Source organism: Mobula hypostoma, chromosome 1, assembly GCF_963921235.1.
Source record: "Mobula hypostoma chromosome 1, sMobHyp1.1, whole genome shotgun sequence".
NCBI classification, from domain to species: Eukaryota; Metazoa; Chordata; class Chondrichthyes; order Myliobatiformes; family Myliobatidae; genus Mobula; species Mobula hypostoma.
In genome coordinates this window covers 228,812,744-228,956,922 of record NC_086097.1, presented here as the reverse complement: position 1 = coordinate 228,956,922, position 144,179 = coordinate 228,812,744, and the positions used below count along the sequence as shown (strand labels likewise).

General features: G+C 42.7%; 2 protein-coding genes across 2 annotated transcripts in view; one reads left to right on the top strand and one right to left on the bottom strand.

The window, feature by feature from the left end:
- hey1 (hes-related family bHLH transcription factor with YRPW motif 1) overlaps window positions 1-956 on the top strand; it is a 4,136-nt gene extending 3,180 nt beyond the window's left edge. The window contains exon 5 of the mRNA XM_063042120.1: window positions 1-956. This exon is cut by the window's left edge and continues 893 nt beyond it. The gene's annotated coding sequence lies outside the window, so the exon portion shown is untranslated.
- Window positions 957-50,971: 50,015 nt separating this feature from the next.
- stmn2b (stathmin 2b) lies at window positions 50,972-98,477 on the bottom strand. The gene is made up of 5 exons (XM_063042113.1): window positions 98,321-98,477; window positions 77,770-77,865; window positions 69,609-69,787; window positions 56,694-56,885; window positions 50,972-51,776 (listed from the first exon to the last, which is right to left on the bottom strand). Exons 1-5 carry the CDS (start codon window positions 98,337-98,339, stop codon window positions 51,717-51,719), a joined length of 546 nt encoding a protein of 181 aa, XP_062898183.1. The 5' UTR covers window positions 98,340-98,477; the 3' UTR covers window positions 50,972-51,716.
- Window positions 98,478-144,179: the final 45,702 nt, after the last annotated feature.

Here is a 144,179-nt window from a genome sequence, read left to right as displayed (position 1 = left end):
GTCTAAACAAACTGTCTGATACTGTATGTTAATATTCTAGAGATAATTTCCGACATCTTTGTTATCAGCTTCCTTGAAACTTTGAGTGTAAAGTTATTCATTTTTTTTAAAAGAAGTCTAATATAATGAATTGGATTAAATTTATTTGTCTTGTGACTTAAATCCTATTGTTTATTCGCAACAAAAAATAGTTAGTCAAGTTTTAAAAAGGAAACAACTTTTAAATGCAGTCAGTTGGTTTAGCAACGAAAAGAAATTTTCATTGCAAAGGCACGCGTGCGTGTGTGTCCTGCATGTATGTGTGTGGACAATGCGCCCATGTTTGGATGTGTGCATGCACACCTCACGTGTGTGCACTTGTGGCTGTGTTTTTGTGTGTGTGCATGCATGTGTGATCACATTTGAGAATTTGCTTGTGTGGAACACTGTGTTTGCATGCATTCATGCATGCTTGGGTATGTATGTACACATAACTTCAGATGAGGATATATATTTTGCTTATTAGTTTGGTTAAATGTTGCCTGAAAATATTAACTTACTACCCTTCAAGTACTTCAGACTTGGCAATTTCTTCAAGCCAACTGGCATCAAACCTGTATTTATTATGTACGTACATCTGCCCGTGAGAAGCTACAAGGTCAACATTACTTGCCTTAAACACAATAAAAAAGCTAAAATAAGGTGGTCAATATGCTGGTTTCTTTAGTTATTGAATAAACTGCTTAAGTAATGTAGATTTTAATCTTTAAGGTGATATTTTATATTTTATGTTGCTTAATGGAGCGAGGACAAATCAGATTTCCAGCGTTGTTTCTGTGGGTAGCAAGCACCGAAGTATTTCCCTGTGCTGAAGCCACTAACTTTTGGAAGATAAAATAAGGTGTAGTGTTCGGTTACTGTGTTCTGGCTTGTGTTGACAATACTAAACAGATGAAATAATAAACTACAAGTGCAATTCAGGATAACTTCTTGTTAGAGTGTTTTCTGTTCTGAGAATTGTTACTACTTTCAACTCCTGATTGTGAGTATAAATGTGCGTTGAACATAGAACATCATAGCACAGTACAGACCCTTTGGCCCACAATGTTGTGCTGACATTTTAACCTATTCTAACCTTTCCCTCCTACATAGCCTTCCATTTTTTTTTTATCATCCATAAGACTTTCTTAAATGTCACTAATGTATCTGCCTCTACCATCATCCCTGGCAGCATATTCCACACACTATGCCCCCTCATATTAGCCATTTCCGTCCTGGGATAATGTCTCTGGCTGTTAACTCGATCATCCTTTTGTACACCTCTATCAAGTCACCTCTCATCCTCCTTTGCTCCAAAGAGAAAAACCCTACGTAGCTTATTCAACCTATCCTCATAAGATTGCTCCCCCATCCAAGCATCATTCTGGTAAATCCCTGCACCCTCTCTAAAGCTTCCACATCCTTCCCATAATGAGGTGACCAGAAATGAACACAATATTCCAAGTGTGGTCTAACCAGGGTTTCATAGAGCTGAAACATTAATTACTTTGCTGCTCTGAACTCACTTCCCCGACTAATGGAGGCCAACACTCCACACACCTTCTTAACAACCCTATCAACTGTGTGACAACTTTGAGGGATTTATAGATAGGGAGCCCAAGATCCCTCTTTTTTTGAACATTCCTTTGAATGTACAGTACTTAATCTGATTTATTTAATGGTGGATATCCAGATTTCAGTGCAATGGCAGGAAGTTCCATGACACAAGCAGTGAAAACTGCATTGACCATTGCTAATCTTTATCAGAATCATTTATTTTTTGACTTTGCAGTAGGACCAGATTAAAATTGCATCTACTTATTTCCATAAAACCAAATTCTGTTCCATCCCAGGCTCTGTGGAGTAATTTCATACTAACAACAGGCCAATACAAATTGGTTAGCACATATAACCAAACTTAGTGATGACATTGACTGAGATTGAATGTTTCAAAAGAGATTTAATACTGCATTAAGGATGCTGAGCCATCAAAAAGACAAAATTTGTTACCTACAATGGATGATGCTTTGCTAACGTTCACATGGGTACAGTTTTGTCCAAAAGTTTATTTATTTGGCTTCCTATTTCTGGTTGGGACTTGTGTTTATACTGAGAATACCTCTGACCTTGTCTATTTCCATATGAACAGAACAGGCGGGCTCTCTAGTGCTGTGACAGACAGCTCCAATATACTGTATTCACGGATGAATGTAACAGGAATATTGCCTTATCTACTGTAGCTACCAGCAGTCTAAGAGGACCATATTTTGGACCTCTGCACCTGGTAACATGACATTTGTGATGGTGAAGGAAGGGCTGGATGGGAGATTGTGGTCCATGCTGTTGTAGCCATTCTTAAACAAGATTTTTCTCGTGCTTAACCTGGTAAAGGGTCGATGGGAGTGGGGTTACTTAGACCATGGGTTGGGGACAGGCTAATCTATCTCTCAAGCAGACTGGTATGCTCTGGAAGACCTTGAAACTGGACTCTGAAGCACATTAGAATGAGGGAGTGTGGACACATTGGGGAAGCATTTCCACGCGGGATGGTTGGCAGGAAGTGGTGAGGGGCCAGTGCCAGCTTCAGAAGGTGGGAATGTGAGTTTGGTGGCAACAGGTGGAAGAAGCGTTGAACAAAAAGTTAGGGCCACACAAGCAGAGACACTAGGGGGAGTTGGGCAGACAGTTTCAAACCACTGGTCACAAAAGAGTGGGTAGATGGCTGGAGATCAGTGGATGTGGTACCCTTTTCGAGAAGGGCAGTAGAGATACGCCAGATAAGATTAGCTTTATTCGTCCCATGTACACCAAAACTTCGAAACATACTGTGAAGTATGTTGTTGGTGTCAACGTCCAAAACAGTCTGAACGTGTGCTGGGGGCAGCCCGCAAGTGTTGTCACATTTCTGATGCTGCCATACCATACCCTCAACTTACTAATCCGCCCGTCTGAATAATTGTAGGCCAGTGTATCAGTGCTATGGAAATTATTGGGAAAATTCCAAGGGGCAGGATAAATCTGCACTTGGAGAAGGGTGGCCAGAATGTCTTTTCTAGGCTGAGAGTCTTAACACATTCTTTTCTGTAACAAATGCTTGAAACTGGCCAGAACCAATCATGATCCAACGCTTGTCTGCTGACTCTGCTGAAACTCAGCTCCTGATCACAGCCGAAATTCTGGCCTACAACCATTCTTCAAGATCTTTTCTCAGCCAGAACCGCTTCATTACAACAATAATTATGAAAATAGCCAGCTCCCCAAAACAAACCCATGACTCTGGAAAGGACTCTACCTGAGTTGGGACTCCGTAACTGTGCTCTGTGACACTGTCAAGTCCACTTTTATAATCAGTACCCCACAGGTGAAACCAAAAGTTTATGCTTAACCTCTGACCTTCCCTAAATCACAATACCATTCTTACTCAGCATTTCTCATCCGATATAAAATAGTCAAGCAGACAAATTGATTTATCAATTAATAGAGAGGGAGAGAGAGAGAGAGAGCAGTGATACAAAACTGATTATTTCAGTTAGTTAGATTGATAGATTGATTTAACAATTAATTGAGAATGAGAGAGAGAAAGAAAGAGAAAATTCCCTTCACCACAAACAGGTTTCTTCCCACCAGCTCCTGCAACTTATTAGGCATGGCAGTGGTTTAAATAAATAAAGAAGGTATTTGGCATGCTGAGCCTGTGATGCAGAAGTAGACGCAACAGCATGTATCTAACAAAACATGACAGCATGGGAGGCCACTGGAGAAAACTTAGAAGTTTTGCCTTTGTTGTGAATGTCGTGTTTCTGATGTTGGGCTTCAAATTTTTGAGCAGTGTTACAGATATAGTCATTGTTAAGTAAAGAAAAAGAAGACCTTTTGGCAATGCACACAAAATGATGGAGGAACTTAGCATCTATAGCAAAGAGTACATCGACGTTTTGGACTGAGACCCTTTATCAGGACTGAGAGGGAAGTGGGGGGGGGGCGGGGCAGATGCCTGAATTTAAAGGTGAGGGGGAGGGGAGAGGGGCTGTCTGGAAGGTGATAGGTGAAGCCAGGTGGGTCGGAAAAGATAAGGGCTGGAGAAGAAAGAATCTGATGGCAGAGGAGAGTGGACAATAGTAGAAAGGGAAGGAGGTGGGGACCTAGGGGAAAGAATAGGCAGCTGAGAAGAGGTAAAAGGTCAGAGTGGGGAATAGAGGAAGAGAAGGGGTGGACAGTTTGTTCATTGGAAGGAGAAATCGATATTCATACCATCAGACGGAAATTTGCACATGACAAAGTTTCTTGAAACAACCAACCACAAATCTGCATTTACGTAAGGATCGATGACTTCATAAAAATTTGGGAAGACATACTACAACCTGAAAACACCATTGCCATCCAAAATTGCTACGCCATTAACCTGCTGGGATGGGACGGCCCTTACCAGGCTTTATACTTATCTATCCTGGTTGAATCCTCACCTAACGACAAGGAATTTAAAGCAAACAATTGTGAGGTGTTGCACTGTAGGAGGACAAAGCAGGGTAGGGCTTGCACACTGAGGGTAGGGTACGGTAAAACAGACAGATCTGGGAATACAGATCAATAATTTCTTGAAGGTGGCATCACAGGTAGATAGGGTCATAAGGAGAGCATTTGGCACACTGGACTTCTTAAATAAAATATTGAGTACAGGAGTTGCAATGTTACATTGAAATTGTGCAAGACCAAATTTGGAGTAATTGGAATAATTAGAGTAAATTGGTAAGGCCAGATTTGGAGTATTGCTCCTCGATATCCCAATAGTAACAGAGATATCGAGGAGCAGATAGGGAAACAGATACTGGAAAGGTGTAATAATAACAGAGTTGTTGTGATGGGAGATTTTAATTTCCCGAATATCAATTGGTATCTCCCTAGAGCGAGTGGTTTAGATGGGGTGGAGTTTGTTAGGTGTGTTCAGGAAGGTTTCTTGACACAATATGTTGATAAGCCTACAAGAGGAGAGGCAGTACTTGATTTGGTATTGAGAAATGAACCTGGTTGGGTGTCAGATCTCTCAGTGGGAGAGCAATTTGGAGCTAGTGATTATAATTCTATCTCCTTTACAATAGCATTGGAGAGAGATAGGAATAGACAAGTTAGAAAAGCATTTAATTGGAGTAAGGGGAATTATGAGGCTATCAGGCAGGAAATTGAAGGCTTAAATTGGAAACAGATGTTCTCAGGGAAAAGTATGGAAGAAATGTGGCAAATATTCAGGAGATATTTGTGTGGAGTTCTGCATAAGTACGTTCCAATGAGACAGGGAAGTTATGGTGGGGTACAGGAGCCGTGACGTACAAAGGCTGTAATAAATCTAGTAAAGAAGAAAAGAAAAGCTTACAAAAGGTTCAGAGAGCTAGGTAATGTTAGAGATCTAGAAGATTATAGGAAGGAGCTTAAGAAGGAAGTTAGGAGAGCCAGAAGGGGCCATGAGAAGGCCTTGGCGGGCAGGATTAAGGAAAACCCCAAGGCACTCCACAAGTATATGAAGAGCAAGAGAATAAGACATGAAAGAATAGGACCTATCAAGTGTGATAGTGGGAAAGTGTGTATGGAACTGAAGGAAAGAACAGAGGTAATTAATGAATACTTTACTTCAGTATTCACTATGGAAAAGGATCTTGGCGATTGTAGAGATGACTTTCAGCAGACGGAAAAGCTTGAGCATGTAGATGTTAAGGAAGAGGATGTGCTGGAGCTTTTGGAAAGCATCAAGTTGGATAAGTCGCCGGGACTGGATGAGATGTACCCCGGTCTACTGTGGGAGGCGAGGGAAGAGATTACTGAGCCTCTGACCTTTGCATCATCAATAGGGATGGGAGAGGTTCCGGAGGATTAGAGGGTTGCGAATGTTGTTCCTTTACTCAAGAAAGGGAGTAGAGATAGCCCAGGAAATTACAGACCAGTGAGTCTTACTTCAGTGGTTGGTAAGTTGATGGAGAAGATCCTGAGAGGCAGGATTTATGAACGTTTGGAGAGGCATAATATGGTTAGGAGTTGTCAGCATGGCTTTGTCAAGGGCAGGTCATGCCTTACGAGCCTGATTGAATTTTGTGAGGATGTGACTAAACACATTGATGAAGGAAGAGCAGTAGATGTAGTGTATATGGATTTCAGCAAGGCATTTGATAAGGTAACCCATGCAAGGCTTATTGAGAAAATAAACAGGCATGGGATCCAAGGGGACGTTGCTTTGTGGATCCAGAACTGGCTTGCCGACAGAAGGCAAAGAGTGTTTGTAGTTGGGTCATATTCTGCATGGAGGTCGGTCACCAGTGGGGTGCCTCAGGGATCTGTTCAGGGACCCTTACTCTTTGTGATTTTTATAAATGACCTGGATGAGGAAGTGGAAGGATGGTGATGCTGATGACACAAAGGTTGGAGGTGCTGTGGATAGTGTGGAGGGCTGTTAGAAGTTACAGCGGGACATTGATAGGATGCAAAACTGGGCTGAGAAGTGGCAGATGGAATTCAACCCAGATAAGTGTGAAGTGGTTCATTTTGGTCGGTCAAATATGATAGCAGAATATAGTATTAATGGTAAGACTCTTGGCAGCGTGGAGGATCAGAGGGATCTTGGGGTCCGAGTCCATAGGATGCTCAAAGCATCTGCGCAGGTTGACTCTGTGGTTAAGAAGGCATACGGTGTATTGGCCTTCATCAATCATGGAATTGAATTTAGGAGCCGAGAGGTAATGTTGCAGCTACATAGGACCCTGGTCAGACCCCACTTGGAGTACTGTGCACAGTTCTGGTCGTCTCACTGCAGGAAGGATGTGGAAACCATAAAAAGGATGCAGAGGGGGGTTCCGGTGACATCATCGTTCAGAATGGCAGCTTAAATCAACAGCTCCTCTGGAAAAACGCATGGTTTGCCCCGTTAATCCATCAAATATAAGATCTTTTGAAAATATCAGAAATGATAAGGGGGGCAAGAATGGGGATAAAGAATGGAGATAAAAAAAGCACTACTGCGGAGCCTATGGAAGAGAGAGGTGCAGCGCGCGGCTCTCCTACATGTGCGCGTGGTGGCGAGGCTGACGCGGAGCCTCGTGCAGGCAAAGCGGCAAATATGGTAAAGATTATGGAAGAGATGAGGGAAACCCAAAAAGAAATAAAACAGCAACTCAATGATATAAAGTCAGAGCTCACCAACGTCAGTCAGAAAATAGCAGTGGCAGCGACTTGAATTGAGAAGGTGGAAGATCGTGTGCAAAACGTGGAACAGATACTAAGTAAAATGATAAAAATATTAATTCAACAGGAAAGTAAATTGCTTGATCAGGAGGGAAGATCGCGACGGAAATATATCAGGATTTGTGATGTTCCCGAAGGAGCAGAGGGATTGTCGATGATGGACTTCCTAGAAAAGCTGCTGCGGGAAGTGCTGGAGATTCCCCCGACTATGGAGATTGAAATTGAGAGGGCACATCTTTCGCTCGTCCCGCAGCCTCCCGGAGACAGAGAAAGTAAACTGCGCTCAATAGTAATTAGATTCTTTCGATTCAAGAGCAAGGTGGAGATTCTATGAAGGGCCTGGGGTAAGAAGAGGGTATTTTGGAACGGGAAGTTAATATACTTCAATCATGATTACCCCCCAGTGGTCCTACAGAAATGGAAGCAAAACAAATACTAAAGCAAGAAAAGATTAAATTCCAAACCCCATACCCTGGTAGACTGAGGGTACTTTACCAAGAAGGGATACGACTATATCAGACGGTGGAAGAGGCGACTACAGACATGAACAACAGAGGACTGCCCTTTAGCGTGGACAAACCAAGGGAAAGTCTGGCTGAGCAGTTATCCCGATCTGCCGGGGAAATAGTAAGAGAACCGAGAAAGCAGGGGCGGGAGCAGGACGAGAGAAAGATATTAGGAAGAGACTGTGAGTTCTCCGAGGACAGCCCTCAGCTCCTCCAGAAACATAGAAAATAGGTGCAGAAGTAGGCCATTCGACCCTTCGAGCCTGCACCGCCATTCAGTACGATCATGGCTGATCATCCAACTCAGAACCCTGTACCTGCCTTCCCTCCATACCCGCTGATCCCTTTAGCCACAAGGGCCATATCTAACTCCCTCTTAAAAATAGCCAATGAACTGGCCTCAACTGTTTCCTGTGGCAGAGAATTCCACAGATTCACCGCTCTCTGTGTGAAGAAGTTTTTCCTCATCTTGGTCCTAAAAGGCTTCCCCTTTATCCTCAAACTGTGACCCTTCGTTCTGGACTTCCCCAACATCGGGAACAATATTCCTGCATCTAGCCTGTCCAATCCCTTTTGAATTTTACATGTTTCAATCAGATCCCCCTCAATCTTCTAAATTCCAGAGAGTACAAGCTTAGTCGATCTAGTCTTTCATCATATGAAAGTCCTGCCATCCCAGGAATCAATCTGGTAAACCTTCTTTGTACTCCCTCTATGGCAAGAATGTCTTTCCTCAGATTAGGGAACTGAAACTGCACACAATACTCCATGTGTGGTCTCACCAAGGCCTTGTACAACTGCAGTAGTACCTCCCTGCTCCTGTACTCGAATCCTCTTGCTATGAGTGCCAGGATACCATTCGCCTTTTTTACCGCCTGCTGTACCTGCATGCCCACTTTCAATAACTGGTGTACAATGACACCCAGGTCTCGTTGCACTTCCCCTTTTCCTACTTGGCCACCATTCAGATAATAATCTGTAATCTGAGCCATAAGATTTGGCTAACTTTAAAAGTGCTGATAAACTAAAGGGAAGCAAAAATAGATGGTGATATACCTATCTCAAGAAATACGTATTGTAATGTGGATTTTATATTACTCAATTTTTAAAAATTCATTGATTCATTCCTTTTCCCCTACCTAAATGAGAATATATACATGGGAAGAATACACAGGGAAACCATTTCTGTGTAACGGACATAGATTTTTTAACTTACTTTTATAGGTACTGCAGCGGGGGCCCTCAACTCACAGGTAGGAGGGGCTATTCCCCACGGCTAAACGTTTCTTCTAGATCAACCCAGGGTCATCTCGAGACCCCAGCCTTGGACTCACACCTTTGTTACCTTTTTTAAAAATTATTCACGTTTCTTGACTCTTATAGGTTCAGGAAGTAGATCGATTAAGTTATATTCTGCAAATTTCAATGATATACTAACAGATACTTTATACTTTATACTTTATTGTCACCAAACAATTGGTACTAGAACGTACAATCATCACAGCAATATTTGATTCTGCGCTTCACACTGCCTGGATTACAAATATTAAATATTAAAAATATTAAAAATAGTTAAAATTAGTAAATATTAAAAATTTAAATTATAAATCATAAATAGAAAATAGAAAAATGGGAAGTAAGGTAGTGCAAAAAAACCGAGAGGCAGGTCTGAATATTTGGAGGGTACGGCCCAGATCCGGGTCAGGATCTGTTCAGCAGTCTTATCACAGTTGGAAAGAAGCTGTTCCCATATCTAGCCATACGGGTCTTCAAGCTCCTGAACCTTCTCCTGGAGGGAAGAGGGACGAAAAGTCTGTTTGCTGGGTGGGTCATGTCCTTGATTATCCTGGCAGCACTGCTCTGACAGCGTGCGGTGTAAAGATAAATACACATGGCTAAGGATAAAGTAAAATTAATTTCTTTTAATGTCAATAGGCTGTTGAATCCAGTCAAGCGCAGTAAAATTCTATCAAAAATGAAAAAAGAACAAGCCCATGTAGTATATTTACAGGAAACTCACTTAAGTGATAATGAGCATGGAAAATTAAAGAGAATGGGCTTCACTAATTTGTTTTTCTCCTCATATAAATCAGGACATAGAACAGGAGTTGCTGTTGTCATCTCAAGCAAGCTAAATTTTGAAAAAGTATCCGAAATGGGAGATAAGGAGGGCAGATATATTCTGGTAAGGGGGAATATAGATGGAAATCCAGTTACTTTATTGAATATATACGCACCCCCAGGAAGTGATATTAGTTTCTTCCAGAAAATTAGTAATATTGTGGTAACGGAAACAGAAGGTCTCTTGATATGTGGGGGAGACTTAAATTTACAATTACAACCAAAGTTAGACTCTTCCAATAGAAAAACTTATGAAATAAAGTCCTCACATAAGAAAGTTAACACTTTTTTTGAGGATGTTGGTCTAATTGATATATGGAGAGACCTTTTCCCCGACAGAAGGGATTACACTCATTATTCTGCCCCCCCCCCATTCCGTATATACAAGAATAGACTATTTCATAACATTTGGAAAAGATAAAGATAAAATAATCACCTGTGGAATTGGGACAATAGATGTAAGTGACCATGCACCTATATATTTATCTGTTGATTTTGACCTACAACCAAAGAACACTATTTGGAAACTAAATTCAAGTCTACTCAATGATCCCTATTTTAAGGAACAAATTTAAAAATGAAATTGGTCTTTACTTAGAATGCAGTGATAATGGAGAGGCTTCACCTCCCGTTTTATGGGATACTCTGAAGGGTGTCTTAAGAGGAGAAATTTTAACGGTATCTTCATATAAGAAAAAAAAGAAAAAAACATTAGAGGAAATACAAAATAAGCTGAAGGAACTAGAAAAAACACAAATTGAGTTTGGCACAGGATGCACTAGAGGAAATTTAAAAAATTAGGAATGAAATTAATAGTTTGGCTACACAAGAAATTAGGAAAAATTTAATGTTTCTGAAACAGAGACATTATGAAAGTGGATCTAAATCTATGAAAGTACTGGCGTGGAAACTGAAAAAAAAAGATAGCAGAAAATATAATTCATAGAATCAGGGATCCAAGAACAAAAGTGATATGAAATAAGCTAAGTGAAATTCAAGAAGCTTTTGAAATGTTTTACAAAAGTTTATATTCCAAAGCTCCAGGGGGAAGCATAACCCAAATTGACACCTTCCTGAATTCTTTAGTTACCCACTTTAAGCAAAGAACAAAATAGAACGATGACTGCTGACATAACTGAAGCTGAACTAAAAACTGTAATTAGTAGGCTTAAATTAAGCAAGTCACCAGGATCAGATGGATATACGGCAGAGTGGTATAAGGAATTTAGAAATGAGTTAATTCCTGTTTTGCTCCCCACACTGAACTGGACTCTAAGAAAGGTGCAAATGCCACCCAGGTGGAAGGAGGCATCTCAGCTATACCGAAAGAAGGCAAAGATAAAATGGAACGTGGGTCATTTAGAAAAATATCTGTTCTTAATGTGGGTTATAGATTATTTACCTCCATCATGGCCAAACGATTTGAGGAGTTTCTGCCCACACTGATACATAATGATTAGGCAAGTTTTATACAACAACGCCAAACACAAGACAATATATGAAGGACACTTCACATTATGGATCATATATAAAAAAATGAAATTGAAGCAATAGTGATAGGCGTGGACGCTGAAAGGGCATTTGATTCAGTTAATTGGAATTTTCTTTTTATTCTCGTAAGGCGTACTCTTCAATCTAGGCAACATCCTTGTAAATCTCTTCTGCACTCTCTCTATAGAGGCACTGATTGTGTGGCTTTTTCCCAGGGCTGAAATGGCTAACATGAGGGGGCATAGTTTTAAGATACTTGGAAGTAGATACAAGGGGGCTGTCAGGGGTAAGCTTTTCACACAGAGAGTAGTGGGTGCATGGCATGCACTACCAGAGAAGGTGGTATTGGTGGATACAATAGTGTCTTTTGGAAAAACAGAGGGCTGTGCAGTAGGGAATTTCTAGGCAGTTTTGAGAGTAGGTTACATGGTCGGCAGAACATTGTGTGCCAAAGGGCCTGTAATGTGCTGTAGATTTCTAGGTTCTATGAAGTAGTTTTCCCCTGATTTAATTCAATCAGTCATTATTTCACCCAGTCTGTGCGTTTACTGCCCCCTCTGGTGGCTAAACTCATTATTTTGGTCCCAAGTCACCAAACCAGCCATTCGTAACTGGTGCAACACACACTAAATGCTGGAGGAACTTAGCAGGTCAGGCAGCATCTACGGAAGTGATTAAATAGTCAATGTTTTTGGCCGACACCCTTCATCAGGACTGGAAAGGTGCCAGAAACCGGTAAAATGTGAAAGAATTGGATTTGGAATTGGTTTACTATTGTCACATTTGCTGGGATACAGTAAAAAGCTTGTCTTGCATATTGTTCATACAGATCAGATCATTATACGATATATTGAGGTAGAATAAGGTAAAACTATAACAATGTAGAGCTAGAGTTAAACCATTACCATGGCAGTGCCATGGCAACGTGGCATTTTCCACTGCGGTGGAATTCAGAGTTCAATTCCGATGCTGCTTGTAAGGAGTTTGTGGAACGTGTGTATTTCCTCCGGGTGCTTTGGTTTCCTCCCATATTCCAAAGACGTAGTCTGTAAAGTTTTGATAGGTTCACCTCACATTCTGCTTCATTATGATCTTGCTCCTTATTGTGTAGCTGCACTGCATTTTCTGTATGTTACACTTCATTATGCATTTATTTATTTTTTACTTAGGGAAGTGAGCTGCTCCACCCAGCAACCAACCTATTTAATCCCAGCCTAATCACAGGACAATTTACAGTAACCAATTAACCCACTCATCAGAAAAGTTTAATCATACTAATCCAGCATAACATACTCTCAATGTGGAACCTGTCCTCATTATATACTCCTGCCCTCCCCTGGGTGAAGTGGTGCATGTCTTACTGAAAGCTCCTGCTCCATTTCCAACACTGTAGTTTCCAGTCGGTGTGATTGCAGCTGAAACATGCTGCTCAGGGACTGAAGTGCTGAGCACCAGTTGGAGACAGTTCTTTACAGAGAATTACAAAGAACATGCAGGACAGAACCTAACCTACTGAGAAACGAGGCTATTGAACAGGTGTGGAGAAGAAATAGAAATGAGGTATCACCACAAACCTTTACCCTTGCAAGAAGTTTGCATTGGCACCAGATCTCTTGGCTCCCTTGCTTCGTGGCCTCTCCTCATTGCTGCTTTCCTGTGGGAAGATGGCATCTCTCCTCCTCTCTACCTCATCTAGCCTGCCGTTAGAACTGTTTCTGTGAACCAGGGTCCTTGCTTCATAACATGGCCTGCTATCTTCTGCTGCAGTGTTCTCCCAGTGGTAGAACACCTCACACGTTGGATTGCCGCTGACTATCTCCATCTGGTGCTCACCACTCCAGACCCTGAGCAGCATGCTTCAGCTGCAAATGTACCGGATGGAAACTACAGTGTTGGAAATGGAGCAGGTACTTTCATTGGAAGCTGCACGACCTCAAACAGGGGAGGACAGGAGTGTATATTGCGAACAGGTTGCACATTATGAACCTGTTGTATCTGTGTGAGCAAGAATGATGGTGGAGTAGTATGATTAAACTCTTCTACTGATTGTGGTTCTTCACGTCTGTCTCTATCAAATCAGGATTGTGCACGGCATCCTACTTCACAGATACTATATCAATTTGGAACGGCCGCACGCGCTGAGTCGCGCCGCCATCTTTTCTTCCCTCCCTGGTGAAGGGGCTTCTGGCGAAGGGGCTTGGCATGTCCATTCCAGGGCAGCTGATTCACCTTCGGTCCCCACTAGACACTCAGCTCTCACCTGTGGCTCCAAGTAGCTGTTTGCATGTGACAGTGGCCACACCCCAGTACACCACTTTGATAGGTGGAGCTAGACCAGGTGAGGGTGGCCGGTGGGTCTCGTACCCTGATGAGAGAGGGACATGCCTGTCCTAGCATATGATGGCCAGCTCTGGTGGACTGGGTGGATGAGATCAACAGTGAGATCCAACGGCCAGGAAGGTGGTTCTGCAACGCTCCATGGAGAGGGAAGGGCAAGACAAGGCACAGAAGTCATGGTCATCCACTGCAACCAAGGAAGACCCTGGTTGTGACAACCACTCTTACCAGTGGACCTGGACTTCCAAGATAGAGGAAGTAGAAGTTTTTTTAAAAATTCAAAATATACTTTTCTGTCATGATGAGGCCACCCTTAGAGTGGGGAGCAACAACTTATATTCTGTTTGGGTAGTCTCCATCCTGATGGCATGAATATTGATATCTCCTTCCAGTAAAAAAAATCCTTCCTCCTCAGATTTTATTCTATTCCCCACTTTGGCCTCTTACCTGTGCTCACCTGCCCATCACTTCCCCATGGTGCCCTTCCTCCTTCCCTTTCTCCTTTGGTCCACTTTCCTCACATTAGATTCCTTCCTCTCCAGCACTTTACCTTTCCCCACCATCCTGGCTTCACCTATCACCTTCTAGCTATCTTTCTTCCCCTCCCCCCACCTTGTTATTCTGGCATCTTCCCCCCACCCGCCTTCCTTCTCAGTCTTGAAGAAGGTGCCTCGAGCCGAAATGTTGACTATTCGTTCAATTTCAATAGATGCTGCCTGACAGGCTGTGAGGAGTTTGTACATTCTCCCTGTGATTGTGTATGTTTCCTCCGTGCTTCTGTTTCCTCCCACATTCCAATGATGTATGGTTAGGTTAATACATTATGGGCATGTCAGTTGGTGTCGGAAGCATGGTGATACTTGTGGGCTGTTATCAACACGTCCCTGACTCAGGCGACTCATTTTCCTGCGTGTTTCCACGTTTCAATCTACCTATGACAAATAAAGCTAATCTTGTTAAAAGTAATCCAATCATTCCCTGTCACCCCAAGACATCCCTTTTTTTTTTTGGCTTCTCTTTGATTCCTGAACATCAGCCAATTTTCAATCCCTTAAAAGTCCATGCGTTAAGCAGCAATTGCCAGGCTTAAAATCAGGTTCCTGCTGATTCCATTCTCTCACACCAGCAAGAGCCGGAAGCTCTCATTGGGAGTGTATAAGGGGAAATTCTGGACACTCAGCTTATTACCTTCTGCCTGTTAAAAAGTGAGTAGCATGCAGGCGATTTCCTGCTGATTTGGCACTCCACACTGGCAAAGAAGGATGTAGCATTGCTCTTCATGTGTTGAAATATAAACCCTGCCACTGACAAAATATACTTACATCACAAAGGGATGAAACAAAATTTTAAATGTCTTTATAAAAATAAAGATTTCAAAGGTTTCTTGAGAATAATCTTCCGCTGTAATCATTCTTTCACACAATGGACCTCACTAAACTAAGTAATGCACTTTAGAACATAGTACATACAGGCCATTCAGCCCACAATGTTCTGCTGAGCTTTTAAACTGCTTTAAAATCAATCCAACCCTTCCCTCCCATGTAGTCCTTCATATTTCTTGCATCAATCTGCCTAACGGTGTCTTAAAGACTCTGGTGGAGGCCACGTCTGTGTGTATATTTAAGGTAGAAGTTGATCGTTTCCTGATTGGTCAGGATATTGGTGAGAAGGCAGGTGTATGGGGTTTGAGCGGGATCTGGGATCAGCCATGGTGGAATGGTGGAGCAGGCTCGATGGGCTGAATGGCCTCATTCTGCTCCTATGTCTTATGATCTTGTAGTCTTAACTATCTCTTTCATATCTGCCTCTACAATACCTGGTAGTGTGTTCCATGCACTCACCACTCTGTGAAATAAACATCCTCCCCTATGTTTTTCTCCAATCAAGTTAAAATTATGCCCCCTTGGATTAGCCATTTCCACTTTGGAAAAAAGGTCTCTAGCTGTCCACTCATCTATGCCTGTTATAATCTTACATACCTCCATCAAGCCATTTTGAAAAATAACACAAAAAAAAGTGTAAATGAATGAGGAAGAGAAGATGCTGACAGAGATAACCAGTGACATGATGGACCAATCAACCTACCTTCACTGTTTACAGCACATAAGTGAACCAGCTACCAGATAGTGCTTTTGCCTTGGCCCAGGTCTCCAACACTGAGGTCCTGGTTACACTCAGTCAATAAAATGGACAAACCATGTAAGTATGTCTGAAACCAGGTTTTAGAAAAAGACGTGCTGTTCCAGTTTCAGTAGTGTAGCATTTCGCAGCAGATTTTAGAGCACAAGGGATCACCAATTGTGGCTGAATTCCTTCCCTTGTCTGTAACGAGTTTACACATACTCTCCGTATTTCCTCCAGTTTCCTTCCACATTCTAAAGAAGTATGAGTCAGTGTTAATAAGCTGTGGGCCTGCTATGTTGGTGTTAGAAGTGTAGATTGCAGACAGCCCCGAGCACAATCCTTGGACTGTGTTGGTCGTAGACATAAATGATGCATTTCCATAGGACCATAAGATTATGAGACATTGGAGCAGAATTAAGCAATTTGGCCTACAGGGTCTGCTCCATCATTTCATCATGGCTGATCCATTTACTTCTCAGCCCCAAACTCCTGCTTTCTCCCAGTATCCCTTCATGTCCTGACTAATCTAGAATCTATCAACCTCTGCCTTAAATGTACCCAATGACTTGGCCTCCGCATCCACCTGTGGCAACGAATTCCACAGACTCACCACCCTGGTAAAGAAATTCCTGCTTATTCCAGTTCTAAATGGACACTCCTCAATTCTGAGGCTATGTCCTCTGGTCTTAGACTCCCTCACTATAAGAAACATCCTCCCCACATCCACTCTATTGAGACCTTTCAACATTTGATAGGTTTCAATGAGATCCCCCATCATTCTTCTGAATTCCAGTGAGTACAGGCCCAGAGCCACCAAATCTTCCTCAAATGACAAGACTTTCAATCCTGGAATCATTTTCATCAACCTCCTTAGAACCCTTTCCAATGACAACGCATCTTTTCTTAGATAAGGGGCTCCTAACTGCTCACAGTCCTCTAAGTGAGGCCTCAGTGAGTGCTTTATAAATCCTCAACATTAAATCCCTGCTTTTATATTCCAGCTCCCTCGAAATGAATGTTAAAATTGCACTTGCCTTCCTTACCACTGACTCAACCTGCAAATTAACCTTTAGCGTATCCTGCACAAGAACTACCAAGTTCCCTTGTGCCTCGGAGTTTTGAATTTTCTTTTGATTTATTTCTTCTACCAAAGTGCATGACCATACTTTGCATTAGACCGTAATACCATTGTATTGTTTTGATGTTTCAATGTACTTGTGACAAATAAAGGTCATCTTTAAGTATGTGTTAAATGTTTCCCTGACAAAATGCAACATCGTCACTGACCATTGGAAACCTCTGGCCCACCAAAAGTGGAGAAGGAGCATTTAGGATGATAGATCCTTGAGGCCACGCTTTGGGAACACACAGTAGCCAAGAGTGGTGCGAAAATACACCACTCTCAAAGCACCCAGTTGCCCACCCCATCATGCACCTCCTGTCCCATCTGTGGTAGAGTCTCTGGTCCCATATTGGCCTCATCGTACAACTTAGAACTCACAGAACCAGAATTAAGGAAGTATGCCATCCTCAATCCCAACTGACATACTAAGAAGACAACATTAAACAGGGAAAAGGTTAAGATGCTGAAGTTTTATTTACTGTGTCTGGATATCTCAGCAAGATTTCTGGTAGTAAATTGCCTTCTTGTGGTATTGCAGTCCTGGTGAAGGCATTCTGGTCAAATGCAGTCCTGGTGAAGGCATTCTGGTCATTCCTGGAGTTAGACCGAGGAATGTGATTGATTTCCATAACTGGATAGTGTAACAATGCCATAGTAGGTGGTCGTAATACTGGAAGCTATTAATTGTGACCGGGCTGTTAATATTGCTATCACATTTTCCTACACTGCACATTTTCAGTAGTTTTTACATTTTGCTTACATTGTTCTTGTTTTACCTCATTCTAGCTCAGTACACTGTATAATGATTTGGTCTGTGTAAGCAGTATGCAATGCAAGCTTTTCATTGTATCTTGGTACATATAACAATAATAAATCAATTTCTATGCCAATACCAATATCAATTACTCACTGAATTAGACAATAGAGATGAACTTTTTACTCTTCATTACTGATCTTTTGACAAGGTCCCACACAGGAGATTAGTGTGCAAACTTAAAGCACACGGTATTGGGGGTAAGGTATTAATGTGGATAGAGAATTGGTTGGCAGACAGGAAGCAAAGAGTGGGAATAAATGGGACCTTTTCAGAATGGCAGGCAGTGACTAGTGGAGTACCGCAAGGCTCAGTACTGGGACCCCAGTTGTTTACAATATATATTAATGACTTAGATGAGGGAATTAAATGCAGCATCTCCAAGTTTGCGGATGACACGAAGCTGGGCGGCAGTGTTAGCTGTGAGGAGGATGCTAAGAGGATGCAGGGTGACTTGGATAGGTTAGGTGAGTGGGCAAATTCATGGCAGATGCAATTTAATGTGGATAATGTGAGGTTATCCACTTTGGTGGCAAAAACAGGAAAACAGATTATTATCTGAATGGTGGCCGATTAGGAAAAGGGGAGGTGCAACGAGACCTGGGTGTCATTATACACCAGTCATTGAAAGTGGGCATGCAGGTACAGCAGGCGGTGAAAAAGGCGAATGGTATGCTGGCATTCATAGCAAGAGGATTCAGGTACAGGAGCAGGGAGGTACTACTGCAGTTGTACAAGGCCTTGGTGAGACCACACCTGGAGTATTGTGTGCAGTTTTGGTCCCCTAATCTGATGAAAGACATCCTTACCATAGAGGGAGTACAAAGAAGGTTCACCAGATTGATTCCTGGGATGGCAGGACTTTCATATGATGAAAGACTGGATCGACTAGGCTTATACTCGTTGGAATTTAGAAGATTGAGGGGGGATCTTATTGAAATGTATAAAATTCTAAAGGGATTGGACAGGCTAGATGCAGGAAGATTGTTCCCGATGTTGGGGAAGTCCAGAACGAGGGGTCACAGTTTGAGGATAGAGGGGAAGCCTTTTAGGGCCGAGATTAGGAAAAACTTCTTCACACAGAGAGTGGTGAATCTGTGAAATTCTCTGCCACAGGAAACAGTTGAGGCCAGTTCATTGGCTATATTTAAGAGGAAGTTAGATATGGCCCTTGTGGCTAAAGGGATCAGGGGGTATGGAGGGAAGGCTGGTGCAGGGTTCTGAGCTGGATGATCAGCCATGATCATACTGAATGGCGGTGCAGGCTCAAAAGGCCAAATGGCCTACTCCTGCACCTATTTTCTATGTTGCTATGTTTCTATGATCGACTGTGACAGGCTTCATGGCTGTAGACTCAATTTTGTGAACTTCAGTTCTGAATGTTATTTGGTTACTTTTATTGTTTGCACAATTTTTTCCAGCACATTAGGGATTTAACGGTCCTTTTTTTAATGGGTTCTATTAGGTTTCTTTGTTTTGTGGCTGCCTATATACAAGATTACTGAAATATATTTACATATTAAATACACAGCACTTCTCCCTGCTTAGCTATAAGCTCAAAGTCAATAGAGAATGCATCATCTATATACCCTGTATACTAAATAATACAGCTACCATATACAGACATTAACAGCATAGTAAATTTTAAATTGCCCCATGCAGGCCTAAAGATTTCAAAAGTTCAAAGATTTGCAGGTTTATTTATTATCAAAGTATGTATGCACTATGCAACTATACACACAAAATGCTGGAGGAACTCAGCAGGCCAGGCAGCACCTAGGAAAAGTGTACAGTCAACTTTTTGGGCTGAAATCCTTCGGGAGGACTGAAGAAAAATGCTGAGGAGTAGATTTGAAAGCTGAGGGAGGGGATAGAGAAAGACAAGGTGATAGGTGAAACTTGGAGGGGGAAGGATGAAGTAAAAAGCTGGGAAGTTGATTGGTGAACGAGACAGAAGGCCATGGAAGAAAGAAAAGGGGGAGGAGCATCAGAGGGAGGTGGATGGGCGGGCAAGGAGATAAGGTGAGAGAGGGTAAAGGGGATGGGAATAGTGAAGGAGGGGGGTGGGAGGCATTACTGGAAGTTTGATAAATCTATGTTCATGGCATCAGGTTGGAGGCTACCCAAACAGAATACAAGATGCTGTTGCTCCAACCTAAGTATGGCCTCATCACGACAGTGGAGGATGCCATATCAGAATGGGAATGGAAGTGGAATTAAAATTGGTGGCCACTGGGAGATCCCGTTTTTTCTGGCAGACGGAGCATAGGTGCTCGGTGAAGCGGTCTCCCAAGCTGCGTCAGGTCTCACTGACATACGGGAAGCTCCCACAGTCTCTCACAGCTACCTGGTCTATACCTCGTCCCACCCTATTACTTCTAAACACGCCATCCCCTTCACTCAATTCCTCTGTATCCACCGCATCTGCTCTCAGGATGAGGCTTTTCATTCTAGAATAAAGGAGATGTCCTCCTTTTTCAAAGAAAGGGGTTTCCCATCCTCCAGCATCAATGCTGCCCTCAACTGCATCTCTTCCATTTCATGCGCATCTGCTCTTACCCCATCCTCTTGGCACCCTACCAGGGATAGTGTTCCTCTTGGCCTCAACTACCACCCCACCAGCCTCCGTGTCCAGCACATAATTCTCTGAAACTTCCGCCACCTCCAGTGGGATCCCACCACCAAGCACATCATTCCCTCCTCCCCACTTTCTGCTTTCTGTAGGGATCGCTCCCTACACGAATCCCTTGTCCATACACTTGTCCCCGGTGATCTCCCTTCTGGCACTTATCCTTGCAAACAGCACAAGTGCTTCACCTGCCCCTACACCTCCTCCCTCACTACCACTCAGGGCCCTGAACAGTCCTTCCAGGTGAGGCGACTTTTTACCTGTGAGCCTGTTGGGGTCATATACTGTGTCCGGTGCTCCCGGTGTGGCCTCCTGTATATCGGTGAGGACCAATGTAGATTGGGAGACCACTTTGCTGGGCACCAATGCTTCATCCACCAGAAAAAGTGGGATCTCCCAGTGGCCACGCATTTTAATTCCACATCCCATTTTCATTCTGACACGTCCATCCATGGCCTCCTCCACTGTCGTGATGAGGCCACACTTAGGTTGGCACAACAACATCTTATATTCTGTTTGGGTAGCCTTCAACCTGAAGCCATGAACATAGATTTCTCAGAATTCCAGTAATGCACCCCCCCCAACCTTTTCCCTCTCTCACCTTATCTTCTTTCCCGGCCATCGCCTCCCTCTAGTGCTCCTCTCCCTTTTTCTTTCTTCCATGACTTTCTGTCTCTATCACCAATCAACCTCCCAGCTCTTTACTTCATCCCTCCCCCTCCAGGTTTCACCTATCACCTTGTGTTTCTCTCTCCCCTCCCCTACCTCTTAAAAACTAGTCCTCAGCTTTTTTCCTCCAGTCCTGTTGAAGGGTTTCGGCCCGAAATGCTGACTGTACTCTTTTCCATAGATGCTGCCTGACCTGCCGAGTTCCTCCAGCATTTTATTGTATTGCTTGGATTTCCAGCATCTGTAGATTTTCTCTTGTTTATGCAGTATACTACTTTGAGTTTCTTCTTCTCCAGACATCTAGGAAACAAAGAAGGCCTAGAGGGGTTCAAAGAAAACATCAAACTCCCTCCCTGCATAAAAAGCACTTCCAAATCACCCCAGGTTACATAGTGCAATGGCAAGAAGAGCAACACTCCCACCGCCAACGCAGAAAAGTCAAGCTGGTGAATTGTGAGGACGTCAAACCCCAGCCACCCACCCAAAAAGCCAAAATTAAATTGCTCAGACAGCAACTAGAGAGAATGGACTTAAAACCGAAAAGAGCTTAGTCCAATTCATAAATCGCAGAATTTCGGTAACATCCTCTGCCAGGTTTGAGAGAGGGTTACCACTCGACTGCAGAGACAGAGCAGCAAGGGATCATTGTGGAGGATTTCTTATTCTTGTGGGATAACGTTTTTCCTGACAAGGAGGTTCACTCTGCTTCTCAGCTGAGACTTGTGGGTATGCAAAAATTTCAGGTTCTGGGGCCTCCCTCATAGTGGTTGTAAGAGTTGTCTCTGAGACTGTAGAAAGTGTTTCTGATCACAGTAGCCAACTTTCTTCTCAAACAATTGAGTCTGCTCTCCTCAACTGATCAATATGTCATCTTCAGATGACATTAGATGCAGTCTCCACTGTGTTGGAGACTGGGATCCAGTTCTATCCTTAATCTCTCTGAGTACCCACTTTTGATCTCCTGTGTAGTCCCTCACCAGCACTGCTTGTCCAGGAGTGAAACATTGAACTTCCTTGCTTGAGAAGCCCTCAGTTTGTCCTGTATCGTCCTTCTGAGATTGGACTTGAGGAGATCCAAGGGACAATCCAGGAACAGCATAACTGGTGAGTTGTTAGTTGTGGAGTGTGTTGCATTACAATATACAAGGAGGAAATAGGTGAGCATCTGATTCAGTGTTAGTATAGTGTGCTCTGCTGACATTGCTTACAGTGCGTTCTTTAGACTCTGGGCAAATCTTTCTGCCAAGCCATTTCTAGCTGGGAGGTATGGTGAAGATGTATTATTCCATTCATTTTTAGGAATGAATGAAACTGTTCCCCCACAGACTGTGGTCCATTGTCCCTGACTAAGTGTTCTGGAAGACCATTCCTTGTGAAGAGGCTTCCCAGTACATCAATAGTGTGCGAGGCTGCAGTGGATGCTATTGGGAACACTTCTGACCACTTTGTAGCTGTATCCACCACCAACAAGAAATTTGTGCTCATGAATGATCTGGCAAAATCCATATGAATGCTTTGCCAGGGCAATGCAGGCCACTCTCAGTGATGGAGAGGTGCTGCTCTTGACATCTTCTAGAGATGTTGGCATCCCATACAGTGCATGGCAAGCTGCTCAGTCTGCTGATTTAACCCAAGCCACCAGACAAAGCTTCGAGCCAACACTTCCATTTTAACCACACTTACGTAGATGACCAGCATATAGCCCCTCCAACACTTCAGCTCACAGCTTGGATGGAACAACTCTCAATCCCCACATAGGGCAATCTCCATCAAGGGCAAGTTCAGCTTGGTACTGATAAAAATGGAGAATCTGGAGTTTTTGTTCCATATTCCAGCTATTGGGTGACCGTGTAGACCAAAGACAGTGTGGGGTCTTCTCTAGTTTCCCTTTAGGTTATTTCTGCTGTAATATGAAGACTTTTGACTTGTGTTAAGGACAATATGTCAAGAGGGCTTTTATTTTGGAATATTTTTCCAGTACTTCCTTTTCCAAAGGGAAATGATTATTCATCCTCTTGAATTCAATCTTGTAATTGTGTCCTCCAAGAAACAGAGCCCACCTCTGCCTTTCTGCTTCTGCCGTTAGTGGAACACCCTTCTGCACATTGAAAATGGACACCAGAGGCTGATGATCAGTAATGAGGGCAAACTTTCTCCCATCTAAGTACTGGTTGAAATGTTTTACACACCAAACCAGACTCAAGGCTTCTCTATCAATCTGTGCATAGGGTAATGGAATGTGATGTAAAGGCTATTGGGCATTCACTTCCTTCACTCGTAACATCAAATTTCAAAGTTCAGAGTAAAATTTATTATCATAGTACATACATGTCACCACATACAACGCTGAGGTTCTTTTTCCTGCAGGCATACTCAACAAATCTATAGAGCAGTAACTGTAAACAGGATCAATGAAAGAGCGTGAGCGTAGAAGAAACAAACTCTGCAGATGCAAATATAAATAAATAACAATAAGTGACAAGAGCATGAAATAACATGATAAGGGGCTCTTAAAGTGAGATCATTGCTTGTGGGAACATCTCAATGGATGTGTATAGTTATTGTCTTTTGTTCAAGAGCCTGATGGTTGAGGGTAGTAACTGTTCTTGAACCTGGTGGTGCGAGTCCTGAGGCTCTTGTACCTTCTACCTGATGGCAGCAGTGAGAAAAAACGCTGCCTGGGTGGTGAGGATCTTTGGATGATATGACAGCACCTATATCATACGGCGAGGTGTCACAGACAAGCTTCACTGGACTATGTGGATCACAAGGGAGCTGGGGCTTTACTCTCTGGAGAGGAGGATGAGAGGAGACTTGATAGAGGTGTACAAGATATTAAGAGGAATAGATAGAGTGGATAGCCAGCGCTTCTTCCCCAGGGCACCACTGCTCAATACAAGAGGACATGGGTTTAAGGTAAGGGGTGGGAAGTTCAAGGGGGATATTAGAGGAAGGTTTTTTACTCAGAGAGTGGTTGGTGCATGGAATGCACTGCCTGAGTCAGTGGTGGAGGCAGATACACTGGTGAAATTTAAGAGACTACAAGACAGGTATATGGAGGAATTTAAGGTGGGGGGTTATATAGGAGGCAGGGTTTAAGGGTCGGCACAACATTGTGGGCCGAAGGGCCTGTACTGTGCTGTACTGTTCTATGTTCTATGTTCAATGTGCCAGTATAGTGTCTGATGCCACCATTTCCTTTATCTTTTTGAAAGCTATCTTTCACAGCTTTGTCCATTGCCATTTCTTCCTGATCTGTAGGAAATGAATGAGTTCAAGGGGTCGAGCATAGTAGCCAGGTTTGGCAGGAACCTGTTACAGTAGTTGACAAATCTTAAAAAAAGGACTGCAGCTGTTACATGTTCTATGGTCTTGCTGCCATCCTCCAGTGCTTGAGTTCTCTCACCACAGTTTTGTGTAATTCTTGTGCATTAAAGATATGACCCTAGCAAGTGATGTTTGGTTTAAAGAATTCACACTTGTCGCATTGTGTTCTGAGCCCATAATCTTCTAATCTTTCTAACACTGAGGATTTGGAGATGTTTCTTGTCATCCTTATGGGCAACAATAATGTCATCCAGGTAACACAGAGCATTTGGGCAGTCTTACAGCACCTGGTCCATAGGTTACTGCCAGAGTGCAGGTGCAGATGCTACTACAAAAATAAGCTTATTATAGTGATAAAGGCCTTTGTGAGTTTTTATGGTGACGAATACTTTGGATTTTTGTTTCTATCTCCATCTGCAAGTAGGCTTCAGCTAAGCCAACTTTGTTGAAATGTTGTCCTCTAAAAAGATTTGCTAGTATATCCTCTATCTTGGGCAGAGGGCATTGATCTACTTTTAGTACTGGGTTGATGGTAACCTTAAAATCACAGGTCACCACAGATCCCAAGAGATACATTCTTCTTGGCTACTGGGACCACTGGTTTTGTCTATGGGCTCTACTCAACCTTGGAAGGAATTCCTTCAGCCCCCTTTGCTACTTTTTCAAGCATGGTAGAAGGAACTGGATGAACTTTGCAAAAGTTGGGTATGGCATTTTCATCTTACACTATTTTACTCTTGACATGTTTGAATTTTCCAGTGATATCATTGAACATTTCTGTGGCATCATGCCGTATCTTTGGAGTTTGGGGTTTGATGTTCTTGCTATTTGTGCATTTTTTTCGCTGGGGGGGGTGGTGGTGGGGTTGATGATTGTGTTGTGTTTGCAAGATCTGTTTTTTTGTACATGTGGTGCTGATGTTTTTCTTTGAATCGCTTCCATGGTTTTCTTTGTTTCGTGGCTATCTGGAGAAGACAAATCTCAGAGTTGTGTGCTTTGATAATATATAAACTTTTGAACCTTTGAACCTTCCAGTGGCCACTTTATTAGGTACAGGAGGTGTACAGGTCAGTGAGTGTATATTTAATGCCTTTCTGGATGATAATACGTGGCTGTCATCACAGAGATCTCTGGTCTTATTGCGTACATTTACATTATTCACACAGAGTGAAGATTCGAGCCAGATATGCGAACGAAAGTTATGTTTTGATTGCAAGTACAAATTACATGGATTAGGACAGAATCCTAATCCTAATAATTCTAGTACGAGAGGGCATGACTTAAGGATTGAAGGCTGCCCATTCAGAACAGAAATGCGAAGAAATTTTTTTAGTCAGAGGGTGGTGAATCTATGGAATTTGTTGCCACGGGCAGCAGTGGAGGGCAAGTCATTGGGTGTATTTAAGGCAGAGATTGATAGGTATCTGAGTAGCCAGGACATCAAAGGTTATGGTGAGAAGGCGGGGGAGTGGGACTAAATGGGAGAATGGATCAGCTCATGATAAAATGGCAGAGCAGACTCGATGGGCCGAATGGCCGACTTCTGCTCCTTTGTCTTATGGTCTTATGGTCTAATACCAGTTCCAATAGGGAAGATGTAGCAAACATTGATATAATATTATAACTACCGTTTACAGAGGGATCACTAATTTCTCTAAACAAAACTAGCTCTTATTTTGATCAGTTTTGGCTTTGATGTACCCTAGGATTTCATCAGCCAGTTAGAGGCATACGATGTTTGCATCCACTCCCATCACTGGTGATGTCTGGGGGATAACATAAAGGTGGCAAAATCACATCATCCTGTCAAAGTTATCTCCATTTTCTCCTAAATAGTGTGTGCCTAAATGAAATGGTTGCACTACCTTAGAATCATGGATACACAGTGGGGTTCTCCCTCCGCCCCAAACATCATGTGGGACCAGTCATTTGTACACTGCTGTGGATCTGGACATCTTAACATCAAGATTAACAATCAAGGATCAACTGTATTTACCATATACCTTTACACGTATTAGGTATTTGCCGTGGTATGTTGGCATGACATGTAACAAAAAACAACATTCAACAATTATAAATAATGAACAATTATGTAAAGTTAGAGGTTAAAGCACAGATATGCAATAAACTGCATGAATATCAACACACATTTATAATGTAAACAGCTTTATAAAAATTGGTTTGAAGTGCTTACAGTGCAGTGCATTGGCTGACGCAGTAGACAGAGGGGGTTGGGGGCTATCGAGAATGTTTGATCAGATTTACTGCCTGAGGGAAGAAACTTTTAAGATGGCACCACATTATGCAAATACAAATCCCCCTCTCCCTCTCAACAATGTGGCTACAGTTAATGAATAGAGGTTTTGCTCTGTTATGGTTATTTTACTGACATGGAATGAAAGAGTTTTCAAACCCAAACTATTTAAAGGTTCAATTTAATGCCAGAGAAATGTATACAATATACATCCTGAGATGCTTTTTCTTTGCAACCACCCACGAAAACAGACGAGTGCCCCAGAGAATGAATGACAGTTAAATGTTAGAACCCCAAAGTCCCACCAGCTCCCCCCTCCCACGCGTAAGCAACAGTCCCCCCTCCCCCACCGGCAAAAAAAAGCATTGGCACCCGCCACCGAGCACTCAGGTGTGAGCAAAGCAATAGCAAAGACACAGACTTGCAGTACTCCAAAGACTTCGTGTTTCACCCAGTCTACGACATACCACAGGCTCTCTCTCTCTCCCTAATAAGGGAGAAGGAGGTGCCTCCGTTTTTTCCAGCGAGCAGGGAGACATAACAAACAACTCGCTGGTTTACGATCTGTTACGTTGCTTTTTTTGGAGCTCGGTGCCTGAAGATCTCAAAGATCTCAGGTCTTCGGGCACACAGCCGTAGATATTCCGATTCCCCCATGACACACGGGTCTCCTGCCGTGACACCGACCCTCGATCCTCCCATCTCCAGAGCCCCAAGATCCTAGACTTCCAAATCCGAGCCGGACTCTTAGGCCGAGCCCTTGGCATGCAAAACAACAAAATGGCTGAGAGCGGGTCCCATTCCCTCAAAGAACCAAAGTCAGTGTGTAATTCCAAGTCAGGGTCTTCAAAAGAACCCTGAAAGGGACAGATAAAGGCATTTAAGATGGAATATAAAATATATCCTAGTTTTTTCAATTGAAAAAATAGTCCTATCGTTTCAGAAATTGTCTGAGAAAACGGCTTTAAGGAGTCATTAGAGGAAGATCTCTGTTTTTAAAATTAAATTCTGGGATGAAGGACATCATTTTCAGGGTCAGTATTTATTGGCCACCTTGAGAAGGTGATGGTGATCTTTTCATAAACCATTGCACCTGAACTATATTAACAAGGCTACAACTACCTTCACATGATTTCTCAAATGCTTTCCCGACCATTATTTAATCCCTGAATAACATGACTAGAACAGGTTGTCTGGTTATCATCACATTTGTTTTCCTCTGCTCAAGGTAGCTGACATTTCCCCCATTCTTCAGGAAAGGTAATTGGCATGAATGCACTTTAGAACATCTTGCAGTCATGGTGGACTCTATATAAATGTAAACCTTCCAGCCCTCCTTTTATAATGATTTCATTCACCAATGATCATTTTATTATATAATGTTTATATCAACTGATCTCGGTTTTTTAAAGATGAGAGTGTTTGATATCTGGAACATGCTGCCGGGGGAGGTGCTGGAGGCAAATTCAAACACATTGTTTAAGAGACATACAGGTGGATACTTACAGAGACAAGGCATAGAGGGGTAAAGACCTAAAGCACAAAATTAGGATGTGTAGATAAGCAGAATGGTTGGGATAGACATAGGGCCTGTTTCTGTGCAGTACAACTCTATGACTGCATAAATGCATCCAACAGCTAACAATAAATTGAACATGTATCTTTTTATCAAGGTAGCAGTATCTGCTACTTTAATTTTCTCTATAGACTTAGACTGGTTGCCAAAAAAGCTGTCAACCTCGTGATGGGCGGGCCGCAGGACAGGACACAAGCCGGCGTTTGGGTCCATTTCACTGATTAAAGCTTCCAGTGTTTGCTGACTAAAGCAATGCGGGTGATTGAAGCATCAAGGTGAGAGCAGAGGGGAGAGTGCTGGCTGCTTGCCTTTTGATTACTCTGCTACGCTACCAGACAGGGGAGAACTTGTCGCTGCGGAGAGTGTTGTCCAGGTGGATGTGGACTTTTTGGAGGGGGTTCGATGTGCCTGATCCATTTTGTTTGTTTTTTTGTGTGGGAGGAGGAATTTGGTGGGAGGGGTTGATGTGCCTGTCCTGTTTTGCTCGGTTTTTGTGCAGAAGGAGAGATTGGGGGCGGGGGGTTGATATGCCTGATCCATTTTTGTTCATTTTTTTTGTGCAGGAGGAGGGATTTGGGCGTTGACGTGCCTGTTCCGTTTTGTTTGCTTTTTTATGGGGAGGTGGGATTTGGGGGTTGATGATCATCCTGCCTTTCTTTTCTTCCTTTGTTTCATGGCTACCTGGAGAATTGAAGAATTTCAGAGTTGTATACTTTGATAAGGAAGTGAACCTTTGAATCTTTGAACCACTCATCACTACTCTGAACTGAATCTACGACCTACAGACTCATTTTCAAGGACTCTTTACAATTCATTTTCCCAGTATTATTTTACTTGCAAAATTTCTCTTCTTTTGCACATTGATTATTTGTCAGTCTTTGTCTGTTTATGTATAGATTTTTTGTGAAATCCTATTCTATTTCTCTTTTTCTTGTAAATGCTTGCAAGAAGATGAATCTCAAGGTAGTATATGGTAAAGTACATGTAGTCTGAAAACAAATGGACTACAGGAGGAATGGAAACAGGCTAACCCCTATAGACAGCAATGGATCTGGCTTGAGAGGGTGAACAGCTTTAAATTCCTCGGCATAAACATCACTGAGGATCTCACGCGTGTGGTGGAAAAAGGCACAGCAGTGCCTCTTTCACATCAGACGGTTGAAGAAGTTTGGTATGGCCTCCCAAATTCTTTCTTTAGGGGCACAACTGAGAGCATCCTGACTGGCTGTATCACTGCCTGGTATGGGAACTGTACATCCCTCAATTGCAGGACTCTGCAGAGAGTGGTGTGGACAGCCCAGCACATCTGTAGATGTGAACTTCCCACTATTCAGGACATTTACAAGGACAGGTGTGTAAAAAGGGCCCGAAGGATCATTGGGAACCTGAGTCACCCCAACCACAAACTGTTCCAGCTGCTACCATCCAGGAAACAGTATCGTAGCATAAAAGCCAGGACCAACAGGCCCCAGGACAACTTCTTCCACCAGGCCATCAGACTGCTTAATTTATGCTGACACAACTGTATTTCTATGTTATATTGACTACCATGTTGTATATAATATTTATTATAAATTGCTATAATTGCATATTTTGATGGAGATGTAACGTAAAGATTGTGACTCCTCATGTATATGAAGGATGCAAGCAATAAAGTCAATTCAATAAGTTAACTCTGAACTTTGAATTTTTTATTTTGTGGAATAACTTTGAAGTAACGATGGGGGTGATCTGCTTTTATTTAAATGGCAGGATAGCCAGGGCCCTGAGTACAGGAATTGGGTTGCTACATTGCAACTGTATAATGGTTGGTGAGACCACACTTGGAGTATTGTGTGTAGTTCTGGCTGCCCAGCTGTAGGAAGGATGTCATTAAGCTGGAAATAGTGCAGAAAAGATTTGCAAGGATGTTACCAGGAGTGAATTATAAGGAGAGGCTGGTTAAGCTGCTGTTGTAGGCTGAGGGGTGACCTTATAGATGGATATAAGATCAGGCGGGACATAGATAAGATGGATGGTCACAGTCCTTTTTCCGGGATGGCTCAGTCTAGATTTAAGGTAAGAAGGGAAAAATGTAAAGGAACCTGAAAAGTGCTTTTTTTTAAGAGGTTTGTGAGCATATGGAATGAACTGGCAGAGGAAACACTAGAGGCAGGTAAAATCACAATGTTCATAAAAACAGTCAGGCATGTACATGGCTTGAAAAAATGTAGCAGTTAATCAAACAAACCAAAACCGCTTAGAGACTATGGAGTGGGGGTGGAGTTGATCCTGTATGATGCGCTATCCAATCTAATAACCAAGTTCCAAAGTAGAATTAGACATCTGATCTTTTATTAAGAAACTTGTAAAACAAACAACCTTGAGGCGATTTAAAAACTAATGAAACTAAACTAATGACACAACAAAATAAACAGTCTTAGCATATTAAATATACAAGGCTGTACTTGATCTGGTATTGGGAAAAGAACCTGGTCAGGTGTCAGATCTCTCAGTGGGAGAGTGGGAGATAGTGATTACAAGTCTATCTCCTTTACCATACCATTGGAGAGGGATAGGAACAGACAAGCTAGGAAAGCGTTTAATTGGAGTAAGGGGAAATATGAGGCTATCAGGCAGGAACTTGGAAGCATAAATTGGAAACAGATGTTTTCAGGGAAATGTACGGAAGAAATCTGGCAAATGTTCAGGGGATATTTGCGTGGGGTTCTGCATAGATACGTTCCAATGAGACAGGGAAAGGATGGTAGGGTACAGGAACTATGGTGTACAAAGGCTGTTGTAAATCTAGTCAAGAAGAAAAGAAGAGCTTACAAAAGATTCAAAAAACTAGGTAATGATAGAGATCTAGAAGAATATAAAGCTAACAGGAAGAAATTAGGAGAGCCAGAAGGGGCCATGAGAAGGCCTTGGCCAACAGGATTAAGGAAAACCCCAAGGCATTCTACAAGTATGTGAAGAGTAAGAGGATAAGACGTGAGAGAATAGGATCAATCAAGTGTGACAGTGGAAAAGTGTGTATGGAAATAGAAGAGATAACAAAGGTACTTAATGAGTATTTTTCTTCAGTATTCACTACGGAAAAGGATCTTGGTGATTGTAGAGATGACTTACAGTGGACTGAAAAGCTTGAGCATGTAGATATTAAGGAAGAGGATATGCTGGAGCTTTTGGAAAGCATCAAGTTGGATAAGTCACCGGGACTGGATGAGATGTACCCCAGGCTACTGTGGGAGGTGAGGGAGGAGATTGCTGAGCCTCTGGCGATGATCTTTGCATCATCAATGGGGACAGGAGAGGTTCTGGAGGATTGGAGGGTTGTGGAAGTTGTTCCCTTATTCAAGAAAGGGCATAGAGATAGCCCAGGAAATTATAGACCAGTGAGTCTTACTTCAGTGGTTGGTAAGTTGATGGAGAAGATCCTGAGAGGCAGGATTTATGAACATTTGAAGAGGCGTAATATGATCAGGAATAGTCAGCATAGCTTTGTCAAAGGCAGGTTGGTCTCGGCCCGAAACGTCAACTGTACTTCTTCCTATAGATGCTGCCTGGCCTGCTGCGTTCCACCAGCATTTTGTGTGTGTTGCTTGTGCTTTATGAGCCTGATTGAATTTTTTGAGGATGTGACTAAACACATTGATGAAGGTAGAGCAGTAGATGTACTGTATATGGATTTCAGCAAGGCATTTGATAAAGGTACTCCATGCAAGGCTTATTCAGAAAGTAAGGAGGCATGAGATCTAAGGGGACATTGCTTTGTGGATCCAGAACTGGCTTGCCAACAGAAGGCAAACAGTGGTTGTAGATGGGTCATATTCTGAATGGAGGTCAGTGACCAGTGGTATGTCTCAGGGATCTGTTCTGGGACTCCTACTCTTCATGATTTTTATAAATGACCTGGATGAGGAAGTAGAGGGATGGGTTAGTGAATTTGCCGATGACACAAAGTTTGGAAGTGTTGTGGATAGTGTGGCGGGCTGTCAGAGGATGCAAAACTGGGCTGAGAAGTGGCAGATGGACTTCAAGCCAGGTAAGTGAGGTGGTTCATTTTGGTAGGTCAAATATGATGGCAGAATATAGTATTAATGGTAAGACTCTTGGCAGTGTGGAGGATCAGAGGGATCTTGGGGTCCGAGTCCATAGGACACCCAAAGCTACTGTGCAGGTTGACTCCATGGTTAAGAAGGCATACGGTGCATTGGCCTTCATCAATCATGGGATTGAGTTTAAGAGCTGAGAGGTAATGTTGGAGCTATTTAGGACCTGGTCAGAACCCATTTGGAGTACTGTGCTCAGTTCTGGTCGCCTTACTACAGGAAGGATGTGGAAACCATAGAAAGGGTGCAGAGGAGATTTACAAGGATGTTGCCTGGTTTGGGGAGCATGCCTTATGAGAATAGGTTGAATGAACTCAGCCTTTTCTTCTTGGAGCAACGGAGGATGAGAGGTGGCCTGATAGAGGTGTACAAGATGTTGAGAGGCATTGATCATGTGGATAGCCAGAGGCTTTTTCCCCAGGGCTGAAATGGCTAACATGAGAGGGCACAGTTTTAAGGTGCTTGGAAGTAGGTACAGAGGAGATGTCAGGGGTAAGTTTTTTACGCAGAGAGTGGTGAGAGCGTGGAATGGGATGCCGGCGACGGTGGTGGAGGCAGAAACAATAGGGTCTTTTAAGAGACTCCTGGATAAGTACATGGAACTTAGAAAAATAGAGGGCTATGGATAACCCCAGGTAATTTCTAAGGTAAGGACATGTTTGGCACAGCTTTGTGGGCTGAAAGGCCTGTATTGCACTGTAGGTTTTCTATGTTTCTATGAAGTGTTCTTGAATATATTTAGGAACATTCAAATGTATTTAAGTGATTTTAAGTGGTCTTAAACGATCAACAAAAAATATATCACCCCTGTCCCGCTCTCTAGCTCTACTCAAAGTAGACTGCGACACCAAAGACAAAGCATGAATACACAGCTAAGCTCTTCGCTTCCACCATGTCCCAACTGGCTCAGAAAGACATCTTTGTTGGCATGGATGATTTAAGGCAAAGGGTTTCCTCTTGTGTTGTATAGCTCTTTGACTCAAAAATTGTCCCATATTCTTCTACTCATCTACAAATAGGGCCAATTTACAGTGGACAATTAGCCTAAAACCTCCTCATCTTTGGAATGTGAGAGGACACCAAGCATCATGCAGAAACCCATCAGGATACGGGGGAGCATGCAGCCTCCACATAGATAGCATCTGAGGTTTGGATAGAACCCAGGACCTAGTGCTGTGAGGCAGCAGGACTGCTATAGCACCGGGAGACATTTTTAATTACATTAAAGGGAAAATATGTTTAAAGGATTTGTTGGTTAAGCTACAATTATGATTTTAAATATTGACTGCATCCTCCTGAGTGCAGTTTAAAAATAATTGCTTGTGTATTCAGTTGGTGGGGCGGATACTAGATGTAACTTAGACGATGACTGAGTAACCTCAGAGGAATATCTGCCCTTTAATTTGAATTAATCTACTTGTTTTGACCTTTTTTTCATATGGTGAATCATTTACTTAAACAAACAAATCTTTACCTTTTCTACTTTCAAGACAACTGAGAAGCTCGTTATGGATTTGAATTTTACTGCTCATTTTTTTGAGGTGCTGGTGTATCGAACACTGTGGCAACTGCGGCTAAGAAAGCTGAAAGCTTTCACTGATTGCAGATGGGATTAATGCTTTATCGAGGCGGAATCTGGGCTCCCTTCCACCAAGTAAAACAACCAAAAATATCGAAATAAAGGACAACTGCAGTAAAAATCTAAATGAGAATATGATTTCTTGCAAGGATGCAGCGCCTTTCATGATTGATCTTGGGATGCTTCTATGCATTTTACATTCAATCATTGTCTTGCTGTCATTTAGGGAGTGAAGTCCTGCAAACGGTTATCAATAACCAGATCATCTGTTCCAGTGATGTTGATAAAGTGACGATTTTTGACTAGAACTCCAGAGCAGCTCCATTTTCTTCATGAGTAGTCCTCAAGACATCCCCCTGTGAAGAAAGCCAAGCCACAGAGAAAGTGTAGTGCAGGTAAATGATAAAGTGGAAGATCATAATGAGATAGATTGTGAGGCCAAGAAGCAATCTTATTGTACAAGAAGCCTGTTTCAGAGTCTTATAACAATAGGATAGAAGCTGTCCTTGATTCTGGTAGAATATGCTTTCAGGCATGGAAAGTGTCATGTGACAGGGATTGGTCACTCTGGAGGGAGGACTGAACCAGGGCATCATGAAGGAGAGAGGAATATGTGTCTCGATCTGGAATTAGATCAGAGGATGATTCGCTGTATGTGGAGGCTGGTTGAGGGTGCCAGGAGAACTCTGTTCTGGCTCTGTCCATGAGGAGCGAGGTGAGAGTAGAGGTCCAACAGTGGGTGAGATTCAGTCTAGGGCTCTGTCCACTAGGGTAACGAGGAAGGAAGACCCTTCAGTGAGCTCTGTGTGATTCCTGCTGCCAACTAGTTCAGCTTCATTATGGATGGACAGTTCTTCTCACTGCAATCACACATCAGGGTTTGAGAGCTCTCCACTACTTCTCTGAATAAACCCCGCTCCACTAAAACGTTCATTTGTCTGGCTGAACTTGTCCCCCACTTCCACTCACTTTCTCTGAATCAAAGTTTTCTATTGACACTCACATTGGCCCACATTAAACTTGTCTTTTTTGAAATAAGTAACTTAGTCTTGTTTCTATCCTATTCAGGTCCACTCCCTTAAGTCTTTTTTAGGCACATTGATGACTGAATCAGTGCTGCGTCCTACACTCATGCACAATTCCAACATCTCGTTACTTTTGCTACCAATTTCTACCATCTTCACATGGACCATCCCCGACTTTTCTCTTCCCTTTCTGAGTAGCTCTGTCTCCTTCCCTGGCTAACCACAAACATCCGATCAAGCCCATGAACACCCATGGTTAACCTGATTATTTTTCACCCAACAATGCCTCCTTTTAGGGCTCTATTTCAACGATGAGGCATCATGTACAAGTGCCCCTGAAATGTCTTCCTCGTTGAACTTCTCTATTGGGTAGAGAACCTATTGACAGAATCCTTGACCACATCTCATCTATTTCCTTGGTCCTTAGCTTTTACCCCAGCACCCTATGTATTCAATCAATAATCCTTCACGATTTCCAACAGCTCCAACAGGAATCCACTACTTGCTTCACTCTCCTGTCCACAACTAACTGTTCCTCAACTTATACCTCTTTCTCTTGGAACTGCAGGAGATACAATATTTGTTCTTTTACATCTCCCCTTCCCACCATTCAGAGACCCAACCAGGAGTGAGCATTTGCACTTCCTTCAATCTGATGCTCTGTGTTTGCTGTTCACAAGGTGCCTCCTCTTAATTTACCATCCCAGTCCATTCTGACATTTGTGTCTGTGATCCTCCACCTTACAATAAGGCCCGACACAAGTTTGAGGGAAGAAAAGCATCATCTTCCATCCAGGTAAGGATTTCATTCCCTGGAGTGCAGGAGAGTGAGGGGAGATCTTACAAAGTTATATTAAACTATAATGTGAATGCATGCAGGCTTTGTCCACACAGATTGGGTGAAATGAGAACCAGACATCATAGGTTTAGGGTGAAAGCTGAAATATTTAAGGGGAACCTGAGGGAAACTTTTATTTCACTCAGAGGGTGGTGTGAGTGTGGAACAAGTTGCAAGTGGAAATGGTAGAATGAGGTTTATTTGTAACATTTAAGAGAAGTTTTGGATAGGCAGATGACTGAGAAGTGTTTGGAGGGCTATGGTCTGGGTAAGTCTGTATCTGTTCTGTAGGACTCTATAACTATCGGGGCATTTTCTAATTTTTTAAACATTGTATCACTGGGCGGCAGTGTTAGCTGTGAGGAGGATGCTAAGAGGATGCAGGGTGACTTGGATAGGTTAGGTGAGTGGGCAAATTCATGGCAGATGCAATTTAATGTGGATAAATGTGAGGTTATCCACTTTGGTGGCAAACACAGGAAAACAGATTATTACCTGAATGGTGGCCGATTAGGAAAAAGGGAGGTGCAACGAGACCTGGGTGTCATTGTACACCAGCCATTGAAAGTGGGCATGCAGGTACAGCAGGTGGTGAAAAAGGCGAATGGTATGCTGGCATTCATAGCAAGAGGATTCGAGTACAGGAGCAGGGAGGTACAACTGCAGTTGTACAACGCCTTGGTGAGACCACACCTGGAGTATCGTGTGCAGCTTTGGTCCCCTAATCTGAGGAAAGACATTCTTGCCATAGAGGGAGTACAAAGAAGGTTCACCAGATTGATTCCTGGGATGGCAGGACTTTCATATGATGCAAGACTGGATCGACTAGGCTTGTACTCTGGAATTTAGAAGATTGAGGGGGGGAGCTGATTGAAATGTATAAAATTCTAAAGGGATTGGACAGGCTAGATGCAGGAAGGTTGTTCTTGATGTTGGGGAAGACCAAAACGAGGGGTCACAGTTTGAGGATAAAGGGAAAGCCTTTTAGGACCGAGATGAGGAAAAACTTCTTCACACAGAGAGTGGTGAATCTGTGGAATTCTCTGCCACAGGAAACAGTTGAGGCCAGTTTATTGGCTATATTTAAGAGGAAGTTAGATATGGCCCTTGTGGCTAAAGGGATCAGGGAGTATGGAGAGAAGGCAGGTACAGGGTTCTGAGTTGGATGATCAGCCATGATCGTACTGAATGGCGGTGCAGGCTCGAAGGGCCGAATGGCCTACTCCTGCACCTATTTTCTATGTTTCTATCTTTCTATCAAATTCTTCAACCTTAGGGTAATTCACTCTTTTTTTTCCTGCCTGAATCAGAATAGGCTATTTCTGCCAGTCATCACTTTAGCTCAGTTTTTTTTATTCTGTCTGCTATGCATCTCCCACAGTCTCACCATTAACAATACATCAAAAAACTAGCAACACACACAAAATGCTGGTGGAATGCAGCAGGCCAGGCAGCATCTATAGGGAGAAGTACAGTCGGTGTTTCGGGCCAAGACCCTTCGTCAAATAACTAACGCACCTTCAATAGCCCCATTAATCCATTTAATCTCACTTTATCAGAGTTACTTCCTCTGTTCTACCCATCCAACCCACTCATTTCCTTCTGAAAATTTACTTGATTTTCAACCATAGAACAGTAGAGTACTGGAAGGATCCTTTGACCCATGATGTTGTGCTGACCTAAATAAATATACTCCACGAGCAATTTATGCCTTCCATCCTACACAGCCCATAACCTTCCATTGTTCTTATACCCATTGCCTCTCTAAGAGTCTGTTAAATCATCCCAATGTATCAGCCTCTGCAACCACACCCACGAGTGCATTCCAGGCAGTTATCATTCTTTGTGTGTAAAAAAACCCATCTCTGCTAAAATTTCGTCTGCTCAACTTAAAAGGATGTGCTCTGGTATTAGCCATTGCTGCCCTAGGGAAAAAGATACTTCACTTCCCCAGATCTGACAAAGGATCCTAGACCTAAAATCTTAACCCGCCAAGTGTTTCCAGCATTTTCTGTTTTTATTATTATTTATTAAAAAGCATTTTATGTAGATTAATCTGTCCATAAAATGATAAGAAATAGGAGCAGGTGCAAAATGCTGGAGGTACTGAACAGTTCAGGCAGCATCTAAGGAAAGGAATAAAGAGTCAACATTTTGGGCTGAGGCTCTTTATCAGAACAGGAAAGAAAGGGGAAAGGAGCCAGAATGAGAAGGTGTGTGGGGGAGGAGGGGATGGAGTACAAGCTAGAAGGTGATAGGTGAAGTCATGTGGGGGGGGGTTAGTAAAACAGGTGGGTGGGGAAGGGGGGTGAAGTGAGAAGCTTGGAGTTAATAGGTGGAAAAGGTAGAAGGCTGAAGAAGAAGGAATCTGATAGGATTGGAGAGTGAACCATGGGAGAAAAAAAGGAGGAGGGACACTGGAGGGAAGTGATAGGCAGCTGAGCAGAACAGAAGTGGTGAGAGGGGACCCTGAATAAGGAATGGAAGAAGAGAGAAGGTAGAGTGGGGAGAAATTGCTGCAAGTTAGAGAAATTGATGTTCATGCCGTCAGGCTGGAGGCTACCCAGGTGGAATATGAGGTGTTGCTCCTCCATCTTGAGAGTGGCCTCATCACATAGGTAGCATTCATAAGGTAAACATATATTGAACATTAATACACTATTTTTACAAGCCATGCAGCACCTCTGATCAAGACATAGCTGTTTGTCTTCTTGGTACCAATGACTACAACACTAGAATCAACTAGAATCGTCTGGAAGACAGAATGAAGATTTGCGAGCAAGCAGAGATATTGAAAGGAGCCAGTTTAGAAATTATCCTCAATGGAGAGTTGGTGTCCAGTTCTAAATACAACCAGGAATCATGCCAGAACTTGAATAAATGAGAATCTGTACCAAACATTTTGACTGGCCTCTCGAGCGCAAGTTGGCAAAATGAGATAACAAGCTGACTCTCTACTTTAATCAAGTAACTTAATTGACTATGTCGCCATTTTTGGCCGCCAACATTGGGCCTATGTTCAGAATCAGACTTAATATCACTGGCATATGTTGTGAAATTTGTGTTTCCCTCCTACTTGTTTGATGGAGTCCAAATGGGATAGAAATTGCAATCTCACTGGCTCTCCATTTGGCCTTGGATCAGCTGGACAATAGCAATACCTATGTCAGGCTGCTGTTTATCGATAACAGCTCAGCATTCAACACCATCATACCCTCAGTATTAATCAACAAGCTCCAAAACCTGGGCCTGAACACCTTCCTCCGCAACTGGATCCTTGACTTCCTCACCAAGAGACCACAGTCAGTACAGATTGGAAAAATCGCATCTCCTCCTCACTGGCAGTCGACACTGGTGCACCTCGAGGATGCGTGCTTCGCTCACTGCTTTGCTCTCTTTATGCTCACACCTGTGTGGCTGGACACAGCTCAAACGCCATCTATAAATCTGCTGATGACAGATGGTTGGCGGATGGTGATGAGGAGGTGTACAAAAATGAGATCGATCAGCTGGTTGAGCAGGGTTGCAACAACAACCTTGCAATCAACATCAGGAAATTCATTGTGGACATCAGGGAGGGGAAGGAATACACCCCACCCCTCATCGAGGGATCGTCAGTGGAAAGAGTGGACAGTTTCAAGCTGCTGAGTGTCAACATCTCTGAAGATCTCTGCTGGGCTCAACATATTAATGCAATCACAAGGAAACTATAAGGCATCTGGGGAGACTTGGCATGTCACCAAAGACACTTGCAAATTTCCGCAGATGTACTGTGGAGAACATCCCAAATGGTTGCATTAGCATCTGGTATGGAGGGTCAAATGCACAGGATCGGTAAAAGCTGCGGAAAGTTGTGAACTCAGCCAATGCCATCGTGGGCGCTAGCCTTCCCAGCATCGAGAACATCCTCAAAAGGTGATGCCTCAAAAAGGCGGCTTCCATTATTAAGGACTTCCATCACGCAGGGCATCGCTCTTCTCATTGTACCATCAAGGAGGAGGTACAGGAGCCTGAAGACACACACTCAACATTTTAGAAACAGCTTCTTCCCACTGCCATCTGATTCTCGTATGGACAATGAACCCATGTACCATGTACACTACCTCAATTTTTCCCTCCCTTTTTGCACTTTTTTAATATATTCTAATCATAATTTATAGTTTATTAGTATGTTTTGCAATGTTCTGTTGCTCAAAACAACACATTTCACCACATATGCCAATGATATCTACCTGATTAATGGCAACCACTGTGCAGGTGTTAGCAGCCCTTTAAATTTTATAGACTCCCTGTTGATATCCAGTTGAATGGGCTTGGAGGGAAAGTACCTTAGGACAGCCTAGGCTCCTTCTGTCATTCTGGTCTGGTAACTGCATGTCACCATGGTGAATGAGCTTGTGTCTAATCATGACATTATCTCCAGACATGAAATGGGGATCCCCCGTTGATGGAAAGCTATATAAACATTGGTTGGAACAGATCTTTTCTCCCACTGGGAATTGGATACATTTCAAAGTAAAATGAGACCCTCCAACAGCGTCACCCATCACTTACAGCCATCAGGATTGATCACGTCCTGCCAGCCTCCCCAAGCTCTACCACTAGATACTTTGCAGTCCCACAGGTGTAAGTGTCATTCAAGCCACACTATCTCAGCTGTCATATGGGGTGTTATGGTTTCTAGGCAAACACAAAACTTCTGGTAGCGGTTCCTGCGTCTCCTCCCCTGGAACAACTCCCAAGAGAGTTAAAAACAGTTCAAGCGCAACTAAATAAAACTAAAGCCATTTAAGAAGTTCAAAAAGCACCGTGCATTTTATTAAAATAAATTAAATCCCAGAATTAATTATAATCATTAAGATTAAGTAAATAAACGAAAGTTAGCATTTTCAGTCAAAGTCGGTAATTTTGAAAGGGGCTGGTCTATCTATGCCGGGCGTCACTGATGTAAAGAAGTGTGTCTGGCCCTCAGCTCAACATGTTTCTGCTCCAAATGCAGGAGCAGAGGCCAAGCATGTGAACATCTAGCCTCCAGCTTGTTTCTGACTTTGGCGATGCAGTGTGCAGGCGTGGGAATCAGGAGCATGTTGACCTGGACATTGCAACCTGTTCTTGACCATTGTTTTCCCCTGTCAGACAACAGGAGCAATCAGCTGATCAGTGCAGTTAAAGAGTGGCCACTTTTGAGTTCTTGGCATCAGAATGGACTAGGGACTGTTGGCATAACATCAAACATGTAATTATGAATCTTTAAACAGCTTTGTTGAAAGGCCTTATTTTTAAAAATCTCAACTTTTTATTACATTTTCTCCATCTCTTTAACATTTGTACTTCAGACACAGTTGCTCTGACAACCTATTGAAAGGAGCAAGAATGGGTTGGTTTTACATTTTACTTTGTGGCTATATGTAGGGTTTGGGAGTGTTAATAACACAGGGTCTATTTTCTAAGGAAGAACCTGCATTAATTTTGGAGTAGCACTTAAGTATGCCAAAAGTACATCTGAAACTGGAATCACTGCATGCTGAAACTTCCATCCACACGCACAGAGGGCCTTCACTTCAGAGAAAAGAATATTCAGCAGAAATTTGATTAACAAACTGTATCCAGTATTGGAGTGATTTATAAACACAAGAGATTTTGTAAACGCTGCAGATCTAGAGCAAAGCACACAAAATGCTGGAGGAACTCAGCAGGCCAGGCAGTATTTATGAAAAAGAGCACAGCTGACGTTTCGGTCCGAGAACCTTCGACAGGATGGATGCAGGAGAATTCTGCAGATGCTGGAAATCCAGAGCAATTTGAGTGATTTATACTAGTACCAGGGAAAGGCCAAAATTGTGCAGTTGGGCAGATTTTTAGGGAAAAGCTGGTATGGAAATTATTCAAGAGTGGTGAAACAATATTCAACAAACTAGCTTGCTAAGAGTTATCAAAGCATGGCATGCAAGCACAGAGTGAACTTGCAGATAAATTCCGTGCTTGAGTTAGAATGCTGACTACGGAAACTTGTCTCAACACAATGAGAACAGTACTGCACACAGGCAACAATATTCTATTAATAGAAAATAGCAAGCTCAGTGCATATCCTGTGTTATTTTTGGGGGAGAATGAAAATTACCACTTTCCTTATTTTGATAAGTTTGGACATTTATTCTTGAATGTAGATATTTTAAGATTTGCACCTACAGTTAAACTTCTACAGTCATAATTTTTACAGTCAAACACAGCATATATGAATATATTATCATTGCAAAAAATGACCATCTGTAACCAAGTAATTCTTTAGAAGTAATTGTAGATCTCTTGTCACAGTATTTGAAGTGATTTGCAGCAACAATTGCTTTGTAACAACACTCTCTATGTCACATGATGATCACTGACTTCCAGTGGTACTATAAACATAGAACATAGAAATCTACATCGCATTACAGGCCCTTCAGCCCACAATGTTGTGCTGACCATGTAACCTACTCTAGAAACTGCCTAGAATTTCCCTGCCCCATAGCCCTCTATTTTTCTAAGCTCCATGTACCTATCTGAGGGCCTCTTGAAAGACCCTATTGTATCTGCCTCTACCACTGTCACTGGCAGAGCATTCGATGCATCCACCGCTCTCTGGGTGGAGAACTTAAACCTGACATCCCCCTTGTACCTACTTCCAAGCACCTTAAAAATATACCCCCTTGTGTTAGCCATTTCAGCCCTGGGGAAAAAAGCCTCTGACTATCCACACGATGAATGCCTCTCATCATCTTATACACCTCTATCAGGTCATCTTTCATCCTCCCTCACTCCAAGGAGAAAAGGCCGAGTTCACTCAACCTACTGTCATAAGGCATGCTCCCCAATCCAGGCAACCCCTCTGTAAGTCTCCTCTGCACTCTCTCTATAGTATCCACATCCTTCCTGTAATTGAGGTGACCAGAAGTGAACACAGTACTCCAAGTGGGGTCTAACTAGGGTCTTATATAGCTGTAACATTACCTCACGGCTCTTGAACTCAATCCCATGGTTTATGAAGGCCAACACCCCATACGCCTTCCAACAAAATATCAATCTGTGCAGCAGCTGTAGTACGGACATACTAGAAATAGGTTGAACTCAGTAAAGTTAATCTTAGAACATAGAACATAGATCAGTACAGCACAGAAGAGACCCACAATGTTATGCCAACCCAGCAAAAAGTAAATTAAAAAACCCAAAAATACACCCTCCTAACGATGTCCATATCCCACCATCTTCCTCCTATTCATGCGCCTATGTAAACTTCTCCGTGGATTGTCACCTTGTCGTGGTGGAGAAGCCTGTGTGGTCCTGAGATCTCGAGAGCAATGCCGTCTGGAGCTATGCTCCTGGTAGGGTCACTCATGGTGGTAACATAGAAACATAGAAACATAGAAAATAGGTGCAGGAGTAGGCCATTTGGCCCTTCGAGCCTACACCGCCATTTATTATGATCATGGCTGATCATCCAACTCAGAACCCCGCCCCAGCCTTCCCTCCATACCCCCTGACCCCTGTAGCCACAAGGGCCATATCTAACTCCCTCTTAAACATAGCCAATGAACTGGCCTCAACAGTTTCCTGTGGCAGAGAATTCCACAGATTCACCACTCTCTGTGTGAAGAAGTTTTTCCTAATCTCGGTCCTAAAAGGCTTCCCCTCTATCCTCAAACTGTGACCCCTCGTTCTGGACTTCCCCAACATCGGGAACAATCTTCCTGTATCCAGCCTGTCCAATCCCTTTAGGATCTTATATGTTTCAATCAGATCCCCCCTCAATCTTCTAAATTCCAACGAGTACACGCCCAGTTCATCCAGTCTTTCTTCATATGAAAGTCCTGCCATCCCAGGAATCAATCTGGTGAACCTTCTTTGTACTCCCTCTATGGCAAAGATGTCTTTCCTCAGATTAGGGGACCAAAACTGCACACAATACTCCAGGTGTGGTCTCTCCAAGGCCTTGTACAACTGCAGTAGTACCTCCCTGCTCCTGTACTCGAATCCTGTCGCTATAGGTTGAGGGTGAGGTCCCTGACAAGGAATAATCCAACCAAGACCCCAGTGGTGGAACAGGCGGACGAAGTTACTTCAAACTCATCGACTGTGAAGGCGGATGAAGGCTGCAACAAATTCATCAGCTCCAATCATCGTGGTTTCCATGCTATTGGAATCAGTTGGTTGATTGGTGAAGTATCGTGTGCTTCTTGGAGTGCAACATCAAGCACACGTTAAACAAATACATGCAGAGGCATCTTCGCTCTGTGGGCCATTTCTTCAGAACGAAGACCATCATCCTTGATCTCGAGGGATAGCCACAACAACAACAAAAATATAATTGAGATTATCACTCTTGAACCAGGAGCTACAGGTTGCATTTAATAGACAAATACATAGAAGCTAGCATGCTCCTGTGAGGATGAAAGACTAGGATGGTAAAGTTCCAGAGAGCTGAATGATGTGCAATGTTGCCAAGTTGATAAGTAAGGTTGAAGGAGCTGAAATTGGACAAGACTTTTGAGGAAAATAAAGGAAGTAAGAGAGAACTTAAGCAAAATCGCCCATGAAATGTCTTTGGTAACCAGGATTAAACATGCCATGGTACTTTATATATATATATATATATATATATATATATATACTAAAAACAAAGGGGTAATCAGAGACTGAATAAGACTGCTGATGGACAATGGAGTGAATTTATGGTTGGAGTCAGAGTAAGTGGGTGAGCTACTAAATGAGTATTCACATTGATATTTACCAAAGGGAAGGAGATGAAGGATAGTGAATTCAGGGAAGGTTATACTGATATTCTCAGACAGAATTATATCAAGAAGGAGGTGATGATGAGACTCATGAAGATGGATAAGCCCCCAATGCCTGATGAGATATATCCCAGGTTTTTGACAGAGGCAACAGAGGTGACTAATAGCACCTTGAGAAAGATTTTGCAGCAGGTGAGGCCCCAGAGAAATGGAGAATAGCCAAGAAGAGGAATAGAGACAAACCAGGAAACTATAGGCTGCTGCGCATTATATCAATGGTTAGGAAATTATTGGAGAAGATTGTTTGTTCTACTCACATCTTAAAACACATTAGGGAAAGTCAGCAAGGCTTTTTGTGGGAGAAGTTGTGCCTTACAAAATTAGAACACATGGGATCCATGGACACTGTAGATTAGATTCAAAATTGGTTTCACCATGGAAGATAGAGGGTGGTAGTGGAGGGATGCTCTTCTGGAGATCTGTGAACAAGATATTCCACAAGAATCAGTGTTGGGACCTCTATTGTTTGTGATATTTGTTAATGATCCTGGACAACTATGGGTCATTCGGGAGGCTGAGGGGTTTATCGACAGGCGACACATGGAAGTGGTTACACCTAAGATCCTGGACAAAATTGTAGATAGCCTCATTAATAGGTTGAAGGTAACACAACAATTAGCAGAGTTGTGGAGAGGAACAAAATTGTTAAAGGTTTGAGTGGGAAAGAGACCAGCTAGACTTTTGGAAAGAGACATAGCAGGTGAGTTTACTCTGGATAAACGTGTGATGCAGCACTTCGGGAGGTCAAATATAGGATAAGTAACTGGCAGGATCATTTGGAGCATTAATTTATAGGAGGGATCTTGGGCAGATCCACAGCTCCCTCAAAGTGGCAACACAAGTGATAGGATATTAACGCAAGTTCAGTTGGTACTTGAACTGAAAGTAAGATTATAGTTAGCATTAACTTTCAAAACCAGTTACCCGAAAAGCTTTCAAATGTTTCAATTGCTCCTGACTTTCCTTCCAGCTTCTTTTCGTGCACCCATATTCCCACAGTCCCACCATTACACTCCCGATGTACAGCTGATTTGTTTTGAATCAATAAATTCTTCTTCTAATTTTCTTTCTTTCTTTCCTAGTGAAATGAAATTAGAGGATAGAGGAATGCTTCTCTTGCGGGACGTGGAAAGGCAGGGAGACCTCCAGTGTCCCTCGTGATTGCACCTACAAGAAATATATCCAGCTGCAGCTTTTTACAGATCGTGTTAAGGAATTGGAGCTGGAGGTGAATCAACTCCAGATTATTCAGGATTCTGAGGGTTTGATAGACAGGTGATACAGAGAGGTAGTCACACATAAGGTGCAGGATACAGGGAACAGGGTGATTGCCAGGAGTTGGGATAGGCAGCCAGTGCAGAGTACCCCTGTAGCCATTCCCTTCAATAATAGGCATACCGCTTTGGATACTGCTGGGGAGATGATCTAGCAGAGAAAAGCCACAGCAGTCAGGTCTTCAGCATTGAGTCCGGCTCTGTGGCTCAGAAGGGAAGGAGGGAGAAGAGGTGAGCTGTAGTGATAGGGGGATTCAATGGTTAATAGAATAGACAGGAGGTTCTGAGGATGAGAACAAGATTCCTGGATGCTATGTTGCCTCCTGGGTGCCAAGATCAGGCTCATCTTGGATTGTGTCCACAGCATTCATAAGTGGGGAGTGGTCAGAGGTCATGGTCCATGTCAGTACTGGTGACATGTGTAGGAGGTGTGATGAGGTCCATCAAAGTGTGTTCAGGGAGTTTAACACATGGCCAAGGAGATGGTGCAAGATTTTTGGATCATTGGGCTCTCTTCTAGGGAAGGTGAGACCTGTACATTTGGGGAACAACTGTACTGGAGGGGAACTAATATCCTTGTGGGAACACATGCTCGTGCTGCATCGGTAGGGGGGTGTGGGCGGGTTAAACTAGACTTGCAGGGAAATGGGAATCAGAGCACCAGAGGAGATAATGAAATGGTTGTGCGGAAAGATGTTGCTAAGCCTACAAAGTGAGAAATTGAAAGGTTGATCATAGTGGGACAGACTAACGTTTTGAGCTGTGTATATTTCAATGCAAGGATCCAACATAATCAGTACATGGAGGTCCCAAATGAGAGTGTGCAGTATTAGGGAATGAGACAGGGCAAGTGTTAGAAGTTTGTGTAGGGGAATACTTCGCATCTAGTGATCTTAATGCCATTAGTTTCAAAATAATTATGCTGACAGATAGCTCCGGTCCTTGCATTGAGATTCTGAGTTGGAGAAAGACCAATTATGATGGTATCAAAAAGGATCTGGCAAGTGTGCAGTGGGACAAGACAAACTGAGATCAAAAGGATAGCAAGGGACATAACTGATCCTCTGGAAGATCAGTGTGATAATTTATGTGTGGAGCTGAAAGTGATGGGGGAAATCTTAAATGGACTTTTTACATCTGTGTTTACTCAGGACACGAATGCAGAGCCTATAGATGAGCGGCAAAGCAGCAGTGAAGTCATGGACCCTATACAGATTACAGAGGAGGAAGTGTTTGTTATCTTGAGGCAAATTAGGGTGGATAAATGCCCAGGACCTCACAAGGTGTTCCTTCGGACCTTGTGAGAGGCGGGTGCATAAATTGCAGAGGTCCTAGCAGAGGTATTTAGAACGTCCTTAGCCACAGGTGAGGTGTCAGAGGATTAGAGGATAGATAATGTTGTTCCATTGTTTAAGAAATGCTCAATGAATAAGCTGGGAAATTACAGGCCAGTCAGTAGCGGGTAAGCTTTTGGAAGGTATTCTAAAGGACTGGATAAGGAAGTATTTGGATAAGCATGGACTGATTAGAGATAGTCAACATGGTGTGTGCATGGTAGATCATGTCTAACAACACTTTTTGAGGGAGTTACCAGGAAAATTGATGAAACCAAGGCAGCGGATGTTGTCTATATGGACTTTATCCAGACCATTATCAAGGTCCCGTATGGGAGGCTGCTCAAGAAGGTTTAGTCACTCGGTGTTCAAGATGAGATAATAAATTGGATTAAACATTGACTTCAAGGGAGAAGCCAGAGAGTGGTAGTAGATGGTTGCCACTCTCACCGGAGGTCTGTGACTAGTGGGTTGCCACAGGGATTGGTGCTGGGTCCATTGTTGTTTGTCATCAATGATCTGGATGATAATATAGTAAACTGGACTAGCAAGTTTGCAGATGACACCAAGATTGGGGGCATAGTGGACAGTAAGGAAGGCTACCAAAGCTTGCAGTGGGATCTGGACCAGCTGGAAAAACGGGTTGAAAAATGGCAGATGGAATTTAATGAAGAAGCGTGTGAGGTGTTGTACTTTGGGAGGACAAAACAGGGTAGGATTTAGATGGTGTGTGGTTGAGCACTGGGAAGTGCAGCAGAATAGAGGGATCTGGGATTATAGATCTATAATTCCTTGAAAGTGGCATCACAGACAGATAGTGTTGTAAAGAAAGCTTTTGGCACATTTACCTTCATAAATCAAAGTATTGAGTAGTACAGGAGTTGAATGTTAAGTTGAAGATGTATAAGATATTGGAGATGCCTAATTTGGAGTAATGTGTGGAGTTCTGGTCACTTACCTTCAAAAAAACGAATAAAATTGAAAGAGTACAGGGAAAATTTACAAGGATGTTGCCAGGATTTGAGGACCTGAGTTATAGGAGAAGGTTGAATAGGTTAGGACTACATTCTCAAGAGTACAGAAAAAAGAAGGGAGATTTGATAGAGGGATACAAAAGTGGCAGGGTGGAGATACGTCTCTACCAAAGGAGGTATAAAGACACTCCTTCCTCCCGCTAGTCTGCCGGTTATCATTGAGCAAGGTGTAGTACAGGGTTTTGTGAAGCCATGGGAGTAGGTGGCGTAAAGTTGTATGAGCAGCTGGTGCATATCACAACTCCTGGATATGAGACCATTGATGCCAGGCAGACGCCAGTAATGATAATGGCTGGGGTCATCAGTCTTGTAAAGACACTGCTCAGAAGAAGGCAATGGCAACTCACTTCAGTAGAAAAATTTACCAAGAACAATGATGGTCATGGTTTTACGACCAAAGGTGAAATGTTTCAGGGGACTGTAAGGGGGAGCTTCTTCACTCAGAGGGTGGTAAGAGTGTGAAACGACCTGCCAGCAGAAGTGATGGATGTGGGTTCGATTTCAACACTTGAGAAGTTTGTAAAGGTACATAGTCCAGGTGCAGGTCGAAGGGAGTAGACAGATTTATAGTTCAGCATGGACTTGATGAACCAGTGACCCTGTTTCTGTGTTGTAGTGTACTATGACTCTAACTCACAGAGTAATTCCAGTGAATAGTGCCTGAAGATTAACAGACTCAAAGTGCATATGAATCATTCAGAGGGATTGAGTATGTAAAACTGAGAGACACTTTAGAGAGAAGCAAAAATAAAATCAGATCAAAAATGGCTGAAGTTTCAAGCTTAAAGAAAGAACTTAGTCAATTTCTTTCACATTTAGGAGGTAGTACTTAAAAATGTTCTTTAGTTTCTCTCTTCACAGCCTGATGGAGTCGTCTCTTCACATTTTACCTAATCACTCTCACTTTTTGTGAGAACTAGTATTTGAACGTTTCAGGCCCATTGATCTCACATGAGGCTGTTTAACAAGATAAGGACTGTGGTATTACAGGAAAGAGATTGGCATGGATATAAGAGTGGATGATTGGCAAGAGGCAAAATGTTGGAATAAAGAGGAGCCTTTTCTGGTTGGGAGCTGGTGGCAAGTCGTGTTCCGCAGGTGTCAGTATTGGGACCGCTTCTTTTCAGATTATATGTCAACGATTTGGGTGATGGAAATGATGGCTTTATGGTCAAGTTTGCAGATGATATGAAGATAGGTGGAGGGGCAGATAGTGTTGAGGGAGTGGAGAGTCTGCAGAAGGAGTTTGACAGATTGGTAGAATGGCAAGGAAATGGCAGATGGAATATAGTGCAGGGAAGTGCATGCTCATAAAATACACTTGGAATAAAGGCATAGACTATTTTCTAAATGGGGAGAAAATTCAAAAATCAGAGGTGCAAAGGGGCTTGAGAGTCCTTGTGCAGGATTCCCTAAAGTTTAATTTGCTGGTGAGGAAGGCAAATGCAATGCTAGCATTCATTTTGAGAGGACTAGAATAGAAAGCAAAGATGTTATACTGAAGCTTTCCGAGGCATTGGTCAAACTGCATGGAGTATTGTGAGCAGCTGTGAGCCCCTTATCAGAGAAAGGATGTGCTGGGATTGGAGAGGCTCCAGGGAGGTTCACAAGCATGATTACAGGAATGAAAGGATTAATGTATGAGAAGCGTTTGAAAGCTCTGGTCCTGTACTTGCTGGGATTTAGAAGAATGAGGGGTGACCTCATTAAAACCTATCAAATATTGTAAGGCCAAGACAGAGTGGATATGGAGAGGATGTTTACTATAGTGGGTGAGTCTAGGACCAGAGGGCTCAGCATCAGAATAGAGGAACCTCCATTTATAACAGAGATGAGAAGGAATTTCTTTAGCCAGAGGTGGTGAATCTGTGGAATTCATTGCCATGGACGGCTGTGTACGGCAAGCTATTGAGAATATTTAAAGCAGAGGTTGAGCGGTTCTCGGTTAGTCAAGGCATCAGTGTTTGCGGAGAGAAGGCAGGAGAATGGGGTTGAGAGGGATAGCAAATCAGCCATGATGAAATGGCGGAGCAGACTCAATGGGCCAAGTAGCCTAATTCTGCTCCTATGTCTTGTATCTGAGGCCATTGCATTTTCCATTAGACAGACACGGCAATGAAGAGTGGCAAACAACCGTGAACTTCTCTCCTCCAAGGGTAGAACAACTGTGGATTGTCGAAGTTCCAAGTCTGTGCCTTCGCTAGCACAGAACTTCTGATAAAACTGAAATGTTCTCCATTACTCTTTAAAGAGGCCAATGGAATTGCTTGATATTTTCATCATTTCCTGCTTTTTCAAGCCTATATTAGGTCTCTTTCAAAGAACCTGAGCTTGAAGCATCTTCCTACTGAGGCCTCGAGGGGTAGGGAGCAAAATAATGTGAGATGACAAAGAGCCTGTCATTATTTCCTGAAGAGAATCACCACTCGGTGTAGGGCAGTGTAAAATAATGAACGATATTGGGCAAGGATATGGATCAAAGGGCAGGTAAAAAGGGTTGTACCGCAGATAGTCATGCTCTGATTGAATGTGGTGTTGATTCTAGTAGTTAAGTGACCTATTCCTATTCCCACTGCCCTGGCACTGATGTTAACTGCCAGCTAGCCATCAAGAGAGGTGCTTGGCTAACTCATATTGAATAAAGCAGATTGCTTTGAAATGATTTAAATGCCTGTCAGTGCTTTCTGAAGAGAGTCAGTGTTCAGGAGAATAAAGCAATGAACAGACTGAACATTATACAGTTCACAGAACTCCTTTCTTTATTATCACAGCTTGCTCACAATGACATACATGAAAATACCACTAATGAAGATTAGAATAAGCAGGCAGCATCCTTCTAGGTAATAACTTTAACAGCTGGAACAGATTTGTAGGTCTTGGGTGCTCGGTGGCCTTACTTGGCACAATTCCCCCTCCCTCAAAAAGACCAGCACAAAGCCCTGCTCATAGATCAAGGGGATTCGAACAAAGAGAAAAAACAGACCATGTTGCTTAAGAGTGAAAGGTCAAGGTCAGTGCATGTTGTGGAAAATAGAACTGAGAGTTCTGGTTTGACGTTGACACAAAGGTCACTAGCACCATTGACTACCTGACCTTGATGTTCCTCAGGTTCTCTCTCAATGAGTACAGAGCTTCCAAAGGGCTGATCTAGTAAATGTCAAATCAGTGGAAGGAGACAACATAAAGGACATGAGGCAGGATGCAGTAAAGTATGAAACAGCTTGTATTATGCATACTCAGATCATTAATAAAACAAAATATGGGTAATTACAAAACAAGACCCAGGTTGTGTTTCCACATCAAGCAAATCCTTTTGCAAATTGATTGGTTCTCATTTTTCTGTGTGTAGTTTTAAACTAAAATTTTAATTATAGTACTTGATTTATTGATTTTCTTAAACCATTTCTTATGACCCCCATACTAATGTATCACTATCCAGAATATATGGGCGGAAGGCTTGATTCAGGATGGTGAAATGCATCAGGCTGCGGCTTTCAGCCAGAGATCTCTTCCCGAAGTTCCTTGTTCCTGCGGACCTCTGTAGCATGCCTCTCCTGTGAGGATAATGAGACACGTTTACAAAAGCTATTATTTATTGACTAAGGAGAAATAAACTGAAGCAAAGAATGAATTAATAAAGCAATTTCGATGGACAATTTCTGGACTATTTGACTCTTATGTGAGTAGCTATTTATGTAATCTATTTCATTGGCAGTAGAATTGATGCTACTGCCAGCTTAGAATAGTCAATAGATCACAACACACCATTTACTCTATCACAAACTGGCCCCATTGTTAATCTCAACTGAAAGTGAAAAATAAAAGCAATTTCTGGGGATGCTAGAAATGTGAAATTAAATGGAAATTGCTGAGATTACTCAGCGGGCAGGCAACATGCACTGAATGAAAAACAGAGTTAACATTTTGTGCCAATGACATGAAACTCTCTCATCATAAACCTTTTTATTTCACATTCTCAGCATCTGCAGAATTTTATTTTTTTGTCTGTGATTCATGTACAATTCCTGACGTGGCCAAAGGTGGCACTGTAGATTAAACTATGCTTCAATGGTGCCCTTTGTTATTCAATAATACTGTGATTCTGTAGGAATGGACTTTCCATAGTTTGACAATGGCTGGGGGTTTAACTACTCTGCTGGACACTGCCTGTTGCAAACAGCAGGTTAAAAAAAGAATTTTGTCCCTCCTGATATTGTTTATATGTCATATGCTGTGGAGTTAATACATATGAAGAGTTTCTCAGGTTAAATTTCTGAGAACACTAAACATTTTTGCATTAGGTATGATCACAGCTACAGACAGGAGATGTTTGAAACAGTTTTTACTATGCCCATGGTCTGTTCTATCAAATTACGGTATTGCTTGCACTGGTGTAACTATATGTTATAATTATGTGGTTTTTGTCAGTTTTTCAGTCTTGGTCTGTCTTGTGTTTCTGTGATATCACACTGGAGGAACATTGTATCATTTCTTAATGCATGAATTACTAAATGACAATAAAAGAGGACTGCGTGTCCTCATAATCTAATCTAATCTAATGTTTTATGATGCATTTATCTTAGTTCCATCATGCCGCAGAAACAGTTTATTTCGAAGGATTATCTTCCTTCATCTCATTGTGGACAATGGCAATAGAGTCAATTTTGGACCAATGTTTCTCTGCATTATTGCCCTTCTTGGGGTTATGCTGAGTGTTGTGTATTTAATATTTAAGTAATATTTGAGTAATCTTGTGTATATGTGTGTGTGTGTTGATTAAGCATTCTTGTTCATTTAAATAATTCATTCCAGGTTATACGCATAAATACATAAATTGCATACGTCATTATGCTACCATATGATACGGTGTGCATCTTGCTTAAAGTAAACCCAAAGTTCGATTCACAATGCGGTCTCCCCTGTCCTCCTTTGAATTAATTTAATGTTTTGAAGTTACAAAGCATAACACTGAGAAGTGACTAATTTCAGCAAGGGTGATTGAGCAATGTGTCGTTGAGGGACTGTTGTCAGCTGTCTTTCACAGGTTGTCTATTGACAATTTTTGGCTATTTTAAAAACAAATATCAACAATAATATTTGTTAACTTTTACAAATTTGGGATGTAGGCGTTGTTGTCAAGATAAGCCTGTCCCTCATGGCCCTTTTGGTTCTGTTACAAATCCAGCAGTTTGTTTACTGCAACATCTGTCTCTGATCCAAGCTGTTGCTGCAAATCAAATTTGCTCTTGAATTTAATACAGAAACAATGTAATAAGGTAAGAAAGGAAAGAGATGTGGCATCACAGGACTCTGCAGCTCCTTTATCATCACTTCACACTTTCAAGGCCAGAATCTGGTCCTAGGGATGTTCTGTCTTCCTTCCTTTCAAGAAAATGCCTCCAGAGGCGCAGTTTAAGAGATATTGATAGTCTGTGCTCAACAGAGGAAAGGGGAACTCTTTATGTACTGCTCATAAATATGTGCCAGTTCCATTTTGAAATATGGCTACATCCTGGTTGAGCTTGACTAAAGCCTCACTAGTATTTTTGTTCAAAATCCTCATACTTGCATAACGATGTAGAATGAGACCTTTTGGCCCATAAGTCTCACTCTGTATTCAAGAGCAACAACTTACATACTTTCCCTGATACCTATTCCATCACATATGCTCATTCACAATCCCCTGTCACTCACTTACACTAGGAGAGAGTTACTATAGCCAATTAATCTAACAACCTAACCTGACACTCACTTGCACGCACAATTGGATAGCATTCCAATGTCAAGCCCCTGGAGGTTCTCATTTCTATGTACTCCCTGAATAGCTGTGATATTGTGAAATAATTTCCTTATTGCCTCTGATATTGCCATTTAATCAATTTGTAGCAATGAGAGTCAACTTTGTATTTAATGTTTTGCTAGATTGGTCTGTTTCTTTTAATTGGTAGTTAGATTTAAATTACTTAACTGTAGTATTGACACATATGGCAAGGAATCCTTTTTTTGGAAGTTGCTGGTTAATGGAGAATTTAAGATGGGGGGTTATATGGGAGGCAGGGTCTGAGGGTTGGCACAACATTGTGGGCCGAAGGGCCTGTACTGTGCTGTACTATTCTACGTTCTATGTTCTTAATTTGGAAAGTATGGCGTGGCTACAGTATTAGTATTAGGAGACAGGAACAGGCATGGGTAGTTTGGCCCTCCCACCTCTTAGTTACTGGGGCGGCATGGTAGTGTAGTGGTTAGCACAACGCTTTACAGTAGCAGCAATCTGGGTTCAATTCCCGCCGCCGCCTGTAAGGAGCCTGTATGTTCTCCGCGTGGGTCACGCCCGAGTGCTCCGGTTTCCTCGCACAGTCCAAAGATGGTGAGTAGGTTAACTGGTCATTGCAAACTGTCCCGTGATTAGACTAGTGTTAAAATCGGGGGTTTGCTGGGCAGTGCGGATTGAAGAGCCAAAAGGACCTACTTCAAGCTGTATCTCAATCAGTCAATCAATCAATAAATAAAAGTATTCAATGAGATCATCGCTGATTTATCATCTCACTCAATGTCACTGCTTTTCCCCCAAAATCCTTAAAATTCAAAATTATAAAAAGGTGCCAGATTTAAAATTAACAACCGGATTAGCAATAAATTCCATGAGCAAAATAATCTCACATTACTACTTTGTGTGGAAGTGCAGCTGAATGACTAGGGTGTAATTTTCAAACAATGTACTGTAGTTCTAGACTCTCCAGCAAACTTTACTGATTCCCCTTGAAAATATCCATCAAACCATCCCGTAACATTTTAAACTCAGGCCAATGCAATCTCTTACAACGGTAATGTAATCTCTTTCCAATGAAACTCTAAATCCAAATTTACACTGCATTGCTATCAAAACCAGTGTATTCTTTCTAAGGAGTGGTGCCTAGAAACTGCTCGCAATTCTCCAGGTATTGTTTAACTTTTGAACAACTGAGGCATAACATACCTTTCACTCATTTCTCTATCTCTCAAATAGATTAAGGCTACTATTCCATTAATTACAATGACAGCTCTTCTTTCACACCTTAAGCATACCAGAAAACATGCATTACTATTTCATAAGGGCAGTGAATAGCTGTGGCTCCCACCAGATTCTTGCAGTGCTCAGTATTTCCTCTCCTTTCTGATTCCTCAGCATTGGAAAGGACGGAACGGCTGCAGCATCTCATTGGCTGAAACAGTCATTGACTCCTTGGGACATGAGATCTTGGAAACTTTTACTCCCGGGCCCTGCTTTCATCTGGTAGTTCATATTTTGATTGAAACTGGAGTGAATCACTGTAGGCATTGTGAGGAGGGAAAAATATCACTGAAATAAGTCCCTAATTTCTTTGGGATGGGTGGCTCTCCTGTGCCTGAATATAAAAAACTAAATACCATTGGGGGGTGGGGGTGGAAATAGCCAATAAAAGTGGACCTAACTCTTACCGCACTTTTACCTTGCCCACCCCCATAATTCTTGCCCAATGGAACAATGGTCAAGGCTGGTTTAATTTGATCTCTAAACGACGTTCTTTAAAAAAATCCAAACATACCAGAAAACACAATATTCCTTTAAGATCCAAATGTACCAGTGAGATTTTCTAGCCAGCCAATGCTTTCTTTCTTAAATGAAAAAGCACAGTTAGCTGCAAAGAAATGGCAAGAAGAGTATGGGGAGATACATCAACATTCAGCCTATTGTATCTGGGAACACAAGGAATTCTGCAGATGCTGGAAATTCAAGCAACACACATCAAAGTTGCTGGTGAACGCAGCAGGCCAGGCAGCATCTTTAGGAAGAGGTACAGTCGACGTTTCGGGCCAAGACCCTTTCTCAGGACTAACTGAAAGAAGAGCTAGTAAGAGATTTGAAAGTGGGAGGGGGAGGGAGAGAGATCCAAAATGATAGGAGAAGACAGGAGGGGAAGGGATGGAGCCAAGAACTGGACAGGTGATTGGCAAAAGGGATATGAGAGGATCAGGGAGAAAGAAAAGGGGTGGGGGGAACCCAGAGGATGGGTAAAGGGTATAGGGAGAGGGACAGAGGTAGATAAAGGAGAGAGAGAAAAAGAATGTGTGTATATAAATAAATAACGGATGGGGTACGAGGGGGAGGTGGGGCATTAGCGGAAGTTTGAGAAGTCAATGTTCATGCCATCAGGTTGGAGGCTAAAGGTGAAGCCACACTCAGGTTGGAGGAACACCACCTTATATTCCATCTGAGGAGCCTCCAACCTGATGGCATGAACATTGTTGAAAGGATGGGAGATATTTTAAAACAGTTATGGAATATTTCAGTTTATATATAAAGATTGGGATGAAGTAATTGCTGGCCAGTAATACAGTGGATTGAAGATCAACCAAAAGCTTTCCCGTGATCCCTTTCCACTGAGGTGGTGGAACTAATGAGAGGAATTTTTGTCATAGACACCAGTAATCTAAAGTTATTTTATATTTACCCTCTCACGGAGACGTTCCATAAGAGCAGCTAAGTGAGCCTCGCGGTTTTCCTTGTTCAGTTCCATCTTTATGATCAGTTTTTCCTCTGCAGACCTGCTGAAATTGTTGTTCTCTTCCATGGCCTTTTGCAAGACCTCTCGCTCATGCTCTCTCTTCTCTGCGAGCTGCTTCAGAATCTGGGCCTCCTGAGACTGCAACCAACAGAAAAGACATCAAACTTGTATTTATGCATTACATGTGTATGTTTGTATATACACGAGTGTGCGTGTGCACGCAAATGCATGCACGTACATATTAGAAACAGTCCTCCAACGTACTCTGTATGCATTTCTACTTCTCTTTTAAATAATCAACCAATTTTCTGTGTGTTTTATATTATGTTTCTGATTGTGGCAATCTTTCTAAGCAGCTCGTAAAATGCTATTAATTAGTTAGGGCAAAGACTTTGTCACAGAAATAGTCGCATTTATCAACAAAGGCACAGAAAGCATGATAAAAGATAAAAATGGAAAACAGGAATGAGTTGTGTGAACAAATAAATCTCTAATTTATCTCCACCCTTTATACAAACTTATTAAAATTCATACTTTTTAATCAAAATTGCCAGGGAGAAAATATATCAGCAGGTTACAAAAGGAACACAATACAATATTCCTAACAATTCAAGTGCACTGTTTCATCACAGAAAGGCATTTCCTTGCTATAATCAGCAAGCACACACACTCAAAATCCTGGAGGAACTGAGCAGGTCAGACAACATTTATGGAGGGGAATAAAGACTATAACTGGGCTTTCTGTGACGAAGGAATCAGTCAAGGACAAAAATCCAAGTACAATGGAATTTAAACAAAGGATTTCTAATAGAGTAGATGGAATGAAATTACTAAAGTAACATCAATGGAATATGTTTAAACTGAGTGGAGATCGGGGGTATTTGTGGTGAAAAGGGCTGAAGAATAAACAAAGTAATCTATGTGGAAATCATCAACTGAGAGAACAAGTTACAAGTCAACAAACTTACTCTATGGGAATATTACCAGTAAAATTATAGTCAAGATAAAAAGGGAACTGCTAGAAGATGAAAATAAGCTTGTGGATAGTTCTGGTGTGGAGTTCGTATGGGAGAATGAAAGAACAATTAAATGCTTGTATTGAATTTCATATCCTGTGACTTCAAGGAGAAGGAAAAAACAGTGACAAGTAAGACAACCCCTACAAACAAGGTGACAGTAATAAATTGGTAAATTATAAATAGGTTTTTACACCGGGCATTGGCACACATTTGAGCTAGTATGGTACTCCTATTCAGTCGATGCTAACACAAATAGTTAAAAATGAAAATGTATCTGCAAAGATATGTCTATAATAGAACCTTTAAGGTTGAGGGTGAGCAGTCAGAAGCCTTGGCACTGTAGGGTTCTCAGTGATATTAACTATAATGTTAACTGTTAACTGCTAATAATAAAATGGCTTCTCCGAAGTGTTATAATGAAATGGCTTCTCTGTAATGTTAACTGATGAGGTAATGTTCATTGCAGCTGAAATGTTTGGGTTATAATTGTAGATAATAGGGAATTAACCAATGGAAGTTATGTTATTCTATCTGTATGTGTGGGAACCTGAGTGAGTGCGTGGGAAAGTTTGGTGAGGAGAAGCAAAGAGGGAGGACGTGCGGGAAGTGCTCTGATAGACCACCATAGTTGGTCCCAGTCCAAGGGTCGTGGAGTTCGGAGGAAATTGAATGGTGGACCAAGGATATTGAGTGAGCTCCAACATGTGCATGAACTGTATAATCTCTATTCTTGGCGCCTTTTTATTTTATATTTTTGTTTCTCTACTAACCCCATAGTCACAGTAGAATTTATAAAGTGTAATCGATTAAACGTACATTGTGTACTGACTGATATTTTACGTTGTGGGTTTGTGCTGGGGTGCATACACAGCATCTACGCAAATGTGAGACACAGTTTGGCGGGCAGACGTCGGTTTCCCCTAGACGAACGTGGGGTGATAGAGCGGAGTGTTACAGCACCAATGACATAGGTAGGCAAGGTGAGGAGGTCCTGAAGAGAAATTTTAGGGAGCAAGGTAAAAAGCTGAGAAGCAGGACTCCTGGGTAGTAATCTCTGGATTTACGTCTGTGCCACATGCCAGTGAGGTAAGAATAGGATTACTTGGCAGGTGAATGTATGGCTAAAGAATTGGTGCAGAGGACAGGGGTTCAGATTTCTGGATCATTGGGATCTCTTCTGGGGAAGGTATGACCTATACAAAAGGAACAGGTTACACCTGAACCAGAGGGGTTCCAATATCTTTGTGGGCAAATTGGCTAGAGTTGTTAGGGAGGATTTAAACTAATTTGGCAGTGGGATGGGAACCGGAGTGATAGTACAGAAGATGAGGTCGTTGGTTTACAAACAGAGGCAATGTGTATTGAGAAGAGGCTGCTCACAGGGCAAAATTATAGTCAGCAGGATGAGTTGCAATGTAAAATGCAAACAAAATCAAAAAGAGTGAATACAGTACTGAAAATGTTATATTTGAATGCGAGCAGAATACGGAATATAGTAGGTGAGCTTGTGGTACTGTTAGATTGGCATGTATGATATGACGAGCGCATACCCAAGCAGCTCCTTTTTGGGGAACTCTCTGCTGGAAGACGCTCGCATGGAGGGCAGAAAGAACATTACGAAGACACACTAAGGGCTTCCCTGAAGTCGCTTGACAAAGGCACGACCACCTGGGAAACGCTGGCACAAAACCGCCCTTCCTGGCGCAGCCTTATCCACAAGGGCTGTCAAGCTTACAAAGCAAGGCGCATTGCTGAAGCACAACGTAAGCGCGAGCTGCGCAAGTCCAGAGCCACCAGCGCAGCAAATGCAGTGCCTACACATGTCTGCCCAACATGTGCCAGGACATTCCGTGCCTGAACTGGCCTGACCAGTCATCTTCGGACACACCGCATCCAGTCTCAAAGTGACTAATGGCGTCGAGGTCTTCATCGACGATGACAACGAACGAACATTACTATGATGTTGTAGGCATCACTGAATCATGGCTGAAAGAAGATTGTAGCTGAGAGCTTAATGTCTGAGAACACACGTTGTATTGAAAGAACAGGCAGGAAGGCAGTAGAGCAGCATTGCTCTGTTGGTAAAGAAGCAAAATCAATTCATTAGAAAGGGGTAACCTAGGGTCAGAATGTGTTCAATCATTGTGGATAGAGCTAAGGAACTGCAAGGGTAAAAAGACCCTGATGGGGCTTGTATACAAACCCCAAACAGTAGTAAGGATGTGGCCTACAAATGACAGCAGGCAACAGAAAATGCATGCCAAAAGGGCAATGTTACGATAGTCATGGAGGATATCAATATGCAGGTAGATTGGATAAATCAGGTTGGCGCTGGATTTCAAGAGGAGAAGTTTCTAGAATGCCTGTGAGATGGCTTTTTAGAGCAGCTCGTGCTTGAGCCCACTAGGGGATCGGCTATTCTGGATTGGATGTTATGCAATGAACTATAATTGATTGAAGGGCTTTAGATAAAAGAACCCTTAGGGGAAGGTAATCATAATATGATCGAATTCACCCTGAAATTTGAGAGTGAGAAGTTAAAGTCAGCGAAATAAAGGGAATTGCATATTGAGAGAGGAGTTGGCCAGAATACATTGGAAAATAACACTGGCAGGGTTGACAGCAGAACAGCAATGACTGGAATTTCTGGAAAGGCACAGGATATAAACATCCCAAAGAGGAAGAAGTATTCGAAAGAAAAGATGACACAACTGTGGCTAACAAGAGAACTCAAAGGCAACATAAAAACCAAAGAAAGGGTATATAATAGAGCAAAAATAAATGGGAAGTTAGAGGAATGGGAAGCTTTTAAAAACCAACAAAAGACAACTGAAAAAGTCATAAAGAAGATAAAGATGGAATACCAAAGTAAGCTAGCCAATAATATTAAAGAAGATACCAAAAATTCCTTCAGATACATCAAGTGTAAAAGCGAGCTAAGAGTGGATATCAGACCACTGGAAAACAATGCTGGATGAGGTAGTAATGGGATCAAGGAAATGGCAGACAAACTGAAAAACTGTGGTACAAGGGGTCTTGGGAGCCCTTGTGCAGGATTTCCTAAAGGTTAATTTGCAGGTTGCGTCTGTGGAGAGGAAAGTAAATGCAATGTTGGCATTCATTTCAAGTGGACTAGAATATAGAAGCAAGAATGTAATGTTGAGACTTTATAAAGCACTGGTGAGGACTCACTTGGAGTATTGTGAGCAGTTTTGGGCCCCTTATCTTAGAAAAAATGTGCTGACTTTGAAGGGGGTTCAAAAGAGGTTCATAAAAATGATTCCAGGATTGAATAGCATGTCATATGAAGAATGTTTGATGGCTCTGGGGCTGTATTCACTGGAATTCAAAAGAATGAGTGGTGACCTCATTGAAACTTATCGAATGGTGAAAGGCCTTGATACAGTGGATGTAGAGAGGATGTTTCCTATGGTGGGAGAGTCTAAGACCAGAGGACACAGCCTCAGAATAGATGGGTGTCCTTTTAGTATGGATATGAGGAGGAATTTCTTTAGCCAGAGAGTGGTGAACCTGAGAAATTCTTTGCCACAGATAGCTGTGGAGGCCAAGTCTTTATGTAGATTTAAGGCAAAGGTTGATAGATTCTTGATTGGTCAGGACATGAAGGGATATGGGGAGAGGCAAGATATTGGGGCTGAGAGGAAAATCGGATCAGCCATCATGAAATGGTGGAGCAGACTCGATGGGCCTAATTCCGCTCTTATGGTCAACCCAGTTATGGTGTTGCAGTCAATGATTAGTCTTCAGTAACGAGCAGGCTGTGCAGGAATATTGTTTACGTGGTTCATTCAAAGATCCATAAGCAATATATATTACAGAGAGAAATAATGTACAGTATCACAAATAGGATGGGACGGTAGTGCTGCGGTTAGTGCAATCGCTTTACAGTGCCGTGACCACTGGCTGGGGTTCCACTCCCACCCACGCCCCCACATCGCTGTCTGTAAGGAATTGATACGTTCTCCCCTTGACTGTGTGGGTTTTCTCCGGGTGCTCCGGTTTCCTCCCACATTCCAAAGATGTACAGTTAGGGTTAGTGACTTGTGGGCATGCACACGGACCCTTGGGTTCATGATGCTTCTGTCTGGCCCACCTCAGTGAGCAGTAAGGTGAAACACTTCACAGCTCCCCAGCCCCACTTACTAGTTCAGTTCTTAGTGGGCTCTGATTAGCAAGGTGCAGTGCACAGGGGAACCTTGGTACCGTAAGTGAGAAGTCTTGCCCCTAAATATTCCATTGCCTGACCGACTGTCAAAACTGTCAAACAGCTTGGACTAATTTGTAAATATGTTCATAAAGTTAGAAACATGCTTAAATACTATTAAAATAAACATAAACAATTCAGAAAATTAAATTTAAAAACTATTATAAGACAAAAGCAAAGCAGTCGTAAAAGTTAACTTGTTAATTAATTCAGAACATGTAAATTGTCTGAGCCATATTGGCTTCCTAGCAACTGGGCTAAGACTAATTTGCTGAACCTGGGTTAGGTTCAGTATCCAGATTGCCCAATGTAACTGCTGCAAAGCTGCAGGAAGCTGCTTTCCTGCTATTGGATTCCAGAAGTGACCAGGGACAGAATGTGATCAGAATGGCAATGGAAGCATCCATCACAAACTTTTGCACAGGTGGCCCTCAACAGTGACTCGGATTATCATTTTGATCCTCCCTGTAGCATGTTACATGCTGCTGTTCTAAATCATAGTCATAGAACACTACAGTACAGAAGCAGGCCCTTCAGCCCATCTAGTCTAGGCTGAACCGGTAATCTGCCTAGTCCCATTGACTTGTACCTGGACCACAGCCCTCCATACCCTTCCCATCCATATACCTATCCAAATTTCTCTTAAATGTTGAAATTGACCCCTTGCACTGGCAGCTCGTTCCACACTCTCACCACCCTCTGAGTGAAGACATTCCTCCTTAAGCTTTTCACCTTTCACCCTTAACCCATGACCTCTAGTTGTAGTCTCACCCAACCTCTGTGGAAAAAGCCTGCTTGCATTTACTCTCTCTATACCCCTCATAATTTTGTATATCTCTACCAATTCTCCTCTCAATCTTCTACATTATAGAGAGTAAATTCCTAACCTATTCAGCCTTTCTCTATAGCTCAGGTCCTCAAGCCCTGTCACATCCTTGTAAATTTTCTCTGCACTCTCTCAATCTTATTTACAGTACATTCTTCCTATAGATAGGGACCAAAACCGCACACAATACTCCAAATTAGGCCTCACCAATGGTTTACAGAATTTCATCTAACACGAGAGGGCACAGTTTTAAGGTGCTTGGAAGTAGGTACAGAGGAGGTGTAGGGGTAAGATGTTTTACGCAGAGAGTGGTGAGTGCGTGGAATGGGCTGCAGGCGACGGTGGTGGAGGCGGATACGATAGGGTCTTTTAAGAGACTCCTCGATAGGTACATGGAGCTTAGAAAAATAGAGGGCTATGGGTAACCCTAGGTAATTTCTAAAGTAAGTACATGTTCGGCACAGCATTGTGGACTGAAGAGTCTGTACTGTGCTGTAGGTTTTTTATGTTTCTATGTTTCTATTCCATCTCCTGTACTCAGTAGTTTGTATTATGAAAGTTGAAGTGCCAAAAGCTTTCTTTGTGACCCCATCTAACTGTGACACCATCTTCAATGAAGTATGGATCTGTGTTCCCCAGATCCCTCTGTTCTACTGCACTCCTCAGTGCCTTACCACTCACTGTGTAAGACCTACCCTGGTTGGGTATCATTCATTTATAAAATCATTTATTTTACAGTAAGCACAGTATACATATTTACTACGGTAAATAAGTAATGTTATTGTGACATGTGCATTCCTTCAGTCATTCAAACTTCATTTCTAAAGGACCAGACTGAGAAATTATGGTACATTGTGCATAGCAATCACCATTTTTATAACAGTGCAATGTGCTTTATAACTAATATGCATCCATTCGCTCGTATTAATGAAAGATAATCACCTTAAAAGCAGTTGTTAAAATGTACTTAACTAGTACAATGAATTAGATTTAATTGTGAACATGGCCTAATAAAGAAATTATATTCACTTTAATGTAAGTGATGTGGTATTATTTATCCCTGTGCTTGGAATATACAGCCAGTGGCCACACCTGCTTGTTAATGTAAGTATTTAGTCAGCCAATCATGTGGCAGCAACTCAAGGCATAAAAACTTGCAGAAATGGTCAAGAGATTTAGTTGTTGTTTGGACCACAGTTCAAAGTAATCGAAGTACATATATGTCACCATATAAACCCTGAGATTCGTTATTTTGGGGGCATACTCAATAAATCCAAGAACCATAACAGAATCAATGAAAAACCTTACCTAATAGGGTGGACAAATAATCAGTGTGCGCAAATGCAAAAGAGAAAATGATAATAATAATAATAATAATAATAAATAAGCAATAAAAATCGAAAACATAAGATGAAGAGTCCTTGAAAGTGAGTCCATAGGTTGTGGAAACAGTTCAACGATGGGGCATGTGAAGTTGAATGATGTTATCCTCACTGGTTCAAGAGCCCGATGGTTGAGGGGTAATAACTGTTCCTGAACCTGGTGGTGTGAGTCCTGAGGCCATTGTACCTTTTACCCGATGGCAGCAGAGAGAAGAGGGCATGGCCTGTGTGGTGGGAGTCCTTGATGTTAAATGCTGCTTTCCTGTCACATTGCTCTGTGTAGATGTGCTCAATAGAGGGGAGGATTTTACCAGTCTTGGACTGAGCCAAGTATCAGAATGAGGAAGAAATGTGATCTAAGGGATTTTGACCATGGAACGATTGTAGGTGCCAGATGGGGTGGCTTGAGTATCTCAGAAACGGCCGAACTGGGATTTTCATGCACATGAGTCTCCAGAGTTTACGGAGAATTGTGTAAAAACAAAAACAAATCCAGTAAGTGGCAGTTCTGGGGGTGTTAATGCCAGAGGTCAGAGGAGAATGGCCAGACTGGTTCCAGCTGAATGAAGGTGACAGTAACTCAGACAGGCACACTTTAGAACAGTGGATTGCAGAAGACTATCTCTGAACACAGAACACGTTGAACCTTGAAGTGGATGGGCTACAACAGCAGAAAACCACAAGCACACCCTCATTGGCTACTTTGTTAAGTACAGGAGGTGCCTAATAAAGTGGTGACTGAGTGCAGATTTTTTTTTATTATGTGCACAGGTTATATGGTTTTAGAAGGCTTCTCCTCTCTTTTCATCGATTCTTTGGTCAAAGACCTGATTTTGAACTTAAGGTTAGTGTAGGATTTTCCCTGCCTCAATTAAGTTAGAGGTGGATTGGCTTGTTGGGGCATAGTGGTTCTTCAGCCAGAATCAGATAAATCCAAAACCACTAAGGTTAAAGATGCCATCTCTGCTTAGCACATTGCATTCTTCATGCAGAGTTAGAGGAAATTCTTCACTCATTAGCTCCAAACATGGTGATTTGGTCAAGTCGAGAAGTGAACCTCTGCTCACCTTCACATCAAAGACTGAAACAAGTCTGATAGGAGATGGTTGTTAAAGTAATTCCTTCAGGCAGCGAGTTAGGAATGGGATAGGGAGGCAAATAGGAGAGGAACCTGTGAAATGATCCCGTAAGGCTGTAACATATTTGCATAAGAAGGTTACCACTGGAGAACAGTCACTGCTCTGAGTTAGTTTTAGGAAGTGCTATAAGTGGGTGAGAAAGATCTGCCTACTTTAAGCAAATGGCTGACCGAAACAAAATCAAACTGTAGGTTGTGTGATTATCTGTGGATGATAAGGATGGCGCCATTCTCAAATTGTGGTTTGGGAATGACTATGCAGAAAATGTTCTATCCAGGCATGTTAGGAGGAGTAAGAATGAAATTGGATGTACTGTCCCTGGCAGCGAACACTTCAAAACTCACTGTTAAGGCTTGCAGAAGATAAAATAATCACCCCTAAATGTCTTTGACAGATGATAGATTACTTTATACTTTATTGTCGCCTAACAATTGGTACTACAACGTACAATCATCACAGCAATATTTGATTTTGCACTTCACGCTCCCTGGATTACAAATATTAAATATTAAAAATAGTTAGAATTAGTAAATATTAAAAATTTAAATTATAAATCATAAAGATTAATATCTTCTGCTTTATTATGTATTACATTAATTTAGTATTCATTGATGTGGGCACGTGGCCAAGTGATTAAGGCATTGGACTAGCTACCTGAAGGTCGTGAGTTCGAGCCCCAGCTGAGGGAATGTGTTGTGTCCTTGAGCAAGGCACTTAATCACACATTGCTCTGCGACGACACTGCTGCCAAGCTGTATGGGTCCTAATGCCCTTCCCTTGGACAACATTGATGTCATGGAGAGGGGAGACTTGCAGCATGGGCAACTGCTGGTCTTCCATACAACCTTGCCCATGCCTGCGCCCCGGAGAGGCGCAGATCCATGGTCTCGCAATGCCTTTAGTGTTCATTGGCCCTATGTTGTGGCTACCTAAGCTTTTTCAACTTAGAAAGCATGATTATGAAAATTTTATATATATCACTAATATGTTATCACCATGGAATTAGTTTGAATAGGTACACCTCAGGTCCCCTGTTCAATTTGGCATTGATAGATATTAATTAAGCATCTCTTTAAGTTAAAGAGACCCAGGGATAATTGAACCTGATGTACAAGGGAAGCAAGGTGTGTAAGGGACCCATACACAATGGTGAACTCCATTCTGGGCATTGCTAAAGTGAGTCAATTGACCAGACTTTTCCCACAGTGGCGCAGTTGGTAGAGCGCCACCTCACAGTTCTGGCGACCTGGCCTCAGATTTTCTGTCTGCGTGGAGTCTGCATGTTGTTGGAATCACAATCAGGTTTAATATCACTGGGATATATGTTGTTAAATTTGTTATTTTGTGGCAGCTGTACAGTGCAATATATAAAAAAACTATAAATTAAAGTAAATAAATATGTAAAATAATTAAATTAAACAATAAATGCAAAAAAAATTAGGAAAAATCATGAGGTAGCGTTCATGGGATGGTTCATTTTCCATTCAGAAATCCGATGGCGGAGGATAAGAAGTTGTTCCTGCAGTGTTGATTGTGTGTCATCAGACTCCTGTACCTCTGCCATGACGGTAATGATAAGACCCTGGTGTTTGGGGTCCTAAATGATGATGCCCTTTTGAAGATAACCTCGATGCTGGGGAGGCTGGTGTCCATGATTGAGCTGGCTGACTTTGCAACGCACGGCAGCTGTTTCCGATCCTGTGCAGTGGCCCCTTCCTACCACCACAGACTTGCAGGGTGGCTGGTTGCTGCGTCACAGTAATTCTAGTGCCATCATGGTGGTGTAGCGGTTAGCATAATTGCTTTAGAGTGCCAGCTGTAAGATTGGGGTTTGATTCTCGGCACCATCTGTCAGGGATTTTGTATGTTCTCCTTGTGACCGTATGGCTTTCCTGCAAGTGATCCAGTTTTCTCCCGCATTCCAAAGACGCACGGACAGCGTTAGCGAGTGGTGGGTAGGCTATGATTTTCATTGGGAATGTGACAAAACTTCCAGGCTGCCCCCATCACAATCCCTGCTGATTTGATTTGATTTGACACAAACAACACATTTCATTGTAGGTTTCAATGTCCATGTGACAAATAAGGCTAATCTATGAATTTTTACCAGATTTAACAGGATTGGGCTGTCCAAAATGGATCACACTGCAAGTGCTGCCACTGGCCAGTTTTGAAATTTAGTTTTGTATTTTAATTAGCCAGCTTTAAATGACAAAACTAAGAACCACGTGGTCATGTCTGTTTGTGAGTGCAACCTAACTGATTCTCTTATTGAAACATAGAAATATGGAAAACTTACAGCACAATACAGGCCCTTCGGCCCACAAAGCTGTGCCGAACATGTCCCTACCTTAGAACTACCTAGGCTTTACCCATAGCCCTCTATTTTTCTAAGCTCCACGCAGCCATCCAGGAGTCTCTTAAAAGACCCATTCCACGCACTCACCACCCTCTGCGTAAAAGCTAACCCTGACATCTCCTCTGTACCTACTTCCAAGCACCTTCAAACTTAATTACAAAGCACATCATGAAAGTATGGCTCAGATGTTTTCAGTAATTACTCTTACTGCAGTGAACTTCTATAACAAACTTTATGTACATCCTTCATTTCTATCTTACTACATGTGATGCTTTGTTCTATCACTCTCAAAACTCTCAACCAAAGCATTTCTGCTAAATTATCATATCCAATAACAATCCCAGGATTAGTAATATAATGGAGTGTAATGGAAGTTGTTATTTTGTTCTGAAATTCTTACCAACTGTCAGCCGTATTCGGTGGCGAATGAACCTGCTTTAGTTACATGCAGCTTATGGGCAAGGTCAAAGGCCAGCACAGGGTCAAAAAGATATATTGCAGATGCTGGAAATCGGAATCAAAAACAGAAAGTGCTGACAACCCTCAGTAGGTCAGGCCGCATCAGTCTCAGAATGTTTTGTGCAAGTTAAATATGTTGGTGCCAAATTGAATCAAGAGTTCAGGGGGCCTGTGTTGTAGCTATTCAAGCTAATTCCACTGTGAAACAGATCAGTATATCTGTCAATGCCTGACCCATGTCTTGTGTTAGAAACCTGCTTCTCTTACACTTCTCTTTGAATTTCTGTACGACTGATATTGTTATATTATACTTTGAAGTATCATAATATTAACATAATATTAAATGTATTAAAAATTAGTTTATTTACAAAATTATTTCAAATTTCCTTCCCCATTGTTGTCTTGAGGCAGACGGTGTCAGCTCCCAATGACTGACTCTCTACACTGTTCCTTCCAGCCCAGAACAACCAGAACATGACAGCACAAGACCAGAAGACAAAGGAGCTGAATTAGGCCATTCAGTCCATCCAGTTTGCTCCACCATTTGATCCTGGCTGATATATTTTCCCTCTCAACCCCATTCTCCTGCCTTCTGTCTGGAACCTTTGACGCCCTTACTAATTAAGAACCAGTTAACCCCCGCTTTAAATAACATGGATTGTGAGTGCTGGTGAACCTTCAGCCATGGGAACTATGGTATCTTGCTTTAGTCCTGATTCCTGATATTCCTAATACCATTAGTGCATACAGAACTGTAATAACACTCCCACTGCCAGTTAGATTAGATTAGATTAGATTAGTTTAACTAAATCCACTCAGAACAGAAACTGATCTCTAACTCTTTATGCCATCAGGATGGAGAGTGGCTCCCAACCTGATTGCACAAACATTGATTTCTCTAACTTCCGGTAATTTCTCAACCCCCTTCTCTCTTTTTCCATTTCCTATTGTGGCTCTCCTCTTACCCCTTCTCCTCACCTGCCCATCACCTCCCTCTGGTACCCCTCTTCCTTCCCTTTCTCCCATGGTACCCTCTCCTCTCCTATCAGATTCTTTCTTCTTCAGCCCTCTACCTTTCCAATCTACGACCTCCCTGCTTCTCACTTCATCTCTCCTCCCCCACCGACATACCTTTCCCTTCATTTGGTTTCACCTATCATCTGCCAGCTTGTACTCCGTCCCCTCCCCACCTTCTTATTCTATCTGCTTCCCCCTTCCATTCCAGTTCTGATAAACGGTCTCAGCCCAAAACTTTGCATTGATCATTCCTCTCCACAGATGCTGCTGAGTTCCTCCAGCGTTTTGTGGATGTTCCTCTGGATTTCCAGCATCTGCAGAATCTCTTGTGTTTATGATCTCCAACTTATCTGGTTCTGCATCACATCTCCAAGAGAAGCTTTTCATTTTCTTCACTATTATTTTATCCAGCACAATCCAAAGCACAGTTTTTACCTTCCTCCTGTCCTCTGCTGCCTCGAGCTTCTTCTGAATCTCATCCAAAGAGAGGTCCTTCTTCTTTGGAGGTGACAGAGTTCGGTCCAGAGCCGGCATTGCTTCTGGGGAAGGTGGCTTCAAGATCACCTCAAAAGATTGACCTGAGGCACGCTTGTTGATTTGCTTCACTTCCATGTCTGTAAAATAATACATATAGCGTGAACTTGTGCATTTTACCACAGAACCACGTTGCATCAGAACAGTGCATCAGTTCAAGGTGGCCATCTAAGTACAACGGGTTTCAAATGAGGGAAGTAAATTTATTGTCCTGTGGGAAGAGAATACCGATGCCTCAATATGCATATCAACAAGTGAGCAAGTTAGCCGATGTCCGCTGAAGACAAGTTTACTGTTTTTTGCCTTAACTGGTTGTAGAATTCTATTGACCCCCTTTCACTAATCTGGAACTGCACGCATCACAGCTACTGTCCATTGCAAAAAGAGTGATAAGTCTAAAGAATAAACTGATGTTCTTGATATCTTCTGTGGATTCTTTGCACGAAGAAGTGGTTGGTCTGATTACTTTTATATCACATCCCTAAGTTACAGCTGGTGGTCGCACTCAGACATCTTATCCATTCTCTGATCTCTGGCAAAAGAAAAGCATCAGGAAGAAGGTTCAGGAGCCTCAGGACTCACACCACCAAAGGGGATAACTTCACTCAATTTCACTTGTCCAATCACTGAATTATTCCTGCAATCTATGGGCTCACTTTCAAAGACTCTTCGTCTTGTGTCCTTGATATTAATTGCTTATTTGTTTATTATTATTATTGCTTTTTTGTATTTCCACAGTTCGTTGTCTTTTGCACACTGGTTGGTGTGGTCTTTCATTAATTATATGATGAATTTCAATTATTGAGTATGCCCACAAGAAAATGAATCTTAGGGCTGTATATGGTGACATGTACAATATGTCCTTCAATAATACATTTACTTTGAACTTTGAACCTGACAATTTGATGAGGGACCACTTCCGTGCAGATTCAAATTCAGAATCAAAAAACAGGTTTATTATCACTGACTTTGGTTCTTAGTCAGTCTCCTTATTCTAAGGATTGGACAGGGCCCAGAGGAGGTTCAGGAGGATGATCCTGGGAATGAAAGGATTAACGTCTGAGGAATGTTTGAATGCTCTGGGCCTGTACTCAGTGGAGTTTAGAAGAATGGGGCGGGGTGGGGGAAGTCTCGTTGAAACCCATCTAATATTGAAAGGCTAAGTTAGAGTGGACGTTGCGAGAATGTTTCCAATAGTAGGGGAGCCTAGGACCAGTGGGCACAGCCTCAGAATAGAATGACGTCCCTTCAAAATAGAAATGAGGATGGATTTCTTTAGCCAGAGGGTGGTGAATCTGTGGAATTTATTGCCACAGACAGGTGTGGAGGCCAAGTCATTGGGTATATTTTAAACAGAGTTCGATAGGTTCTTGATTAACAAGGGCTACCAGAATTACGAGGAAAAGGCAGGAGAATAGGGTTGAGAGGGATAATGATTCAGCCATGATGGAATGGCAAAGCAGGTTCGATAGGCCAAATGGCCTAATTCTGCTCCTATGTCTAATGGTCTTTGCCTGTAAACGTATGGTTTTTTGTACACTCTATTCTATTTTTCTTTTCTTGCTGTGAATGACTGCAAGAAAATGGGTCTCAATGTACTATATGGTAGCATATACGTACTTTGATATTAAATTTACTTTGAACATCGATATATTGTGAAATTTGTTCTTTTGTGGCAGAAGTACAGTGCAAGTCATAACATTCCCCTAGGTTAAAAATGTAAATAGTGCCAAGATGGACAATGAGATAGTTCTTACGGGTTCATGGACCATTCAGAAATCTGAAGGTGGAGAGACGAAGCTACTTTTAAAACATTGAATGTGGGTTTTCAGGTTCCTGTACCTCCTCCTCGATGGTAGTAAGGTGAAGAGAGCATATCCAGATGTTGAGGATCTTTAACATGGGTGCCCAAGGCAATAACTGAGATGGCTCATGCCGAATTTTATCCTTGTTATGGAATCCCATAAAGTACAGTTTGATTGATTTCAAGTGAGAATTTGCTGTGTTTAGGAAAATAATTCATAACTAATTCTTAGATAAATTTTATAATATTTAGGAAGAATACTTAAATGAATACTTAATTTAATTTTATAATATTTAGGAAGAATACTTAAAAAGGTTTAGATGAGGTGGAGTTTGTTATGTGTGTTCAGGAAGGTTTCTTGACACAATATGCAGATAAACCTACAAGAGAAGAGGCTGTACTTGACTTGAATTGGGAAATGAACCTGGTCAGGTGTCAGATCTCTCAGTGGGAGAGCATTTTGGAGAGAGTGATCATAATTCTATCTCCTTTACAATAGCATTGGAGAGAGATAGGAACAGACAAGTTAGAAAAGTGTTTAATTGGAGTAAGGGGAATTATGAGGCTATCAGGCAGGAAATTGGAAGCTTAAATTGGGAATAGATGTTCTCAGGGAAAAGTACGGAAGAAATGTAGCAAATGTTCAGTGGATATTTGTATGGAGTTCTGCACAGGTACGTTCCAATGAAACAGGGGAGTTATGGTAGGGTACAGGAACTGTGGTGTACAAAGGCTGTAATAAAACTAGTCAAGAAGAAAAGCTTACAAAAGGTTCAGAGAGCTAGGTAATGTTAGAGATCTAGAAGATTATAAGGCTAACAGGAAGGAGCTTAAGAAGGAAATTAGGAGAGCCAAAACAGGCCATGAGAAGGCCTTGGTGGACAGGATTAAGGAAAATCCCAAGGCATTCTACAAGTATGTGAAGAGCAAGAGGATAAGACGTGAAACAATAGCATCTATCAAGTGTGACAGTGGGGAAGTGTGTATGGAACCGGAGGAAATAGCAGAGGTACGTAATGAATACTTCAGTATTCACTGTGGAAAAGGATCTTGGTGATTGTAGTGCTGACTTGCAGAGGACTGAAAAGCTTGAGCATGTAGATATTAAGAAAGAGGATGTGCTGGAGCTTTTGGAAAGCATCGTTGGATAAGTCGCTGGGACCAGATGAGATGTACCCCAGGCTACTGTAGGAGGCGAGGGAGGAGATTGCTGAGCCTCTGGCGATGATCTTTGTATCATCAATAGGGATGGGAGAGGTTCCAGAGGACTGGAGGGTTGCGGATGTTGTTCCTTTATTCAAGAAAGGGAGTGGAGATAGCCCAAGAAATTATAGACCAGTGAGTCTTACCTCAGTGGTTGGTAAGTTGATGGAGAAGATCCTGAGAAGCAGGATTTATGAACATTTGGAGAGGTATAATATGATTAGGAATAGTCAGCATGGCTTTGTCAAGGGCAAGTCGTGCCTTACGAGCCTGATTGAATTTTTTGAGGATGTTACTGAACACATTGCTGGAGGAAGAGCAGTAGATGTAGTGTATATGGATTTCAGCAAGGCATTTGATAAGGTACCCCATGCAAGGCTAATTGAGAAAGTAAGGAGGCATGGGATCCAAGGGGACATTGCTTTGTGGATCCAGAACTAGCTTGCCCACAGAAGGCAAAGAGTGGTTGTAGACAGGTCATTTTTTGCATGGAGGTCGGTGACCAGTAGTGTGCCTCAGGGATCTGTTCTGGGACCCTTACTCTTCGTGAAGTTTGTAAATGAAGTGGAGGGATGGGTTAGTAAGTTTGCCGATGACACAAAGGTTGGAGGTGTTGTGGATAGTGTGGAGGGCTGTCAGAGGTTACAGCGGGACATTGAAAGGTTGCAAAACTGGGCTGAGAAGTGGCAGATGGAGTTCAACCCAGATAAGTGTGAAGTGGTTCATTTTGGTAGGTCAAATACGATGGCAGAAGATAGTATTAATGGTAAGACTCTTGGCAGTGTGGAGGATCAAAGGGATCTTGGGGTCTGAGTCCACAGGACGCTCAAAGCATCTGCACAGGTTGACTTTGTGGTTAAGAAGGCATATGGTGTATTGGCCTTCATCAATCATGGAATTGAATTTAGGAGCTGAGAGGTAATGTTGCAGCTACATAGGATCCTGGTTAGACCCCACTTGGAGTACTGTGCTCAGTTCTGATTGCCTCACTACAGGAAGGATGTGGAAGCCATAGAAAGGGTGCAGATGAGATGTACAAGGATGTTTCCTGGATTGGGGAGCATGCCTAATGAAAACAGGTTGAGTGAATTTGGCCTTTTCTCCTTGGAGTGACGGAGGATGAGAGGTGACCTGACAGAGGTGTATAAGATGTTGAGAGGCATCGATCGTGTGGATAGTCAGAGGCAAGAGAACACAGGTTTAAGGTGCTGGGGAGTGCGTACAGAGGAGATGTCAGGAGTAAGTTTTTAACTCAGAGATTGGTGAGTGCGTGGAATGGGCTGCCGGCAACGGTGGTGGAGGCGGATATGAGGCTTTTTAGAGACTTTTGGATAGGTACATGGAGCTTAGAAAAATAGAGGGCTCTGGGTAAGCCTAGTAATTTCTAAGGTAAGGAAATGTTCGGCACAACTTTGTGGGCCGAAGTGCCTGTATTGTGCTGTAGGTTTTCTATGTTTCTATGAAACTTGTGGCTAGAGTTAAGAAACTGCAAGGGTAAAAAATCCCTGATGGAGTTATGTACCGGAACAGTAGCCGGGATGTGGGACATAATTTTCAATGAGAAATAGAAAAGGCATGTAATAAGGGCAATGTTACAATTGTCATGGGGGATTTCAATATGCAGGTAGATTGGGAAAATCACGTTGGTGCTGGATCCCGAGAGAGAGAATTTGTAGAGTAAGACCATAAGATACAGGAGCAGAGTTAGGCTACTCGGCCCAATGAATCTGCTCCGCCATTCCATCATCGCTGATTTATTATCCCTCTCAGCCCCTTCTCCTGCCTTCTCCTTTGACACCCTGACTAATCAAGGACTTAACAAGCTCACTTTAAATATACCCAATAACTGTGGCAATTAATTCCACAGATTCACTACCCTTTGGCTACAGAAATTCCTTCTCATTTCAGTTCTAAATGAACATCCCTTTAGTCTAAGGCTGTGCTCTCTGGTCCGAGACTCACCCACTTACTCAGGAAACATTAACCCTACTACTCTATCCAGACTTTGATAGGTTTCAATGAGTTTCTCTCCCACCATTCTTCTAAACTTCAGTGAGTGCATGCCCAAAACCATCCAATACTACTCATACAATAACCTTTTCATTCTTGGAATCATTCCCTAAACCTCCTCTAAACCCTCTTCAATCCTTTCTTAGATAAGGAGGCCAAAACTGCTCACAATAATCCAAGTGAGGCTTCACCAGTCCCTGATACAGCCTCAGCACTATATCCTTGTTCTTATCTTCTAGTCCTCTTGAAATGAATGCTAACACTGCATTTGCTTTCCTTACCACTGGCACAAAAAGTTAACCTTTAGGGAATCCTTCACAAGGACTCCTAACTTTCGTTTCACCTTTGATTTTTTGAATCAGAGGTACAAATTCGAAAGAGTTTTGAATTTTTGAATCCCTACGAGATGGCTTTTTAGAGTAGCTTGTGGCTGAGCCCACTGCGGGAAAGGCAATTCAGGATTGGGAGTTCTGTAATTAACCAAATTTGATCAGGGAGATTAAGGTAAAGGAACCCTTGGGAGACAATGATCACAATATAATAGAATTCACCCTGCAGTTTGAGAGGGAGAAGATAAAGTCAGATGTATCAGTATTACATTCGAGGAAAGAGAACTACAGAGGCATGAGCTGGCCAAAGTTGATTGAAAGGGGTGCTAGCAGGGATGATGGCAGGACAGCAATGGCTGGAGTTTCTGGGGACAATTCATAACACTCGGGGTAGATACATCCCGAAGGTGAAGAAGTAGTTCAAAGGGAGGATAAGGCAACCATGGACAACAAAGGAAGTTAGACAGCATAAAAGCAAAAGAGAGGGCATGTAATATATACCTAACAAAAATTCAGTGAGAAGTTAAAGGATTGGGAAACCTTAAAAACCAACAGAGGGCAACTAAAACAGCCGTAAGGAGAAAAAAAAATGAAAAATGAATATAAGCTAGTCAATAATATAAAGGAGAATATCAAAAGTTTTCTCAGATATATAAAGAGTAAATGAGAGGCGAGAGTGGATATTGGACTACTGGAAAATGACATTGGAGAGGTAGTAATGGAGGACAAAGAAATAATGGAGCAACTTAGTAAGTACTTTGCATCAGTCTTCACTGTGGAAGACACTAGCAGTATGCTAGAAATTCAAGAGTGTCGGGGGCAGAAGTGAGCGTAGTTGCTATTACTAAGGAGAAGGTGCTTGGGAAGCTGAAAGGTCTGAAGGTAGATAAGTTACCTGGACCAGATGGACTACACCCCAGCATTCTGAAAGGGTTAGTTGAAGAGATTGTGGAGGCATTAGTAATGATTTGTCAAGAATCACTAGATTCTGGAATGGTTCTAGAGGACTGCAAAATTGCAAATATCACTCCACTCTTTAAGAAGGGAGGAAAGCAGGAGTAAGGAAACTATAGGTTAGCTAGCCTGACTTCAGTGGTTGGGAAGATGTTGGTGCCCATTATTAAGGATAAGGTTTCCGGGTACTTGGAGGCACATGTTAAAGTAGGCCAATGTCAGCATAGTTTCCTTAAGGGGAAATTTTGCCAGACAAATCTGTTGGATTTCCTTGAGGAAATAACAGGCAGGATAGATGAAATAGGGTCAGTGGACATTGTTTACTTCGATTTTCAGAAGGCCTTTGACAAGGTGCCACACTTGAGGTTGCTCATGATAAGAGCTCATGGCATTATAGAAAAGATACAAGCATGAAAGTAAGATTGGGTGATTGGCAGGAGGCAGAATTGGAATAAACGTGGCTATTCTGGGTGGCTGCTTATGACAAGTGGTGTTCTGCAGGGGTTAGTATCGAGACTGCTTCTTTTCACATTATATATCAATGATTAGTACGATGGAATTGCCAGCTTTGTGGCCAAGTTTGCAGACGATACAAAGATAGGTGAGGGGGCAGGTAATGTTGAGAATGCAGGGAGTTTGCAGAAGGACATGCACAGAATGGGCACAGATGTAGCAGATGGAATATAGTGTAAGGGAGTGCATGGTCATGCACTTTGGTAAAAAGAAAAAAAGGCATAGACTATTTTCTAAACAGGAAGAAAATTCAAAAATCAGAGGTGCAAAGGGACTTCGGAGTCCTTGTGTAGGAATCCTCTAAAAGTTAACTTGCGGGTTGAATTGGTGGTAAGGAAGGTGAACGTTAGCATTCATTTTGAAAGGACCAGAATATAACAATAAAGACGTGATGCTGAGGCTTTAAAAGGCATTGGTTAGACGACACTTGGAGTATTGTGAGTAGCTTTGGGCCTCTTAACTAAGTAAAGATATCCTGGCATTGAGCAGGGTCCAGGGGAGGTTTGCGAAAATAACTCTGGAAATGAAAGGGTTAAAGTATGAGGAGCATTTGATGGCTCCGTCCTGTACTCACTGGTGTTCAGAAGAATGAGAGGGGGTTTCATTGCAACCTATTGAATATTGAAAGGCCCAGACAGAGTGGACGTGGAGAGGATGTTTCCTATAGTGGGTGCACCTACGACTACAGGGCAAAGCCTTAGAATAGAAGGACGTCCATTTTGGAACAGAGGTGAGAAGGAATTTCTTTAGCCAGAAAGTGGTGAATCTGTGGAATTTGTTGTCACAGACAGCTGTGGTGGCCAAGTCATTGAGAATATTTAAAGCAGAAGTTGATAGTTTCTTGGTTAGTAGGGGTTTCAAAGGTTACGGGGAGAAGGCAGAAGAGCAGGGTTGCGAGGGATAATATATCAGCCGTGATGGAATGGCGGAGCAGACTTTATAGACCGGGTGGCCTAATTCTGCTCCTCTGTCTCAGTCTTATGGAAGCAAAGTTTCCAGTTTATGATTAATAACACAGAAAAATAATGCCATGGAAATGTGGTTGCACTAATTTTAGACTGTTGCTTTCTTTACTGATTGTCTATTTCTTGAGAGCAAAATAATTTGCAGAATACTGTCCCAAATGGCTGCATTACAAATGGCACTAAATAGTTGAAATGCACTGGGAGGAATCATTTATGATTGTAATGGGAAAGTCCGACATTAAATAAATCCCGATTGTGGTTCATTCAGACAGGATTGGACTCACCATCATAGTTGTAGAATGTGGCAGCATGTGGTTCAGGATAGAAGCAGGAACATATCAGAGAGAGCATTGAGAGCTCCTTCATTTTCTCCTTGTAGGCTGAAATAAAATAAAACACATTGTCATAGCTTCTGTTAGTTTCCTTACACTTTGTTATAACGATCAATATTAATCCCTGAGAAAGAACAGATCAAACTAGAATTACACAGGACAGAACTGACCACAGCTGCAAGAACAAGCTGGAAACTGACTGGTTAGAAGTGTAGAGAGGGCGCAGAGGAGATTTACCAGGATGCTGCCTGGACTAGATAGGTTGATAGAGCTAGGGCTTTTCTCTTTGGAACAAAGGAGGATGAGAGGTGACTTGACTGAGTTGTTCAAGATGATACAAGGCATAGATCGGGTGGGTAGTCAGAGACTTTATCTCCAGGGCGGAAATGGCTAATACCAGGGGACATAATTTTAAGGTGATTGGAGGAAAGTATAGGGTGCAATGTTTTATTTTACACAGAGATTTGTAAAATGCACTACCGCGGTGGTGGTAGAGAGTCTTAGATAGACACATGGATGACAGAAAGATGTGGGAGGGTTAAAAGCTTGGCACAACATCGTAGGCAGCAGGGCCTGTACTACGTTCTCTGTATATTTTGTTTAGAAGTGGGTAGTTGCTGGGCTGAGGAAAACAACTAATCTTCCATGCTTATGTTTATTTAATAATATTTAGGCAGAGTAGTGCAATGCAATCTGATCTTCTAGTTTATGATGAATAATATCGCAGAATAATGCAAGATGTAATATGAAGAGAGAGGGCCATTGTGACAACCTGATCCTTGCAGTAAATAAGTTTCCTATTTCCCTCACTTGTCATGGGCTTACTTTGTATTCTCTCCCGGGCAACAGCACATCCTGCTGTCAGACACTGGTAGTGCAACTCCAGAGCAGGCTTGGTCTTCTCACCACTTGACTGAAATGTTAATACATGTGACTTCATGCTCACAAGAAAATACGGCGTTTAAGTGGCAGGAGATCTGAAGACCCATATTGCTAAATTTCAGGAGCTGGGGTGAAGGCACTACCCACCTTTAACAGGTGAGAAATTCACTTCCATGGACAAGAATTGTACTTTTATATCTGGAAATTATTCTGATTCCAGGTTCCCCCATATCCTTTAATATAGTGTATATGTGAGTAAATAGTCTTATAAATTCATAGTGAAATCTGTCTTTGGATGAAAAGTCAATTCTTAACGAGATGGTGGCAGAGCATGCCAACTTGCTGTAAGATGGTCTTTGCAGATCTACTCATCAATTCTATTGTAGTTTTTCTGCTCTTAAATTTAATCCCATTTATTTATGACGTATGAAAAATCTTCTCTTGAATCTACTTACAGGTCTGGCAATCTTCTGACCTTGTCATGGCCTTGCACCTTATTGTCTGCCAGCACTGCACTTGCTCTGTGACTGTAACACTATGTACTGCAATCTATCTTTGCTTTTCCCTTGTGCTATCTCACTGCACTGATGTGTTGAAATGATCTGTGTGGCTGGCATACAAAACTCTCCCTCGCTACAATAATAAATCAGTTTGTCAAATTGCCAAGGCATCCACCTGAAAAATTTAAGCCTTCACGCCTTATTACAGATGCTGCCTAAGTTGAAAAGTTGAAGGGGAACTTGAGAAACGTCTTCACTCTGAGGGCTGTGAGAATGTGGAACGAGCTGCCAGCACAAGTCCCAACAAAAATAATGACATGATTGCTGATATATGGAAGAGACCTTCAGCTTTGGTTGCCTGCACTAAGTGAATGCCAGAGTCTTGTTCACTAGTTCACCCGAGTCCTGAACAATTTGTTCCTCCGAAACCACAGTATAAGTTCAGCAAAGGGCAACACTTGGCACTTCTCATCTGCTGATTTAGATTCTGAGGAGGCTTTTTTGTAGTCACAATCTATGTCAACAAAGTGACATAGAACACTAAAGGTCTGGAGGGGATTGGATGCCTAATGGATAATGCACAACAAAATTAATAGGACTTTGTTACATTAAAAGAATCTGTATTTTCAGTTTGGTTATGTGGTAAAATTTATTGGCAGTCAATATTGCATCAGATCTTGCTTAGTTGCAAATCTGTATTAAATCTGACGTGACTTAAGTTCAAAACACACCATACCTTTTTGCATAGATATTTCTAAAATACCTGGTAAGCTTGGCACCTCAAGGGCACAAAACGATTGGGAGTGGAAAGTGGATTGCAGCAGGAGATCTGCACACAGAGAACGTGCACTATCCCCTCCTCTCCTCACCTTTCACATCCCCTGCGTAATATGTCATTTGAGACAAGCAGAATTTCTGTGCTGTAGTGTCTATGGCTTTTTTTTGCATGGCTAGTTTCTGCCATTTTTAACTCAATAAACCAGTACAATGTTTATTTTTTGGTCAAAAATTCAGTTTGTCAAGATCAATGTCTGCTGAAATACCATTGGAATAGCTTCTTTCTGAGTCCTGGAATTGTCAAGTGTGTTAGGTATCCTGTGTACCTCTATGTGAAGAATGATACAGTGATTTCAGCAGCCTTTCCCGCAAAATTCAACGCACAGGTAGAGTTTGCTGATCACCATGTTTCAGATATTAAAAATGCATATGAGTTTCAGGGTTCGAGTAGTTGAACTTCATTTTTCAATAATGCAACATCAGTCAAACCCAAAATAATTTGTTTAGCATTTTCACCCATAATTTTTGATAATTATCATTCCATGCACAGAAGGGATTCTTGCTTTGATATTCAGTGCTGGGCTTGTTTTCAGGGTTATGCCAGAAATTGATTGAGCAGGAAACAATTGCAATTTTGGCATCTAGTAATTTAATTTCATTATAGCTAACAGAAAACGAATAGATAAAGAGAAAGAAGGATGCAAGTTATTAGAATGCCACATTATTGTATAGTCAACATGAACATCAAGTTTGCTAATATTATAAAGCTAATCGACGTATATATACCCTGTCCAAAAGAGGCTGTCCTGAGGTTTCGGTTCACTATATTCATTAAACTGCTCTTCACCTCTCAGTGAATTTCAGGAAGCAGACGTTTCTACCTCATGCAGTGAAACTGAGCTGTAAATTAAATATTAAAGAAATATTCCGTTTTCTGCTGTTTTGTGGGAGGGGTAGATTTATTTATCAAAGTTAGGTTTTCCCAGTAGTATAATCTGTGTGATTTAATTCCGCAGTCTAATAAGAGATAAAAATGCATTCCATTCTAGAAAAGAATGAGTGCTAAACTACTAAAACACATGCCAATTAGATGTAGCTGTTACTTAAATATTGCATTGACATCTTATGCTTTATAGTTCAGAAAATCCCCGTAACGGTTTCTGAAAGCTATTTTAATCACCCATGAAGAGACCTCAGAGGTTTGAAACTCTGAATAGACTGAAAGGCTGGCACATTTAGAATTTTGTATTATATGATTAGTAGTCTTATAATTATCACAATATATTACCTGCTGCTTCATAATTATTTGAAGTGCATGTAAAATGATCCTTTATTGAAGGAGGCTTACTCTATATAGTGGTGTTAACACTTAATCGCACATGAACTAGTGTAATATGGGGCTCACTTTGACTTACATAAGTTTACAAATGGAATTGCTTTGCCTGCTTACATGGCTTGCCGCAGTTGTCTGATAATGTCACAGGATTGCTTGGGATGCGTTTAATGTCAGTGCCTTTACTGTTGTGCAAGTTCTGTAACGATTTGTGGTGAGGAATTGCAGAGCTCTCTATATCAACACACACAGTATGCTGGAGGAGCACAGCAGGCCCGGCAGCATTTATGGAAAAGTGAACTGTCGACGTTTCGGGCCAAAACCCTTCGGCAGGACATGTTTGTGAGCTCCCCATATCATTTATTTCTGGTTTTGCGAAGATCTTCCTTTCTCTCTCTTCTTTCAATCCTTCTGTTCTTCTCCTTGGTTCTGTTTCTCCTAATTGGCTCCCATTCACCCTACTGTGTTTTGTTCCCCTATTGTTTATGAATGCATTTAATGAGAGTAAAAGATGCAGTTCACTCAGAGGCTGGTGAGAGTGTGGAACGAGCTGCCAGTGGAAGCAGTGGATGCAGGTTCAGTTTCAACATTTAAGGGAAATTTGGATAACTACATGAATGGGAAAGGTATGTTGGGCTATGGTCCGAGTGCAGGTCAATGGGACTAGACAGAGTGATAATTTGGCATGGACTAGATGGGCCAAAGGGCCTGTTTCTGTGCTGTAGTGTTCTGAGAATCTATGGCTCGATGATAGCAACTTAAACTTGACAACAATTTATGACAAATAATCCATGCGGAAAAAGTGCCAGTCCAATTATTTAAATTTCATGGTAATGAGACGGGTGTTAGATATCTTGAATTTCAGAAGGTTTTATTTGAATGCTTCACTGGATTTTGTATTAGGAGCTAATTGGGAGGCTTTCATAGCTGGGTGAGTGGCCAATAGGAAAGATTGATGATCAGTGATAACGGTTTCAATTCTGCCCCTGTGATCTGCAGAGTACATTGGAGTTCTATTATTTGCAATGCTTATTTGAATTTTACAATTGTAGGTAAATCATTGAAAAATTGACATTACTGATGGCTGATGTGCATGGGAGCAGATTCTTTGAGAGTAAGGGTCACACCCTCGAATAACTTGAGTCCAGATGCATGGGCTATCAGCATCGTAGTTAATAAACCCCTCCGGTTGCCAACTCTTTACCCACAAGGTGAAGAACTTAACTTGGCATTTGTCCTTTTCTGTGGGCCTCAGCGTTGATCTACATTGGAATAATCTTCACCTACGTCTGGCTCACTAACACCAATCATCAAATTATCTTCATTAACCAGGGACTCCATCAAGAAATGGAAAAAATACATTTAAATAAAGATGATTAAGTGTGACTTTGTTATCTTTTCCTTGGCTCTGTTCTAGCGTCACAAATATTGAGTATCTTTCTCCCCAGTTCCTTCTGAATGTTTAAAAAATATCTTACATCATTATTTTCTTTTTTTGCCAGTTTGGATCCCATGTCCAAGGAGAAAGAAAAAGCTGAACGGAAAGCTCCCTATAGCGCTTCACACAGCTCTAACCACGGTCTCCATCCAAACAGCCAAACAACCACTGTCTCTTCCAGCAACTGACTGATATTTAGCTGCAGGAGATGAAAAGCAATCTTTCCCACTGCATCTGAGTCTGTGCATCGATACGATTGCCATGTTCTGGTCATATTCCACATTTGAGCACGCTCACTTACTATTTTATAGAGCACCATCACCATTTCTGACGCTACGCAATCAGAGAAAAAAAATTGCAAAAGGAACAATATTTTCCCATTGATTTGTGAATCATGAAAATCCAAAACCACCTAGTAGGAAGGGAAATGACAGTCAATGAATTAAATAGAAAGTTGTCTACTTAAAGTGAACATTAAGCTCAGTTACTCAACAGCCGGGACACATCTGACATAGTCCATAAACATCATTGATCTAAGAAATGTTATAAAGATTGTAGAAATTCCCTCTATTGCAGGAACAGATTGGAAAATTGAAACCAACTCACTAATATGATGTTTTAAATCTATTTAAAGTAATATTATTTTAGAATTTGTTTGATGCATCTTCCAGTCAACAGTAGTGAACAGAGAACTACTGTGCTTAGCAGGTATTTCAGATCATTTCAAAGGCATCATGTAATTAATGTTTGTAAATATAGAAGACTGAGTAGAAGACTTGGCAGCGTGGATGAATATAGTTCAACAAACTGCCAGCAGGGATCATGCTTCAGGAAACAATATCTGTAGTGAAATAATTCCTGATAATTTTATAGCTCGCAAAAGGAAAACTAATATTAATCAAATAAAGCATTTGTAGTGCTTTTTGCATAGAGCATTCTGCAGTGAGCTTTTAACACAATTTATTAATTTTAAGCAGGGCATTATATTCTGCAAGGAGACTACGAAGGTCCAATGTTTGATCCAACCTAAAGCTTCCATGAACTGACAACATGCCACCATTTCATAAGGCTCACGAGCAAGGTGGTTGCTTACATTCTTAAGAATAGCCTTTCTGATGATTTTCTTTAAAAATTGAGAGGATGGCGAAGGAAGGAAGATCTTAACAATGTTTTTACAATGAGTTTATACAACATTATTTATCTTCTGTTAAGTAAATTAGATTTCGTAAACTAAATTCTGTTCGTTTAAATGATCTATGTTAATTTGCAGAAGTTGTATTGAATTTTTAACCTACAGAATGAAAGATATTTGTCAATGAATAGGACCCATGCAAACACTTGTTTGATTTTTGTTCATTTGAGTGTCTTAAGGAGTATTTTGACATGCAAGTATCGCAAGTTAGGTGCTACAGACTTACATCCTACATAGCAGTGCGCTGATTTTGAAAAGATCACAAATTCCATCACACTGATTGACGTTCTCTAACATCTAATTTTATAAAAACACTTCTCGCTGATTGAAATGTCAGTCTGAAAAGATGATGGTTATGTACAATATGAAATATTTCTCCCACAATTCAAATGAAATGAAATTGGAATAATGAGTCAGTCTTAGCTCCTGTCAAAGGCTAGAGCAGTATAGGTCATTATGAAATAACACATTCAATATACAATAATAGATTTATGTCAGAAAATTGATGTTGCTCCTTTTTAAATGAAGACAAAGGTCTATTTTTACTTATCCATCCAAGGTTAAATTAAAAAAAATTTGATTTGTTTTATATCAGTTTGAATTACTGCTAATTACCTACAACAATGCTTGACATTTAATATTGACAAACTCATCAGGAAACTGGCTTCAATATTATGTTAGAGATATACTGTATATAAGAGATGCAAAATGGCACACAGCATTTGTGGAGTGATTTATGCCGTATGGCGCGTTGGAGAGGGCTTGCAAAGCCACAGGCACTGTGGATTGTGGACCTGGCACTCCATGATGTCAACTAAAGGTTAGAGCTCTAACTACCACTCATTCTTAACTTCCCAAGGCTGGGGGCACACTCAGGGAGGAACACCGCACCCAGTACTGCTACTTAAAGAGATTGTTGAATTGTGGGTTGGGTGTTTTCTTCATTCCTTCTTGTTGTTGGGGTGGTTCTACTGGTGTTTGGTGTTAGGAAGATGCAAAAGTCTAAAGCAAGGGTTTCCAGCCTGGGGTCCACAGATGCATCGGTTAATGATAAGACTCTGGCATAAAAAAGGTTGGGGACCTCTGGTCTAAAGGGACTGTTGTGGCAGATGCTGAAGGACTTTCAGTTGACTTCAAGGTTTTTGCACAAAGCAGTGGGTCCTAGATATGATAAGTCTCCTTGGGGTTCATCATGAGTGGACAAATTTCCAACGCAAGACAAATTGATGTCAGGTGAAGATTTGGGTGAAGTCACTGGGGAGCAAATTTCTTAGCGAGGGGTGTGGCCATCCAGGGTATTGAGACAATAATTCTCCTTCCACAACAAAGTTCACTGTGTGAGATATCTGTGCTCTGAAACAGACAAGGATACTGAAATCTACCAATTACAGCAACTATGTATGCAATCTTCAGACAAGGCAAGGTTTGTACTGCCACGATGGTCAGTGTGATCATACTAAAGAGGGCTGGAGATGGAGAAATTTGCACCGAGAATCATGCAGACTGGAGGCAAAAACTCTAGTAGGCGTTATGTGGCATTGTTCTGTGGTAAACTGTATTGATTGCTCCACTTGGGAAAACAGCAACTATCTAAAAAATGGCTGCTAGAACGATCATTGCCTCTGGTGCTCGACCTACACTCTCTGCACCACAGCACAGCAAAAGCCATGCTTCCACATTACACTGATAGATGAAATCATTGCCACTGTGACGGAATGAGCTGCTGGGAAAAAATGGTCAAGGGAGACAGCATTTAAGAAGCATTTGGACAGGTACATGAGAGGATGGGCTTAGAATGATATGGGCCAAATTGGGACCAGCTGGGTGGGCACTCTGGTTGGAATGGATTTGTTGGGCCAAGGGGTCTCTATGATCAGCCAAAACAATGTCAGGACATTGACAGGATGCAGATTAGTGCTGAGAAGTGGCAGATGGAGTTCAATTTGGAAAAGTATGAAGTGATACACTTTGTAAGGTCAAACTAGAAGGCAGAGTATAGGGTTAATGGGATTAATGGCAGGATTTTTAGCAGTGTGGAGGAACAGAGAGACCTTGGGGTCCACATCCATAGATCCCAAAATGCCGTGCAAGCTGATAGGGGGTTAAGACGCATGTGGTGTGGTGGCCTTCATTAGTTGGAGGATTGAGTTCAAGAGCTCTGAGGTAATGCTACAGCTCTATAAAACCCTGGTTAGACCACGCTTGGAATATTGTGTTGAGTTCTTGTTGCCTCATTATTGGAAGGATGTGGAAGTTTAAGGAGGGTGCAGAGATGATTTACCTATCATATTAAAATGATGCCCTTCCATATTAGCTATCTCCATCCTCCATCAATGCCTCTAATCTTGGCATAACTCTGTACTCAGTATCAGAGATAATGCTTTATAAGCAAAGGTTGAGTGAGCCAGGGCATTTCTCGCTGGGGCAAAGGTGGATGAGAGGCAATTCTATACAGTATATAAGATGACTAGAGACATGGATAGCGTGCTTTATCCTCAGGGCAGAAATGGCTAAAATGAAAGCGCATCATTCTATGGTGATTGAAGGAAGGTAAAGAGGGAATGTCAGAGATAGGTTTTATTACTCAGAAAGTGGTGAGTGTATGGGTCACACTACCTGGGGTGGTGGTAGAGGCAGATACATTAGGGACACTTAAGAGAATCTTAGATAGGCAGATGGATGGTAGAAAAATGGAGGGCTGTGCGGGAGGGAAGAGTTAAATCGATCTTGGAGCAGGTTAAGAGGTTGCCACAGCACCATGAGCCGAAGGGTCTGTACTGTGCTGTACTTGTCTACGTTCTGTGACCACCGCGAAGCAGAGGGGGTATTGGGGTCGGTGGTAATGTGCTGCACAACCACTGGATCACGAGTGAGCAAGAGAAGGAGGAAACTAATTCTGCCTTGGCTGCCTGTGACAAGCACACCAAGTCAGATGCTTGAAACCACAATCCGATTCTCTGTCGACCAGCAGGCTCAACTCCCCTCTGTCGCTGGGTAACCCATCAGCTGGATGGCCAGGGTATTACATAACAAGCAGTGCAAACTGTGTTTATAAATATAAGGCAGGTCAACTGACATAGAAATACAAATAAATTACTCATCTGGAAGAAGATGGCGCCAGTAAGCAATGCTACCAAAAGCCCCATCCTCAAAGCATCCACAGTTCTCAAAGCAACTCCTCTTACTTCTTTTGCGCCTTCTTATTATTTCCGATGTGGTTCTGCTACGGTTGGAGCCTGATATCTACGGTCTGGCGATGTATTTTCGGGCCAACCAGGCGAACTGACGCCTGCTGTTTTCGAGAGGGCTCCATGGGGCTGCGGGCAAAGTGTGCGGCGTTGAGGCCAGGAGAAGGAGCGCGAGCCCGTGATCGACTCCATCCCTCGCTAATCAAACCGCCCAGGAAGATTGAAACCGCTGAGGCGTGCACGGAGGGCAAGCGAGTATTCAGCGCCGTCTCCCAGCCTCTTGCTTGCTGCTGCCGGAGGAGGGTGTCTGCGTGTGCGTGATGGTCTCTCTCTCCACCCCCCCCCTCGCTCGCTGCTCTTGAGGTCTTGAGGGAAGGTCCTTGCCTTCGAGCAATCTCTCTCTTCCTTGACGCAGTCAGAGGATGGTGCTGGAGCAAGGTTTAATCGACACAGTTTGTAGATTGCGGGCTCTAATTCAGGTTTATGACATGTCCTAGTTCCGGTCACTCCATTTTTCTCACTGCTACTTTTGGGTGACTTTTGAACCAGGGCGGCCTGCAGATAATGAACACTGAGCTGAACTGAAATCTGCCTATTGATTTTGTGTTTTACATTCTGTGTTTTTGCTCTTTTTTTGTTGCCGTTTGCACGTGGGGGGAGGGGGACTTGATGTTTATCTGTGAACAGGTCGATTCCATGTTTTGTGGCTGCCTGTGAGGAAGATGAATTTCAGGGTTGCATGGTGCAAACAAACTTTGATAATAAATGTACTTTGAATCTTGAATTACCGTCTGCCTCCCGTGAGTCTCTGCTTGCCCTAGCTCCATGAGAAGTGCCACCCAGGTGGCTGCAGCATTTTGCTAGAAGGTTGTAAAGTTCAGTGGATCTGCTCTCTGATGATGGTCCTGGAGGAGGATCTTTGGCAGCCCTGGTCCTGAATGCACCTTCTCAACATGGGTCACAAGGATCCAACCCAGTCGGCAGCGGGGGCACCAGCGGAGCGGAAGGGTTGGGGGAATGGATGCTGTCTTCCTGAGGGTGAAGGCCAGGTTCATGCTCTGCTATTCATTGCTATTACCCCCCCCCCCCAGAGCACTGCCTCCTACAAAGCCATTTACTTATTGGTAGTACACAGAAAATGCTTGAGGAGCTCCTGGATCACTGATGTAATTCCCGTTCTCCACTCCTCCATCTGCCTATCAACCACCCCACTCACCTTGATCTACACATTGCCTGCCAGCTCTTGTTTTATCATTCATTACCCCCCTCCCCACCTTTTTATACTGTCTATCACCTCTCTACTTTCAGTCCAGATGAAGGGTCTCGACCTGAAACTTCGACTGTCAAACTAGCTGAAGCCCTGTGTCTGAGAGTCCACAGATGAGGTCGAAGGCCCGCAGTCTGTGAGTCCACGCGTCCACTGGAGGCTGGAGGCCCGAAGGCCTGTCCTGGGGTTGGAGGTCTATCTCTGTGTGTGTGAGTGTGAGAGTGAGAGAGAGAGTGTGTGAGTGTGTGAGAGAGTGAGAGAACGAGAGTGAGAGAGAGAAAGAGAAAAAAGGAAAGGAGCTTATTTTGCCGCTGCTTTTTGTTGTTCCGAATATTGTTGGCATGTTACGTTGGTGCCAGAATATGTGGCAACACTTGCAGGCTGCCCTCAGCACATCCTGATGTTGGATCGGTTGTTAACACAAAAGATGTGTCTCACTATATGGCTCTGACACACTTGTGATAAAGAAATGTATCTGAAACTGGACCTGTCCACTTCCTTCTATAGATGCTGCCATTTCTGGTTGTAGACTACTGGAGAGCATAGAGACCCTGTACTTCAACATTGCTTGTGCTTCATTGGTATCGACATCAGCTATTTGATTCAGGTATGTTGATGGCTCCATATGTGTATGAACATAGTTGCTCACCATTTCTATTATAGAACAGGAAGCTGCCAAGCTCTGTGCCAAACCTTGTGCCAAATTGGAGCCAGACTCCCTACCATTGAACACAAGCCTTGGGAGTCATGTCAGTGCATTGGCATTCGATTATACAGTGCCTTCTGTGATCTATGCTGTTAAAACTCAGAACTCTACATGTGCAAACTCAGCTTAGTTAACCTCATCTTATGCTGAGTGGTCAATCTTCCCAATTCTTTGCCATTCTTCAGGCTGTGGGCCATCCTTGCCCTGTGACTCACCATACAGATCTGTCTTTATGCTCTCTCTCACATTATGTACATGATCCTTATGTGAGCAGGTGGGTTTGTACACAAGAAATCGCATGATGAAGGGTCTCCATCTTCATTGCATTCTTGCTGTCCTTCTATTGTTTGGATGGATGTTAGACCTTGGATACCTGAAAGGATAAACTTATGGGAGTAGGCCAGGGAAGGGTAGAGTTGAGGAAGGGGTGGGAGGGGCTGAAAGACTGATATGTTTTCACATAGTGTGATGCAAATCAGAAGAGATAACAGCATGCTGAAGATGTGGGAGTTAGGAAGGAGGATTAGGTGCATCACCACCGTTGGACACCTGCCTTGGCAATGCCCATGCTATCAGAGGTAGAAAGAGTGAGCAATTTCAAGTTCATGGGTGTCAATATCTCTGAGGACCTAACCTGGACACAATATATCGATGCAGCTATAAAGAATGCAAGACAGCGGCGATATTTCATTAGGAATCTGAGTAGATTTGGTTTGTCAACTAAAACACTTGAAAACTTATACAAATGTACTGTGGAGAGCATTCTGACTGGCTGCATCACTATCTGGTATGGGGGGGGGCTACTGCACAAGATTGAAGTAAGTTGCAGAAACTTGTAAAATTAGATCCATCGTGGGTACCAGCCTCTGTAGTATCCAAGGCATCTTCAAGGAGTGGTGCCTTAGGAAGGCAGCGTCCATCATTAAGGACTGCCACCACCCAGGACATGCCCTCTTGTTGCTACTGTTGGGAAGGAGCTACAGAAGCCTGAAGGCACACACTCAGTAATTCAGGAACAGCTTCTTCCCCTCTGCCATCCAAGTTCTTAATGGACATTGAACCCATAGACTCCACCTCACTACTTTTTAAAATTTCTGTTTTTTCGCACTACTTTTTTAACTTATCTGTTTAATAGCCATATATACTAACTGTAATTCATTTTTTTTCTCTCTATTTATTTATCTCGTACTTAATTGTACTGTTGCCATAAAGTTAACAACATGTCGGTGACATTAAATCCATTTCAGATTCTGATTCTGATTCACTGGGGTGTGTTATCTGCTCCTGGGGTGGCGTGGTGGAGATACATCTCTACCATGTGAGGTGTCAAGGGTTTCACTCATCCGCTAGCCTGCAGGCCACCCTTGGGCGAGGTGCAGCACCTGCTTAGCCCTGTGATCAGGATCACGTAAAACCAGGGGAGCAAGGGGTGGATGGTCATATGAGCCACTGGTGAATATCCCAAGCCTGGTTATGTGACCACTGATGCCAGGCAGACCGATTCTGAAGAGTATTAATAATGGCAGACCAGACACTGCCCAGAAGAAAGCAATGGCAAACTATTTCTGTGGAAGAATTTGCCAAGAGCAGTCAAAGACATATGACATGGCACATGACGATGATGATGATACCTTCTGGGAGCACATCTGTATATCGTCCGCTTGTGCTCCGTGTTCTTCTGCAAGAGGGAGACAGCTGTAGCACTTTGGACTGTTGTTGAAATGTGGGTATGAGACTTTCAACAGTGGCAAGAGTACGAAAATGAGGACGATTAGAGGAGCATGAGGATGAGTACAGACTGATAGAGATTCAATAATATAGCGGTTAGTATAATGCTGCTACAATGCCCGTGATCACTAATCGGGATTCAATACCCACCGCTGTCTGTAAGGAGTTTGTGTGTTCTTCCCGTGACTGTGTCAGTTTCCTCCAGAGGCTCCAGTTTCCTCCCAAATTCTAAAGACGTACGTTTAGGGTCAGTGAGTTATGAACATGCTATTTATGACAACACTTGTGGGCTGCCCAGTACAATCCTCATTGATTTGATTTACCACAAAATGACACATTTCACTGGACACTTAGAAGTTCCTGTGACAAATAAAGCTATTTTTTTTGTATAAATGAACGGTGTGTGGCGAAGTGTGGCTAAGACTAATGTTCAGGTGGTAGAATATGAACAGGTGAACATGCGTTCACTGACCCTGACAATTCATGTCAGGTCATTGCATTTCTAACTAAACGGTGCCTCTGGTCCTCAAAGGTGATCATAGATACTGACCTGCACAGTTGCCTGTTCCCATTGGTGTTTGACTGTGTGTCTTGAAGAACTCAGTGCCCTGTGGCTATAGGACACTTGTTTGCATCGCCACTGCTAAACCACCCATTGCAGTATCTAAAATCCAGTAACTGATCCAGTCATAAACACCATCTGAATAAATTGCTCAAGCTAACTTAAAGCAGTGGGGGCTGGTTTTAACTGACGGTTGCTATGTGAGGTGTTGTTCCCCTGCTGTTTCTCCATTTTGGCTGGAGGCAGAAACCATTTTTTTTTTATGACTGTGGTAGAATCACTGATGAACTGGCTGTCTTGCATACATGGAATACTTCTGCATTCTGGGCTTCGTGTCAGTTTTTAGAGATTATTCAATTAAGCTGCCTGGCAGCTCTATCAAATTATTAGAATGAATATAAGGGAATTTCTCTCTCATAATAAACCCATATTAAATTAGATTTTAATGCAAATTAAAAAGCTATCAAATACTGAAGCATTACTTTGGTTTTTCAAGCTGCTGTTTACCAGATAGTAAATATTACATAAAATAAAGTAAGTTTCTAGAAGGGGTGATTACCAATTAGTCAGATGCAACAATACTAAACTGCTCTTGTTTACTTTTTTGCAGGGTACGGTTTCGGCGGGGCACCTTACACAAGAGATTCTGCAGGAAATCCAAAGTAACACCACAAAACGTTGGAGGAACTCAGCAAGTCATGCAGCATCTACGGAAAGGAATAGAGAGATGATGTTTTGGGCTGAGACTCTCCATCAGGATCTGAAGGTTATACAGGTTCGGTTACTTCACTCCAGCTCCTGACAATCTAACCTAGGGTGAAAATTCAGTTGGAAAGTGTGTTGTTAGAGATGCTGTCTTTCAAACAAAATTGCAACTAGTTCCTAATCTGCCTACAAAGGTGAAGCATTAATGATACAACAGCTTTCAATAAACAGGCCTGGTGCCCGAGCTTACATTGCTCTATAAACATCATGAAAACAAAGGTTTGCTCTTGTGATATTTTTGAGTGGAAACTGGCAGCTGCAATTGCCAAAGCAGCAGTGATAATTCATTTAGAAAATAATGACTGTACACAAAGCCTTCTCTCTTGTTCTTGTAATAGAAAGCAGTGCAAAAACACCCCTCTTTCTTTAGAGTACTTAAATTTAAATGTCATTCTGGAAGTTGGTATTAGTCACTGTCTGCTCAATGGGAGCGTCTGGTGACTTCGAAATACGTTTTCTCTCAGCTTCCTCTATTTGCGATCGTACACTTAGGAGAGACACGGCATCACTTGAAAGGAAAACACTTGCGCTCTTAGAATGGAGAATGATGGAATTCTTGGCATGGAGAGTGGTAACTTGTCAAAAAAATGGAAAGACACAATATTCTCTGGACAGCATCCCAAGAAAGGAAGAGGCATCCTCGGGATGGAGAATGGTGGCATCCTCAGGATGAACAGAGGAATGGCAATCCCATGATTGAAGGAGACAGCAGGCACAAGATCGATGACACCCCAGGTTGAAGCATGGTGGCAACTTATGATGGACAGAGGTGCAACTGCAAGATGGCATCTCCACACGTGGAGAACCAAGGCACTCCGGATGGAAAATGATGACAAGCACACGACAGAGAGGGAGTGGTTGACCAGATCAGAGAGTGGCAATACCAGAATAGGGGAGGACAATGGCAACTTCAGAAAGCAGACTGACGCCAACAGACTAGTGATCCCCTGGAATGAAACAGTGTCAGACAGCCTCAATAATGATAAATGGTGACAGGTTCCTTATGTTACAGGAAGATTAATATAGCAACATTTTCAAAATGATGCTATCACTCTACACAATGCATAGGAGAATGGTATTATAGTAGCCACCCTGCATACAGTATCTCTATAAACTCCTTGCAATACCACCTTCCATGTTAGTGCTTGCTCTGGAGAATCAACAGATGGCCTATATATTAACACTTCTGCAGTGCAGCAGACTTTTTGAACCTGTTTACTGATGGGTTTGTCAATAATCTATGCCCACTTATTGATTTCCTCACCCCCATCCTTATGAAACCAGATAATGAGAACAAAATAGGATACAGCAATAAGAAAATGCACGACACACAATGTTATACTCCCTTCATTCTGGGAAAATGATGGATTAACTGACTATTACTTTGCAATAAATCCCAGCAAAATGACCAACAGACAAACGCATGCACAGATGCTAGAGGAACTCATCAAATCAGGCAGCATCAATGGAGAGGAATAAACATTTGACGTTTCGGGTCAAGAATTTTCATCAGGACCTGATGCATTCTGATGAAGGGTCTTGGACCAAAATGTCGAATGTTTATTCTTCTTCATAGTTGCTGCTTGACCTGCTGAATTCTTCCAGTATCTTGTACTTTTTACTCAGGATTTTTCACATCTGCAGAATCTCTTGTGTTCAGACAGGGACAGTTGACATTAACAGCATAATCCCAATGCGAAAAGTTTTAAAAATTTGATGATTCAGCACCTTAGCTTTACATATTAATCACAATTTTTTTTTGCTGACAAGACTCTTTTGAGCTTGCTTTTGAAATAATTCTCCATCTTGTGTGCTGTGCAATGTTAATTTGAAGCCAGGAATGAGGGGAGGAAAATGCAGTAGTCAGCACACGCTGCGCCATTCTGCAGTCTGCTGATTCAGGGAAGTGCAGGTGAGTTGGTTTTATTTCTTACCCCTTAAGGACTGTGGTTTGTGAACATTGGAAACCTCAGGTACAAGACCAAGGCCTAAAAGCTGAGTGGTTAAATGGTATTCCACCATTTTGGGCCCATTTTACTATTTCATTACTGGCAAGCAAATGAAAAAAATTACAGTAAGGCAAAATCTAACATAAGAAAAGCACTCTTACTAATTTGAACCACATCACTTTCTAAGGACGGCTAGATAAAAATTGTGCTTCTTAGTGATGCCAAGAGCCCCATTTCAAGTCTGGGAGTGTTAGCATGTCATGTAACCATCGGACAATGTGACACAGGGAAAGGGATGCATTCAGGCCCATGGGTATGAGCATGTATTTTCCACTTGGACCGCATTTTCCAACAGTGGCATCAGTTCTGACTGTTCGTAGTCTACAAAACTTTCATTGTATCTTGACTTCAAACATTCTTTGTCGCCATCTTCCTGTGTTAGCTGGAGGGCACACAGTTCCACTGACCATGCATGATGCCTGATGTTTGATTAGTCATTGCCTTCTATTATAAAGAAAAATTTTCAAGAGAAGCAAAAGAAAACTAATGCTCAGGTTAGTTGTTTCCAAGCTTTCTGGAAACAATCTCGCTGGAGATTATGCTCTAGTGCTATTACATCATAGCTAGTCACTATGAAATGGTACCACAACATGCAATGCATATCCACCAGGCTAGCAAAGGGATACATTGTACCACAATCATTTTAATGACAAATAGTTCTAAATGGCACATTTATAAGTTGAAAGCAGAGCTTTCTGGTTCTATCATACAAATATAATTCACCTTGGTATAAAATTCATTATCACTATGTTACTTTTAAGAAAGTTAAAATTCTCTGAAGGTAATAAACTATATTTTGGATGCAGGGACAAATACACAGCCAACACTATACATTTAATACAAGTGACCAAGTTCTCTCTTCATTTCCCTTGTCCCCATTTTCAGATCCTTCTTTTAGAACTATTCTAGTTAGAACATTTTCAAAAGAATTCTTTCAAAAGATATGCAACAAATTAACTACTGCTTCAGACACACTATCTCTTCTACCTTATTGCCTTGATGTTCCTGTTTGAGTTGGGTCTACTACTGTGAAAATCCTTGGAGTATTTTGACAGACTAAAGGCCCTAGTTCCAATGAAAATTCATTGAGCAAAATCATTTGTCTATCTACAGGTACTAGTATGCTTGTTAAAAAAGTGATTTATGGTATCTCCAGGATGTCGATATGTCACTGGAATATGATTCATAGCTACTGCCACACTGTAGTTTGATGATAAGGAACATTAAAGCAAAGGAAGACTGGTAAGTTCATTTGAACATTAGTGGCAAATATATATTTCTGTATTTAATACCTCATAAATTTTGGAAATGTAGTGAGGAGGCTTTCTCACCATTGAATGAGTGAGTTTTATGCAATTCATTGTCTCGCTGAAGCCAAAAGGCAGATAAGAGTCAACCATATTGGAATGGAAGAATGTTAGCATGGAAACAATTAGGACTACATGGACACACATACATATGGATTCACACATTCTGAAAGGTACTAATACACAAAGAACAGAATTGCATGAATAATTATCAATCTATGAGAAACTATCTTGAAATCCAAAATTTGAAGGTAGATATTGCTTTTGGATATTTACATTGTTTTCAATTAGTATTCAAGGTGTTAATATTCCAGTACTATGTCCAAGCAATTTGTCTTTTATTTATTTCATTAAAATAAATTATTCAATTTTGCTTTTGAATTGAAGGCCATCAGGCGGAATCCAATTCCTCCTTACTATTAATAATGACATGTGAATTAATTAATATAAATTATCTCAAGATGGATTTTGATTTTCATAGTATCTTAAGCAACAGAAGTGGGGAAAGAAATTTGGGAGGTGAGGATTGAAATGAATTCTGACTTACCTACACTTACCTACAATGACCTCTTTTCAAGGTCATACTCGTTTAAAAAGAGATTACCAAATGTAAAATGATTAACAAGAATTTTTCCCTAAAATGTTTTGTAAAATCAGATTTCAGTTTATACTAGTGATTGACACCCAATCAGAAAACAAATGCATCTTAGTACGAACCCTGCCTACTATTTGAAACCTCAAAGAGCTAGGCAAACATTGTCAATTCCAGCCAGTATAAAAGAATGAACACCATGTAGAAGCATGGGGCGCTGTCTTGAATGAGTTAAGGGTAATTTGCTTTGAACTGCTCTGCTTGGTGGCTAGTCACGAAATGGCAAGTCAGTGGTTACTGACCCGGACCACTTTGCTTTTCTAGTAAATGATAACATGCAAGAGGGTTGGGCAGGGTAATAATGGAGGTAAATCATCAAATGGAGGTATTCAGCAAACTGTGTTATAATTGCTTTTAAAACACAATTAATTTGGGAGATGTACATTTTAATCAATGTTAGGAATCAATTTGTTAAGGAGGTGAGTTTGTGAGAGTACAACATCATATATTTTGAGTTTATATATTTTATGGTGAGAATAAACTGAAAATGATAGATGCAAAATATGTTAAAACAATATGAACAGGAACAGTAAAATTAACTGATTTCCTTGAAATTCAAAAGATAAAAGACTACCAGAGAAAATAATATTTTATACAGACATGTGGGAGGAAGATTTTGTTCCAGTGCAAACGTGCCTGTAATAATGATGGAAACAATACACAAACCATTATTGATGTAAATATTATACACACTAATGGTATAATTCTGATCTGTTTTTCTCCTGGACACCATCTGAGACTTGCTTTGCCCATTCAAATCCAGAGCCTGTCTGAGGGTTCTGCTAACCTGAACTTTGATTCCCATCAGTGGCCCTTTTGAACTACTAATCCCAGCAGCCCCATCCTTAACTGAATCTGCAGTTTGCCATGTAGAAGCTGTTCATTAATCAGTCAAAGAGCTTTCCATGGCAACAGAATTCTTAATAAGGGTGTCTGCAGAGATCAGTCTTTCACCAACTACAAATTATCAATACTGATTACCAGATTGGTGCAGTGGGGAGGGATCACTGCTGTAAGCACTGCAGGGCTGGCTGCTCTCCCAGAGTTTAGTCTCCGTGTATTTGCATTGAGCTCTGTTTTAGAATGAGCGCCACGCCCTTCCCACCTTCTTCCTCACTATTCATTCTACATTTCATTTACATACAAATTTCTTCTGTTCTTTGGTCCACGCTAACTGAACATCTGTGTCTGAAGAGGGAACTAATTGAAGATATTATTAAAACTCCCAGATGGTAGTATTTAATAATGGGGCCAAAATTATAATTAGCAGCTGATTGATTCCTTATATATCTCTTCATCTTTTTTCCCCTGCTAGTTTTAAGACGTAGCCTGTCGTGAATTTCACAGGATCTGAGCAGTTCACTTATTTAATCATTGTCTTAATGGTGTCCCATTCATTAAATGGTGATCGGCTGTAATTCTGCAGACTCGTTCATTTAAGGATAAAATGACTTTTAAAAGGCTGCCTACTAGAAATTTGTATCTTATTTAGTAAATATCCATCTGTAAAATTGTCCATTTTGTTTTTACCAGCAATCTCAATCGGGTCACATAAACTGAAAAGCTGACGAATTCCAGATTGTTCCTGAATGCTGAAAGAACAGCTATATGGGTGGGGTCTGTCTGCATTGTGCTGTGTCCAGTCAGAGAGAAAAAAATCCCGAACAAGCATACCACTGCAAAAGCATTTACATTTCCCGAAGATTTCAGGGCTTACACTGCCCTTTAAAGAACGTAACCAATTATACAAAAGAATTAAAGAAAGTATAAGGTTGCTATCTTTTGTTAGCCCACGATCTATCATCTAACCGAGCTTCCAAGTGGGCTAGTCTTGGGGATAAGGGTTCATTTACCCCTACACTAGTTACTACTGATTGCAAATTATAAAACTAATTTCAGTAATTTCTGAAGTGCTACTCCCATTTCTGGGCTGGGTAATTCTGAATGAATTGCAGTTATTAATGGACCGAATATTTCAGTGAAGAAAACTGCCAATAGACTTTACAGTTAACCATTAATCGATTTAATAAACTATATATCTTAACAAATACTAGCGTAAATGAAGTACATAATCAACACAGGGAACCACACGCATACATACGTATATGTGAAAAAAGCCCCAAATCATTATATTCGAATACACTGTATTTTCTGCTGAAGAAATTCACCGTGTAGTAGAAAAGTGAGAAATTCTTACCGATTGCTGTTTTAGACATGGTGGAGGAAGCAAATACTTAGAGGCTGGAAGGGAAAAGGGTCCAGCAACAGCAGCGTAGAGAAAGATAACTGAATAAGGCACTGAGTCAGCAGTGTGGAGCTCTGGAAGGGAAAGAATACAGGCAGACTTCTATGAATAATAATCACCTGCCAAGCAAAGCAGATTGGCTGAAGAGGTCCCTTGACATGACTGGTGCATTCTCTGGATCTCCAGGCATTAAATATTGATCCACCAATGATGCTAAAGTACAAAGTGCTAGTAGACAGTTTGAAATTCAAATCAATATTGGCTCACCCCTCTTTTTCGAATGGCACATCCCGTACTATATGCTCAATGTTTGACATTAATAATTAATATTTTGGAAGCAGCAGGTTTTATAATATCTGGGATTTGTACTCTGTTCTTTTCCAGCACGCTTGTTTGGTGCTGTCCATGGTGCTGAACCGCATCTGCGGACAATCGGACATGTTCAATAGCTTTACTTCAATGTTCAAACACTACTGGGGAGAGGGAGAGGGGGAGGGGGCGCCGGTCACGCCCTCACAAATATTACATTCCGCTTTAAATTCAACTCAAAAGAACCATTTTGGATTTCATTGAACGCATAGTGAATAGGGCAATAGTTGCTATGTGGTTCTTATTTGCACCCTCTTAAATTGAAAACTGTTGGCATACACTCGAAACAAGACGTTCATCCAGCTAATTTACTTTTATCATTAAAAAAGTGGTGTCAGCGGACTTAAAGCACAGGTAAATGAACAGGAAACTCTCGTGTGTGATGGCAGGTGGCAAATAGAAAGTCCTGGCAAATTTTGAGCTCCGGTGTTCTTTAATAATTGGTATATGGATGTGGGGAGAGTTCTCCTAGTTTCAGATCGTTTGTTTCACTGGCTCCACCTTTCTTCTATTGGTGGAGCCAGGGGGACGAAAAGCTAGATAGAGCTTTCTTTGAGCTTTTTAACACGTCGTTTACTATAAAGCATTCACCGTACTTTTGATCAAAATCGAACCTATTTATAAGTGGTGGTTATAATTTAATGCGAAATCCAGGAATAATTTACTTATTCCTGGGTTTCAAAGTATGTCGGGGGGATGGCCACTTTCAACCCCACCACCACCACTGCTATTATCGCCTTCAGCTGTTTCCTCTGCTCTGCCAACAATAGCTGCTTTTATTTCCACTGTGAATATGATTATCCAATGTCCACTTGAATTTCCATTGCAATGGACACGGGATAAACGCGGTTAATGTCATCTTTCAGACCAGCCAGAATGAATTTGAACTGTATTTTTAGAAATTCCATCTGCATTTTATCCAACGTGCAAACCATCCCGATGGATTTAAATGCTGTGTTGCATTAAGTTCTTTATCTACCCTCCATAATCTAAAGGAAAATAGTTGGTATGGTTATCATCACAGCATTTAATTTCATAATGCTATCTGCATTGAAGGTGGAAATGTTAGCATTTTCCAGCTTGCTGATGTGCTAAAAGATTTTCTTACTGGTTAGTATGCAGGTACTAAATATTAAATTAATGGTATTTATTGATAAGTAACATCACTGTTAGTATTTCAGACACACAGAAAAAAATTAAAATGTAATTCAATTAAGCATGACCCAATGTGCGATGCTAGATGTAAAGCTGGATTTTTAGCTGCATTGCTGCAGATTGTGGGTGGAGTAGTGATTCAATAGAGCTGGGAGCAGCAAGTGTATGTATGTGTCCCTGAAGTGCCTGTGAATCTGGGCATGAGGCTTTATGATCTGGTATAGGAGTTCTGGTTTAAAGAATGGTTTCCTGCCAACCACAGCAAAATGTTGACTTACGACTTAATCATGGCCATGAAAATTGGAGCAATGCTAAATGAAAGACTGACTGAATCTATAAAATTGTATTATTCAACAGCAACAAATAAATCTATTTGGAAATAATATATTAGTGCAAGCAAATCACTGAATGCTGATATTTTATGTCCATGAGTTATTGGAAGCATTGTATAGCATAACAACATTTGCATCATATAGAGTCCATAAGCTGCTAGATTGCCTATATTTATTTAACATTTTTACAGCATGACTTCCTTAGGACATACATAAACAAACTAAAGATTGAAACGACACAAATTATCAATATGGAGTAAATTTCATTTATGGTTGTAGATATGATTCACAAACATAATTAGTTAATTAAATATATGCTATTCATTTCAATTGGTTAAACCAATGAGCTGTTTTCTTCAAAGTAATTAATTATTGTGTACTTCATGCCAATTTACTATATGCTTGCTGGGAAGGAAATTACTGTATGTGCAAATAGCTTTTGTTGGAAAATTTAAGCAAACCCCTCAAACACCTAGAGATGAAGGAGCAAAGTTAATGCTTGATCACAGCGCTCATTAGAAAATTTGATATAAATTTGACTAGATTCCTTGATACAAAATGAACAAACAACTGTAGCACTGTTAACTTCACTGTGAAGTGTTCTGAAATTAAATGCTGGATATAAAATGTAGTAGCAACATGTATTCTCAATGTATGCTGTGTGAAGTATTGATTCCATTCTGTCACATATATTATGCATGGCTGGAATGCTTCACAATTCAGGCCAAAATTCACTGTTCATTTTCAGTATGATTATATGGCTGCTCCCAAAGAAATCTAATTACTAATCATTTTGAAATAAAGTTTGAGCTCTCGCTTGAGACAATTGCTCATTCAGTACAGGCAGGATATTTATTTGTAGACCAGGGTGCAATTAGAATCAATGCTGAAAAACTCGGATCTACAAACAGGGCGAGAGTCAGCAGCAACAACATCTTGTATATATGTATGCTGTATTTTTCTGTTATTGTCTACTTACCCTGAATACACCTGTCATAATTTGTCACATTTTGATCTAATCTCTCCTGGTATGTCAAATTCTAGAGGAAACAGCCTCAACATAGTCAAGTGTACCACATGACTAAAATTCTCCAATTCTGGCAATATCTTCACAAATATCTGTACACACACTCCCAATAAAGGGAAGAATACTAAGTATCATTGTCAAACTGTCCATCACCCTCAGTGATCTATGTACTGCACTCTGTTCTGTTACTGTTTAAAATATCCTTACAATTTATTGTGCACCCCCTTGCCTTCATTGCTTTCCCCATGTGTATTACTGCACATTTCTCTGAATTAAATCCTATTTGCCACATTTTTTGCTCTCATGGCCAGTTAAACATTCTGTTGACAGATTTCATCTCATCAAACTTAATGTGCTATTGTATTAGCTGCAAATTTCTTCATAATGTTCCCTCCCAAATACGCCTAACTTAATCAATAAATCACAGAGAGCGCTGTGGAGATTTATAGTGAACACAATTTCAGTTATAAGCATCAAACAATAGTCTATGCTTCCTACCAGCAACAAAAATTAGGATCCTACACCACTTTCCCCTTGGCTCTGTGTTTTTAATTTTTTTTCTCCTGATCAATATGCTATTGTGACCTTACCAAGCGCAGCACCATCCAGGACAAAGCGGCCCACATGATTGGCAGCCTCTCCAACATCGAAAGCACACATTCTCCATTCCCCATTCCCAAAAACCTTTGCAGGGAGGTTGTAATGAGAAACAAAATACACATCAGTTATTCAATCACACTTAATTGGAAGCATTCCTCAAACATGAGAACTCAATTTTCAAGAAGGAACGGGCATATGAGAGCTCAAGCCACCGTACAAATAGAATATAGAAGATAAAAGAGTACAGTACAGGAACAGGTCCTTCAACCCAAGATATTGCACCAAACTAATTAAACTAATGAGCTTATCCCTTCTGCTTTCACGTGGTTCATATCCCTCCATTATTCATGTGCCCGTCTAAGAGACACTTAATCATATCTGTTTCTATCACCACCCCTGGAAGCACATTCCAGGCGCCCACCACTCTCTGTATGAAAAATTTGCTCCACTCCTCTCCTTTGAATTTTCCTATCTCACCTTAAATGCATGCCCTATAACATTTTGACCATGGGGAAAAATACTTGCTGACTCTTGTCTATGCCTTTTTATAATTTTAGAAGCTACCACTTGCTATGTACTTTCCCTTTACATCTGATCTCCCAGATTGCAGCACCTCATATACTTGGCCAGAATAAAGTCCTTATGCCATTTCTCCGCCAACTTCTGCAAATGAGCCATACGTATCCTTTGGCAATTTCTACACATTTCCAAACTGTCACCAATCTTTGTTACATCTGCAAACTAACTAATCAATAGCTTATCCTTCTTCAAACATATAAATGGCATTATCAGCAATGCACTCCAGTGCCTTGACTTCTCCAGGGGGCTAAAGAAATTTGGCATGTCCCCATCACCTAGTTGTATAGTTGCTCTTTAGAAAGTATTCTAGCCGGATGCTTCAAAGCCATTATGGATAAAGATGCACCTATTGGGTACTTTGCACCTATCTTCACATTGAAAGACACTGCAGTGTGCCAGAGGTCCGTGAGTGTCAGGGAGCAAGAGTGCGTGTCACTGCTATTACAATGGAAAAAGTGCTAGGCAAACTGAAAGGTCTGAAGGTGGATAAGTCACCTGGACCAGATGGACTACGTCCTGAGAGAGGTTGCTGAAGAGATAATGGATGCATTGGTTATGATCTTTCAAGAATCACTTGATTCTGACATGGTCCCTGTCACGTAACCTGTGACGGGTTAAAGAACCAGCAGAAATGGAAAACACTTTGGAGTCCAGTATTGCTATTAACTAATGGTATTTATTAGTAACTACGCAATACAGTAATATAAATGCAGATAGATTAAACAGGTTAGCAATGATTATATATATAAGTAAGTGTGGAAATATATGAAAACTAAGCTTCTTCAAGTCTAGGGGTAAATAGATAGTCTTACGATGATGAGTAAAGTTCAGTTCAGTTTGTGGTATTGAGTTGAGTAGTGATGGAGAGAGAGAGAGGGAGAGATTTGAGTCTTCAGGTGAGCTGATGCCATCGATCTTCCCGTTGTCCTCCGAAATCCTTCAGAGGTCACCGACTGTGACCACAACAAAGGGGACCGTTCTTCTGTGGTGGAATTATCAACCCAGGCAAGGGTTGAATACACAACTAACTCCCCACCGGTCACACCCTTTTCACACTGCAAGGGCCACTGATCGATCCGCCTGATCGATCCTCCAAAACCCACCTTTTCTGTGGGCACAACAAAGCTCATTCAGTGTCCAAAACCATGTATCTCCAGGTCTAACAGCTGACCTTCTATTTATCTCCCTGTGCAGAACACCAGCTGTCCATCAAGCAGCTCCTCCCTTCTCTTTCTGTAAGAACTTGGAAGCTGCTAGTGTCCTTGTAGAAAGTAGAAACAAACTGTGAGCAGTCTTTGCCTCTCTCTCTTTCTTTCTCTCTCTTTTTAACAAGGTGTCTGTGTTCAACAACTCTCTCTCTCTTTTCGAAGCACAGTTCATAGGGGTAATTCAGGACCCCGTCACAGTCCCAGAGGACTGGAAGATTGCAAATATCACCCCACTCTTTAAGAAGGGAGGAAGGCAAAAGAAAGGAAATTATAGGCCAGTTAGCCTAACCTCAGTGATTGGGAACGCGTTGGAACCTATTGTTAAGGAGGAGGATTTGAGATACTTGGAGACCAATGATAAAATAAGTCAAAGTCAGCATGGTTTCTACATAAAGGGAAATCTTGCCTGACAAATCTGTTAGTTCTTTGAGGAAGTAACAAGCAGGGTGGACAAAGGAGAGTTAATGGATGTCATTTACTTGGATTTTCAGAAGCATTTGATAAGAAGCCACACATGAGGCTGCTTAACAAGATAAAATCCTATAGCATTACAGGAAAGATACTAGCATGGATAATGAAATGGCTGACAGGCAGAAGGCAGGAGGTGGGAATAAAAGGGTCCTTTTCTGGGTGGCTGCCAGTGACTAGTGGTGCTTCTCGGGGGCCCTTATTGGGAGTGCTGCTTTTCATTGTTTGTCAGTGATTTAGATAATGGAATTGATGGCTTTGTGGAAAAGTTTTCAGATAATATGAAGGTAGGTGGAAGGACAGGTAATGCTGGAGTGATTGCAGCAGGACTTAGACAAATTGGAAGACTGGACAAAAAAGTGGCAGGTAGAATTCAGTGTTGGAAAGTGTTGTATGATAATGCATTTTGGCAAAAGGTACAATAGTGCAGACTATTATCTAAATGGGGAGAAGGTTCAAAGATCAGAGGTGCAGAGGGACTTAGGAGTCCTCATGCAAAATTCCCAGAAAAATTATTTACAGGTCAAGTCTGTGGTAAAGAAAGCAAATGCAATGTTGGCATTTATTTCAAGGGGAATAGAATATAAAAGCAAAGAGATAATGCTGTGCCATTATAAGACACTAGTCAGGCCGCGCTTGGAGTATTGTCAACTGTTTTCGGCCCCACATCTCAGAAGGGATGTGTTGTCATTGGAGACAGTCTAGAGGAGGTTCACAAGGATGATTCTGGGAATGAAGGAGTTAACATATGAGGATTGTTTGGCAGCTTTGGGCCTGTACTCACTGGTATTTAGAAGAATGCAGGGGATCTCATTGAAACCTACTGAGTGCTGAAAGGACCAGATAGGGTGAATGTGAAGAGGATGTAAACAAGTTCATGTAAACAATATCCACTGCTTTACCTTCATCGGTCTTTATGGACACCTCCTCAAAAAATCTCAGTCAAGTTAGTAAATCATGACTTGGCCCATACAAAGCCATGTTGACTGTTCCTAATTAAGCCACACCTTTTCCAAACAGTCATAAATCCTGTCCCTAAGAATTCTCTCCAACATCGGTATCACTAAAGTAGGACTCTCCAGTCTATAATTTCCGGGAGTCTTCCTACTTCCCTTCTTGAACAAAGGAGTGACATTAGCTACTATCCAGTCCTCTGGGACTTTGGCAGTGGTTAGGGAGGACACAAGGAACTTGGTCAATCCCCATGAGTCTCATTTCTTGCCTCTCTCAATAACCTAGGCCAGTTGTCCCCAACCTTCGGGCTGCGAAGCATGCAGGGGTGCAGCGGTAGCTGGAACGCACCCAGCACATCTTTAAGAGAAAAGCTGAAATAAACAAGCTAATTAATTAGGTGCCGCCCGGCACATAACATTGGCCCAGATCAGAGGCGATTGCTGATCTCACTTGCTCTACGCGATGTTCACTCCTCTTTCCAGGGCGCTGGAGCCTTTAGCTGTTCCATTATTTGGTCAATTTAAACGCCAGCCCAGACAGGTTGAAAAGACAGGGCTGTCAGGATGGAGGTGACATACTGAATCTACACAAACTTCTAATAAAGTATAGGCACTGCCGTGCTTTCTTTGTAATGACAGTTACATGCTGGTCCCAGGACAGATCCTCTGACACTTTTCAGAGAGAAACATCGATCCTTAATGCCGAAGAATTTAAAGTTATTGACCCTCTCCACCTCAGTTCCTCTAATGAAGACTGGCTTCTGGGTGGCACCTAATTAATTAGCTTGTTTATTTTGGCTTTTTTCTTAAAGATATGCTGGGTGTGCTCCAGCTACTGCTACAACCCTGCATGCTCCGCGTCCCGGTATTAGTCCATGGCCCAGAGGTTTGGGACCACTGACCTAGGGTATATCCCATCAGGCCCTGAGGATATAACCACCTCAATGTCCTTTAAGATACCTAGCCGGGGAAATTAGCATATGCTCCATACTGTTCTATCTATCCTTCATTTCCTAGTCCTAGGTAAATACTGATGCAAAGTTCTCATTTAGGACCTCATTCAATCCTCCATCTCCAAGTGCATGTTCCCTCTTTTATTCATGAGTAGTCCTATTCTCTCCCAAATTATCCTCCTCCTCTTGATGTATAGAATTCCTTGGAGCTCTCTTTAATCCTACTTGCCAAGAACTTTTCATGGCCCCACTTGGCTTTCTCAATTCTCTTTTTGAGTTCTTTGGCTTCTCTGGTGCTATTCAGTTTTATCTTCCTAAACCATACATATTTTTCCTTTTTCTTTAATAAAATTTGCAACAAATTCATTATTAAGAGTTCATTTACCTTGCCATCCTTGCCCTTCCTTCTTACTGAAACATACCAGTCCTGCATTCTGTGCAGCTGGTTTCAAATAACCTCCAAATGGCATATGTGGACTTGCCCAAAAATAACCATTCCAAATTAACTCTACCTAATTTCTACCTCATATTCTCCTAATCTAGCCTCCCTCAATTTACTTTCCAACAAGGTCTATTTTTAAATCTTTATTTATATTTTTCTTAAATCTTATGTTGTGATCACTGTTTCCTAAATGTCGCTCCACTGAAAGGTTAGTGCCCTGGCAGGGTTGATTACTCTATAAAAGGACCAGTATGACCCCCCCGCCCCTCCTTTCGTTAACAATTCATATATTGTTTTAAAAAAAAACTCTGCTTGGTGCACCTAACAACTTCTACCCCATCCAATCCTCTTGTACTAAGGAAGTTCCAGTCCAATTAGGGTATGACGAATCTGTCTTTTTGCACCTTTCCCAAATCTGCCTCCATTCTTAGTCATAGTCATAATCATACTTTATTGATCCCGAGGGAAATTGGTTTTCATTACAGTTGCACCAACCAAGAATAGAGTATAAATATAGCAATATAAAACCATAAATAGTTAAATAGTAATATGCAAATTATGCCAAGAAATAAGTCCAGGACCAGCCTATTGGCTCAGGGTGTCTGACCCTCCAAGGGAGGAGTTGTAAAGTTTGATGGCCACAGGCAGGAATGACTTCCTATGACGCTCTGTGTTGCATCTCGGAAGAATGAGCCTCTGGCTGAATGTACTCCTGTGCCCAACCAGTACATTATGTAGTGGATGGGAGACATTGACCAAGATGGCACGCAACTTGGACAGCATCCTCTTTTCAGACACCACCGTGAGAGAATCCAGTTCCATCCCCACAACATCACTGGCCTTACGAATGAGATTGTTGATTCTGTTGGTGTCTGCTACCCTCAGCCTGCTACCCCAGCACAAAACAGCAAACATGATAGCACTGGCCACCACAGACTCGTAGGACATCCTCAGCATCGTCCGGCAGATGTTAAAGGACCTCAGTCTCCTCAGGAAATAGAGACGGCTCTGACCCTTCTTGTAGACAGCCTCAGTGTTCTTTGACCAGTCCAGTTTATTGTCAATTCGTATCCCCAGGTACTTGTAATCCTCCACCATGTCCACACTGACACCCTGAATGGAAACAAGGGTCACCGGTGCCTTAGCCCTCTTCAGTGCATTCTCCAATGCTCCGTTGGTTATAGGGTGGGCTGGTCTATGGTATAGTTCCATCAGAGTGATTGTATATTCATAATTTTAAGTTCTATCCCCATAGACTCTGAACTGGGAATTTTACACATTTTCTGGCTCTAGATCCTGGAAGTGCCTAACAAACAACAGAGTGGGATAACAGGCTGCAACTCAAGCAGCTGGCTTCACCACCACTTTCTCAAGCGCAATTAATGATGAACAGTCGATGCTGGTCATGCCAACTACATCTTTATCCGGAAAAAATAAATTAAAGGAAATCTATGAAGTAAATCAAGCATGACCTTCCTCAAAACTGCACAGGGACAGGCTTGCTTGTGGGTTGGCAACATGGTGACCGTCTCTCCCTTTCCCAAGTGAGGTTCGTCATAAAGGGGAAGAAATAAGGGATGGTTTTGGGGACAGACAGGGGATTTAGGGATCAGGTTAGGGTTTAGGGCCGGGGATGTGGGGGAGTTGGAGGCTAGGCCAGGATCTAAGCCTCTGCTTCACATTTGAAGGTCAGTAATATGGATGTGGTGAAGCCCGAAGGACGATTGGAAGTCCAGAAGTTGAAGACTGATATTTGGACCCCCCCTTGTCTGCAAGTCCTTCGGGGATGATGAAGCCCAGTGTCAGCGATTGCCAGAGGTTGGAGGTCAAAGAAGATGGCCTGCCTTAGAGTTAGGCGACTGTGTAAGTGTGTGGGAGGGTGGGAGGGAGAAACGGGGCTTGTTTTGCTGTTGTTGCTTTGTCATTTGGTATGTTCTGTTTTCTGTTCTGTGTTGTTCTGCCTTGCATGCTGGAAAAGCTATGTTGGCGCTTGAATGTGTGGTGACACTTGCAGGCCAAAGTTGCGCTAGGGGTGTTGGTTGTGAATGCAGATGATACATTTCACTGTATGTTTCGATGTACAGGCAGCAAGTAAATCTGAATCTGAATCTGAAAAAAAGAATCATTTAAAGGTAAATAAGGAAGCTAAACTTAAGTGCTGTTGCATTACATCTTTCCTAATTGGAGTCATTATATTTTGTTTAGTGTTGGCCAAAGGAAGAATCATTAAAATACACGGAATTATCTCAAATGTTTTCATCCAGTGCCATAATAAATTCTGACTCTACTCCCATTTCAGAATAATCTGAGCAAAGTTAAAAGATAGAAGAGACTGCAGATGCTGGAACCTGGAGTGAATGCAAACTACTGGAGGAAGTCCACAGGCCGAGCAACATCTGTGGGGGGGGGGGGGGGGAGGAATTGTTGACATTTCAGACTGAGTGCCCTGCATCAGTGGGGTTAATATGCCCTAGGAAATAATCACACAGAAGACAGAACATTACCTGACATAGAGTGATAGGCAGGAAATCTGGCTGCACTGAGAGTGTAAGCTAGATGCTGATGCACAGTGCAAGGAAGTTAATGTGATTGAAGTGATAATGGAAGGACATTGGCAATAGGTGGTTCTTTCTGAAGATGGCAAAATCATTTCCAATGGCTAAGTGCTCTCCACAGATAATCGCATCTGAGGCCAGGTGTATGGTACTATACGCAGCGATTTGAAGCTTTATTGCAATCTTAAAAACAAAATGGAAATTATTAATTGTGGAAAGGAAAACAAAAATAAGAAGCTGTGTGTTTCGGTACAATTGAATCAAATTTTATGTTTTTTAAAAAATTAGGCCCTTCTAGCTCTTCGAGCCGCACTGCCCAGCAAGCCCCAATTAACCCTAACCTCATCACAGGATGATTTACAACGACCAACTAACCTACCAACCATTAGGTCTTTGGACTGTGGAACGAAACGGGAGGACCTGGAGAAAATCCACGCATTCCACGGGGAGGGCGTGCAGACTTCTTACAGAGGACGCCGGGATTGAGCTCTGAATTCCACCACCCCGAGCTGTAATAATTTCTCACCAACCGCTGCGCCACCGTGGCTCCCCAGTTCAAGTGTGTTAAAATGAATACCAGGAGCTGCTTAAATAGGTGGTTTGCATCACTGTCTGTCCTGTAGTTATTGCTTTCTGCACCCCGGGGCTATGTAGCTTATCATTTATTATCAGTTAATAAGTAAGGTCAGAAAGCACCTGCTTCAAATGGCAATGGAGAATGTACTTCTGGAGTAAGAAAGTGGGAGCACTATATGCAGCACACATAAAAGTTGCTGGTGAACGCAGCAGGCCAGGCAGCATCTCTAGGGAGAGGTACAGTCGATGTTTCAGGCCAAGACCCTTTGTCACGAAGGACACCAGCAACTTTGATGTGTGTTGCTTGAATTTCCAGCACCTCTTCCTAGAGATGCTGCCTGGCCTACTGCGTTCACCAGCAACTTTGATGTGTGTTGCTTGAATTTCCAGCATCTGCAGAATTCCTGTTGTTAGCACTATATGCAGATGTCTGTGGAGATATGGGTGCATTGGTGATATGAAGCCTCAACACTGTGAACTGCTGTCCTAACTGGGAACTTTTGAGGGCTTGGACTATCTGATACTGATGCACTATCAATTACTCCAAAAGACTGGAAGTAGAGTAAGTACTGAAAGGCTTTTAACAGTAAAATGGACCAGCGTCCATGCTGAGTATTTGTCCTGGACTGAGGGAGGAGCAATGGCGCAATTGCCTTTATTGAGGGGTCTGTGGGAGGAGCCACAGGAGCAGTCAGCAGAGGGGCGTGTCCAGTCATGTCCAGACAGGTAACCCAGTTACAACATATATATATGGTTTACCAGATTCACCCCTCCTTTTTAAAGAAGAGAGTCCCGCGGGGTGAAGTGACTGACAATATTTACAAGAAGTATATTTACAGGTTAAGTCTATCAGACGGTCGAGTCCGTCGCTGCGATCTACGTAGCACCGGCGATGGCGGTTGTGCTGGCTCCGGCCTGACTTCAGGTGTCAGCACATTAGGTGTCGGTAATCCCTCGTGCGTGTGCGTTGCACCCGGTATAGGAGTGTCGTGTGGTGTCTGTGTAGGGCTTGGAGTGCACGGTGTCTCATGGGTATATATATCGGTGGATACGGGGTTAATAGTCACCATGGAGTGTTCAGGGTAGGGGCCCGGTGCTCCTGCGGGCGCCAGGTTGCGGATGGAGACTGTGTCCTCCCGCCCATCAGATAAAACCACGTAGGCATACTGGGGGTTCACATGAAGTAAGTGAACCCTCTCGACTATCGGGGAGTATTTATTGCTCCTCGCATGTTTCCAGAGCAGCACTGGCCCCGGGGACGTCAGCCAAGTTGGTAGGGTGGTCCCAGTGGTCGACTTCCTGGGAAAAGAAAAGAGCCGCTCATGAGGGGTGGCATTGGTGGCCGTGCATAACAGGGAGCGGATGGAGTGGAGTGCCTAGGGAAGGACCTCCTGCCAGCGAGAGACTGGCAGTCCCTTTGACCTGAGGGCTAAGAGTGTGGCTTTCCACACCGTGCCATTCTCCTTCTCCACCTGTCCATTCCCCCGGGGATTATAGCTTGTGGTCCTACTGGTTGCAATTCCCCTAGCCAGCAGGAATTGGCGCAGCTCGTCACTCATAAACGAGGACCCTCTGTCACTGTGGATATAGCATGGGTATCTGAACAGAGTGAAGAGCTTGCGCAGGGCTTTTATAACTGACGTGGTAGTGGTGTCGGGGCAGGGGATGGGGAAGGGGAACCGCGAGTACTCGTCGATAACGTCAAAAAAGTACACATTGCGGTCGGTGGAGGGAAGGGGGCCCTTAAAGTCGACACCCAGTAGCTCAAAGGGGTGGGTGGCCTTGATGAGTTGTGCCTTTTCGGGTTGGTAGAAGTGCGGTTTGCACTCTGCGCAGACTTGGCAGTCCCTGGTCATCGTCCTGATCTCCTCAAGGGAGTAAGGCAGGTTCCGGGCTTTCACAAAGTGGAAAAGCCAGGTGACCCCCGGGTGGCAAAGATCTACATGTAGGGTGTATAGCCGGTCGATCTGCACGCTGGCGCATGTTCTCCGGGATAGGGCATCGGAGGGCTCGTTGAGCTTCCCAGGCCTGTACACGATGTCATAGTTGTAGGTGGAAAGTTCGATTCTCCACCTCAGAATTTTATCATTTTTGATTTTGCTCCACTGCTGATTATTAAACATGAATGCAACTGAGCGCTGGTCAGTTAGCAGGGTGAACCTTTTGCCAGCAAGATAGTGCCTCCAGTGCCTAATAGCTTCCACTATGGCCTGGACCTCTTTCTCCACCGCGGAGTGCCAAATTTCAGGGCCTTGAAGGGTACGGGAGAAGAACGCCACTGGTCTTCCTGCCTGGTTGAGGGTAGCAGCCAGCGCAAAGTCGGAGGCGTCACTCTCTACTTGGAAGGAAATGGACTCATCCACCGCATGCATTGCTGCTTTGGCAATGTCCCCTTTTATGCAGCTGAAGGCCGCGCGGGCCTCGGCAGGGAGGGGGAATGTGGTGGACTTGACCAGGGGGCGGACCTTGTCTGCACAGTTAGAGACCCATTGGGCGTAATATGAAAAGAAGCCCAGGCACCTTTTGAGGGCTCTGAGGGTGTTGGGAAGAGGGAGTTCCAACAGGGGGCGCATACGGTCGGGGTCAGGGTCAATGACTCCATTCTCCACAACACACCCAAGGATAGCAAGTCGGGTGGTCCCGAATACACACTTGTCCTTGTTATAGGTGAGACTGAAAGCTTTGGCCGCTTGGAGAAATTTTTGGAGGTTGTTGTCGTGATCCTGCCGGTTGTGACCGCAGATGGTGATGTTATCCAGATATGGAAACGTGGCCTTCAGTTGGCACTGGTCCACCATCTGGTCCATTGCCCTCTGGAAGACAGATACACCATTCGTGACACCGAAGGGGACGCGCAGGAATTGATAAAGCCTGCCGTCCGCCTCGAAGGCAGTGTAAGGGCGGTCCTCCGGGTGGATGGGGAGCTGATGGTAAGCGGATTTTAGGTCTATGGTCGAGTACACCTTGTACTGTGCAATCTGATTGACCATATCCACGATGTGGGGTAGAGGGTACGCGTCGAGCTGTGTGAACCTATTGATGGTCTGGCTATAGTTCACGACCATCCTATTCTTCTCCCCGTTCCGAACAACGACAACCTGCGCCCTCCAAGGACTTGTGCTTGTCTCAATGACCCCCCTCCCTGAGCGGCCGCTGCACCTCTGATTTAATGAAAGCTCTGTCCCCCGCGCTGTACCTCCTGTTTTTAGTTGCCACAGGTTTACAGTCGGGGGTCAGGTTGGCAAACAGCGATGGGGAAGGGATCCTGAGGGTGGAGAGGCCGCAAGTGGTGTCGGTAGTGCGGCAGTTGGCGTGATGTTGGGTGGTGTGTGCGGGTCGGTGTGTGTGTGTGGGCAGTAGCGGGGTTTGTGACATATCCCTACAAAACTGGGGATTTACGACAGTAATTGGTGGGAGGGGCCCATCATACTTCATTGTCATGCTTTTCAGGTGGCTCTGGAAGTTGAGCCCCAATAGCACAGGGGCACACAGTTGAGGCATGACCAGTAATGTAAAGTCTTGATATTCTGTGCCCTGCACCACTAGTGTCGCTGCACAACCCCCCCAGATGTCTGTTGTATGCGACCGGGAAGCCATGGTGATCCTCTGACTTACCAGCCGTATCATGAGTCCACAATGCTGCACCGTGTCCGGGTGGATAAAACTCTCCGTGCTGCCTGTGTCAAACAGGCAGCTTGTCCTGCACCCCTCCATCAGGATGTCTATCATTGACCTTGCCAGCTGGAGGGGAGCGCTTTGGTCGAGGGTCATGGTGGCCAGAGTTGAGTCGCTGTCTTGGTCCGGCGCAGTGGGGTGCCCTGTGAGCACTAGTGGGTCGTAGGTGGTGGGAGGTGGAGCCGACCAAGGTGGTTGTCCTCATGTCTCACACATGGTGGTGGCGTGCAGGCAAGATGGCCACCCCCATGCCTCGCACGCGGCGCTGCTCGATCCCGCTCGCGGTTTGGACTTACAGGCCTTGGCGAAGTGGCCCTTCTTTCCACAGCTGGAGCAGGTAGCTTCTCGGGCCGGGCAGCGTTTCCGGGGGTGTTTCTCAAGTCTGCAGAAGTAGCACTTTGTGGACTCGTGACTGGTAGCAGCTGTGGTCGATTTGCCGGCAGGTTGCGGGGTCTGCGGCGCCCACGAGGTCGTCGGGAGATTGCGTGCCTGGGGAGCCTCCGAGTTGTGCAGAGCAACCTCCAGCGTGTCGGCCAGCTCAATCACCGAACGTAAGGTAAGACCGGCGTGTTCCAGCAGCCACTGGCGCACATACACTGACCTGGTCCCCGTGACGAAGGCATCTCTTACTAGGAGCTCCGCATGCTCTTCGGCCGTCAGCCCCCGGCAATCGCAGGTCCGCACGAGTGTCTGTAGGGCCCGGACAAACTCAGCGCTCGACTCTCCAGGCCGCTGCTGCCGCGTTGCTAAGTGATGTCGCGCATAGGCGGTGTTTACCAGCCGCGGGTATTGTCTTCTGAGGGCACTCATCGTGCCGTCGTAGCTTGGCTGGTCTCTAATCATTGAGTAGACCCGTGGACTGAGCCTGGAAAGGAGAACTCTGCACTTCGTGGCAGACACGGTCACTTCAATCTCCTTCAGGTATGATTTGAAGCAGGCCAGCCAGAGTTCGATAGCGTTTCCTGGCTTCAGGTGCTTGGGGGTCGAGGTCTAGCTTGTCGGATCTCAGGACGTGTTCCACGCTTTAAAATTACTGTTAATAAAATTGATGCACCATCAATAACTCCAAAAGACTGGAAGTAGAGTAAATACTGAAAGGCTTTTATTAACAGTAAATGGTCCAACGTCCACGCTGCCCTGGACTGAGGGAGGAGCAGTGACACAATCGCCTTTATTCAGGGGTCTGTGGGAGGAGCCACAGGGGCAGTCAGCAGAGGGGCGTGTCCAGACAGGTAACCCAGTTACAACATATATACGTGGTTTACCACGGATACTGCATATTAACTACAGGCTCTTGAACCTGCTGTGTCCATACCAACATCTGGTACATAACTATACTAGTCTCATTCATCAGCACTTGGTCCTTCTCCGTCATGGTAACTAGCCTCCTCAGCACTGAGAACATCTTCAAAAGGCAATGCTTCAAAAAAGCGGCATCCATCATTAAGGACCCCCTTCACCCATTACATGCTCTTTTCTTATGGTGACCATCAGGGAGGAGGGACAGGAGCCTGAAGACACACACTCAGTGCTTAAGGAACAGCTTCTTCCACTCTGCCATCAGATTTCTGAACAATCACCGCCCAATTTTGCTCTCTTTGACACTACTTTTCATTTTTTTTATTTTTATATATATTTACTGTTGGAATTTATGGCATTTTTTATGTATTACACTCTACTGTTGCTGAAAAACAACAAATTTCATGACGTGCGTCAGTGAGATTAAACCTGGAACATGAGAAAGAATCCAAAGCAACACACACAAAATGTTGGATGAACTCAATGTGTCAGGCAGCATCTAGGGAAATGAACAGACAGTTGACGTTTTGGGCCGAGTCAGGACTGAAGAAGGGACTCAGCCCGAAACATCGACTATCTGTATATTTTGAGAGATGCTGCCTGACCTGCTGAGTCCCTCCAGCATTTTGTGCGTGTTGCTTTTGATATTAAACCTGATTTTGATTCTGATTGACCCATAGCCTCCATGTTTCCTGGCAAATCAAGTGTTCATCCAGATCATTCTTAAATGCTGTGAGGATATCTTCTTCCACCACCTTCACAAGTAGTGTGTTTTAGATTGCGGCCACCTTCTGGGTGAAAAAAAAATCTTCAGCTACTCACTAAATCTCTTACTTGTCACCTTCAATCTATGTCCTTAGATATCTCTGTCATAGGGAAAATGTCTTACTATTTATGCTATGTAGGCCTCTGTAAAGTCCCCGTTAAACTCCTAGTCTTCCCAATCTCTCCTCACAACTGAAACATTCAATTCCAGACAATATCCCGCTGGAGGCGGGAGGAGAAGATGGCAGCGCAACGCAGCGCGTGCAGCTCTCCGATGAAATGATATCGTATCTGTTAAATAGGGGCCGTGGACAATTCTGATTTGATGGAGACAGACGTGACAAGCACAGAGGAACATCTGGAGAAATGTCTGAAATGCCTGGTTCGCTGCCGATGCTACTGTGCGATCGAGAATCTTCGGGGGGAAGGCCCCAAAATCTCCGGCTTTGCCTGCTGCTGGCAACCGAGGCTGAGGTCGAAGGGTTCGGTTAGAAATGGTGCTCGGTGCTCGGTGTCGGAGAGCTGATCAGAGCTCGAAGTCTTCGGACGACTCAGAGTTGGACTGTGGTCGGGCATGGCAGGGAGAGTTTTTCTTTCTTCTCCCGTCTGCGTGAGATGTGGGACTTTCGAGAGACTTTGAACTTTTTTACTGTGCCATGGCCTGTTCTTCATCAAGTTATGGTATTGTTGCACTGTTGTAACTATATGTTATAATTATGTGGTTTTTGTTAGTTTTTCAGTCTTGGTCTGTCCTGTGTTTCTGTGATATCACTCCAGAGGAATATTGTATCACTTCTTAATGCATGCATCACTAAACAACAATAAAAGAGGACTGTGTGTCCTCATAATCTAATCTAATCTAATCTATCCTGATACTTATCTTCGCAAGCGGAATAAGTGCCCCTACATGTCCTCCCTCACTACCATTCAGGGCCCCAAGCAGTCTTTCCAGGTGGGGCGACACTTCAACTGTAAGTCTGTTGGCATCACCTACTGTATCTGGTGCTCCCAGTGTGGCCTCCTGTGTATCGATGAGACCTGATGTAGACTGGGAGACAGCTTCGCCGAGCACTTACACTCCATCTGCTAGAAAAAGTGGGATCTCCTGGTGACCATCTATTTCAATTCTACTTCCCATTCCCATTTTGACATGTCAGTCCATGGCCTCCTCTACTGGTGCAGTGAAGCCACACTCAGATTGGAGGAGCAATGCCATAAGACCATAAGACACAGGAGCAGAATTAGGCCATTCAGTCCATTGAGTCTGTGCTGCCTTTCTATCATGGCTGATTCTGGATCCACTCAACCACCTGCCTTCTCACCATATCCTTTGATGCCCTGACTGATCAGGAAGCGATCAACTTCTGCCTTAAACATATGCATGGACTTGGCCTCCACCGCAGTCTATGGCAGAGTATTCCTCAGATTTACTACTCTCTGACTAAAAAAATTCCTTCTTACCTCTGTTCTAAAAGTTCGCCCCTCAATTTTGAGGCTGTACTCTCTAATTCTGGATACCCCCACCATAGAAAACATCCTCTCCACATCCACCATATCTATTCCTTTCAAAATTCAGTAGGTTTCAATGAAATCCCCATGCATTCTTCAAAAATACCAGTGAGTACAAGCCCAAAGCTGCCAAATGCTCCACATATGTTAACCCCTTCATTCCCAGAATCATCCTTGTGAACCTTCTCTGGACTCGCTCCAATGACAAGACATCCTTTCTGAGATATGGTGCCCAGAACTGTTGACAATACTCCAAGTGTGGCCTGACTAGTGCTATGTTCCTCATGTTCCATCTGGGTAGTTTCTAACCTGATGGCATGAACATCGATTCCTCGAACTTCTGGTAATTGCTCCCTCCCACACCATTCCCTCATTCCCATTTCCCTCTCTCACCTTATCTCCTTACCTGCCCATAACTTTGCTCTAGTGCTTCTCCCCCTTCCCTTTCTTCCATGCTTTTCTATCCTCTCCTATCAGATTACCCCTCTCCAGGTCTCTTTCACCAATTAACTTCCCAGCTCTTTACTTCACCCCTCCCCTCTTCCAGTTTCACCCATCACCTTACACCTTGTACTTCTTCCTCCCCCAACTTCTTACTGCTGACTTCTCATCTTTTTTTCCTGTTCTGATGAAGGGTCTCAGCCTGAAACCCTGACTGTTTCCTCTTTTCCACAGATGCTGCCTGCCCTGCTGAGTTCCTCCAGCATTTTGTGTGTGTTTTTTGAATACCCTGGTGAATTTCCTTTGCACTTCATGTGAGGTTCCTTTAGCTTTCAACATCTTATCACAAGATCCAGCCAATATTACTTAATGATTCAGTTCCCTCATATGTTACATGCTTGTGTCTTTTATTTTTGCTACAGAGCAAAAAATAGATCTAATGTCTTTTACCAGAAATGAATTAATTGTTAATACAGATAAAAGGTAACACATGAAAATCATTCTGTGAACAAGTTTACTGAAGAAAATGTAAGACCCAACATTTATTCAAGTCCTAAAATATAATACTTCCTGTTTGCTTGTTCATTGATTTAATATCTGGTCTACTGATACTTTAATGTTTTATTATCATGACGATACTTCTCTCTACATCTCCAACCCTACACATCTTCAGGAGATCTAGAATCCTTCACTTTTAGAAACATGGAAAACCTACAGCACAATACAGCCCCTTCAGTCCACAATGCTGTGCCAAATTTACTTACTTTAGAAATTACCTAGGGTTACGCATAGCCCTCTATTTTTCTAAGCTCCATGTACCTATCCAGGAGTCTCTTAAAGACCCTATCGTATCCGCCTCCACCACTGTCTCCGTCAGCCCATTCCACGCACTCGCTACTCTCTGTGTAAAAAACTTACCCCTGACTTCTCCTCTGTACCTTCTTCCAAGCACCTTAAAACTGTGCCCTCTCGTGTTAGCTTTTGTCCTCTTCTGAATCCTCCACCCACTTCGCCCTCTACAGGTAGGAATAGGCCCTGAGCTTTGTAATTCCCCCACTAAACCAGTTTCACACCATCCTCTGATGTTGAAAGGCATGGACAGAGTGGATGTGGCAAAGTTGTTTCCCATGATGGGGGAGTCTAGTACGAGAGGGCATGACTTAAGGATTGAACGGCGCCCATTCAGAACAGAAATGCGAAGAAATTTTTTTAGTCAGAGGGTGGTGAATCTATGGAATTTGTTGCCACGGGCAGCAGTGGAGGCCAAGTCATTGGGTGTATTTAAGGCAGAGATTGATAGGTATCTAAGTAGCCAGGGCATCAAAGGTTATGGTGAGAAGGCGGGGGAGTGGGACTAAATGGGAGAATGGATCAGCTCATGATAAAATGGCAGAGAAGACTCGATGGGCCGAATGGCCGACTTCTGCTCCTTTGTCTTATAGTCTTATGGTTGTGGTCTTTAAGACTCTTTTTAAAAGCCATCTTGAGGTTTAAATCCCGGCGCCTGATGCAGTATATTTTTTACAGTTAATTTTTATCTGCATCATTTTGCTGGGAAGCTGGAAATCACTGTGCAAAAAGATGGTGGAGGGATATACCCTTGACACCCCTCCCCATCTAAAAAAATGTCTGGCCAAATTTTATTTTGGATTTGCAGACTAATGAAAAGTGGCACTTCTTCAGCTGATGTGGATTTGATGGGCTGAATAGCTTCCTTCTGATGTCTACATTTTTATGATTTTAGGAGAACTTCACAAACTTCTATTCACCTAAGACGTAATGAGTTTAATATTCTAAGCAAGTTCTGCAGAGTTATTTTAGTATATTTTCAATTGTAGACTACGTGCTGTTTATCTTTTGCTTCAGTTGTTAGGTGTAAGAAATCATCATTCCACCTCTCCTCTCTCATCGTATGATAACGTTGTCCTCCGTGACAAATGAACTGTGGAAAACGTTTCAAAAGCACATCAAAATCAAGTTGTTCATTCAGCTGCCGAGCAAAATGTTATTTCCACAATATAAAAAGAAGATTCATCTCTTAAAATGGTTGAGTTTGCGGCTACCTAGTACATTGAACAGCGACTCAATTAATATACAGATACATTCCACATTCAATTGGGCATAAGGAATGTGGGATTTATGCTAAAGTAGATGGCAGGCACAAATGGAGTGCATTGATTGCACCTAACTGTTAAGGCAGTTCGATAAGCTAAATGTGTTTTGTTATTATCCTCTTAAGTATTCCATTTCACCCAGCCCCCAGTTTCTATCTGTTCATTCTATTTTGCTGCTCTTTTGTTGTGAATTGTCTACTTTCATCTCACTTGAGCGGCAGACTGTCTCTTACCTGGTGGGAAGCCTCACTTGACCTATCCTTGTCTATCTTTTCTGTTTCATTATCCGTCATTAGTTCTCTTCCCTTGTCTCCTCCTTTGCTGCATTGTGAGATACTGTGCTTCAAGATTATTCCTCTTTTGTGCTATATTCCTGTGCATCCCTATTCTTCTCTACAAATGAAAATGGAATTGGGATCTGAACATTACCACAATACAAAATTGCATAGTTATTCTAACTAATTTTGCGATTCTGTGGACGCAGGAAAGAAACTCGGATGGTAGTTTGCCTCCCAGGTACCAGGATCCGGGAGGTTTCAGATTGCGTCCAAGATATCCTGCAGTGGGAGGGAGAACAGCCAGAGGTCGTGGTACATAATGGTACCAATGACATAGGTAGGAAAAGGGAAGAGGTCCTGAAAACAGACTACAGGGAGTTAGGAAGGAAGTTGAGAAGCAGCACTGCAAAGGTAGTAATCTCGGGATTACTGCCTGTGCCACATGACAGTGAGAATAGGAATAGAATGAGGTGGAGGATAAATGCGTGACCGAGGGATTGGAACAGGGGGCAGGGATTCAGATTTCTGGATAATTGGGACCTCTTCTGGAGCAGGTGTGACCTGTACAAAAAGGATGGGTTGCACTTGAATCCCAGGGGGACCAATATCCTAGCGGGGAGGGGTTTGCTAAAGCTTCTGGGGAGAGTTTAAGCTAGAATTGTTGGGGGGTGGGAACCGAACTGAAGAGACTGGGGAAGAGATGGTTGGCTCACAAATAGAGAAAGCTTGTGGACAGTGCGAGAGGGAGGATAGGCAGGTGACAGAGAAGGGACGCGCTCAGACGGACGGTTTGAGATGTGTCTATTTTAATACAAGGGGTATTGTGAACAAAACGGATGAGTTTAGAGCGTGGATCAGTACTTGGAGATATGATGTGGTGGCCATTACAGAGACTTGGATGGCTCAGGGACAGGAATGGTTACTTCAAGGGCCAGGTTTTAGATGTTTCAGAAAGGACAGGGAGGGAGGCAAAAGAGGTGGGGGCGTGGCACTGTTGATCAGAGATAGTGTCACGGCTGCAGAAAAGGTGGATGTCATGGAGGATTCTCTGTGGGTGGAGGTTAGGAACAGGAAGGGGTCGATAACTTTAATGGGTATTTTTTATAGCCCGCCCAATTGTAACAGAGATATCGAGGAGCAGATAGGGAAACAGATCCTGGAAATGTGTAATAAAAATCACAGTTGTCGTGATGGGAGATTGTAATTTCCCAAATACCGATTGGTGTCTCCCTAGAGCAAAGGGTTCAGATGGGGTGGAGTTTGTTAGGTGTGTTCAGGAAGGTTTCTTGACACAGTATGTAGATAAGCCTACAAGAGGAGAGACTGTACTTGATTTGGTATTGGGAAATGAACCTGGTCAGGTGTCAGATCTCTCAGTGGGAGAGCATTTTGGAGATAGTGATCATAATTCTATCTCCTTTACAATAGCATTGGAGAGAGATAGGAACAGACAAGTTAGAAAAGCATTTAATTGGAGTAAGGGGAAATATGAGGCTATCAGGTAGGAAATTGGAAGCTTAAATTGGGAACAGATGTTCTCAGGGAAAAGTACGGAAGAAATGTGTCAAATGTTCAGGGGATATTTGTGTGGAGTTCTGCATAGGTACGTTCCAATGAGACAGGGAAGTTATGGTGGGGTACAGGAACCGTGGTGTACAAAGGCTGGAATAAATCTAGTCAAGAAGAAAAGAAAAGCTTACAGAAGGTTCAGAGAGCTAGGTAATGTTAGAGATCTAGAAGATTATAACGCTAACAGGAAGGAGCTTAAAAAGGAAATTAGGAGATTCAGAAGGGGCCATGAGAAGGGCTTGGCAGGCAGGATTAAGGAAAACCCCAAGGCATTCTACAAGTATGTGAAGAGCAAGAGGATAAGATATGAAAGAATAGAACCTATCAAGTGCAACAGTGGGAAGGTTTGTAAGGAATCTGAGGAAATAGCAGAGGTACTTAATGAATACTTTATTGACTATGGAAAAGGATCTTGGTGATTGTAGTGATGACTTGCAGCAGACTGAAAAGCTTGAGCATGTAGATATTAAGAAAGAGGATATGCTGGAGCTTTTGGAAAGCACCAAGTTGGATAAGTTGCCGGGACCGGATAAGATGTACCCCAGGCTACTGTGGGAGGTGAGGGAGGAGATTGCTGAGCCTCTGACGATGATGTTTGAATCATCAATGGGGATAGGAGAGGTTCTGGAGGATTGGAGGGTTGCGGATGTTGTTCCTTTATTCAAGAAAGGGAATAGAGATAGCCCAGGAAATTATAGACCAGTGAGTCTTACTTCAGTGGTTGGTAAGTTGACGGAGAAGATCCTGAGAGGCAGGATTTATGAACATTTGGAGATGTATAATATAGTATGTATAATATGTTAGCTTGGCTTTGTCAGGAGCAAAATTAGGCCATTTGGCCCATCGAGTCCACTCCACCATTTTTTCATGGTTGATCTATTTTCCCTATCATCCCCAATCTCCTGCCTTCTCCCCATATCCTTTCATGCCCTGACCATTGAAGAACCTATCAACCTCTGCCTTAAATATACCCAATGACTTGGACTCCACAGCTGCTTGTGGCAACGAATTTCACAATTTCAGCATTTTCTGGCTATAAAAATTCCTCCTCATCTCCATTCTAAAATGATGCCCTTCTATTTTGAGGCTGTGTCCTCTGGTCTTAGACTTCCCCAGCATAGGAAACTATGGTGGAGGAGTCTAAGACAAAGAATTTTGGGCCGAGAGTTTTCATCAGGTCCTGATGAGAGGTCTCGACCTGAAAGATACACTCTTTATTCCTCTCCATAGACGTTGCCTGACTTGCTGAGTTCCTCCAGCATTTCGTGTGTGTTGCTTAATATAAGATGTATGCTTCTGAACAGCAACAGAATGCTAAAGTATGTGATCTGAGTGTTAAAATCTTACTTTGTTCCAGTTTGATTTAGAACTCTGAACTGTGAGGAGATTCACTGGAGGTTCTCTGAGGTATGTTTAGTATCTAACACAAAAAGGTCTGGATAAGACCAGGATGGTTTCAAAAACTGGACAGAGATTCCATGGCCTGTTTCTGTTTCCCTTTGCCCCCACCCACTACCTTCAGCCTGGAAGGGTTCTCATTCTTAGGTGGTAAGTTTCTGCCAGGCAACAGACTCGTTAAAATTTGCTTATTAGTGTCATTATAGCTCTGATGTTGTTGTGCATTGTGAATTTCTCTTGTGCTCTTTTGTAGTGTCTCAGATACTCATGGCTGAGAACATCAAGTAAACATGTTAATTTCTGACATAAAAATTGGATACCATTTAGCATGCAGAGCTCACAATCGTTTTACGGTTGAGTGGCTTAATCCCGTTTTTACTTCTTATCAACTACTTTGAAGGAGATGATGGAAGCCTGTGGTGTTCCCAACATTGGTTACTGGACCACTTGCATTTTGCAAAGTTCAAAGTAAATTTTATTATCAAAGTACATACGGTGCCTATAAAAGGTGTTCACCCCTCCTTGGAAGTTTTCATGTTTTATTGTCTTCTAACATTGAATCTCAGTGGATTTAATTTGGCTTGTTTGACTCTGATCAGCAAACAAAGATTCTTTCATGTCAAAGTGAAAACAGATCTCTACAAAGTGATCTAAATTAATTACAAATATAAAACACTAAATAATTAATTGCATGAGTATTTACCCATCTTTAATATGACACATTAAGTCATCACTGGTGCTGCTAATTGCTTTTAGAAGCCACATAATTAGTTAAATGGAGATCTGTTTTTGGAGACCTGTGTGCAATCAAGATGTTTCAACTGACTGTAATCAAAATACACCTGTATCTGGAAGGTCCAACTGCTGGTGAGTCCGTATCCAGGCAAAAACTATGCCATAAAGACAGAAGAACACTCTGAGCAACTCCATGAAAAGATTATTGAAAAGCACAAGTCAGGAGATGGATCCAAGAAAATTTCCAAGTCACGGAACATCCCTTGGTGCTTCACCAGTTGCAGCTTTATGGCATAGTGGCAAAGAGAAAGACACTGTTGAAAAAACTCACGTGTAATCACAGCTAGAGTTTGCTAGAAGGCATGTGGGAGACTCTGAAGTCAGCTGGAAGAAGATTCAATGGTCTGATGAAACCAAAATTGAGCTTTTTGGCCATCAGATTAAATGCTATGTTTGGCATAAGGCAAACACCACACATCATCAAAAGCACGCCATCTCTATCGTGAAGCATGGTAGTGGCTGCATCATGCTGTGGGGATGCTTCACTGCAGCAGGCCCTGGAAGGCTTGTGAAGGAGAGGGTAAAATGAATGGAGTAAAATACAGGGAAATCCTAAGGGAAAACCTGATGCAGTCTGCAAGAGAACTGTGACTTGGGAGAATTTTTGTTTTCCAGCAAGGCAATGACCCCAAGCATAAAACCAAAGCTACACAGGAAATGGCTTAAAAACGACAATGTTAATGTTCTGGAGAGGTCAAGTCAAAGTCCTGACCTCAATCCAATTGAGAATTTGTGGCTGGACCTGAAAAGGGCTGTTCACTCATGATCCCCATGCAAACTGACAGAGCTTGAGCAGTTTTGTAAAGAAGAATGGGGTAAGGTTGCAGTGTCCAGATGTGCAAAGCTGATAGAGACCTATTCACACGGACTCAAGGCTCTAATTGCTGCCAAAGGTGCATCTACTAAGAACTGACTTGAAGGGGTAGATTAATTCTGCAATCAATTATTTTGTGTTTAATAATAAATGTAGACAAATTTGTAGAAATTTGTTTCCACTTTGACACAAGAGTCTTTTCTGTTGAACAGTGCCAAAAAAAAGTCTTTTCTGTTGAACAGTGTCAAAAACACCAAATTACATCCACTGTGATTCAATGTTGTAAGACAATAAAAGATGAAAACTTCCAAAGGGGTTGAATACTTTTTTACAGGCACTATAAGTGTCACTAAGTACAACCCTGAGATTTATTTTCCTGCGGGCATACTCAGCAAATCTATAGAACAGTAAATCTAACAGGATCAATGAAAGATCAACCAGAGTGTACAAGACAACAAACTGTGTAAAATATATATAATTAGCAACAAATGACAAGAACATGAGATAATGAGATAAAGAATGCTTACAGTGAGATAATTGGTTGTGAGAAACATCTTAATGATGGGGCAAGTGAGTGTAGTTATCTCTTTTTATTCATGAGCCTGATGGTTGAGAGGTAGTAACTGTTCTTGAACCCGGTGGAAGCACCTGAAGTCCTGCCTGATGGCAGCAGTGATAAGAGAGCACAGCCTGGGTGCTGGGGATCTCTGACGTTGGATGCTGCCTTCCTAAGGCAGTGTTTCATGTAGATGTGCAGAATGGCTGGGAGGGCTTTACCCCTGATGTACTGGGTTGTATCCACTACATTTTGTAGGATTTTCTATTCAAAAGCATTGGCATTCCCATATCAGGCCATGATGCAGCCAGTCAATATACTCTCCACTACACATCTATAGAAGCTTGTCAAAGTTTTAGAAGTCATGCCGAAACTTCGCAAACCCCTAAGTAGAGGCATATGCTTTCTTCACAATTGCTGGTCCAGGACAGATCCCCTGAAATGGTAACAGCCAGGAGTTTAAAGTTGCTCACTTCTGATACTCCGATGAGGACTGGCTCATGGACCTCTGATTTCACATGACCTGCAGTTTTCCAACCCCTCGGTTTCCGCCATTAGCAGTTCTCCTGCCAGAACAATGTTTGTGACCAGGTCCTGCTGGAGGATACACAGCTCATGTCACCATTTCTGCCCTTATTCTTTTGCCTGTTGAACTGATGTTTGCACTTTGAGGTGACCCAAACGTCTTAATGTTTCTCCCAGTGCTTTCCCCAGATAAAATCTGGCAAGTTAAAGAATTTAACCTATACTCACTTGTCACTTAATCCATACCCTAATCAACTCATCAGTGTTCTGCCTGAAAGCAGCTGTGGTTACACCATCCCTTACATTGTGTTATCCCAATCATCTCCTCTGCAATCCACATGTAACAACTTGCAGCTAAATTTTTCCAGATAGTTTGTGTGTTAAAATGTGCTTTTAGCTTCTCATCAATCAAGTGGGACATTTATTGTACTCTGTTGAACCAACAAGCTTACTACAGCCACTTAAGTAACCGAGCCTGCCTCTACTAAGAAAGTGGCTTATTTCCATTCGCTCAATATTCTCTGTATATTGCTCTCTGCAATTTTGCTATCTTTAAAAGACATATTCAGACATTTTGAATAAATACAAAATGTTTGAAGGCAAAAATAAAGACCTGCTAATGCTGGAATCAGGAACAAACAGACAGAACGCTGGAACAACACTTTATATTCTGTCTGGGTAGCCTCCAACCTGATAGCATGAACATTGACTTCTCTAACTTCCGCTAATGCCCCACCTCCCCCTCGTGCCCCACCCGTTATTTATTTATATACACACATTCTTTCTCTCTCTCTCCTTTTTCTCCCTCTGTCCCTCTCACTATACTCCTTGCCCATCCTCTGGGTTTACCCTCCCTCCCCCTTTTCCTTCTCCCTGGGCCTCCTGTCCCATGATCCTCTCATATCCCTTTTGCCAATCACCTGTCCAGCTCTTGGCTCCATCCCTCCCCCTCCTGTCTTCTCCTATCATTTTGGATCTCCCCCTCCCCCTCCCACCTTCAAATCTCTTACTAGCTCTTCCTTCAGTTAGTCCTGTTGAAGGGTTCCGGCCTGAAACGTTGACTGTACCTCTTCCTAGAGATGCTGCCTGGCCTGCTGCATTCACCAGCAACTTTGATGTGTGTTGCTTGAATTTCCAGCATCTGCAGAGTTCCTCGTTTGAACGCTGGAAATAACTCAGCAGATCAAGCAGTATCTGTGGAGCTAACAACAGGAATTCTGCAGATGCTGGAAATTCAAGCAACACACATCAAAGTTGCTGGTGAACGCAGCAGGCCAGGCAGCATCTCTAGGAAGAGGTACAGTCGACGTTTCAGGCCGAGACCCTTCGTCCAAGGGTCTCGGCCTGAAACATCGACTGTACCTCTTCCTGGAGATGCTGCCTGGCCTGCTGCATTCACCAGCAACTTTGATCTGTGGAGCTAAGTTGGCATTTCAGATCAACACCCTGCATCAGAACCTAATGCAAAGACTTGACCTGAAATCTTTTGCCTCCTTGGGTGTTGTGTTAGGTCTGCTGAATTCCTCCAGCATTCTGTTTTTTAAAATTTTAATACTGTATGGAAATTTACCATCTTTACTCGGTCTGGCTGATATGTCATCCCAGGCGAAGCAATTAACTGTTAGTTAACTATACTTAACTATGTATTTCTGCAACTGAGGGGCAGTCTTGCACTGTTAATAAGGTCCAGCTCCTGGCAACGAATAACAAGAGTAAAATTTGCTTCAACCATTCTGTGTGTTAATGAATTCCACATTCTCATCTGCCTCTGGGTAATGATGTTTCAACTGAATTCCCTATTGGAGTTTTGAGTAGCCATCTTACTTTATTGAACTGCTGGGCGTTTTCTGTTTTTATTTCATATTTCAAGCATCAGTAGGTTTTCAAATTTTCTTATATTAGTGGTTTCTAGTTATTTTCTTCCCCATGTGAAAACGTTCCCTCTTTATTGTATCAAAGCTCATTATTTTAGAGAGATATTATTTCATCCTTCCTGACTCAGTGGACAAGAAACAAAAATGTAACATGAAATAACCACATGATACAGTGTTTTAAGATAGTCAAAAAAGCTCACAAATGCACTACTTCCTCAGGAGGTTAATGAACTTTAGCATGACCCTGTTGAATCTCAGCAATTTTTTTAGAGGTGCACTATTCTGTCTGTATGCATAATGGCTTGGTATGGCAACTGCTCTGCATGTGACTGCAAGAAACTGCAGAGAGCTACGGACACAGCTCAACATATCAGAGGAACCAGTCTCCCCTCTAAGGACTCTGTCTACAATTCTCGCTGCCTCAGTAAAGCAACCAGCATAATCAAAGACCGGGCCTAACCCAGACATTTTCTCTTTTCCCTCCCTCTCCTTGGGCAGAAGACACGAAAGCCTGAAAGCGCTTACCACCAAGCTCATGGACGGCTTCTGTCCCACTGTTATCAGACTCCTGAATGGACCTCTTGTATGGCAAGATGGACATTTGAAAAAGGGATCTCGTGCTTTCCCGACATATATGATGAGTAAACACTTCTTGGGCTTCCAGGGTACAGGTATTGATTCTAATTGACGGTTCATTGACAAATTCTGCCCTCTTCATCAGGGATGATGTTTATGTACCCCCATCGTCCGTCCCTCCAATCAGGTTTCCGCTGTCACACCTTGTTTACAATCAAATTCCTGTTCTTACTTAGAGTAGGAGCTTCATCTTTGCTAAAAATCTTATTCTCTACTTTTATTTCAATGGCTTCCTTCACCAGGTAGTCCCAAAAGCCATTGGTGTGGCACAGTAGTTTTGTGCCATCAAAGTCAAGCCTATGGTGTCACGGTCCCGATCGGTTATTCCCTGGTACTCTTTAAATTTCCATTGTGTCACAATCAGGACCAATGGCTCCTTGTTTTCCTTTAATTCATTGTTTCCCCGTGTTTCTTGGGCTCTGTAATTAAAGGAACCTGATTCTCAGCTGAACAGTCAGTATATGGTGTCGGGCTTACAGCTGCTCGGTGCTAGACTGTCACCTGAGGTCACCTCACGTCACCGAAGCCAGTCCGAGCAAGTCACCTTGCCAGAGCGAGTTAAGACACATCGCTGGAGCAAGTCAAGTCTTCTCCCCGAAGCGAGTGCCAGTAAGTCGCCTCTCCTCGCCAGAGCCAGCTTGTCAAGTTACGGCGCCTGAGCGAGCCTGCTATGCTACCTCGCTGGAGCGGATCCGTCAAGTTAACCTGCCAGACTGAGTTAAGAGTCGCTGTCTGTAGTTCTAGGGCCGAGTCGGGAGCTCACCACTATTTGCAGCCACTTCATGCCAAGATAAAAGAACCATCTATCGTTGTGTGGTTTTGTCTTTTCGTGTCCTCATCTCTGCTGGGTAGGTCCGGCCGTTTGACGCTACCCTGAGTGGAGAACTGCCTCTTCGTGTTCTGTGTTCTGTGTCCTGTATCCAAGGAAGAGTGCTGGCTCTGTGTCCTGCATCCAGGAAGAGTCCTGGTTCTGCGTTCCGATGTTCCGAGTTCCAAGTCCAGGCTCCGATGTTTCGAGTTCCAAAACCAGGCTCCGATGTTCCAAGTTCCAAGTTCCAAGTCCAAGTCCAGGTCCCGAGTTCCAAGTCCCAGTCCAAGTCTGGGTCCAGAGTCCCAGGAGAAGCCCAATCCAAGTCCAAGTCCGGGTCCCGAGTCCCAGTCCAAGCCCAGGCCCTGAGTTCCAGTCTACGTCCAGGGTCTGAGCCCAACTCTAGTCACCCATATTCCCGCTTCTGCTTCATGCACTCCTTGATGTCTCTCTGTAGAATCTTTGCTTCCCTGCTTTCCTAGTAACTATTAATAAACTCCACTTTTGTTAACGCTGGAAAACGTGTTTGTGTCCTGCATTTGGGTCCACCCGTGCCCCGCACTTGTGACAGAACGGTCTAGCCGAACATGGATCTAGCAGACACAAACACTGTTTTCCAAACTCTCGCTAGCCAGACTCTCCTACTGGAACCCTGCCCAGAGTGCAACTTACAGAATTCAAGAAAGTGACTCGAAGTTCCCAGGTATCAGTTTAGAAAAAATTGTGCAATTACAACGTCAGTTACAAAAGGTCAATGTGTTCTTAGGCTCCAATGTTCTGAGTTCCCAGTCCAAGTCCGGGTCCCGAGTCCCAGGCCCTGAGTCCAAGTCTAAGTCCAGGGTCCGAGCCCAACTCTCACCACCCAGGTGGATTCAGAATTAGCTTGCCTGCAGAAAGCAGAGGGTCGTGGTGGAGGGAGTACATTCGGATTGGAGGGTTGTGACTAGTGGTGTCCCACAAGGATCTGTTCTGGGACCACTACTTTTTGTGATTTTTATTAACAACCTGGATGTGGGGGTAGAAGGGTGGGTTGGCAAGTTTGCAGATGACACAAAGGTTGGTGGTGTTGTAGATAGTGTAGAGGATTGTTGAAGATTGCAGAGAGACATTGATAGGATGCAGAAGTGGGCTGTGAAGTGGCAGATGGAGTTCAACCCAGAGAAGTGTGAGGTGGTACACTTTGGAAGGATAAACTCCAAGACAGAGTACAAAGTAAATGGCAGGATGCTTGGTAGTGTGGAGGAGCAGAGGGATCTGGGGGTACATGTCCACAGATCCTTGAAAGTTGCCTCACAGGTAGATAAGGTAGTTAAAAAAACTTATGGAGTGTTAGCTTTCATAAGTCAAGGAATAGAGTTTAAGAGTCGCGATGTAATGATGCAGGTCTATAAAACTCTGGTTAGGCCATACTTGGAGTACCGTGTCCAGTTCTGGTCGCCTCACTATAGGAAGGATGTGGAAGCATTGGAAAGGGTACAGAGAAGACTTACCAGGATACTGCCTAGTTTAGAGTGTATGCATTACGATCAGAGATTAAGGGAGCCAGAGCTTTACTCTTTGGAGAGAAGGAGGATGAGAGGAGACATGATAGAGGTGTACAAGATATTAAGAGGAATAGATAGAGTGGACAGCCAGCGCCTCTTCCCCAGGGCACCACTGCTCAATACAAGAGAACATGGCTTTAAGGTAAGGGGTGGGAAGTTCAAGGGGGATATTAGAGGAAGGTTTTTTACTCAGAGAGTGGTTGGTGTGTGGAATGCACTGCCTGAGTCAGTGGTGGAGGCAGATACACTAGTGAAATTTAAGAGACTACTAGACAGGTATATGGAGGAATTTAAGGTGAGGGGTTATATGGGAGGCAGGGTTTAACGGTCGGCACAACATTGCAGGCCGAAAGGCCTGTACTGTGCTGTACTATTCTATGTTCTATGTTCTATGTTCACCCATATTCCTGCTTCTGCTTCATTCACTCCTTGGTGTCTCTCTGTACAATCCTTGCTTCCCTGCTTTCCTAGTAACTATTGTTACGTACCCCATAACGGGTTAAAGAACTAGCAGAAATGGAAGACACATTGGAGTCTGGTATTGCTGTTAACTAATGCTCGTTTATTAGTAATTATGCAATACAGTAATATAAATTCAGATAAATCAAACAGGTTAGCAAAGTTCATGCATATATAAGTATGGAAATATAAAAAACCCATCTTCTTCAAGCTTAGGAAGTAAATGGATACAGTCTTACGATGATGGGCAAAGTTCAGTTCAGTTTGTGGTATTGAGTTGAGTAGTGATGGAGAGAGAGAGGTGTTGTGGTTGTCCAAGTAAGCAGATGCCATCGATTCTTCCCGTTATCCTCCAAAACTTCCAAGTTAGCCAAACTTGACCAACTTAAGAGCACCGTCTTCAAGTGATAATCTACCAACCCAGGCAAAGGTCAGACACACGGGTAGACTCCACAGGGTCGCTCTTTCATGCACTAATAATCACAAATCGATTCCTGTCAATCGATCCTCAGTCCCACACTCGTGGGCACCTGAACAGAGTAGTGGTAACATCACCACACCTTAGTGCGTTCGCGTGTCCTGCGAAACAAGCAATTACGCTGGTTTAAATACTGTTGTGCTGAACACCAGCTGTCCATCAAGTAGCTCCTCCCTTCTCTCTCTGTAGGAACTCAGAAGCTGGCAGTGTCCTTGCAGAAATCCCAAACAAACTGTGAGTAGTCTTTGCATCTCTCTCTCTCAATAACAAGCTGTTTGTGCTGTACAGCTGCACGCTCTCTCTCTCTTTTTAAAAGCACAGTCCATAATGACTAACTCAGGATATCGTCACACTATTAATAAACTCTATTTTTGTTAACACCACAAAACATGTTTGTGTCCTGCATTTGGGTCCACTGGTGCCCCGCACTTGTGATATATGGCCAAAGTGAATGCTACCGCCAATTTCTCCAGGTAACCCAAATGGATACATCTCCTATGCTCTATGGTACTTGTTTCCACTGTGCACCCCACATGGCCGATATGCGCTGCTCTGCATTCATAATGAATCCTGTAACCGCCAACTGTCCTGAGTCCCAGGTCATCTTTGGCCCACATAGGCTGAGGTTTGAGCTTCCTTACAGGTTTGTGGACGGTATTAATCCAGTATTTATTCAGGATCCTGGTGATCCTTCCAGAAACTGTGGAAATACGGAGAAGACAGGTGGACTCCTGGCCTCACAATCCACCAAAAATGATCTTGCACTTTGTTGTTCACCTACACTGCACTTCTTTGTAGGGTTTACACATCATTCTGCATTGTTATTCTTTTCCTTTATTCTAGCTCAATGGACTGTGCAAAGATTTGATCTGAACAAACAGTATGCAAGACAAGTTTTTCACTTTATCTTGATACATGTGGCAACAATGACCCAATACAGGTGTTTCAAGGAGATATATCCCCTGAAGGAGGTTCCAGGGATAGGAGAAAGCAGGGTACTGGTGCAATTGGAAGCAAGGATGATGGCTAACTGGGAGCAGCAACCACAGGGGTGGTGGGTGAAAAGGATAACGTGAATTAGGATATGGGCAGCAAAGCTTTTTATCTTGATGGCTGCATGATCCAATTCAATTAGAAATAAAATTGAATACTTTCAATGCGAGCATTTTATATGAGCTGTGGAAAATGCAACTAATGTAACAGTAGATTACACCACTCATCCATCCTTGACATTACAGAATCTTGTGAATCCAGGCCCTTCGAGGGCTCATTGCTCCGTAAACCATAGCTTTTAGTCATTTATGCTGTTTTGTTATTGGAGATTTTTGTCATGTTTTGTCTGAAATGTTATCTTTTGTAAGGCTGGCATAATACATCAGCTTTTGGATGTGATTGCCTGAACTGTTCAGCGAGCAATAAAATCTGTCACTTTAATTCCCCACTTGAGATTGTGTAATTTGATGTGTGGCCCTAGACTCTAAGTAGTTTGCTGCAAAACTAGGACAATCTGCCCTGATGAAGGGTCTCGGCCTAAAAAATTGACTGTTTACTCCTTCCCATAGATGCTTCCTGACCTGCTGATCTCCTCTAGTGTTGTTTATGTTACTATGGATTTCCAGCATCTGCAAAATCTCTTGTGTTTTGGACAAAATGTGGAGGATATAAATGTGAAGGCAAAGTAAGTTCCAAAGCATATCATATAATAATGCAACACACATCAAAGTTGCTGGTGAACGCAGCAGACCAGGCAGCATCTCTAGGAAGAGGTACAGTCGACGTTTCGGGCCGAGACCCTTCGTCAGGATGACACCCGAAACGTCGACTGTACCTCTTCCTAAAGATGCTGCCTGGCCTGCTGCGTTTACCAGCAACTTTGATGTGTGTTGCTTGAATTTCCAGCATCTGCAGAATTCCTCGTGTTTATGTTCATGTAATAATGCACCTGCAATATTACACAAACACAAAATACAGCACCATGATCAGACCAATTTTCTGAAGCTAGGCTGATGTTTGAATAACTTTTGGGTGGAAGTTGAATTTACCTGGGAATGAATGTGAGGGAAAGGCAAGCAGCAACTTTTGCTTGCTGACATTAAGTTGAAACTGACTATTTTACTACCTGGCCCTCCTTTCCAATCAGTCTCCGGTGCAGGAGGAACAGAGATGGACAGAGAGGGATAGCTGAGTAGGCTCAGATTGGACCCAGAGGCTGCTCTTTGGTGAACTGGGTGGATACAATATTGTTTTGTCGTTTTCCAGGACTGGGAGTGATGCCTGCAGAGATGAGGCCATAGCTTCAATTTATTGGCCATGAAGGAATCAAAAATCTGCAAAACAGTTCATGAGTTCAAGGACAGTGGAAACAGACAACTCAAACATCTTTGTCTTTCTTGTTATCATGTAGAGGAAGGAATGGAGCCCACCATTTTGGGAGAAGAGCAATAAGATAATCTTACTTATAGCCATGGGCCCGAGCCAATAGAAGGTTGATGTAGGCCAGCCATATAAACCTGAACCAACAGAATCAAAGTGTAATGGTACACAACTGATAAGAAAAGAGGAAAAGAATGAACAATTTCGACATAAAGAAGTGAGAACCCTGGAGACTAACGTTTGCAAGGAAAACTCCCATGTTCAGGGTAAGGCAGGATTCAACTATAAACTCAATAGATTTTGCAGATACTGGAAGTTCACACCCAAAATACTGGACGAATTCAGTAGATCAGGCAGCATCTATAGAAAGGAATAAACAGTTATTGTTTCAGGCTGAGACCCTTCATCAGGACTGGAAAGGAAGAGGGAAGAAGCCAAAAGAATCAACTATTTGGCCAACAGTACCACCTCCTCCCCCCCCCGCCCCATTTTGATCTTATAATTTGAAATAGTTGTTCTGGTGAATACAGGTTCAGGAAGAACTATAGCATTCAGGAAACTAAGTTGTTGGCCAGGGGTCAAAATAAATTTTCTAGATATTTGTGAATTTTGAATTTATAGGAGAATCATGTAGTGGTTCATCTAACTTAAAAGTTGTTGGTCAGGAGCCAAAAAATTGTACAGAGGCATTATTGTTCCTCTCCCAATTAATGCTGTGAGGGCTGGCTCCCTGAGTACTTAAATATCCCAACCATTGCTCGATCAACAATACCTGGAAGCAACTGACCACAGCCGACTCTTGAGTCCGTCCGAAAACTTCGAGCCTCCGACCAGCCCTCTGACACCGAGCACCGAGCACCATCTCTGCCGAGCGCTTCGACCCCGACCCCAGCAACAGGCAATAGGCAAAGCCGAGGATTTGGGGCCTTCCCCTCCAGAGATTCTCGATCGCACAGTAGCAACAGCAGCGAAGTAGGCATTTCAGAAGTTTCTCCAGATGTTCCTCCGTGCTTCTCACATCTGTCTCCATCAAATCAGGATTGTGCATGGTACCTACTTAACAAATACGATATCAATTCAGAGCGGCTGCGCGCGCTGCATTGTGCTGCCATCTTCTCCTCCCGTCCGCCAACCTACCAACCGGCACTTCTTTGGACTGTGGGAGGAAACTGAAGCACACAGAGGAAACCCATGCGCCCACGGGGAGAACGTACAAACTCCTTACAGGGAGTGGTGGGAATTGAACTTGGGTTGCTGGTACTGTGGAGCAAGATTATAAAGTCGGGTGGGAAGATAAATGAGAAACAAGTCAAACTTCATGCGTTTGAGATCCGTGATCCAGGTCAATTGCTCACAATGACAGAAGTCAAGGAAATGATAAACTCAAAAGAAGAATGAATAGTTTTGGAAAAAGGGCTACTGTGAATCCCATTCATAAGGAAGAAGGGAAAAGAACTCCAAGGAACTATAGTCCAATTATTTTAATGACGTGATATGAAACATAAAGGGAATCTTAATCAAAGCAGTGCTATCTTGAGGCAAATTAGGGTGGATAAATCCCCAGGGCCTGACGAGGTGTTCCATTGGATCTTGTGGGAGACTGGTGCAGAAATTACAGGGGCCCTGGCAGAGATATTTAAAATGTCCTTAGCCGTGGGTGAAGTGCTGGAGGAGCGGAGGCTAGCAAATCTTGTTTCGTTGTTTAAGAAAGACTCTAAGAATAAGCCAGAAAATTATAGGCTGGTTTGCTTGATGTCAGTAGTGGGTAAGTAATTGGAAGGTATTCTAAGTATTCTAAGTATTTGCTTCAACAAGAACTGATTAAGGATGGTCAACATGGCTTTTTGTGTGTTAGGTTGTGTCTGATCAATCTTATAGAGTTTTCAAGGAAGTTCTCAGGAAAGTTGATGAAGGCAAGATTCTGTCTGCCTTACCAAGGCCTTTGACAAGGTCCTGCATGGGACCTTGGTCAAGAAGATTCAGTTGCTTGGCATTTAAGATGTGGTGGTAGATTGGATGAGACATTGGCTTTGTTGAAGAAGCCAGAGAGTGGTGGCTCTGGCTGGAAGTCTGTGACTAGTGGTGTGCTACAGGGATCAGTTCTGGGTCTGTTGTTGTTTGTTATCTATATTAAAACTGAATCATCAAATTTTCAGATGATACCAAGATTGGGGGTGCAGTGGACAGCAAGGAAGGCTATCAAAGCCTGCTGTGGGACCTGAATCAGCTGGAAAAATGGACTGAAAAATAGCAGATGGAATTTAATGCAGACAAGAATGAGGTGTTGCACTTTGGGAGGACAAACTGGGTAGGACTTACACAGTATGTGGTAGGGCATTGAGATTATGATAGAACTGAAGGATCAGGGAAAACACATCCATAATTCCTTGATAGTGGCATCACAGATAAATAGCATAATTAAGAAAGCTCTTGGCACGTTGGCCTTCATAAATCAAGGTAGTAAGTACAGGAATTGGGATGTTATGTTGAAGTTGTATAAGATGTTGGTGAGGCCTAATTTGGTGTACTTTCTACAGTTTTGGTCACATACCTACAGGAATGATGTAAATAAAATTGTCAATAGGATTGAAAGTGCGCAGAGAAAATTTACAAGGATGTTGCCAGGACTTGAAGATGTCAGTTATAGGGAAAGGTTGAATAGTTTAGGACTTTATTCATTAAATGTAGAAGAAAGAGGGGGGATTTGATAGAGGTATACACGATTATGAGGGGTATTGGTAGAGTAAATGCAAGCAGGCTTTTTTCACTGAGGTTGTGTAAGTCAGCGGTCCCCAACCACCGGACCGCAGAGCATGTGCTACCGGGCCGCAAGGAAACGATATGAGTCAGCTGCACCTTTCCTCATTCCCTGTCACGCACTGTTGAACTTGAACATAGGGTTGCCAACTGTCCCGTATTTGCCGGGACGTCCCGTATATTGGGCTAAATTGGTTTGTCCCATATGGGACCGCCCTTGTCTCATATTTCCCCCACTAAGGTAGAGCGTTCCTATGAAACCTTTCATGCTGAAATGGCGTAAAGCGAAGAAGCAATTACCATTAGTTTATATGGGAAAAATTTTTGAGCGTTCCCAGACCCAAAAAATAACCTAACAAATCATACCGAATAACACATAAAACCTAAAATATCACTAACATGTAGTAAAAGCAGGAATGATACCATAAATACACAGCCTGTATAAAGTAGAAATAACGTATGTACGTATAGTCGGGAAGATTAAGCCAAAACCGATTTGTGGGAAAAAAAATCAGCATGTATGCACATGTCACATATGCGCACATCTTGCATGTGCACACAGGTGCCCACGCAAGGCTTCATGGTCATGGTAGTCTTTCTTGGGGTAAACACAAGTGTCCCGTATTTGACTGCTACTTTTGACCCTTATTTGGGAGTGAGAAAGTTGGCAACGCTAACTGTAAAAGACATTTCGAGGTGAGTTTAACCCTACTTGAACACCCCCCCCGCCCCCCGGTCGGCCGATCTGCAAGAATATTCTCAGTATTAAACTGGTTTGCGGTGCAAAAGAGGTTGGAGACCCCTGGTGTAAGTCTACAACTAGAGGTCATATGTTAAGGGTGAAAGGTGAAATGTTTAATGGGAACATGATGGGGGTCTTTTTCACTGGCAGAAAATGATGTCACATTACAAAGGCAGTGAAAGTGGGGGAAGGCTACAGGTGTGAAGGGTCCTCAGTTGTCTTTCACTCCATGCCACTGAACCCTGACCCCGATCTACCATGGGCCATGTACTGGCTGCCCATACATTAGCCTCCTATGTTAAACAAAGTGAGGCACACGTGTTCTTCATTAAGGGAATCCACCCTAACATCCCAGATTAAGTCCTGTGATGACTCGCAAGGGGTGAAGGGGACAGAATTGTGAGGTCTGGAAGCCCCTGGTTGTGAGATAAAACACATTGGGCAGTGGGTTTTTAACTCAGTCACTGGGCTCTTGGTCTGAGGCAGAAAGAGCATTTTGGTGGCTGCAACTATTACTGAGCAGCCCTCTTTAGGATTCACTCAGCTCACCTCGCTCAGGGAAGGTTCTGGAAAAAGTGCCCTAAAAATAGCCCACCTCGACCCTTTCTGACTGGATTACTGTGCAAATAGGTATCACCATAGGCGTTCAGAACAAAGAAACATGATCGTAGGAGCCTGCAAAGTGCACACTCTGATAGATAGTGCAACCAGTGGTCGACCAGAGAGGAAAACTGTAAACATCGTCAGAGAACTGAAGAGATCCCAGATTGATCTAGCTGCTCTTTGGGCGGGCTGAAATCAGCACAAGAGGCCATTTGTTGGTGACGCAGCACGAAGTTTATAAAGAGCTTGGGAATTTTCATCTTTCTTTTGGTGGGCTGAAATCGGCACGGGGCCAATAAAAAAGGAAGGTATAGGTGGAGCGGCCATTGTTGGAGAGGCCCAGTGCAGAGCCACAGGATAGGCAGCCAGTGCAGGGAACCATTGTGTCAATCCCCTCAATAATAAGTTACTGCTTTGGATACTGATGGGGAGGGCGACATACTACAGCTTTGTGGCTCAGAAGGGAAGGGAAGAGGAAAGCAGTAGTGATAGGGTATTCCATAATTAGAGGGGCAGAAACCAGATTCTGTGGACACTCAGACAGTAAGTTGCCTCTCAAGTGCTAAGGTCAGGGATGTTTCAGAATCAGTCCATGGTACTCTAAAGGAGGAGGGTTGTTATGTCTCCCCACTCGCTGTGAAATGGGGACATATCTTTTTCCCTTATTAGGGAGAGAGAGCCATTGGTATGTTGAATTACTGGGTGAATGAGTAGTTGTTGGGGTACTGCAAGTCTGTGTCTTTACTGGTGCTTTGCTGCACGCTTGAGTGCTCGGTGGATGGCGCCGATGCTTTTATTTGCTGGTGGGGAAGGAGGATTGTTGCTTTGATGCTGCTTATGCGTGGGTGGGGGGAGCTGGGGGGTCCACTTTGGGGTTCTAACATTTAACTGTCATTCACTCTTTGGGGCACTCTGTTTTTGTGGATGTTTGCGAAGAAAAAGAATTTCAGGATGTATATTGTATACATTTCTCTGACATTAAATGTACCTTTGAAACCTTTGAACAGCCAGACGTTGCTCTACGTATTAGTGCCAATGATAGTTAGCAAAAGGGAGGAGTTACTGAAGAGGGAATATAGGGATTTGGGCAGTAGGCAGAAAAGCAGGACATCCAGTTTAGTAATCTCTGGATTGCTGCCTGTGCCATGTGCTGATAAGGGTGAGAATAGGATGATTTCACAGATAAATGTGTGGCTGAGGAATTCGTGCAGGGGACAGGGATTCAGATTTCTGGATCATTGGGATCTCTTCTGGGGAAAGTATGACCTGTACAAAAAAGGTGGTTTACACCTGAACTCGAGGGGGACCAATGGCTTTGTGGGCAGGTTTGTAGGGTGTCAGAGAGAGTTTAAATTAATTTGACAGGGGGATGGGAACTGAAGCAATAGGGCTGATGATGGGGCATATCATATACAACTAGACTGAGTGAGCAATGAGACTGTGAGGAAGGACAGGCAGATGATAGGGCAAAATTGAGGTCAGTGGGATGAGTTAAAGTGTGACAGGAGGTGAAAATCAAAAAGGGTGATGAATACAGGACTGAAAGTGTTATAACTGAGTGCTTGCAGTGTATGAATAAGGTAGATAGAATAGCAGAGCAGACTCGATGGGTTAAATGGTCTCATTCTGCTCCTATGTTTTATGGTCTTATGTTCTCTTTCTGGAACCCATCTGGTAGATAATCTTGAGGCAAATCAGAGTAGATGAATCTCCAGGACCTGACAGAGTATTCCCTCAGACCTTGAAGGAAACTAATGTTGAAATTTCAGGGGCTCTGGCAGGTATATTTAAAATGTCGATGTCTAGGGGTGAGGTGCCGGAGGATTGGAGAATGGCTCATGTTATTCCGTTATTTAAAAAAGGCTCTAAAAGTAATCTGGGAAATTATAGATCGATAAATTTGATGTCGGTAGTAGGTAAATTATTGGAAGGAGTACTAAGAGATAGGATCTACAAGTATTTGGATAGACAGGGACTGATTAGCAAGAGTCAACATGGCTTTGTGTGTGGTAGGTCATGTTTAACCAATCTATTAGAATTTTTTGAGGAGGTTATCAGGAAAGTGGATCAAGGGAAGGCAGTGGATGTTGTCTACATGGACTTCAGTAAGGCCTTTGACAAAGTCCCGCATGGGAGGTTAGTTAGGAAAATTAAGTTGCTCCACCCATATGGAACCCAGTGTTCTTCAATATCCTCTGGATATTTATGTTTTAATAATGTTATGTCTGGATAATTATGTTCCCCAAATGAGCCCTCTAATCTGTCCTGCCTGAGCACTGCTGGAATATTGATAGAGTACTACAACTCAGATGGAGTACTACTACTCAGATAGAATACTACAACTCAGATGGAGTACCACAACTCAGATAGAGTGCTACAACTCAGATAGGGTGCTACAACTCAGATAGAGTGCTACAACTCAGATGGAGTACTACTACTCAGATAGAGTACTACTACTCAGATAGAGTACTACTACTAAATATACTGAACACATTATAAAATCACAAACAACCTCTTATGCCAAAAAAAACTTGGCAGCACCCCTGATCTAAACAGAGGTATCTCACCGACTATAAGCTCTCAAAATGTGAATATCACAAGGCAGAGATGACTGCTGGACAGATCAATGCCTAATCTGCTCTACCATGGTCCATCAGCTTCATGAAAAACGTAAGGGTTCATAAGAAGCAGAATAGGACAAGACTAAAACTAGAGTGCCTGCTTGACACTGCCATGCAACAGCACTTTCAGGCCTCATTTGGGGAACATAATTATCCAGACATAACATTATTAAAACATAAATATCCAGAGGATATTGAAGAACACTGGGTTCCATTGAAAGTATAAAGTGTTGCTCCTCCAACCTGAGTATGGCCTCATTGCGGCAGTAGAGGAGGCCATAGACTGACATGTCAGAATGGGAATTGGATGTAGAATTAAAATGGGTGGCCACAGGGAGGTCCCACTTTTGCTGGCGGATGGAGCATAGGTAAACCCTCAAAGAAGGGTATAGATGATTGATGAAGAGAGCCTAACTGCGACAGCACAGCTGAGCCAGAGTTACTAACCAAAATCTCCAGAAACCTGTGAGAGAAGACATGGGGAAGCCTCCCAGTGTGAACGAGGTCCATGATGCCACCAGGAGCCCGAAAGGAAATAAAACCATTGGTCCTGACGGGATCCCAGCAGAGAACGTCAAAGAAGGTGGGCCAGCATTCCTGCACCACATAATGCCTTGCTCCTGAGGGTGTAGGGAAAGTAACAATGCCCTCAGAGCTCAGGGATGCTTTAATAGTGACCATATTCATGAAGGGAGACAAAGCAGATTGTGGCAATTATAGAGACATCTTCCTCCTGTCACCGACATATCTGACTCCTTCTGCTATCTGAAGAAATACTCACTGAATCACAGTGTGATTTCTGTCTATCTAGAGGTACGACAAACATGATCTACACAGCACTCCAATTACAGGAAAAATGCCATGAACAATGGCAAACCTTGTACTTGGCTTTCATAGATTTGACAAAGACATTTGACACAGTAGACAGCCAAGCTCTCTGGCATACACTGTCAACACATGGCTGTCCTGACAGGTACTTACGATTACTGAGGCTACTGTATGATGGCATGTCAGCCACAGTACTCACCAATATTGGCACTGAACCAGAACCCTTCACTGTCAAGACAGGAGTCAAACAGGGCTGTATCATTGCTGCCATCCTCATTGGCCGTGACTGCCTCAGGGAATCCCAGTCGTGTATAGAATGGACAACAGACTTCTCAACCTCAACTGGTTCAAGGCCAAGAACAAGGTCAGCATCACCACTATCATGGAGCTTCAGTACACTGATGACCATGCCATCCATTGCAGCGCTCTCTGAAGAAGAACTCTATGTATTCTGAATGCCTTTACCAAAGTGTATAGTGCCCTGGGTCTTTGTTTTGAATATAAAGGACACAGGTCCCATATCAGCCACCACCTAACTTGGCAATTATCCAGCCCCCATAAAGGTTGATGATATTGCCCTTGAAAATATGGACCATTTTTCCTATCTTGGCAGCATTCTCTCTTCAAAAGCAGACATTGGCTCAGGAATTAACAACCACCTGAACAGTGCAAGATTAAGAAAGGATCTTTGAAGAACATGACCTACAGGTCCAAGCAAAACTTTTGGTCTATAGAGCAGTCATCCTTCCTACATTACTATATGGAGCTGAATCATGGACCACCTACAGAGACACCTGAAAGCTCTGGAACAATAGTACCAAAGAGCCTTACGAAAGATTTTGGGGATCAGATGGAAGGACAGATGCACTAACACAAATGTACTGGAGGAGGCCAACATATACAGTATCTCCACCATGACAAAGCAACACCAACTCCAATGGATTGGTCATGTCAGCAGGATGCCTAACTCACATCTCCCCAAACAGATCCTTCACTCCCAGTTCAAGGAAGTCCCTGGTGGGTAAAGGAAATGCTTCAAAGACAACTTCAAAATCAGCCTGAAGAAATTCAACATTACATTGTAAAACTGGGAAAACTGCATTCAACAGATGCACCTGGAGGAAATCTGTTCAAAGTCGATCTCATGTTGCTGCACTACATACGAGTGACCTCCGCTGTGCTGCAACAGCTGTGAAAGGAGAGACTGGACAAGCAAAAGAACCCAGTCACCAACCATAGCCATGACTTACTCGTGTCCACATTGCAGCAGAATATGTGGATATCAGATCAGCCTCTACAGCCAACTGAGGGTCCACCATTAGACAGCTCCTTAGGAGAACAACTTACTCAACTTGAACGATTGCGCTACTAGTGCTCTAAGACTCTATGACGAGGAACTGGAGGTGCTGGTGAAGTTTCTTAGTTATGGCATCTACATGGTAGGACCAGCACGATCTATTGGTGATGCTCACTCCAAGGAACTTAGGGTGACTCGATACATGTAGGTTGCTTCTCCTATGTGTTTGATAGTTAAATATAGATGTGATACTTACAATTGTTGTGTCCAGGTTGTGTCACAAATATAGGACAACCAATAAATCCTGTAGAGGATTCAGAGGCAACCTCTTTGCACTGAGAGTTGATGGAACTCAAGCCACAGGGAGAGGTTGAAGTGAAGAGCATCAATGTGGTTAGAGGACAGCTAAATAACTATGGAAGATAAAAGAAGGATATGTTGATAGAATTACTTGAAAATACATATTGACACAGACGTTTTGGACCAAATGGCTTGTTTAATGTGTTGTAATTCTTTGTAATACAAAAAAGTTCTGAAGGTAAATTTTACAGACGTATGTGCACCTGGCTTTGAAGTATTCTCTAGGCCACATATTTTTATTTTAATTCCTTCCAGCAGCAAGAAAAGTTTTCGACTTAGCTTAGGTGCTGTTATTCTTAGTTACTTCTGGTAAGATAATAGCGTGTTCAGATGCAGCGGCCTCTCGGGGACCAACCAAAAGTGTTCCTGTATTTTTTAAATGTATTTTTCATGATCACAAGACAATGCAGGTCAATAAGAGATTCAAGTACTGCAAATCTACCCCATGAGTGAGCTGCTCGATGGTGGAGAAGCTGGTCTTTGTGGGCACCAAGTAACTGCCTGCTACAGGAAGCCATTGGAGTTGGTGCTTGAAGACTGTGTGCTCTCTAACAGCGAGTGATTACCTTTGATGTTTCTCTTGTGTTCAGAAGATCCTGTCGGGCATTGATAATGTAAAATTCTGCAAGTCCATTTCCCTTGTTTATTGGTGAGACAGATGTTGAGGGAGCTGTATGACCTTGGTTGTATTAAGAACTAGGTCTCAAGCCGTGGGCTTGCCTGTTGCAGCAGTCCAGGAGAGGAGACACCAGTGGCTGTGCAGTGCAGTGACCATGCTAGGTTGGGGGTTGGTCCAACCAGTGTTTGATCAGTGGAATGACAAGCTGGATTGCCTGCGTGTGTACATTTGTTTGCAGACTGCTGAGAACTGCTTGTTCTTGCCAATAATACCCATACACCATCAGTTTACAGCACGTCACTCAGGGACTTTGGCTACATACATATGTATTTTGTGCGACTGTATGTTTACTTTCTATCTTATATGTGCTACTGTATATGTGCCTTGGGCTGTGTATAACTGTTGGTACTGTGTTTTGCACCTTGGCCCCCGAATATTAATTTATGGTTGAATGATATTTAAACTTGAACTTAATCAAATCTTACAGGCAGCTATTTGCTGAGCAGAAAAGAAGGAGCTCTTCTTGGGTACTACCTAGCAGTCTGTTCAAATTATATTAGGACTCGAAAATATGCTTTGCATGCACTAATGAAATTGCTGCCTCATTCAGGCAGCATCCAAGATTGCTTGTACAAAAGTGTCTAATGAGGATTTTGGCAGTCAAGACTTGAACTAGAATTGATTTTATGTTTTTAAGAAACCATTTCGCCTTTTTGTAAATTCCAATTTTATCTTTCCAAAAGACCATAAAATATAGGAGCAGAATTAGGCTATTTTATCATTGCTAATCCAATTTTTCTCTCAGCCCCAATCTCCTGCCTTCTCCATGTTTCCCTCCAAACCCTGACCAATCAAGA

Excerpts from the sequence above, each read along its gene's own strand:
- stmn2b (XM_063042113.1), bottom strand. Across the intron at positions 56,886-69,608 it reads CAGCAGAGGACAGGAGGAAG|TCTCAGGAGGCCCAGATTCT; the intron begins GTAAAAACTGTG and ends TGTTGGTTGCAG. Across the intron at positions 51,777-56,693 it reads TGGAACGTCTCCGTGAGAGG|GAGAGGCATGCTACAGAGGT; the intron begins GTAAATATAAAA and ends TTATCCTCACAG.